This window comes from Pholis gunnellus (assembly GCF_910591455.1).
Source record: "Pholis gunnellus genome assembly, chromosome: 19".
Classification (NCBI taxonomy): Eukaryota; Metazoa; Chordata; class Actinopteri; order Perciformes; family Pholidae; genus Pholis; species Pholis gunnellus.
Genome location: NC_136546.1, coordinates 4762896 through 4906605, shown reverse-complemented (window position 1 = coordinate 4906605; position 143710 = coordinate 4762896). Strand labels below are relative to the sequence as shown.

The following is a 143710-nucleotide window of genomic DNA, read 5'->3' as shown; positions in this document are numbered from 1 at the left end:
TTGACCTAAAGACTAAATAAAGCTACATTGGAAGTTCATTTTGAACAGTGACTGTATGCATGTACCCAGCGAAAACTGTACATTTCCAGTGAACACAGAAGTCTGTTATGCATGTAACGAGCAGCGCTTTCTCTCTTGACAATAACATTACTACACATTCCGCATTATATCTGGGTCCAAATCATAGGACGCACATCTGCGTTAGAAGGTACTTTTCCTTCGCCGTTGAGTAAATCTCAAAACTTAAGTGAATGCAAATTAATTGTTTTGCCTAAAAGAAAAACACTGCATGTCCTTTGCAAAAGTGTCAATGAATATGTCAAAGCAAGTAAATGATACACGCAGTAGTTTATAGAGCAGATAACATAACTGCTGCAACATACCTCATGCAGTGAACTGTCTGCCGATGAGCTGTTTATTGTGTGTTGGTGTTTGTTGGGGAGGATTGCGGAGGAGTGATAAATTGTCAGCCTAACAGTTTCAGTTGTGTCCAAACAGCTCAGGACGAGCCCAGGAAGGAGAGAGTAATTGCTCTCTGGTGATTTCAGAGCTCAGACAGACTGCAAGTGTCCCTCCTGGGGGACAGCGGCTCATACAGTCGGCTCTGCTAGAAAGTCTCTCTGTTGTCAGTCAGAAAAAGATCACTTCTCACTTTCTAACGTCTGACTTGGCCAGAAAAGAGAGATGTGAAACTGCTCTGTTTCTTGTCAACACTTCTGGCACAGTGCTGCAACACAATACAGACCGTTTTATCGATCTTTTATTGTTTGGACTTGTGCTTTTGAATTGTTTTACTGGCGTAGAGATGCCTACACATTCTCCCAAATTTCTCTTTTCCCTCCAGAAGAATGCACTTTTGTGCTTCCTATAGCCGCATGATCATTAACGCCATCATCATCACCACTCCCTTCACATTACAGCAGTGTGTTACTGATGGAGACCAGGGGCTGTTTTCTTACATTAATCATGAGACGGGCGAGCCCACATTCCTTTCAGAGCGAGCGATTAATGCATACATTTCTCATCAACAACACAAGGACATGAACCCTGGTGAGTTATGGGAAACTTCGAGTAGGAGACAGTGACGGAGCATCCAATGGGATTCCCCGGGACCAGCTCTGAGGACAGTACTCGCTCACGTACAGTAAAATATCCTGCATGTTTTTTTTCTCCCCCCTCCGTTTTCGCCACCTCCAGTGTGATGTATCGTAAAACATATATGTTCCCTCGCTTCCCTCTCCAGCTGTGAAAATATTTTCTCTGTCAAACATCTGCTGGAGGAATGCGGGGACAGAGCCGACCCGCTTCCTGTCAGTAAAGCTGCCGAGTGGTACATCCCCCCCTCCCCCCTGCCCCCCCAGCCACCCTCCTCTCTGCTGTCTGCTTCCCACAGTGGGTTCCCAAACCTGCCCTTTACATTTCCCAGCATCCTTACACTCACTTATTTATTGTATTTGTACTTGTTTGAATTACCCTTTTACCACTTATTCCCGCATGAAGTTGTATATGCGTATAATGTACTGTGCAATAGTTTGAACCAGTACGACCACAGTGTGCCTGATGAGAATCAGGAATGTGTGGAAGCAGAAAGCTTTCCTATCAAACATGCTCACTGAAGGCACATCCAGTCAATCTGCTGTTACCATGTTGACAATGCTCTTCTACAAAGGGTTAAATGGGGATGTGTTATATGAGGGGGGGCTCTATAGAGTTTTGTTGCTAAATTTTCAAACCTTAAAACTCTCTGTTAGCGATCAGCTTGCCTCTCAAGCCCTCAGCCTGAAGTGAAGTGTATCTCTGCAACTATAAGGTCTATTTGAATAATCTTCTGGTGTCATAATAAAGGTAACACTTTTGAGATTTAATTATCAGTATACTGTGTATGCCAGGTCAGAGTAAATGAGGATGGAACACATCACAGATGAAAGATTCAATTCGGACTAACAATCACAAGTACAAGTACATTTTCAGAGCGCATTTCCCTTTGGATTGATGCAGTTGAAACCCAAAAACTCACTCATCAGTCAAGAGTTAATGAAGTAGCTAAGTTTATCTCTTCTTCAGCCACTGGTTTAGTGAGTTTTAGTCAAATAGTAGTGAGACGTCTACCGTTGGAATCTGTGGAGTCTCAGGTTCATAATGGTTATATCACCACAATGCACACATGGCGTGTTTTTGCTGTGTGGTAGTTTAAAAAATGGTTGTAACATGCCAAGCTTCTTCCTATGTAGGATGAACATGTTGCTACATATTGAACATGTGCATTAAGCATGTAAATAGCGAAATATTTTGGTCTTTCATGAGTTGAAAGACAAAAACAGAAATAAGAAGAGAGAAAAAGTTGGACTCACTTTTATCAAATGACCAGAAACACAAATGTGTCTGCTGGATGTGTAACAGGTGTTAATATGTCAATGTTGTGTTTTCAGCTTGTTCAACTTCACCCAAGAGCAAAAGAAAAAGAAAAAGAAAAACAGTGCCCCAGCTTCAAGGTTAATGGTTAAGTTGACACAACTACTTGGAAATGCTGCTGTTGTGCTCATATTACATAGTTCCAACACAATGTTCGAGCAGCTAATGATACAGCGGGGGACTACTGAGTACAACCTTGAGCTGCCATAAATTCCTGTGAACCTCCACAAACTGTAATAGCATAATACTTTGTCACAACATTATAGGTTCCTCACTGGGAGGGAAAAAGAACATTGCAGACCGTTACCGTAAATGACTATGTTTTCATATGAAGAATTAGCTGAGATGTTGAAAGGGTAATTGCTCATGCTATTGAGGCTTTGAGGTAAGGCAAACAAAAGCATTTTGTCACAATTACGTTAATATTTCCATCCTGGTTAAGCACACATGATGTTAACTGAAAATGAATTCTTCAGGAGAAAATAGGTCGCAATGCCCACCCACAAGCTGCTGACTGTGACTGTACAACAGCCTGCTCACAATTAAAGACAATGTGTTCCTGAATTCAAGTATATTCATTTACTGTGACGCTGTCTACAGCAGCTTAAGATATCAAAGAAGTAAAGGTATACTATGTTATCAAGCATTATCCTACTATTATATACATGTTCCAGTTCTCCACCGTTTGTGTTCTTTATGAGGTAGATTAAATGTATTGTTGCATACAAAGAACCCCGCTACACCTTTGTGCTTTCTGTCACTGATCATGTGTTTGCGCTGCATTTATAGGTTTTAGGTACAGTATATCAACTTTTTGCAGGTATTTGGTCCTAAAAATACAAATTTTGACCTGCTGTAGGAAAAGAGATGGAATCATCAAATTGATTGCAATTCATCCTGATGGGGGATATTAATGTGTTTACCAAATTTCATGGCAATCCATTCAATAATTGTGGAAACATTTCACTTAAAACTACAAATGACAACCTCATAGAGGCACGAGAGGAAAAGTCAGGGAATCACCAAAGTCAGTAGGATTCATCCTCTGTCCACCATGAATACGGCAACAAAGTCAATTGGCAATTGAATCTGATGGCACTAGATTGAAAGTCAGAGGATCACTAAAGTCATTGGGATACATCTTCAGGGGACCATGAATGTCTACTAAATGTAATCTTAATCCGTCCAATAGTTTAGATATTTCGCCTGGACCAAAGTGTCGGAGCGACCGACAGACCGACGTTACCAGCCTGAGAGCCATGTCGTTAGCAGTCTGGCTGTAGTGACACCTAGTGGTAATAACCACACGTAGACTGTTCCAACTTACAAACTGGATTCTACAAAACCAAAACGTACACAGTGAGAATGATAAAACGGTAAAAATAACAAATACATGAACTGCACTGTAACCACACCTAAGTTATATACTTGTGGACTTTTTGCAGGGCTGAATACAGAGCAGAGCAGCGAGTTGGTAACACTCTGGGTATGGCTCTGCTAACAATGGTAACCCTAACCAATGAAATCATTTCTGTCTCCTACCAGACTGATGAGAGCTGCTGTCCCTGTAGGGATCAATAAAAACATCACAACCTCTGTCACTCAGAGTTCAGATACGCAGCTCTCCGTCACATCCCCCCAGCCCATAGCGCGATGGTCAATATCTTGTCATTTTCTCACAGCATAGGCTCAAACTGAAGCTTGAAGGTTAGTTGATGTGCAGTCCACGCACTCTGCTGCGAGAGCCCTAGAGTCATGAGGCCAAGACAGTTTCTGTCAGTCGGTGCCGTTCACACACTCAGCTCTTGGCACTTCTATCACAGTAGGTCAACAGCTGTCATTTGACGGTCAACCAACACGATCCGTCTGCTTATTGTGGATCTAGCTTTGCTTCGTTATATATATATATATATATATATATATATATATATATATATCACTCGTGATGTACAGCAGTTTAGTGTATACGTTTTTATTTGCATGATGCCAAGGTCAGATTATTCAGAGTAACATACAAGAGGAAGGAATGAAGTAGGAAGGTGGTTGTTAGAGCAATGGAATGGAAACCAGTGTTGTAAAATATGTATGAAAAATACAAAGATCTTATTTGTATGTATGTATGCTTCACCGGCATAACCTGGAGTAGGTTAAAGCTGCCTGAATGGGACATTTTATGTAAATTGTTCATGTGAAAAAGTTAATTGAAGGCTAGTATCATCAGATGACATTCCCCCTATATATTTAGGCTACTTAAGGCAGCACTAGCTTCTTCTCAGGAGATGCTGTATACCAAAACAGAGCTCAAATGACAGTGAATGTTAACTTAAACCCCCCTTAAACCCCCTTTAGCCCCTTATGTGGTCAAGTACTTGACCACATAGACATTGTAGGTGTCAATGCACTCAAAACCCATTGAGGACTGATTGTGATCCGATTGGCCAGGTGGTAAAGTACACATTGTGACCCCATTAGGAATGCTCATTTTGAATTATTCGATAGCCGACCCTCGTCAACCGATCATGAACCGTTAACCGACAGGATTAGTGCATGCAAGGGTGTTGTGGGTGTACGTTTTTTTAAAATCAAGTTAGATAATTGATTTGAGACTAAAGCACTGACTTTGAGAAATCCAATGGAATCATAACTGATGGAAACTATACCCGCAGCTATGACGATAACACCCATGTGTCAACAAACTAGAATTTTTATTTAAGGTTAGGCAGTCAAACACTTTAACTAGGGTACGAGTCTGTTAATGGTTGTGTCCTCTTCACATAATACTTTGAAAGAAAATAGTTTTTCATCCATTTAGAGGTTATCCACTCAAAGCCACCGGCCTCATCCTTGGCCTTACATCCGTTTGTCTGAGTGACCTCCAAGGTCAGGCTGGCCAGGAAGCAGATGGGCAGGGGTCTGAGATATCGCCACACGCTGTGGTCAGTTGTGATTGGCCGCGTTCCCGTGTGGCTGGACGATGACAGAGCGTGTTATCAGAGCAGAGTGTGAGGGGGCCTGCTGTTTGCCTTTGGCTGCGCCGGGGCCTGACAGGAGCAGCTGGGCCGCTGCACAGGGTTCCCATTATTCATGTGGGGTCCTGGCATTAGCACTCCTGCACGCTGCTGCGCTGGGGGAGCTGCACCAACTGCCACTTACTGTACAACCCGATCTGGAGAAGGACACGGCGAAGGAGAAGGCAGGGTTGAATGGGAGGGTTTTCTTGCCAAGACTCCTGAAAGACGGCCATGATACCGTACTGTGAAAAGTAATTATGCTGCATCACTGAATGCACTGAGGGGGTTTTTTTCGACACAAAGGATACTCTTCTTGTCAGGAAAGTTGCTGCAAATGGTGTTATGAATGGGGATGGACTTTGATCCAGAGCTAGAAATCTCAAGCGAATAAGTTTTCAGATTGTCATAAGGTTTGGTGCGGATGACTTCCGTCGTGACGAACGGCGCAAGTAGGTTGCAAACTGGGAGAGCTCTGTTGAAATCCTGTCTAAATTTGAATCATACATGCTTTACTACCACAGTTAACCTGTGCAAGACTATGCGACGCTAAAGGCTGCCCTGGTGCGTCGGTATCAGAAGCTGAGGGGCACTGACCAAGCACTGTTGTTTGACGGGTTGTGAGTGAAAGCCGGTTGTATCAACTTATAAAGTTGATTCTGTAAATACCTATCTACAAATCCAGAAGACACGGAGCTACATTCATTACCAGTTTTCATTTTAGTCCAATATTTACTCTCTTTTAGCTCTGTTCTTGGCCTCTTTAGCCGGTAAATGCTCCACTGTGCTCACCAGCTAGTCTCTAACTGTGTCTGTCTGCTGTTTGGTGCTTTACACTGCCGTGTACAGTGGGTTTATCAGAGCCTCTCCAATGAGAACAGCTGCAGCTGCTGATGGGAGACCGGCTTTGGTGAGAGCTGAGAGGAGCTGCCGAGTTGGTTGATCCTTTTCTGTGGGACCATTACTGCGAGTCACACTTCATATTAATCTTAGTCATGTGACCAATTGTCGATATGACAATTCTACATAATGTACAGTATGTTGTTAGCTCTGCCCGTCTTTTCAGAGGGTGTAATGGACACGGCTCCCTCTGGCAGCCACTAACAGGGTCGCACACTGTACTGTTAGTGCTCAGCCTGGTGTGTGTCTCAGAGATGACTGTAATGACTGTGATGCAAAGGACTTTTCAAACAGACCGCATCTTAATTGTCCCTGTTACGCAACAGGCAACTTAGAAAGCCCAAGCACAGCTGCACCGTCATCTATTCCAGCGGCCCTGACAGATCACAGTTGTTGCGTCCCACTCTTCCTACCCATGGAGCACCAGCCATCTTCTAGCAGCTTGTCCTCGCTTTGCCTTCCCCCTGTTGGGGTTGGTTAGTGTTCACATGTGGACACTCAGGATGTGGCGTTAAATCTGGGCTCATCACCACTGTCCCTCTCTTCTCTTCTCAGCCCCGGGATAATCACCTCTGACTTCCTGCCAGGAGTCACATAACGATCCAGTATCTCTGAGCACACTTGTAAATAATCTCATTACAGGGCCACTGAGCACATGAATTGGTCGAGCGGGAGACCTTCACACCGTCAAATGTCAAGAGCAGCGCGGTGTTGATCGTCCATGTCTGATGCCACAGTAATGTCATTTCGCTCCAGTGGGCCGTGGTGGCATTATTTGATTTTGATCCAGGTATTGTGGCACAGTCACACTTGGTTTGAAAAGCTGCAGCAGTATGTCCTCAAAATGCAATTTACCGAAACAAAGCAAAATCGGTTTGTTTTGGATTCATACGACTGTAGTAAACCAGCGCTACCTGCTAGATACACTAAATACATCTCTCCGCATCACCAAATGGTTTTAGGATAGGACAGCGTCTGGTTTTCCGACGTTTCTGGAACTTCCACATGCACAAAGCAGCAGTAGTGGTTATTTCGGCCATGATTGATGAAACATGGAAGTAAGCCCCTCCTACTCTTCAGCGGTCAAACATGCGAGAGTGAAGCAAGTCAAAAATTCACTCTGTGTTTGGTGTGAACACAGCATAAAGCCTAACTAGCTAGCATGTTATACCTCGTTTGTCTCATTTGTAAAACAAAGCAACAACAAAAACGAGTGGAACAAGACTAAAAATCTATTTTTAAAAAACTCTGTGAGGTCAGCATGCTAACATGTTCAAAATGACAGTGTTGACCTGCTGATGTTTTTATAATATTCACCCTCTTAGCTTAGCATGTTAGCATGCTAACATGCTAAGCAAAAAGCAAAAGCAAAGTACAGCTGATGCTGATGGGAATGTCGTTATTTCTGCAGCTATTTGGATGTGAACCAAAGTATTATAAGAGAAATTCTAACTTTCACCTCATGCCGGCTCGATGAAAAGTATCAGAGATGCTGATATGCTGATAATCGGCTGTTTTTACCTTTGGACAAAGCTTTCCAATCTTTATGCCAAGCTAACAGGCCGCTTGCAGTAGGTCCATAATTAATGAACAGATGGGTATCAAATTTCAAATCTAACTCTCGGTAAGAAAGTTATATTTTCCAAAATGTCGAACAATACATTCTATACTTATAAAATAAAGTGCTGTGCTACAGATGAAATTTTTGCCACACAAGGGTTTAGGTCAGCTGCTACCACCGTGAGCCATAACTTGTTACCGTGTATAACTGCAGGCGGTACTATTTTCAAATAACTTATTTTCGAACCGAAAACTCTCCATGCCATGAAACAGGGCTAATGTTTGTTCAGAGACCGAGGGGTTATAATCAGAAACAGCTGTGTATGTGGTGACCGTGCCCCGTGTGTATAGAAAACTGCTGTGTTCTCTGGTCAGTCTGCTCAACAGCTGGCTGTACTGTTTTTTTATAGAGAGAGTGAAGGATTGGGAAAATGAACAAGAACTTTCAGAGGATAGTATCATTCGTAATTGCTAACTAGCCCATGTTGTGTGTGGGAGTCTGAAGTCTTTGCTGTTCAGGGATGTTTGATCAAAGCACTGTTTCGATCAAAGCGCTTTTTAACAGTTTGGCTGTCAAATTGAAAAAGGGATGTATTGAATAGGTTTAATCATCCACATGTCAGTAATAGCAGGAACAGTAAAGGTGATTAGTTTTTCCATTCAAACTGGGGGCGAACGGAAAGAATGTGTCCCATCTCTGGTGATTTACAGCGTAATATAACTTGTGCTTCTCTTGTACAAAGAGCAGTGTTACACAAACTGGGGAGCTGGGGGAGCAAGAGGCAGGTCGACCCATCGCAGCAGGTTAAAGTGAATTGGCCTTGTTTCAAAAGGTACTTAATTGAATAATGGTTCCATAAATCTCTTTTTTTGTGGGCTTTCTGTAATAATATCAACACTGCACCAGTCGTATTTTACAGCCTGTCTCCTGGAGATCGGCACATTGGGGGCAAAACAAACTGCCTTACTGTCCCAACGGTGCAAAGAGAATACAAGTGACTTATAAATTAAGCATTTCATTGCTTATAAAATGTTAAAAATGTATCCAATCCTCCAGATTTTTTTCATTTAATTAAGACCTTAAGAAGCATTTTAGACCCAAACCCTTGTATATAAACTCACATGGACAAAAGATGCACACGTCAGGCGGCTAATGCTGTATATAAGGCTTGCAAGGGACATATTCACATGTTTTCCAAAACAGAAGAAAGGGTTATGCGTTACCTATGTCGTAACTTTTTGATAATGGTTGGAATTGCCCGTTGATGTATAGCATGCCGTACATTTCTCTTCATCATGATTGCGGGGGAAATTTTTAAGCTAGCAGGTCATATTCGTCGGATCCTTTATTATTTGACGAACCTTGACATTGCATAACATAACATTACTTGGCCTTACGGTGCGGCTCCAAAACGAACTTGAACAGCAAACAACTTTTTTTTTATCCTTTCACAAAAGGTAAAAAGCAGCAGATGATGGAGAGAGAGAAACAGACACAGCAGCAGGTGATGGAGAGGTAAACAGTGCACACACTACACTGCATCAACTGTTTCATAAAATTGTGTGTGCAGGCGTGTTTTACTGATCTTGTGGGGAAATAAATTTGATAACATGGTCACATTTTGGGGACTTGCCTTTTTTGCGGGGGACGATTGCATGGCCCAATAACGTACATCTTAACATTTTAGGGTGAAAGACTTGGTTTAAGTTTGGGGCAAGGTTAAGGTTAGGTTTGGGTTAAAGGTTAGCCTCTTAGGGTTAGGGTTCAGATACATCTCCAGGAAATTAATTTAAGTCAATGTAAGGTCTACAACACAATCTGTGTGTGTGTGTGTGTGTGTGTGTGTGTGTGTGTGTGTGTGTGTGTGTGTGTGTGTGTGTGTGTGTGTGTGTGTGTGTGTGTGTGTGTGTGTGTGTGTGTGTGTTAATATTCTGTTTCTACTCAACACTAAACTACTACTACTGTACAACATAACAATTTATAATTTATCTGGAAAGTGAAAAATATTCTCTGAGGTACTTTGAATGTAATTAGGGTGCTAGTACACTTCCAAATTTTGTTTTATTACTCAAAAAGAGGTCAGAATTACATGTTATTTGTGTTTTTTGGAATCTGGAAGTAACTAAAAGCTGAACCTCATCTACCAAACAGTAATCTGGAATTCCGACATTGTCTATCGGGAAACCATGACCAAAATAATAATGAACAGATTTGGTACTAGGCTTTTCAGAAACGTCCAAAATCAATGTTTTTGTCTGGAAGCTCGATTGTCTCTTAATTAATGAATGAATCCGTCATAATGCAACATAACACATAACACATAACACAGAGCCTCATAAAATGCATCAATGAAGGACATCAGAGGCACGTTCACGAGGATGTCCAGACAACGGGCCCAGAGCTTGTTGGGACAAAGGATGTGAAGCCTCTTTCAGTCCTCATCCTGGGCCTACTGTACCCCTTTGTCCCGAAGATAACTGTACATATTCAGGCCTTGGAGGGTGCAGTAGGTTCAGTGGGTCTGTCATGTGAGACTCACGGGCGTGTCAGCTGCCACATTGACTGTGCCCCCACTAGACATAAACACATCCCACCAAACCAACTAATGCTACATTCTAGATTAGCAGTCAACATGTACGTAGATACATATACGTACAGTGGCATCGTTACAACTCTGGGAATTAAGGAGAATATGTAACATTAACAAAAGCTTTCAGTTGTGTGACACTCGCATGAAAACACTGTGGCAGAAGTAGAGGGAACGCCTCCAGTGCCCGACAGATAAACAAATAGTTTCTCACTCTTTCCTAAATTAGCTCGGCAGATGGAACTAGAAAATGCATTTCCTGCTGAAAATGCGTTGGAATGCTGAAAGCTGAAATTAATTGCGAAAACATTGCTGAAAATAGATATCCATCATAATATGTCTCTAAGTGTAAGTCACAGAGTGAGGCTGCAGTGATTCTCACCCACGCAGAGGTCCATCGTTAACTGACCAATAACAGAAACCAGGTACTCCCGGTCTTGCCACTGCTTGGTACAAAATAACAGTTTCAACAAAGAAGCAGTTAAGCGACCTTGGCCTCAGAACGCACTCTCAAACACACACACACACACACACACTGATCTGACTCATCGCTGGAGCGGCTATCCGGGTGCCGGTAGGGACGGGACGTCCTGTGCACCAATGAGGCTCTCAGAAAGTTTAAACCAAGAGGACAGTTGGTGGACGTCTCCAACAATAGTCAACCAATCACAAATATGCCCTTAAGGACTATATAGTTTTGTGCCCCCCGTTGGGGAGCGCCTTTTTCTTTGCTGTCACAGATAGTTTTGATTTAGGTCCGAGCTCGTATCGATCTGCTGCGTCAGAATACTCCTGTTAAGAATAAATACTTTGTTTGATTTTAAGTCTATTGAGTTCAGTCTAGTCTGTGTCCTCTTTCACTAACAAATTTGACAGATTCCGGACTTCAGCCGAATCTCCAGACCGGAGGAGGCGCTGCCCTGCCCGCCGTCGAGCCATTCTTCTCACCTTACGGACCTGATCAAACAGCGCTGTACTCAATAAAAGGTAAGCAGGTGAGGAGAAGCGCAACAAACTTTTGAAGGATTTGAAAGTTGAAGAATTATTTGAAGTATTTGAAAATATTCTCCATAGAAACCCATTAAAAAAAAAAGTTGCAAAAAGCTTAATAATTCAAAAAGTTTAAAGATTAGAAATATGAAAAGTCATATCACTCCTCTCCTGAAAGAGCTGAACATTTTAACCTTTTGGACCCTAAGCCTTTTTTTAGGCCTTTTCTCGAAAATTGTAACCCATACAAAAGAGACTACAATTCTGTAACTAGAAGGTCTATTTTAAAAATGTTTAAATATTGTGTATATGTTACTGGTTAATAGTAGCTGAACACAGCAAACAGGGAAAATTCCCAAGTTCGTCTGAAGAAAAAGCACTACTAAATTAATTGCAAAAACATTGCTGAAAATAGATATCCAATTCAAAAAAAATTGCAAAAAGCTTAATAATTCAAAAAGTTTAAAGATTACAAATTGCTGAAAATACAGAAATGGGAGACTATGCTTAAAAGCATTCCAACAATAAAGAAACAGGATAACAATAGTTATACAATAACAACAATAACCTGGAAATGTTCCAGGCGGGCTCCAACGAAAACAAGAGAGTTGAGGTTCAGTGCGTGGCACACAATTGCTGCTTTTTCAAGGACCTTTGATTGACTGTTATTACTACGCTGTGCCGCTCAGGCTATTATGACAAAGCAAATATTGCAGTACAGTCCTGCTCCAGAGACGACATCTGATCCCAAGTCTGCAGTGTTTTCATGCCTTTGTATTTCGGACAGGGGCTTGTGTTTATTTTATAGGTTTTGAAAAAATGTGGTGATTGTTGGAGAGTGAGAGCAGGATAGCCATTCAGTGTTTGTGTGTGTGTGTGTGTGTGTGTGTGTGAAGGGTCACATAGGGATATGGAGCATGATGGCAGCAGTTGCGCGCCTATGATCAGCGTGGCCGATTTGCACCCGTGACCTGTGCAGTCACAGGGGAGGGGTCGCTTCAGGGAAAAAGATGAACTCCTCTTTTCACGCGTCTGACACAGGAAGCGCAAGCGTACACAGCAGTCAATTTGTTACGGGACATGAGCGGCGGGTGATTAATCCTACAATCCTTTCTGCTGATGCTTTTGTTTTTTGCACCACTGGTCATCAACACATCTGTCTGAACATGACTGATGCTTCCGGTTTTGAGTATATACCAGCTTATATTTCATAGCGCTTGTTTTCAAGTCAACCTTGACCTCCTCCCGTTCTCCGTGCAAAGCAGTAGAATACAGATCAGACGGGAGTGACGTTGAGCGATGTATTTGTCATTACATGTCAGAGATGGGCGTCAGAGGGAGTTGAACACTGCAGAAACTGTGCACCTTTATGACCACGAGGAGCTCTCTGAGTGGTTTTCAATAAATCAGAGTTTCACACTCACCACTGGATAAAATCAGTCGCTTGGATATTTGAGATGGACATCTTTTTTCAGTGTGGGGTCTGTGACCTGGAGGAGCTCGATTTACAACTCGGGGGTTCGGGAGAGTGACGGGTGGCTCACGTACAAGATTGATTATGATGATAGCCCGACCCAACCCAACCCACGTCCCACAGCATCCATCTGCATTCATCGCATAAATAAATGCAAATATACAGTACAGTATATGCCCAGGTGTGTAGAATCCAAATTGCATTTCAGTCGGTTGCACAGTTATTACAATCTGACAACATACAGGATCTGAACATAACTTTTAGAGGTCCCCGAAATCTACAATACAACTTTACAGTCCTCTAGCATCCTAACAATTCCACAAAAGCCCCTTTCACACACCCTGAACTTATCCAGATATTACCAGGAGGAGCTGTATGGAAGACCGCAAATGTTGGAATCATTTGACCAGAACATTGACGAGATTCAGCAACTTCAGTCTGTGGGGGTTGACAACTTAAGAAGAATTGGAGTAATAGCAAGAGACTCGGCTGTTAATAGCCAAAATTACGAACTGGCTACGTGATCGCAGTGTAATCCTCATCATGTACTGCCTCCTGCAGAATCTACCTAAGCACCAGCCCTCACACGGACAACCTCCTGTGGTGTGATACATGCGTTAAAGGGCGACTCTGTACAGTGTCCGAACCTGATTCTCCAAAATCTAGAATAGACCTTTACAAATCCTCCAGAATCCAGATACAGTAAGTCCACCTAAACTATCTCTTCTGTAAGATAGTTTAGGTGGACTTACTAGGGTTTCAGTAGAGAGACACCAGGGAAGAGTTTAGTTGCGTACTACATCCAAACTCTTCTTCTCTTCCCTGGTGTCAAAGAGCGGTGAACGTTTCTCGACAAAACTGGAAGCGGCCCTCCCGGAGGCCAAGCAATCAGCCCGCTCTTAGCGGCCACACGCTCCTAATGGCCTGAACGGGCCCTGCACTAGTTCTTCATGAATCCAAAATACATCGGCGTTGCTTTATCTCCAAAAATCTGGAATACATGTTCATAAATGATCAAGAATCCAGTACAACGATCTTCAACATGATGTGAACTGCACCTTTATGGTTCTCGTGTATCAACAATAAACCTTCACAGGACCCCAAAATCTAAAATGCACAGCTCTCTTAGAGGATCGAAAATACATGTGTATATTTTATGAGGATCAATAACGCATCTTACGAGAGCAGAAAAAAAATGCAGTACATCTCAGCTGTCTTCCAGGATCCATAATTTACCTCCACATTTCTTCAGGATCTTTACAATCCTCATGAACCCAGAATACATCCCTAAAGGCCTTTTAAAGTCTAGACAACACCCTTATAGTCCTCTGACTCTGCAGTCCGCCACGATCCAGATTTTCCCCCGGAGTGGGAAATCCTACCAAAGATCTCTAGGATCCAGCAAAGACGATCCTCAGAGGTCCACATGGGCGTGTGGAGGAATACATTTGTTGTGTTTGGTTGCCATTTTGCTGTCTGCACAGGCAACACGGCTTACAGATAAGGTTATCCATTCGGACACCTCAGGGAAAGATAATACATAATTCATAGTTTGAACACACTCGGCCGGCTGGACATGTTCAGGGTTTGCCTGCCTGTGACTGAACGAAGCAGTTCCTCTGCTTCATCTATCATTCCTATGTAAAGCAGTAACATGGCAGTTAACCTTAGTCTGCCTTTCCCCCATACGACACCCGGAGAGGAGATGAAATGCTTCACTATTGACTGGCCTGGGCCGTAATCGCCTGTGTAGCTCACAAATGTGCAGATCTGCTCTGCCACACACTTTTTTTTTCACCACTCAGTACTTCAGCGGGAGGCTGGCAGGGGCCCCGTCCTGCAGCAAAACAAAAGAGGAAGAGAGCCCCCTTTTCCTCCACGCCAGGAGGCCTCAGGGGAGACACTGTAGCTGGTTTCCTCCACTCCAATCTGAGAGCAACACTGCCCTCTAGAGTGTCTGCCGTTGTAGCAGCAGCTTCAGGGAGGGTGTAGGGGGGGAGACTGGCAGACGATCGGCCTGGTGCGTGCTGCCGCGGTGACAGCGGTGGGGGCTGCTGGTGATGACTAATCACATTGTTTATCCCCCACTGGGTGTGATCCAGTGCTCTGTTTTCCCATGCAGATGTTGCCTTATCAGCAGCGACAGTGTCTTTGTGTTTGCATGTTGGGGGGGGGGGGGGGGGGGGGGTAGCATGTCCAGTGTGCATGTGTTGGTCCATGGAGCAAATACCCCGTGTGATTTAGATTCAAAGTGTAGAGCTGAAATTGCTCTTTAGCAGAGGTTCCGAGAGTTCTGGTGTTAATAGTTAATTGAGGATATGATGACACACCGTGAAACCGTTTCAAACCGTGTTTCAATCTCAGCTCTCGAGCTGATTCCCTCTGATTGGGCGACGGTTGCAGGCTTGTTAAGCCGATTCAGTTCTCTTGTCGACGGCTTCTCTTTTTTGTCATCACACGCGGCAAAAAAAAATGTGTCTCAGATTCAGCCATCAGGATTTATTTTTCTTAAAAGAAGAAAAAGTCCTGTGCCTGCATGGGTGATTCTGGAGGACGAAGGAGGTTTTTGAGGCCGCTAAATTTCTGTTCAGGATCCACAAAAGCGTGAAAAGGCTGCATTCGAAATTGGAACCATATATGCACTACATACTGAATATGTGTACTATCCCTAAACATGCTTTTGTGTAACAGTAATACAGTTATTGACGGTACAGAGCCGTGCGCCATTGACTGTTGTGAACGTCGTCGCCATTAACGCATTGCATTGTGGGATATTTATGCCAGCATTGCGTCCAGTGTTTGCGTGTCGTAATTTTTCATATTTCGTGCTACGGTTTTGGACCTACTAAACAATCAGACTGTTTTAGCGTACTATATAGCGTGCTGGTATGGAATTGAACATGATGATTTTCCGATTCTTGAGGAATAAAGAGGTTCATTTTGGATCCCAATGACTGCACACGTTTCAGCATGTTTCATACACATGAACTTGTTTACATGGTTGAATCTACTGTATTATGTTTTCTTTAGGCAAAATAACTTAAAATGATATAACAGATTTAAATAGAACAGTTGAATTATTCCTAAAATGTGAATTTACTGTTGTTTTACACACTCAGAAAATACTGCAGGGTTTGGTTTGTGGCTAATTCATCACTTCTTAAGTGGGTGAGATTCTGCTGGAGGATAGTTTAGGTGTAATCGTCTGCAGTGTGTCTGATGGATTGCTGCGTATGAGACTCCGGTGGCTCTCTCACAGTAAGTCATTTATTAGTTGCATGGTAACATAGAAAACAGATCAATGTCATATGCATGAGCAATGGACCAATAAAGAAGTGATTCATGGTAAACAATTATTCAAAAAACTATTTGAATTCAAACACATTTTTTAATTGAAAATCACAATACAGAAGCCCCAGAAGCCTCTACTTTTGTGGGACTGACTGTCAGAAATCTAATTGTTCTGCTTTTGTGCGTTTTCAGCTCAGCCTCCGTCAGCTGAACTCTGAGCTGAATGCAGATGACTCGAGTTAATGAGTTTGATTCATGCCTGGAAGTAACCATCTAATCCCCCAAACACTGTAACCATGCTAAGTAAACTGTGATTCTCTCAAGCAAATATTTGGCCATTTTAATTGATGTCTGTCTTCGGTTTGAGCCACGTTTCATTTCTCATTTCCCGTCTCTGGCTCTCTTCCCTCACAGCCTCTGTGCCTCGTACTTCTTGATTTCTCTGGCAGTCTGTCTCCATCCTCACTTTTCTTATGATTTCTCTTATTCATTTTTGTCTGTAGTGTTTTTTTGTTTTATTCAGGTCTCATTTGTATTTGTGAACCTTTCTCAAAAGGAATGACCCAAAGTTAAAAAATAAAACAGTATATATACTGTATATATATATATATATATTTACTGTGTGTACTTCAATATTTCCATTTGTTACAATGATGCAGCCGTTGAGTTTGAATATTTTGAGCAGTGTAAAGATTACATAATTCCAATAAAAAGATAAAAATGAGCCATTAAAGAATATCTAGTACATGTAATACTGCCAGACAGAGAAAACTAAACTATGACAGCCTTAAAGCTGCATCAATTTAGCTTTTAGCCACTTGGGGGCAGCAGAAAAAGCTGTAAACACAACATTAACATAGTATGACCGTATAAAGTTGTTGCTCTCCACCAACTCCTGATCTTGTATCGATCTATTTTAATCTCTTTAGCTGCTAAATGCTCCACTATGTTCACCAGCTAGTCTCTAACTGTGTCTTCCTGCTGTTTGGTGCTGGGCAGGTAGTGTACAGTTGGTCTTTTGTTGAAAACAGCTGCTTGTGGTGCCTGCTCACCAAGGATTAGTTTGGTAGACATGTTCAAGGCCAGACAGCAGGTGTAGGATTTTACGGAGATTGAGTATATCTGAGCTCTGAGCTTTTTGTATCGTCATTTATCGTCAAAACATGCTTATACACTGGCTGAGGGAACAGACAGAATCGATACCACGCTCTGGTTTGTGCTTTTAAAGGGTATAGCTTTCTTTATTTTTCAGCCTTGGCCCTTTTTCTCCATTTATTTCTGTGTGAATAATGATGGTGTGGTTTGAAATTGGTGGAGTATTGAGTGCGAGCGCTGCAGCCGCTGCTAAATGGGCTGCAGTGTCATCGCTGGGGGCAGCTCCTCACCGCCAATGTAGGTCCACTAACAGGCTCGTATTGCTGTTATAAGAGTCTGACAACATTATGGAAAGGAAATAAGAGAAATACATTTTTTTCTTTAGCTTTCGCTTCATCTGGTCTGTTTGCTATTGCCCAGAGCGATGCCATTGCATCCTGTTTAGCGGCTGTGTTCTCCTTCAATACTGGACCAAATTCAGAAATTGTTGTTGTCCCCATGTGTCACTTGACACAAAAACATGGGAAAATATGGTCCAGGTTGAAAAAAACCAAAGTGGTCTCGGTTAGTTTAGCATAAAGACAGGTACTAGTCCCAGCTTTGTTTTTAAGCTTCTGTTTGCGTACAGCCTAAACAAATAAGGTACAACTTGCTAATTAGTGACCTTTTGAAGTGCTGGTAGGAGTGTTTTCTTTTGACAAAGCCAAGCTAGCTGTTTGCTATCTTTATGCTACGCTAGGCTAACCAGGTCCTGATTCCAGCTCTGCACTTAACGCACAGACATGAAAGTGGTATAAATCTTCCCAGCTTACTCCTGGAAAAAAAAGCCACTTATAGTATTACCCTTCATATTTAACCACTTTATTAATTCAAAAGTCTCACAATTTGGAAAAAAGTAGATAAAAAGGAGGCCCAAATGACTGTGTTCATATTCCGCCTCTGTTGTTTTGTCCTCTCCTTGTCTATGCAATGTCCTCCAGTCTCCAGTCTGCAAGTTCAGTGTGTGATAATAATGAAGCTCTGAATGAACTCGGATGTGTCAGAGGGACTCAGCGTGGAGCGCAGGTGTTTTCATTCGGCGGACAGAGCCGTGCTTGCTGCCCCGGAGGAGAAATGGAAAGCGATTTGCCGCTTGTGTTAGACTGGATGCTGACAGCGTCTGGACTGGAGTGCACAACCAATTAGTGAAGTACATTTGTCGCCCCAAATTCCTACAGGCCAGTCTCGCAGCATAAAAGGAGAGATGAATGAAGCTTGTGGCAGAGATACAGAGCAAGGAAAAGTGAATGAATGTAATTTGTCTTCTTTTCGATGTGGGTGGACGGAGTGACGGGTAGGTGAGGCTGTCTCACAGGGACATTTGTCTGTCTGACAGGGTGGGATGCTGCCTGGATTCCTCTCAGGGATTGTCTTGTGTTCACTGCATCAAAGCAGCGAGGATGGACAGCAGGTAGACAGAGTCCTCTCTGGAGACCGAAGCGCTCTGATGTGTTCGCCAGACAAGTTCGCCTCTGCTGTGACCAAATCCTATTGATTCATGACACAACTCTTCTGCTCTGTCTCTCTGTCTCTCTGATCTGATTCTCTTGTTTCTTTCACAGTGAGAGTTTCTGTTTGTCTCTCTCAATTCAGTGACCGGCACAAATAGAATATTTGCTTGGCACAAATAAAACACGAGCAAAATACCAATTGTGCTTCATAGATGCAATGGTTTCAGATGATACTTGATTGCCAGAGAGGTTGTGAGGAGATGTACATGTTTTTAAACGTTACTTTTCTCCGTAAAACACTTGTGGAGCCAACATTAGCAGCGTACGTTAGCACATCATCAACAAGCGCTAGCACTTCTATGCTATGCTAGCTACTGAAGGTGTACTGAATGTAAACACATGCTGCTTCTATCTTTATCTTTTTAACCTGTCTTCACTGCTAAATCAGTTTGACATCCTGTATCCTTCAAACACATATTGTTGTAGCTGATGATGAGCCCGAGCTTGACTTCATGGCCTGTCTAAACTAACGCTATGCTCAGTGATATTCATTCAGTGAGTTAGTGACCGTGTGGGCTCCGTGGTAGCTCAAACAGCTTGGCAGAGTAGCAGCATGGGGGGGGGGGGGGCTTAGCGAAGGATGAATTGAAAATAGACCCCTTTTTTGGTAAACCTGCTGATATTTTTGTGGGCGCGTGTTCAAACGATCCGTGATAGTCGTATCTACAATATCATGTTTGGTATCACCGGAAACTATACATTCCGAACTTTCTGATACACCTCGACCCGAAACACATAGCGCCTGCTATAAACGGGAGAACAAAGCAGTCACAGTGCCAAAATATTTCACCAAGGCAGAATTGAGTTACTTACGGTTGTACAGTAAAGCTTGGGCCAATGGGAAGCCACAGTGAGCCATCTTAGTCAAGCTATGCTGATTTGCGCTGTAGGCTGTTCTGGCTGTTCGAGGCAACCTGGTGGCTGTATCGAAGCAATTACACCAACATGCCGTATAGCATTCTGTTCAGCTTGGAGATATGTCATTGAGCACTGTGGGGCCTGGCATTCTCAATCAATGTTTTATATGTGTTTATTCCTATTTTAATGTTTAAGAGAGATTCATGCTATTTGTAACATGGCTATATAGAAATATTACATATTTATTTTAAGTAAAACAATAAATAAACAGTAAACATGACCAAAATCAGAGACCCCCTGAGCATAATCGTATAAAGTTCACCATGAATGTTGTATGTTAATGTTTTTTCATCAAATTTACAGTACCAGCTGTAGTGACGAGTAGTAAAAGACATTCAACTGCATCACTATCCATGAGATATTGGTTATAAAGGTGATATTGCCTTTGTATCTCCATTTACTCAGGAATGATATAGATATATGACATATAGACATAATTGATTCATATTCCTTAGCTTCTTACCTTTCAAAGGAGACCAGAAGTATGATGCATATAAGCCTTATGGTTGAGGATTCCTGATGGATTGTGATTTTAGATTTTAGATGGGGTTTTTTTCATCTAAAATCAGGGCAAGGGTCTCACAGGTTAACACTTACCTGTATTCAAAAGCAGCGAATGAGCTGCTTTAAAATGAGTTGCCTTTCACGGTTTGGCCAGTAGGGTGCACTCATAGTTACAGTTCAGTTGGATTATAACATTAGCACTGACAGTGCCTTATTTCCAGATGTGTGTTTCCACTGTGTGTGAGTGAGTCCATGCTTTACGCAGTGGGTGGCTGTCAGTTTGCACAGTGTGTCTGATAACAGGACACAGTGTGTTCTCACAGTATTGAGGAGTGTGTGTGTGGGGGGGGGGGTGTCCTGTTCCCCTCAGCACTACATCTGTTCAGCATCCACACTGCTATCTGTCGTGTAACTCTTAACACTGAGGCGGCGGAACGCTCAGCCAGCCGAACACATCCTCTCACCTCCACATGTTGAGTGTTGTGCCGATGCGCCGCATCCTGTTTTCTGAGTCATTTCATGGAGCGTAACTGAGCATGGCAGGATTCTGGCCTTTCAGATCGCTGTCCACGCTTATGGGATTTAAGTAGGCCTGTTGGTATTCACATCTTTGAGGAAAACTCAGTGATAAGTCAGTCTCTAGTGACTTATCTTTCCAGATGCATTTGTTTGAAAAAATAAGAAGATAAGATAAGATAAGTCAGCATCAGCACCCACTAGTCAAAGGAAGGACATGCAAACGTCAACAGGAAACCCAAGGAAAGGATACGACAAGTACTACTGACCACATTATTAGTGGAATGTGAACTCTCAATTGGTTTGATTTTAAGATATTTCACAGTGTTTCACTCGAATCAGGGGATTCATGGGATTTTTATTTCGGACATACATTTAGAATGTGCGGATTACTATTCATAAAAATATGTTTAATAAATGTTTTGATGGGTTTCATTCACATGAATTAATTTAACATTACACAATCTTTGAGGTAAAAAAAATGTATATCCAACCATACCGGATTCACTGCTCCTCTGTGTTTTCTCATATTGTAACATCAGCAGTTTAGAAAGGCAGCCAACCTGGCATGTTGTTTGAGGATGTTTTGCACAATATTCTGCCTCACAGTTGCATTGCAGTCATGAAGTTTGTTATTTTAAGTGTAATGTCTTTAATGAAAAAGGCCAATTTTCCCAACTAAGTATTTTAGTAACATATAATTGCTGTTTTCATAGTTGTGGACATCATTTCTGTTGGTTATCGTACCATTGTGACGACCAATTCCATTTCTGGGATTTGAAAACTCAGCTTTAAAGAAAACGTCAGATGCAGAAAGGAACACAAGTGGTTAACTTTGACTGTAGTTTTATATGTACACAGTTTTCATGTGCAGTGAGGGAATATTACTCAGTTGAACCTAGAAATAAAACGGTTTAGACATCTGGCTAAGCTTTCAGCTTATTAACAACTTACCCCATCAGCCCCCTTTTCTTTGGTAATGTTGTCGTCACAGATCTTAACAATTACTTTGGTGAGTATGATGTTGTCATGGCCGATAGAAACAATGGCCAAAGCTTTGAAAATAAGCCTCAATTAAACCATGCATTTCTTATTGTTGCAATGAATGTACGGTCAAAATATATGCAACCAGCAATGCAACTACTCAATTATTTTGGTTCACCAAGCATGGTGAGAAATAATGAGAAAACTGGGTCCAGGTCCAAAACAGATGGAGTTATGATTTAAACTGTGAGATGTGCTGCACTTAATCTATGTCACTCAATGCATGAGATAGAAATGGAACACTTGTTAGTGAGTCCTCTGAGTCTCGGAGCAGCTGTATTTAGATGCCTGACTGTAATGTATATCACGGCAGATTGTGTGGAGACACCGCAGCTGTACTTGGCCGGGTCTGTGCTGCAGAGGATGCTGTGTGAATGCTCACATTCACTGTTTGCATCAACAGCTGGGCTAGGACATGCTGGCATAAGTGTAATATGGATGTTTTCAAATATGCAATTCAACATTCTCAACACAAAATCCCTGTTTCAAAGAAATCTTATTTTAATCCCTTCACAATCTGGTAAAGGATGGTATTATAATAATAATAATTATTAGCCACAAGGTTGGAAAAAACATCTAATTTTACACTGTCTGGCATATATATATATATATATATATATATATATATATATATATTTTATTTTTTTAATAATAAGAAATGGAGGAAAGATGTATTGTGTATTGGGCACCCAGAGCTCTACGATAGTACCTCATATTTGTATTAATGTATGTGTATAAACCATAGACTGTCTATGGTAAAAAACAAACAACAAAAAAAACGTCGCTGTTTGTACCTAGATGACATTATTTTGAGTGTTGCTGGAGCAGCTACAATGTTAGCATAGCCTAGCCCTGATCCATCTGAACTCCATCTAGAGAACAAGCATTTTAAGTTGATTGCTCGTCCCCTTGTGGACAGACATGACAAAGCATGAATTCACCCTTTTTACAGATTGGCATCATTATGTAGTTATTTCAGCATCCTTCTTCTCCGTTTATTGGAATTAAATCACGGCTTATTTTGTGTTCATGCCGCTGTAGTTAACCAGACAGCGTGTGGCGTGCTCGATGCAGTGAACACAGACATGACGGCGTTTGGTGTCCCTGCGTTTCTGGGACTTCCACAACATGTACAAAGCAGCAGTAGTGGTTATTTCAGCCATGGTTCATGAAACACTGTTGGTGTCAACATGGAGGTGACACTCAGAAATGATCCCTTGAACTATTTCTTTACAATTGACAACATTAAAAACAGTTTTACTTGTATGTAGACATTGTATGTTGCTGTCCATTGTTGTTTTTAGATATATTTCTATTTTATTTAAATTTCTTTCTTACTCAAATTGTGCGTAAACACACATTGACCATTGAAGCTGTTTCTCGTTACTTGTTACAAGGTCCAAGTGGAATTCCACAATGTATGACAGAATCCCATTTGCTTCTTTCATTACTCCACCGAGTTGTACTTGCCATTAGTACACTCAGACTGACGGCATTACATGTTGAATTAAAACTCCATTTAAGTGTTGAAATCTAGCAATCAGAGGTCCACCAATTTCATTTCTTGGCCTCGGGTTCCTGTCTTGGGAAGAGCCTGGCCTGATGAGCTAAACTTACTTAATTTGGAGCAAAACACAGCAAATCTCACAGGCCCCTGCCAACATTCACACATGTGATTTGTAGCACTCTAATCCGTCGGGTAGTTTCAGTTTTCGGCGAGGACAGTTTACGTGAGAGGAGATTGAATCATTCAATTTTTCCCACCGATTCAGACCTCTGCTCCACATTTTTAAAATCGCTCTCTCTCACACCCACTCCTCCTTCCATCTGCTTCCAATCAACTCTCACTGCCAAGACCCAGATACGGTTCTACGGAGCCCACTCACACACGGAGGAATTGTGAAGCAGCCTGTTAAGTGGACAGTAAGAGCAACCGGATCCCACACCTCGAAAAACACCCGCGGCAGTTGTCCGTGTTGTTAAAATGATTTGAGGGAATTACTGAGGAAGCTACGCAAGACGTGCATCTAAATGTTTACGCCATCGGATACTTTCAGGAATTTGACATTTGTTCTAAATCGTGTGGTTGTAAATAAAATATTAAGGACCACAGGAAATGATTCATTCTTTACCACACTAGGTGTCTAGTATTCCATGTTATCTATCATCTTATTTGTCACCTTGTGGTCGACCTTTTTCACTGCAGACATTTTGACTCATCGTAGCAGGAGTGGGAGCCGGCGGGGTCAATAACACTAAAGATGGCCTCATTCCATTCCGGTGTTCTAGTAAGCCATGTTGGTGAGCCAGCATGCACAGCACTGTGGGTCCTGGATATTTGAAGCAATGAGGTTTTATCGTTGCAGTGTGGGTGGTATGTGCAAATGAGATGTTCGGCCTCCCTCCGTGTTACCGACGCCCGGTGCGTCAAAGGTGTAATTCTTTGCGTCATCGGCGTATTTTGAGTTCTTTTCATTCATTGTCTTTCCGGCAGACTTGGCACAGGAAGTGCATCGCTGCCTCCCACCGGTGAAAAACAACACATTTGGTCTTTGCGTGTTGGTTTGCATGGAGACGCATTTTAGTGCCAGGTGTGACCTGGCATACTTGTGATCGGATCGTGACTGCCAGGTCTGAACACGGCCTTTGAATTTGCTCACTCTTAGTTTCACCGCCACATAAAGGGGATTTAGTTCTGGCTCAAGTGTCCAGTTAGTGTCCGTTGCTCAATTGGACATTGTTAAGCAACATCATTGGGTGCCCAGATTTCAGCAATTACTTTGACGAGTCCAGTGTTTTTATAGCTGATAGAAATGATGGTCAAAACAAGACCTGAGTTGGAACAAACCAGCGCTTATTTAGTTTTGCATTAGACAAGATAATGCCATTTCCACAAATAATGCTTCCTATTGTATGGTAATGTAATTAGTATGTAATTGTATTCAGACATTCAGTATCATTAAAGTGAGTTGTAGTTTGTTGTGATAGAGCTTATAGTTGTCTTTGGTATGCGTGGAGAGTGTAAGGGGACACCGCGGGTCGAGGTCTGACCTGCTGTACTCTCTGACCTCCCGGCCCTCTCAGGAGAGGCTGCCTCTCTCCTTCTGCTCTGATCGTGAGGAGGGGAATCGAAGCTACAGCACAGCATGCAATAAAAGTTTTGAAATGTTGATTCATTCCTTGCGTTTCCTGTAGGGGGGGGAACTCAAAAGTTAGTTCCCAGGAAGTCGGTCTGTCAGCCGTGATACATGTTTACATGTGACAGCTTTACTGTTCACCTTTGATTTATCTTAACATGAGTGTGGCTAACCAGTCTGGGTATATCCCTTTAAAAAGTACCCTATATGGTTTCAGTTCACCTTTCTTTCTAAGACTGTACGAACCATTTTAATGTGCAGATTATTGTCAGTGTCATTAACACACTGTAGTCTTGGCGAAGCCTTGCTGTACTGTATGAGGTACTATCTTGTGATACTCACCCTGCAGTGCTGCGGCTGGATTTCTTCATGTTGCTTTTGGCTCAGAGGGCAGCGTTGCGCTGTGCCATGCCTGCTGTATCACTCAGCTGCCAGACTCAGCGGTGGCCTTTGATCACATGAATGGCCTTAGCTGAATAGCTTGGCAAAGAAGACCACCCGGGACAAACCCGTCCCTTTGTGAAGACGTTAAAGAATACAGTGTTGCTGCTGTGAAACCTCCTCGATCACTGAATAGGACCCTGGCCTGTGAGTGATCTCTGGTGTTTACACGATGCTAGTGCCGAGAATACCAATGTGCAGTGGGCCAAACACGGAGAAGGAAAAGTCCTCTCCGTCTCAGCGAGCTGGTGAAGTAAACAGATTGTGGTTTAGCAAAGCCTGACATCAGCTTTCTGGTGGTTCGTGCCGCCTTTGTGTCCTTTACGCTGCGTGAAAGTGTTATATAAAGGATGAAGTTGGACTCAGAAGTGCATAACTGGAGTCTACAGTTACTCCCAAGGGAGCAATTAACTTTGCTATGGTACCACAGTTGTTTCATACCGTAAGCAGGTAATATAAGGGTATGGAGACAAAGTAAAAGAGGGTAGTGCCTTCATTGGCCCATAGCAGGGTGAATCTGACCGCTTTCAATGGTAACTTTTTGAGTTTCAAGAAAAAAACCTCTTTCGACCATTTCAGTGTTTTAAGTCAAACATAGCTAAGACAGAAGTGATTTTAACACTCCCTATGTTACTTTGTGAAGTCATTCAAATCCTGGGCTCAGGTATGGAGTGCAGAGTTTACAGGACTGCCAATTACTGTGAGTTTCAACTGTCTGGTCAGTTTCCACCACCACAATTGGACCCAAATAGGAAAGACAACTCCTTTCTTCTGCATAATATTCGCTCCATAAAGACGTGAAAAACTACGTCAGACGAAAACATCAGCTCCGTGTGAGCTGACGAGGAGTCCATAACGTTCCTCATATTGAGTCGTGAAATAAACAGAAATGGTTCTCCTCTAATTGAGGTTTGGCTGGCGCTCTTTTAATTATGACATCTTGCATGACATCGTGCCCTCTTCTTCTGCTGTGGTTTAATGGCACCTTACTGGTGTATAAGCATTTAGGGGGATCTGTTGGGAGAAATGGAATATAATATTAATAATTATGTTTTCTTTAGTGTGTATTCAACTAAAAATAAGAATTGTTTGGTTTGCGTTAGCTTAGAATTAGACATTTACATCTTCATAGGGAGCGGGTCCTCTTCACGGAGTCCGCTACGTTGCACCGCCATGTTTCTACAGTAGCCCAGAACGGACAAACCAAACATTTGCTCTAGTAAGCCACCTTAGTTCTCTTACGCGCTTGGCACACACCCTCACCACTAGATGCTGCCAAATCCTACACACTGGCACTTCAACGTACCCAAGTTACATATTGTCTTTTGCCTATTTTCTGGGAATTCAGTTGAGATTTGCAATACTTTACTGCAGACTCATCATGTTTTGAAATACCACAAACAAAAGAAACATCTTGTGGGAATCAATGCTATCAAGCTAGGTTCACGTTCTACTTTCCGAGAGGACGCTCGGTAACCTAGCTTGCTAGCTTCAATTTATAAAGTGGAATACAAACATAACGGCACAATCTGTCTTCCCAATGTTACATGTGTTGAAGGGACAGACATCTTAAATGAAGGGTACATGACCAAGGATATGTGGGCTTGTTGAAAAAGGGGAAAAAATGTGTTCCAGGCGGTGGCGCACCACAGAGGTTTACAGCACATCTCCCATCAACACCAGCTCTCAGATGTCAGTCAACCTCGTTCGTATAAACGCCAACCAAGAGGCTTAAAGCTTCAAGGCTGTTCCCACAAATCTGTTCAAAAGTAGTCTTATCCTCTTTTGAAAACTGGGAAAGTGGTTATTTTTCCTTGCACAAAAGTTGATGAGAGTTATAACCCAGTTTCTGTTCGGAATAGTAAATATAGAGCTGCCTGAGGCCTTTTTTTGCTCGTGTATGACATCTCCGCCATACAACTGGAATGTGACAACCTGTTTATTTGTCACTTGAGACTATGGGTCCTATGGGCTTACACGACATAACTTGGACGTATTTGGAACTGCTTACAACATGGTCTTTGTGGTGAAGTCACAGCCGTCTGTGGACCTGCGTGTTAGCGTCATCGGTTTCCGCATGTGGCCTTTACAGTATCCGGCTCATCAGATCTTGTGGAAGCTACTGTTATTAAGCCTCTGACAAATACATCCTTTGTGCCTGAAGTGTCCCGCTCAGACTCTTCCTGTTAAGGGCCTCACACAATGTCCCATGAATTCAGCCGCTTTTGATGGTCTGACCTTGGACAACAAACAGAGCGCTCATGTCTGGGGGCTGTGAGGTGTAGCTGGGCCTGGGATATCAGAGCAGCTGTTTCTTTTCTGCCTGCGGAGTGCAGAGTGAGTGTTGAAGCTTTAGACCCCCTGGGGGAGGGGGGCAGACGGAGAGGGGGGATAGCCTGTTGAGGCCAAGGTGAAAGGGTGCCACGGACCTGCAAATGGAGACGGGGGGGAGCAAACGCTCAATCTGACTCTGCCAGTCAGGGGGGGGGAAGATATGCAGTCTGGATGGGTGCACTGTCTGCCTGCCTTCTGCTCAAGAGACAGAAGCCCTCTGTTGCTCCGTTGTTCTGACGTTCTTTCTCTCTTTATCACTCCCCCTCTCACTCTCTCTCTCTCTCCGTTTCCAGCCTTCCCATCTGCATGTGATTTAGGCACAGGCTCAGGGGAGAGGCAAGTCCGCTAGGGGAGAGGAATCAGGGCAGGGAGGGAGGGGAATAGAGGAAGGGAAGGAAGTCCACACAAGTTTGTTTTACAGGACTCTGGCCGGGCCGGGGAACTAGACGCGGCGCTGCATCTGGAGGTCGGCAGCAGTGGGAGAAGCGAAGCCAACGGGTGCAGCCGAGCAAGAGGAGCTGCCCAGAGACTTTCCTACGGCCAGGAGACACTGACAGAGACAAGGACAGAGAGGGAGGATTAGTGCTCCACTGGGCAAACACACAAATATGGCTGCTGAATCTCTGACCTGCCTCTGCCTTCTGTGCATCCTGTCAGGGATTGCCTATCCAGCGTCTGCCGCAAGGCTTGGGGAACAGCAACAGTCGCTGCTAAAAGTAAGACAGATTTGGTTTGATCTCAATTTAGCTGGTAAAACCGTGCATGCTATCACAGCTACGTTTAGTTTCTGACCCTTTCTACCAACTGCACATGTATGTTAGTGAGGCTGATGATCGTGTACACAAATGTTAAGGTGAAAACGGTAAAAGATGAGGCAGGTTTGGTGTGTGTGTGTTGGGAGTGATCAGTTATGGCAGTCTGCAGGGGTCTCTGGGGACCTCACAACAGTCCTGCTTTGTGTTCACACATGTGTGTGTTTGTGTCATCAGACTAAAGCTCACATGGGCTCTGAGTTACTGTCTCCGCTGTCATGGCCCTCCTGCCCCTCCCTTGCAGTTCCCTAATGGAAACCAGCTGCCAAATGTTGAGCAACAACCCAGAGAGAGAGAGAAAGAGAGAGCACAATAGACAGTAAGGGCATGAGAAGCCGTACAGGACAACTTGCCAATGTTCCCATAGCTTAGTATGCTACAAAGGATATAAGCTCAGGGGTCAAACTTTCCAAACTTGGCCGACAATTTGCTTTAAAAGTTTAAATTTTTTCTGGTCCTGAGTTCGTCTGTTTTGCTCTCAAGTTATAATCGATAAGATTTTCATCATATCAAATCCCTTTTGGTACTATTTATTGCCATTTTCTTTCCCACAATCTGATCATTCGATCATGATCACCATCATTACCGTGAGACTGCGTGGTGATTCCTCTCAGCCCGCTGTTTGTTTGTCCGCACTGTAAACAGATACAAGTGTGTGGAGGATGCGGGGATGTTTGGGCGTGTTGGTCATCTTTCATGCAGGAAACTGGAGTTCTTGTCCTGACACAGACCTGCACCTGAGGTTTGGTTTTTGTTGTGCCTCCGCGCCAGCGACAACCTTGAATGTTTTCAAGTCGTCCTTCCGGTCCATTGAGGTTATTTCTAAAAAGTTGGCACAAGCGTCCACTTAGATTTAAGGACGGAAGTGATTCAATTTTGGAGGTCAAAGGTCACTGTGACTACGCGTCCGTCCCGTTTAGTGATATCTCAGGGAAAGCCTTGAACGAATTTCTTCAAATTTGGCCCAAACGTTCACATGACCTCAAGGATGAACTGAATCACTGAGAAAACATAGTTTGGGCCTTATTTCAAGAATCCATATGCTGATTAGGACAATTTTACACAAATGTCTAATGATGACGGAGAGATGACGATTCTAGACTTAACCATGTGAATTAGTTGCCGAACACTTCCGTAGCCATAATTTATTCGCCATAACCACGTTCTTTCCCTAAACTTTTGAGTGATTTTGTGGAAAGCAAAAAGTTTAAATTTATCTTAATCTGGGGTTCTGCAGAGTCGAACAGTATTGACGTTCTTGTCTCGCAAATGGGTTATCGTCAACTTTATCTGAGCAAAACCGTTCTAAATGCTTTACTTTAGAGCAACATCTTGCTTGCCAAATTGTGTGACAAAACAAGAGGGCAAGTTTTTTGTTGCACAGTTTTGATGTCCTCTTAGTCATCTGCAAACCTTGTATGATGTATGTGCTAGCTGCCAATGGCTGCAAATAAGTAGAACAAGATTCCAGGCGGTAGATAAACTACAACTCTATCCTTTTACAGAAATGTTCCGTTACACTTTGACTGTAATTATGCGGCTGCTTGATTTGTGTCCATTGGCCCCGTAGAACTGAAATGGAGAGCCTCGAGTCTTGGCTGTAGGGTGACTTTGTTCAAAGCTGATCTGTACAAAGAAACATCCAGAGAAAATAGAGAATGTAGAAGTAGTCAATCCCCAAACTTGGCAGGGTTAAACCAGCGCTATTTAATCATTTTTTAATTCATTTTTCAATTGTACCGTGTTTATTTCTCCATGTCTGAGTTTTCTGAAGTTGAGGGTCCCCAGAGAAGGGGCCTCGCCCCCGCAGCCAGACTGTCTGTGTGCATGTTATTGAGTTAGGATGAGATTCTCACGACCCTGGATCTGTCCCGTCCTGAGGATGTTCGGAGGAGTTAGCATGACTAAATCCAGCGTCTGAACCCCTCTTCAAGGTCAATATAAATACAGCAGCCAGTTGCGAGGCAAAGAGGAAATGAGATTCACGCTTTAACACTTAATCCACATAATTCTCCCACTCTGGGAAAAACTCCGTCGGCAGGCCAGATGTACATAAAAACACACACACACACACACACACACACACACACACACATTTAAAAGTCAACTTTATAAAACATCATTCTAGAGATCCAACCATCATAGAGACCCCACAAACACTGCAGAGAGTGGGCACGGCCACCGTTGTTGGAGCAACATGACCAGAGGGTGTGTTGACTTTGGACAGCGCTCAGCTGTAGAGCCAAATCCTGTTTTTGTGCTCGATTGCCAGCTGCATTTGTTCGGCTCTGTTTCGCAGAGATAGAGCCTCATGGTGTATCCCATAAGCGTCCACTCAACGCACAGGAAGTACACCGACAAATGCTGAGACGAGGCGGCTTCACGTGGAAACAGAGAGTGGCTGTATATAACGTGTTGAATGTCATCTTTGTTCTCCACTGTGGGAGGGCCACAGAAATAGTTCACATTACTGAGTGTGCTCACAGTTGGCAGACGGCTGCAAATGTCAATTGGTTTAATTCCCATGATAGTTAGGGGTTTATTAACCACCATGTTTGAAATCCCTATTCAGGCGTCGTATTACAGCTCAACCCCTCCAAGAGAAATGGATCTAAAATATGTTGAAAGATTCCTTTTAGTTCTGGCGCAAAGGCAAATGATTACAACATCAAGTCATCCAAACATGGGCAGAAAAATGTTATTCCACAAGCTGCTGGGTTGTATATCTGAGATGCATTCCTCTCAATCTTGAGCACTCTAAGAGTCCGTGTCCTGCCTCAAGACCATCTGCAGCATCTCCCCTAACCTTAATCCTCTGCCCTGTGCTCCAGCAGCTGTTTTACCCATTACAGACTATAGGCCTATACAGCTAATAGGCCTGAAGTCATTCAGAACTCTTTAAAGTGGCTTTACAAATGCTAAGTAGCTCGGCATCTCAGTGCTTTTCCCATAAACTTGTGGTTCATTACTCCTGATGGCTTGGACTACCATTTGGGGACAGAACTTTTATCTTTTTTTCCTTTCGAGCACGTCCATCATTAGCTGCATTTCTTTAGGGTGTGTTTACACGGAAGGTTGACACCTTGAATGTTTATGTGGTGGTGATGTATGGGTCTGGTATCAGCATGTGAACTGTGGGTCAGGGGAAAGCCGCAGGAAGAAGTGGACTGCAGGAAGAATCAGTGCTGCTGTTCACGGGGTGCTTCGCATTAGCTGACTACAGAAGCATGTCTTTGTCTCACAGCCCATCTGTGAATAAATCAAAGGAAAAATGTGAATCATAAGTAGCCATACAGTACTGTTGGTCTGTGGAATGTTCCGTCTTCTGGTCGTCCTGCATGCAGCAATGTCCGGCTAACTGAGTGGAACAAGGAGGTCAAACTATGGACTTCTTAAAGACTGCTATTGTGCGCCTCATTGAATGGTGCTGCTTCAAATGTTCAAAGAGGTTCAAAGGGCTGTGTGTGTGTGTGTGTGTGTGTGTGTGTGTGTGTTTGTGTGTGTGTGTGTGTGTGTGTGTGTGTGTGTGTGTGTGTGTGTGTGTGAACTCTGACATCACACTATCACGAGAAACCGTGTTGAACAAACGTGAGGCAGGATGCAGGTTTTAAAATGACATTCTGTAAATGGGAGGAAACGGCTGCCATTCAGTGAACTTTTCCTCCCGACTCACTTGGTGCAGAAATCATCTTAGACTTTATATCCAATAGAGAGGTTCAACTGCAAAAAAAAAAGCAGTATGTAGCCTTATCGTCTACCCTCTCTGGCAGACCAACGACTGGTTTGTGATGGAAAACGCATCACTAACTATTTAGACAACCAATTCGTATCAACATTGTGTGTTACCTCCTTTGGCAAAACATAGTGACTTGACAGATATTTATTGTTACATTTGTAAGTGAGTATTTTCTGTTCCTGCTGCAGGTGTGTGCAAAGGGATCTTTCCTGAGTGAGCAAGACGTATGCTTGCCATGTAACTGCAAAGGCCACGCAGACTACTGCGAAGACATCACTGGCGTTTGCATAGTAAGTGTCCCCCACGTTGATTCTCTCTGTGTCAGAGTGAACAAATCACTTCCGTTCACTTAATTTCCATACCCATAACCAGTAGCTCTTTTTAATACTGCTTTTAACATCCTCCCTTTCAGAAGTGCAAGGACCATAGTACAGGTGATTTCTGTGAAATGTGTGACGATGGCTACATGCCAGCTCGCAGCCTGGACGGACGCCACTCCTGCCGACCCTGCGCCTGCCCCATCTCTGTCCCCTCCAATAAGTAAGCCGCGGCCTGTTCATGTTCCTGCAGACGCAAGACTGCGCGTTGCCAAGCGGCGGCTAATCTCTGACAATACTTTCCCCCTGTGTTTCCCGGCCAGCTTCGCAGTGCGCTGTGACAAAGGAGGTGGCCTTCTGCGGTGCAAGTGCCAAGCGGGCTACGCTGGACATCTCTGTGAGAGGTCAGTGCTGACGAGGCTTTGAACAACCAATCAAGAAGTTATATAAATCAAACGTCTGTGCTCATTCAATCAAAACTACAGATTACTGACTGAGGTAAGCAGAACCTCACGACAGTATGAAAAGCATTCAAGCAGTCCAAGATATCGTACAGTAGGACGGCGTTGTCATCGGTAACCACTGTATGAGCATGGTGCAGAGTGGCGGCCATTAGCTAGCCAGTGGGGCCACACAAAGCGGGACTCGCATGCACCAACGTGCACGGGCTGCCAGACCGGCTACGTAAACAAAGCACAGAAAAGCTCGGGTTACAACACACAAAGAAGGAGAGCGACTGCTACCCTGCTCAGGTAGACAGAGTATTGAATTCAGCACCTTTATAGTCATAAAACAAAATGAAAACATTCCATTGAAAGACTTCATCCCGTAAGAAATCCTGGCATGCACCAGAAAATCAAAGAGAGTGTGCAAAGGTGGATTTTTCATGACTCTGTCATTTATTATAGGTCACCTGCTGTCTTTCTCATCCAGGTGTGCTCCAGGCTTCTATGGCAACCCAATAGCGATCGGTAATTCCTGTAAGCGATGCGACTGCAACAGCAACTCCGACCCCAACCTGATCTTCAACGAGTGCCACAACGTGACGGGCCACTGCCAGCACTGCTGGGGAAACACCTCCGGCGCCAACTGTGAGAGGTGTGCCCCAGGTTTCTACGGCGACGCCATCAGTGCCAAGAACTGCAGAGGTGGGAGCGACGAGTTGACTCGTTCGTCCGAGATATGTTTGATCCGTGCTTGACAGACTCGTGATGTTCAGGGGAGCTTCCATGCTCAAAGGTTATGCTTCAGTGAAGGTATTGCTGTTACTTAATGTTCTATGGAAGCTAAACAACTCTACTGCTGGCATATAATGTCACAACATGTTGGGAGTCGGCATGTTAATAGCTTCAACAAATTAATTGTTTTACCCTGATATATACTTTTCTTCTTTGTTATATCAAAATGATTATATATGCAGATATATATCATGTACTTTGTGGTGTGTATGTCCTCCTGAAGCCGTTCAGTGGAAAAGACACGACAAGGTGACAATTCAGGATCAAGGATTACCGTTTGCCTTTTTGGAGGCCCTGCGAGTCCTAAAATAACCCTTCTCCTTGTGACATCATCTGACCTCTAATGTTCTCATCGTTGAATGTGCCCTGTGTCTGTCGCAGAGTGCGAGTGCAATGAATGCGGCACCTCTTCATGCGACGACAGGAAAGGAGTGTGCCACTGCAAGCCGGGTGTCACTGGACGACTCTGTGACCAATGTGAGGTGAGAGGAGCCGTGTGACTCTGGCCCTACGTCATTTCTTCTGGGAGACATCCAGGAGGTTAAAGGTTTTTTAACTGCGTGGGCTTTTGTTTTTTCTATGGTTTTGGCTATCAGTAATATCAACATTATCACAGCAATACAGTTAAAAACAAGATCAATGGGGCAAGAAACACACGATCAGCATTATTAAGAAGAGAAGACGCAGGCTGATTTCCTGACACAAATTTGAATCAGGTTTCTCAATGTGGTGCGCTCACCTGATTTCAATTTCCAAATAAAATAGTACCTATAATTTGGCTAAACAGGTTTGTGACAACCTGTCTGATATAAATAAGACCCGGAATCCTCCTTTAATTGATGCACAACAGGTTTTATGCTAAATGAACATGAGCAGCCCAGATACCGGACTCTAACAGTGTTTTTTCACTCATGTAATCTAGGAGGGCTACTTTGGTTTCTCCAGCTGTCAGGGCTGCCGGAGGTGCGAATGCGGGCCAGCTTCCATTCGCTCCACCTGCCATCCCCTCACCCACAGCTGTCCGTGCCGCCCGGGGGCCGGAGGTCGTTACTGCGAGCGCTGCCTCCCAGGCCACTGGGACTACAGCTCCGCCGGCTGCCAGAGTAAGTCATCCGTCCGTCATACAGCATGTCAAATGTTCTAATGCTCTCGTGAAACAAAAAATAAAAAAAGACCATTTGCCAAAACATTCAATGCAGATAACACTTTCCCAGAGGAAAAGGCTGCGCTGAGGGCTCATGTTCCCACACCCCCACTACCACAGTAGTGCGCATGATGTCAGAGCAGCATCTGCCGAGAGCGGCGACCCTGTGGCCGGAGACTCTCTGCTGAGAGCTGGATGACATCACCATGCGGCCCGAATCTATACGCACACATACGTACACACAGCTGCAAACACGATCCCACACAAGAGACGCCACAAGACAGATGTGTAGGCCTCAAGCCAAGCTTCCATCTGTGGGTCTTTACATACTGTATGCTTGATAACTGCACTGACCTGTTTCCAGCTGATCAACAATTTAGGCCTTCTGGCTGACACTCGATGATGAAGTGCATCTGTTTTTTGGGGGGGGTTTTCACAGAGTGTGACTGTGAGAGCGGCCACTGTGATATGCACACAGGAGAGTGCCTGCCAGAGGCTGCAACAGTCAACCTGTGCAACATCAGTAAGTGGACTTAACAACCCGTAGCAGAGAATCCACTGCAGCATTTTTTGAAAAGAGCAAAGGACAAAACAGTTTGAAGTCATAGCATAATTGCAACTCTGCTGTAATGCATTTCTCTTTGGGTTTTAGGTTGCGATGAGTGCATTTGGCATCTGATCGGTGACTTGCGGGTGTCCAATAAGACGCTGGACCAGCTGAAAGTCGGAGTGCTGAACATCTCCACCGGCGCTGCTGCCAACGACAGGCTCAAATACTACAACTATACCGCTCAACAACTGCAGGTACGGACACACACGGAAGAACAAATGCAGATGTAAATGCAAGAAAAATACAACATGCATTAAAAGACACCTACCCAGCACCAAGTGACAGACGATGTTAGCGACTAGCTAGTGGAGCTACACACAAGTCATTCTGGAAATGCACAGATCAGCAGTGTAACAGTGTAACTTTCCTTTTCCTTGACATGGACTGTACACCACAATGAGCCGGTCTGATGAATGAATTCATCTGCTTTGCTCTTAGGCTCAGTTTCAAGGCTGGAGAAACAGGTCCTCTCTGATGAAGCCCCAGACTCGGGAGCTGGAGAAGGCCACAGACTCCGTGGTGGTGGACATCAAACAGCTGGGAGAATCGGTGAGCAAAGGCTAAAGAAGTTTAACCATTGTGCATTTTATCGATTTTTCAATCACTTTGGTTGTGTTAATGTATGGGTGGGGGGGGGGTCCAAACCCCACTCCTATAATAAGTCTATCGTAAACACTGTTGCCAATATACAGACACTCAAACGAAAATGTCCCAATTTAAAACACATCAATTTTGATCACACAGCCATGACCGTATAAAATCATGCGTTCTGTTATATCAGGCTTTCAATCCAGAGCCCCGGCTTCAAAATTGTAGTTTTTACTGTTTATCACCAGATTGAGAAATTTTCTATTGTTTGCCCTAGAGGGGCAAATACATGCTATTTCCTAGTTTCCATTAGAGACATTGCTGCTGTATTATGGAGCATTATTTGATGCAATGCGCCAAAATAATTGTTGTTGCTAATCATTGACATATCTTAGACTGCAAAAAATTATCCCATTTAATATACAGAAAATAATTTATATTTTTGTGTTTTTTCAAGAGTGGCATTATGTAAACAAACTGGTATTTAAAGGGATACGAATCTTAAAATGAATGAATGTGTTGTAGTTGTGACCTGGACTGATGATGGTTCAAAGATGTACCTCTGTGAAAGTGGAAAATAATGTTTGTACAGGCAGCTTTATAGCAGTTTTAGGACATCAGAGCAACTTTTCAGTGTTTCTTTCCCCATTAAAATACATTTTGCATCAGTTCTTACCATGTGCATCAGATTGACTACTGTACTAGACTCATAATTCCACTAAAGTTGCTTCAAACTGATTTTCCTCATATCCATACCCTTCTATGCATTATGCCAATCACATCCGATTTATAATTTACACAACATAACATAAGCCGACTAGGGCTGCAACTAAAGATCTTCAGAGGCAAGTGACTTCACCCGCTGATCGACGTGTCATTGATTAGTTTGTGTGGTGGTTTTCCAGGAGAGTGTGGTGAAGACTCTGGGGAACAAGCTGGATAACGACACGCTGGAGACCTTGACCCTGGCTGAGCTGCTCAGCATAAACCTCACTGATCTCAACCAACGCATTGAAGGTACCAAGCGGCTCTGGTCTTTTAGTCCAATTAGTGTCTCATGCGTTGTCTGCAATCATGAAGTTGTCCTACTGGAGAGAATAAAAAGTTACTGACTTGTTTTGGGGAGTTGATTATGCAGGCTGCACACAGTCATTTTAAAGCACATTATAGCGCATGGCCTTAAGTGCATAATCAAGCGCAATCAGGGCGGACCAACTCCACCATTAATAGTTAAATGGCGATATCTGAGAATCAGATTAGATACATTGTTTGGATCACACGAGTTAGAAACAATCCTACTCAGGCACCACTGGAATATAATTCTACAAATAGTATGATACTAATAATATTAGCTGATTTTTATCTGCAACTATGCAGAAATACTGAACTTTGAAGAAGCCTAAGTCTACGCTCGCACACAGAGGGGTTCAGGAAAGGGGTCTACATGAGGCGTAAAAACATTTTCACCATAAATTGGTGCATAAAATGTCCCCAGAATGCAGGAAATGGAGAGTTTGACCCTCAAAATATCCATTGTGAACCTGCCTTACTATCTGAATAATGTGCCATTTAAATAGCAGGACAATGCTGTGCCACAATTTCTTTCTGCTGCCTCAAGATAGCAATGTGCCAACAAAGCTCCTGACCACACCTCATTTTAAGACCATGGGTGCAATTATATTTGTTACTTTTACAACGTGAAAAAAACAACTGCAACCATCTAAAACTAACAGGGATGGCTTGCGCTGGGTAGAAGATAGGGCCCTAAATATACAGTATCTTAAGAGTGCTGAATTTAAAAAAAACATTTGACCTCTTAGTCTGCAATTGCAATCTGGGTCACTTACATTTGTAGTTAGGTTCCTAACTCATATGTGTGTGTGTGTGTGTGTGTGCACAGAGATGATCCATGACTGGGAGCTGTACAGTGTTCACCAGGATGTGGATCCAGAGGTGGCCAGGCGGAACGCTGAGCAGGCCCAGGGAATGGTGACCTGGATGAGGACACTGGATCTGTCCCCACGGGAGCCCATCGCCACTGACGAGTCCACGGAAGCCCATGACTGTGAGGAGATATACCGCAGTTCTCAAAATTATAAACGCAGGCAGAGACAGGCTCCACATACTGATTATTGTATCTTATGGCAATGAGTCGCACTCACGAAATTGTATCAAAATGACTTTTCAGTAAGCTGAGTGCATGTGAAGCAGGTTTTTGAGGCCATACTTTAGCACAGAGGTTATTTTTGAATCCGAATGTAAGGATGCTAATACGCTCAGTATTCTCAACAAAAACAGAGCGCTAGTTTGAATATGGATGGTGGGGACATGTCCCTAACAATATTTTGGGAGGACAGAATTAACCCTACCAATGGCCTCCCAGAGGCTACTGTACGTCTAAGAGACAAACTAGCATGCGGGCATCTGATTGGCTAAAAGTAAGGGTATATATGAAAGCTCAAGTCACGTGCAAATATTGTACTTAGTGCCAGATGCGGAGGAAGCGAGAGCTGATGAGTGTGCTTCAGTTATTCTGACTTTAAGTCCAGGGGTTTATACATTAGTTCAAATGAATGAATGTATCACTGAGGTGAATAGGTCCCACATGCACATTTAAAGAGGTTACTTCCCCAAAGAAAAGACAGAAAAGAGAAGGGAAGAGTAGATCATGCCTACATTTGGGCTGACTCAACAGAGATAACGTTAAATTATCTTTAAATTGTCACCTGCCGCCTGTATTTGGTGTCACATTAATCAAGACATGTCCACCATAAATTAGTGCATTAAAATTCACCAAAATGCAGGAAATTAAGTGTTTGATACCCAAAATGTCCTTGTGGAGAACCCCCACAGTAACAGTAACACAACCAATTATCACTTAAAATAAATTACAGCAGACTAAACTAGTAATACTCGTAGTTAGTTATTCAAATTCATTCATGCCTCGTGTTTACGGGTTGTGTTTCCAGTGCTGAGGCGTACCCGTCAGTTGGAGAAAAAGTTGATGGTCACATACGGCCGCCTATCACCTGTCAGGGAGATCCTGTCCCGCTTCTCCACCAAGCTGTCGGACGCTCAGGGCTTTCTGCAGAAAGCAGCCGGCAAAGTCCAGGAGACGGAGGACAAGAACAGAGCCAGCATCCTCAAATTCCAGAGGAATGAGGTGATTTCCCATGACCCCCCCTCCACCCCCATCAGGCTCCTGCTGAGCACTACTCCCCTCTCTCATCTCTCCTCCAACACTCTGTCTTTCTGCATCTGTCAGTATGGATGGATGCATTAGTAGACAGTCCTGCTGAAGAGCCCACAGTCGTTCCTCCCCCCTGCTGTGAGGGAGCGTGTTGGCACGGAGTTCCTCCTCTAAGTGCCGTCTGCTTTATCTCCTCTCGCAATGTTACAAACAATGTTGAATTTCGCTCAATCACAACGAGGCACCTCCCTGGCCTTGAAAGACACAAGTAGAGCTTGTCCTTAGCATGCACTGCACACGCTAAAGGCCGAGAGAGAGAGAGAGAGAGAGAGAGAGAGAGAGAGAGAGGGCGAGAGAGAGAGAGAGAGAGAGAGAGATAGCGCTCTGCTTGTTGTCTGCCAGGCGTGTCAGAGAATTCTATTACTGGTGGTATTTAAGTGCCGAGAACAGAAACACAAAACCATCTGTGGGAGCTTTGGGCTGTTACATTAGGAGGAGGCCCGCACAGGGGGAGCAGCAATGCCGCAATACAATTTGTTTTTCCCATGATAGAATCCAGAGCCTACACACAGAAACATGACTTTGTTCCCTTGTGATACAGAAGAGAAAATTCATCTTATCCCAACTCCCGAGGGTGAAAACCAAAATGCTGAAAAGTTTTTACACTGCTCAGCAAATATTATTCAGTATATAGATACTGCAGATATGTAGTTGTGCGTTCATGCAGATTGTAAACATTTGGGGCTCAGCCCAAATCTATTGGGGTTTGAGATGCATGCATGATAATCTGGACTGCCATTATTGCAAGTCAAGAATCCGCAACAAATAAAGTACATTTTGTCTTCACAATTGACGTAATACAGTTGAATAGTAGGCCAACAGCAGAATAGTTACTTAATTATCATAGATTACTTTTGGGAATAGCGTAGTAGTAGTAGTAGAAGTAGTAGTAGTAGTAGTACTAGTAGTAGTACTAGTAGTAGTAGCGCAGAACAAACCCGTCAGGGTGGACATAGATGGCAATATTTGCCCAGCCCTGTGTTTGTGTATTTTTGGTTGCGCGAGTGTAATCAGGAGTGGGGATCTCCATGATCAGGGTCCCTGCTGTAAATCAATGCCGTGAATGGTGCACTAACCAAACATGGAGCCTCTACTAATCCGGGGTTCCTCCTAGCTTCAGCACAGACCGGTCGACACCAGCTGCAGCCACAGTGTGCACACTGCCAGGTTTCCACCACATGGCCAATCAAACGATCACACTCTTGTGCCATACTCATGCATTCACATTAAGAGATGGACCAAACATGCAACAAAAGTCCCAGACTGGAATAAAATTTAGGACGTTACGGTTGTATTGTTAACTAGCCACTAAGATGCGCCAATATCACAGTTTTTCTGCTTGGGAATTAATTAGTAATACAAGTAAAATGTTAGTCCACAAATCAGCAGAAAAAAGTTAAATACAAACCTAAATTTGAAGCTACAATCCCATACAACTAAACTGCATTCTCAATTACGAGTCGAGGCAACCGTATTTTCTCACAGATTACGGTCGCAGTTTTAAACTCGTGAATTTAATCAAATCAAAACAAAATGCAACAAAACTACTTGGTTGGATTTAGCTTAAAATAAGTACGTCTGTTATGTTGTTTAAGTAACGGACGTAAATTGCATTAAGTAAATGTTGACTTTTGGTTCCACACGGGACATGAACGACAGTCTCCTGGGTGAAAGTCCTGTGTTTGTTTGACCCACCCGGACCTCGTCCCTGCACGGACTTCTGCAGACTATGATTAGAAACGTTTTTGTGAAACATCAAAAACAAAATGTAAATTTGGGAGAAAATACTTTTCCTTCGGAACGGAATTAACAATGCTGTTTAATAGCATGGGAACGTACTTTATAGGAAACCAGGCTGGTGTGTTGAATAAGGAGCTGGAACCAGGAGGTGATTAGCCTAGCTTAGCACAAAGGCTTCATGCTAAGCTAAGCTAATTGCCTCTCAGCTCTAGCTCCAAACGTAACACACAGGCGTGAGAGTGGCACCGATCTTCTTATCTAACTCTTGGTAGTCAAGGCCCTGAACATGTATTTGCAACATGGAGATCCCTCTTCTCATGTCATATGGATCTCTAGTGTTTCCTAGTTCTGGAGCTTGAATTGTGGCTACATTTGATCATGTTTATTTCCTTGTGTCCCCAGGTGAAGCAGCAGAGGCTGACAGAGGACCACGCCGCTGTGAACGATACGCTGGAGATAGCCAGAGGCTCCATCTCTGAAACAGAGAGGACAGTGGCTGAGGTGGATGCCATGGTGCAGGTGAGGCCTACATGACTGCGAGGACCTATGACGGTCAGGAGGGACCCATTGTGGGTTCATTAGCAGAGGTCGGTTGTTAAAAAGGAAAAATTCTCAGGGTCCCTCTTGTCCAATGATGCTCAGGTTTTCTTTATGGCTCACTGAGTGTGTGTGTGTGTGGGGGGGGGGGGGGGGGGGGTTATGTTTCATAATCTAATAGACTGAGATATGGGGCCGCAGTATCTCAGAGATTGCATTGAATTTATTCATGAAATGGATTCCTGAGACAGCCCTCTCAGTATCTAAAACTGGCCAATTTGATTTGGAAGCAATTTGTGGATGCCAGAGATTGAATAAGCTGTGTTCTCAAACAGCTCTGCCTTTTCAGTCAAGTACCTCTGTATTGAGTTACTCTGTGAATAACAATCATCCTGAGGTAACAATGTTAGCTTGGCTCTAAAGTAAAAAGAAAAATCACTTTCTGAGGATGTAACTAAGAAAAGCACCTCCACAGAGATCATTGGGGATTCTGAGAATGGGGCATGAATGCAAAACGGTGGAACGTCCTTGCAAATAAATAACTAAATGACATGTCTATGTTTCCGTGTGTTTGCACGTGTACGTCTGCACAGAACGTGACCGAGTACCATGCGGCGATCGATGGCGCCAGCCAAAGGCTGATGGAGAAGACCGAGCGTCTCTCGCTGGCTGACAGAGATCTGGTGCAGAGCGCCGACGACCACGCCGACGAGCTGGACAGACAGGCCAATGCATTGGAGGAGTGAGACACCCTTCTGAGTTCAACTTATTAGTTACAAATAATCAGACCCATGAAAAGAGCAAAGGCAACAAAGCATTAGTCCATCTCTCAAGACTTCTCTGCCCTGTCTGTGGCACTGGAAAATGTAAACCTTTGAAAATGAAATATAGGTTCAAGTTTTTTTTTTTTTTTTTTTTTTTTTGAAAGCTCAGTAAAACTCACTGTACTTTTTAGAAATCTACATATGAGTACTGCATATAGTGTATTTGTGGGGAGGACTATTTTCAGGCACAAATTACGACACCTTCCATGCAATAGTTAGTATTTATACATTTAAATATTATGTATATATGTATCGATTCAAAGTAAACCATGTGTGTTAATGGTAATGATGGAACATACACCCAGTGCAGCAATATCTGTGTTCCCATTGACTGATTGAGTGCATTTTGAAGTATTGTATTAGAAAAGCTGTATGGAAATTCAACAAAACGGAGAACATGGCCAATACTGGCTGAGATGAAAGAACAATTAAAACTTGGAAGAGTGTTTTGTACCCGGTTCCCGGGTCTGTCAATATGAGCGACCCCTTTCAAAAATAAATATTGATTGGTGCAGCTTTAATTTAATATGATTTCCATGAGCACTGGGGATTTTTGATGCTGTTATACACAATACAGAAACACTCGGCTTAGCCTGCAACATCTATCACCCTGTGTCCACCAGGGATCTGAGAGAGAGTGACGCCAACGGCTTTGTGCAGAAAGCCATAAGTGCCGCCAACGTCTACAACAACATAGTGAAATACATCGACGATGCCAACATCACCTCGCTCACCACCCTCAACTTATCCCAACGAGCTGAAGACGTATGTTATATCCCAGAAATATACCGTGCACATCCACTGTAATACCTGTCAATTCCACCGCTTTATTTTAATGTGTTCTGTGTTTCAGGCCATCACCGGGATCAATATGCAGCTTGGGCACCTGGTAACGCTGAGCGACAACGTTTTCAAGGAGTCTGTTTCATTACATTCAGAACAAAAAGGTATGGGGCTGTCGCAGAATGAGATATCTGTCTCTTTTTTCCATTGTTAATGTGTCCAAAGTCCCTTTGACTTTTACCGTATCCCCCTCCAACAGAGGTTGAAGCTGAGGTGGCTGACAAGCTGAAATACATCGAGGAGACCAAGGAGACCATGGATAAAAACACCAAAAAACTTTCAGAAATAGTGGAGGATATCAGTGGAATTCATGCAGGTAAGACAATACTTGGTTATTTTAAAAAAAATGTTTTGCTGTCAAACCCACGGATGGATGAGAAAATCTAATTTCCTATCTGTGTGTGTATTGCAAAGAAGAGTCAGCGATGTGCTTAGCCTAGCTTAGCACAAACACTGGAAAGAGATGGAAACTGCAAGTGTAGTTCCTGTTAGTCTTCTCTTTCTTTGTTTGAATTAAAGGGTTGTTTCACCGACACGTTCTTACTCCCAACTTGTCAAATACCGACCCTTCCGTCAGTGGCACTATGACGCTCTAGGTACCCCGCTAGCTTTTCAAAATAAACTTCCAACGTTGGTTTACTTTGGGCTAAAACAACAATGGTCTGAAAGTCATGTGTTTGTTTGACACAACCACCCTATCCTCCAACCCGCCCTACGCGGCCTAACTTTATTCTAGTTACTCTGAGCGTCTAATACTGACGTGGATTGGATTACATTGGAGTTAGTTAAAGTTGACCATTTTAAACATTGGGTTTTGATGACAGCAGGTCACCATTCCTATAGGCCCATGAACTAAAAAATGTAGACCTTGACATAGAGTATCATATTTTACTCTCTGTCACCCTCTGCCTCCATTCCAGACAGAACACCACAGCGACTGGAGTTCACCCTGAACGTGGCTGAGGGGACTCTCAACCGCTCGGCAGAGGTCCTTCAAACCATCAACCCCATCAGCACCAAGGTGGAGGAGTGGGCCAACAACATGAGAAACAAGGAATACTCTACAACTGATTATGAACAGGCCGTCCTGTCTGCCGGGGAAGCAGGTATCATTACTGCTGCAACACGTACATATCTTGGATATTTGAAGTCCTCAGTAGAAAATCACCATTTAACAGTGACTTCAAAATGTATTAACCCTGTATGCGGTTCCACGTTTGTGTTCAGTTTCCTAAATTGTTTTGTACATTTCATCCTGTTTAAATTCTCTTGTTTTCCTCTCGTTCAATGTACTTTTTAGTGGAGAACCTGAATGTACTCGTTCCCAAGCTGCTGGACAGGCTAAAGGTGGTCGAGGAGAAGAAGCCTGCCAACAACGTGACCACCAACATCCTGAGGATCAGAGAGCTTATAGCTCAAGCCAGGAGTGTGGCCAAGAAAGTGAGTTCGTCATTCGGAACATGCTTACAATATGGTCAATTCAGGATCAAGGGTTAAAGAGTTAAAGAGAGCACCTTGTGGCTCGTTTTGAAGGCTATGTTCCCACTGCTCGTACTGTGGCAAGTTTACATACATTAGTCAACTATAAGTGACCACGCGATCAAATGTTAGACGGACTTTATGAATAGTTTCATCATGTTGAGATTACGCGGCAGTTAGCCAAACATCTGGCTAAATAGTATAAGGCGGTACCATGGATGTATTAGGTTGTAATAAGCATGGCATTAAGAAATAGGTGAACTTCCTGCTATTTACCGCCAGCGACTACACTAATAACCTATTATTTCTTTGAAATATTAAAAGAAAAACATGTATTGCATTTCCCATTCAAAGCCATCACTCAGCTGTCACCAAGTGCATATAAAAATCTGATCACCACGGCATGGATTGTAGAGCTTGATAAACGTTTGCACTATTCATCAAACAAGCATAGCCCTTGTTAAAATCCAGGGTTCTGATCAAATTGATAGACAGATATCAGTCCAAAACGTACTAAAAAAAAAGTTAGGAAAGCAAAGCAATATTTAAGTCAAGCCTGATGTTACATTATACATAAAATAAAGGTATCGGTACTGTGACGGAAAAAGTCAGATCAGTGCATCCCTATTTTGAAAACATTACTTTTGTGATGAAATTTGATTTCATTCTGTTTTTTTTTCTACCCGAGGTCCAAGTGTCCATGAAATTCAATGGTCAGTCCTCAGTGGAGATTCACCCTCACAGCAACCTGGAAGACCTGAAGACAGTGACATCCATCAGCCTGTTCATAAGAGTGGACCCTGACAAGGATCCCATAGAGGACCGTTTCATCTTATACTTGGGAGACAGAAATGTAAGGTATCCAGGGAAAACTATGTGGTTGCTTTGCCATTTAGGGTAATCAGTTACTATAAAACAAATGCATACAAGGATGCTAACTGGATACAGATGGGGGCCATTAAATCAAGTAAAATCACTTATGGGGAACTACAGGGCATGTACATTTAGCTCCCAACTCTACACTCTTAAGAAATAAACTAGAGCCAATAGAGTTTGTTGGCTTGTCCCCATCAGAGAACCCTTTCAGAGGGTCTAGAACCCAACATAAAGGGGTATACCTAGAGCCATCTGTGAAGGGTTTCGCCTTGAACCCCCTGGGGGGGGACACTTCTGTAGTGTAATTGCTCAACCCAGAACCCTCTCCGGAGGTTTTGTCCAGAACCTTTCTACCTTCGAAGGGTGCCAACAACAACCCACCTAGGAAGTTCTACAGAGTACCCTTTTATATACCATGGGTTTCATCTTCAACCCAAGATACCTCATGATACTAAAGGGCTGATCATTTGGTGCAGCGCAACCCACAACAATCATGGTCCACAATCACAGTTGTGCGTGTGTGGGTTGGGAGGATCTTTTAACACCCATGCTTTCAACAATCCTTTAAGAACTCTTTTCCAAAAAGAGTTGTTTCGATGAAAAGGGAACCCTTAATGGAACCCTTAGTCTTACAAAGAAACTCTTGAAAAAAAGATGAAATGGTTCTGGGTAAAACCTCAGCCCTTCAGGAAGAACCCTTTCAAAACGACCAGGCCATGCTTGTGTTGAATAGTTGCTACACTAGTTAGCGAGAAGTTTTTAGGCAGCAGATCTGAGTACGTGGCCCAGATCTGCTGCTGAAACTTCACAAACTTGCACCCAGAGGCCCAGGGCAGAGATGAAAGGCAGAGAGCTGCTTGTGGACATGAATAGTTTGTTGTGATCATGGAGGCAGGAATGACGGGCTTCGAAAGCGCACAGTTGCTCTTTCAAAAGGTCTCCAAGAGACGCCTGTTACAATAGTGCATGTGTATGCCTTCAAAGTTGGAGTTAATTTGCATAGATACCGTTAGCCCCCGCCCACCGGGGCACAGTAACAGTGCAGCTACCCAACGTAAGGCCTCTCTGTTGTCTTTAACCAAACTTCACCCTGGTGATTTAACTGCCACTGAAATCTATGCAGTAGAGTTTATCTACAGCTTTTCAGTATGGAATAATGCCTTCAGCATGAGCACGATAGCTAGCCTCAAATGAAGGATGTTTCTATCGTCAAACCATTATATTCCAAGGTTGAATAACATAAAATATGATAATTTCCCTGTTGGAAACTCATACAGCTGTGGTGACTCATTGTAAAATGACTAAACAAAGGCCATGATGGGAAAATGGAAAGAGTATGAACTCACCCGGAGGTTTTTCTTGCTTTTTTTTTTGCTCACAGGGTAGGAAAGACTACATGGGACTGGCTATCAAGAATGACAACCTGGTGTACGTGTACAACCTCGGGGGTGAAGATGTTGAGATCCCATTGGGTTCAAAGCCTGTGAGCCAGTGGCCTGCAGTCTTTAACTACGTCAAAGTGGAGAGGTAATATCCGTTAATGAAAGTGTTTGGGCTTTATACAATAACAACAAACAGATTCGTCGAAGTAACACAAACAAGTGATTAATAGAAGCAAATATTTTTAACCAATTATGATTTGAAGGAATTTGTCATTTCTATATGTCAGTGCAATCAACAAAAAATGTCGGCGATTGGATGGTGAACACTTCTGTTCTGGAAAATGCTCATAAACCCCTCTTATTGTCAATATACCTAGGAGAGCCATACATCCTCTGCACTAGGATGCACAAGGCCTTTAGTTTGTGGTTGTAAAGTTTCATGAGGCTGTGATTATCCCAAAGGTCACTACAGGTCATTTTACCCGCTCCTGGATACCCATGAAACCCATTTTCATCAACGTATCTTGAGGCAAGAGGCCAAGCTAGTTTCACCCTATACAAAATTTACCAATGAATGCCTTAGGTCATGTAGTAATACATAATGCAAGTATTTCCCCCCCTAGCTTTCAAACTGAGCCCACTACAGCCTCTGAAAGACAATATGTCAGCAGGTTATGGCCGTTAAAATGACTGTGAGTACTCATGCTCCTTTGTGCACTTTGCTTGCAGGCTGGGCAGACATGGAAAAGTCTTCCTGACCATCCCCAGCCAGAGCTCCACCGACGAGCAGAAATTCATCCAGAAAGGCGAAGCTCCAGGCACTGACTCGCTGTTTGACATCGACCCCAAGGATATAGTGTTCTTTGTTGGTGGTGTCCCAGCAGATGTCAAGGTAATGCCTTTTTCAAGCATTCCTTACACACAAATCCTTATTTAATCATCTGTTTTTTTCCCGAAATGATGACATGCATTTCTTTTATTTTTATTTAACCAGCTTCCACCTCCTCTGAGTCTAGCTCCTTTTGTGGGCTGCATCGAGTTGGGTTCGCTGAACAACGACGTGATCAGTCTTTACCATTTCAAAGAGACTCACAAGATGGATCTCCTTACATCAGCGCCGTGCTCCAGGTACAGTACACATTTGTACGACTAGGGCTCTGGAGCAAAAATGAGCTATTGGGCCCCTACTGACCCCATCCTTGTTACCTACCTACATTGTACATTATGTATGTCCCTGCCACCTCCACATTCCAAGTACAGTGCACACAGCAGACTACAGAGGTATCGGCAGCCTGCTGCAGCTATACTCCTTCCGTTCTTACCTTTCACAATAAAAGAGATAAGAGGAAACTAACAAGATAGCGTACAATACAATAAAATAGCTTACAGTAGCTAGCTAGCATTTAGAAAACCTGCCACTTTCCCCCCGTTGGAGCTGCCCATTTTTCCCATTTGGTAATGCACCCTTCTCATTTGATGCTGTTTTTCCTGTTGAATTACAAATGATACATCCCGAACGAGATGTTGACACATTCTGCATTCTGAATACATCACACAGAGTGTTTGGAAATAACATTCCTCCTTCTGCTCTCAGGTACAAGTTGGCATTTTCCCAGAGTCGCGTTGCCAGCTACCTGTTTGACGGAATGGGCTACGCACTCATCAATAATATTGAGAGGAGGGGCAAATTTGGTGTTGTCACAAGATTTGATATTTCAGTGCGAACTGTCGCCAACAATGGTGTCCTTTTACTCATGGTCAATGGGGTAAGTCGAAAGACTCTTGAAATGTGCTTCTATCTTTAACCTCTTCAGTACATTTTCAGTCACGCACGGTGGATAGCCGGTATAAAAGATAGCAATATACATTAGCTGGCAGAGTATGACACAGTCTGCCGTTTAGCCTGCAGCCTGAGCTTGTGCACACTGACAAATACCTTGTGTTGTAGAAACATAGTTAGTTTTCATTTTTCAATAGAAATGAAATGTCACAGGCAAATCCTAATGTAATTTAACGTCTTCTTTTCAGGACAATTTCTTCCTTTTAGAGTTAAAGAATGGCTTCCTGCGCCTAATGTACAACTTTGGCTTCAGCAAAGGGCCACAACTTATGGAGAATAACACACCGAAGCTGCAAATAAACGATGCGCGATACCATGAGGTAGATACCGTCTTCTCATTTAGCCTGTTAGACAATTTCAACTTGAGCTTGTGAATAAGTTAGTGTTGTTTTTAACTGTCTTGCTGGGCCGTTTGCACAGGTGTCAGTGATCTACCATCAGTCAAAGAAGGTTATCCTACTGCTGGACAAGAGCCACGTCAAATCATTGGAGAATCCAAAAACCACGCTGCCGTTCACCGATATCTACATCGGAGGGGCTCCCTCGAGCATTCTCAAATCCAGGTGAGTCAAATGTACTTGCAACCAGACATATTGTTCTCAGCAGGAACTGCATTTACAGTATGTTTCTTGTGTGTAGACGAAGAAAATAAACACCTTTCAGGGCATCACCCTTTGGAAGCCCCAAGTGGCAGCTGAGAGCAACATATTTCATTTTTCCAACTTCTCTGGAGGGGACAGTTGCTCTCTACTGTTAAAGCTACAATTAATTGATTAAGTATTGACATGCATGTAATACCGTATAAAATTGCTATTTTTTAGCAATCGGTTGTCATTTACACATCCAGCAGACACAGAGCAGTCTTCGAGCTCCGTAAACTATCTCTGCGGCTCTGCGGAAGCTCTGCGCAAGCTTTTCCACTAAAGTATATTTTAGTCAATAGCATTCATGTCTCTAGTAAGTGGCAACCTGCGGGTGCTGAGAAATGATGCCAATACGGAAGCACCAATCCACACAGACCCCCATGTTCAAATGTCCAACTTCCAACCAGAAATAAATGTGTTTACAGCCTGGCACCAAAAACAGTTTTGGGCTCTTTAGCTAATATCCTCGTTCATGACTGTACTGGGGGTGAATTTTTATATAACTCACCTGTAAATTGTATTAAGGCATTCGACAGGTGGCCAGCAACACAACTCCAAATGACCGTTGCACTGTGTCTGCTGGATGTGTAAATAGGCAACTGTTTGCTAAAATGTCAGCCATGACAATCAGGGTGTTTTTTTGTTTTTTGTAGACTTCTTCTGCCTCCAAATGGCCAAAAAGTCTATAACTACAGTGTTAAAAAGAAAGATCAGACTTCACTTTAAAGTTTCAACCTGTGACATTTCATGTTTGTCAAGAGATTTCCTTGTTGCAACTATACCTATGTTTGAGGCAGGTAGGTGACTAAATATAAGTAACCACTTTGCAATTTGCCAGCATAAGAAATATGTCTCATATATAGATATCGTTACTAGCGCAGCTTAGAAATTCACAATAAGATGGTGACAATATGTGTATCACCACAGGCCTGAGCTGTCTGCCGTCGTAGGCCTGAAAGGCTGTGTGAAAGGTTTCCAGTTCCAGAAAAAAGACTTCAACCTGCTGGAGGAGCCTGGCACCATTGGCATCAGCAGCGGCTGCTCTGAGGAGTCCTTTGTAAGTGCTCCCTCCACCACTTCACCCACTGTCAGCAATAATGCACAGCATATATCCCCCGAGGACCAATTTCAAATTCGGATGAGGAGAGCAGTCTGACAATCAGTAAAACACACAAACTTTCAGTCTCCATTGAGATCAAATATTCGGTTGTTCTTGTTAAAACAGCTTTCACACGAGTCAAACGCTGTTGCCGTTGGGGGATTACTGAACTGTAAGCTGAACGCAGAGTGAAAGGTAATGGGTGATGAAAATGCGATGTGTTTTTATTTTGACAGATGTCCCGGAAAGCCTATTTCACCGGAGAGAGCTACCTGGGATCCACAGCAAAGATTTCCCCCTTCGACAGCTTTGAGGGAGGACTCAACTTTAGAACGCTGCAGCCCGGTGGACTCCTGTTCTATCTGACTGAAGGGGTAAACACGCATCTTTGTTTTTATAAAAAGACCAATCAAGAATTTTATCTGGGATGTCTTTGTAATAGTTTATAATTGTGCTGCTATATCATAGCTATTACCTTATTTTCTCCCTCTTCAGTCTGATGAGTTCAGTATCTCTCTGGAGAATGGAGCCGTGGTGCTGAACTCCAGAGGCACTCGAGTTAAATCGCACAAGAAGCAATACAATGACGGACGGACACACTTCTTAGTGGCCTCAGTAAACAACCAGAAGTAAGTATTCAACTTGGCAGCTGCAGTGTCCTGCCGACAGCTGCCCTTTGTGATCAACTGTGTTGGGCTTTGACTCTACCCATCTCTACATCCTGTTTCCTCTCAAATTAATGATTTTAGACATAAATTTAGACACATGGAGAGTGTTAAACTCTTCTTAGAGCCTCCATGTTAGAAATTGTATTTGAGAGGAATTTTATTTAGTTATAGTATGTTTCGATTTCATTTATTTGGCCTATACTGCAGCAATATAACCATAAGTGTCACAAATAACTGACTGACTGGTTGAACTGTTCACCTTAGGTATTCGCTGTTGGTGGACGACAAGGACAAGCAGGAGAAGAAACGTCCGTCATCTGCCACAGTATCCTCCTCGGGTTCTGCTGTGAAGACCTTCTACTACGGAGGGTCGCCGAGCAGCAGCTTCAAGAACTTCACAGGCTGCATCAGCTACGCCTACATCAACAGGTAGATCCACGCTGAACAGTCACGACAGCCTAAAGTAAGAGGGGATGCAATTGATTTATCCTACAGGTTACACTAGGCCAAATCCTCCCCTTCATATCTCTCCACACTGCAACGGTGAGATCTTTCTAATCGAGGATTTGTCTAAAAGGGTTCCTCCTGCAGGGTTGAGGTTCTACCCAGAACCATTTGCTTCTGAAGAAAGGGGCATCAAGGGTTCTTTGTAAGACTAAAGTTTCCATTAAGAACCCTTTTTAACCCTAACCCTTTTTGTAAGAAAGAGTTTTTCAAGGGTTGTTGAAAGCATGGGTGTCAAAAGATCCACACACCCAAAAACGGTGATCGTGAGCCATGATTGTTGTGAGTTGGACTGTACCACATCAGCCCAGGCCCTTTAGGAACCTCATGTAAAGCCCTGAGTGGGTTCTAGATGAAACACTTGGAATATGAAAGGGTTCTCGGTAGAAACACCTGGGTAGCACCCCTAGAAGGTGGAAAGATTCTGGATAGAACCTTTAAAAGAGGGTTCTGGGTGGAACCATTCACAGGGGGTGCTAGGTATAACCCTTTATGTTGGGTTTGAGGTAGAGCCCTTTGAAACGGTTCCAGGTGGAACCTTTAGAAAAGGTTTTACCAGGAACCAAAGAGGATTATCCGACGAGGACAAGTCAAAGAACCCTATATGGTTCTAGGACCTTTATTGTTTATTGTTAGATTGTTGCTGTTTAGTGTAGGGGATTTAGCCTCTATCCCACTATGAGAGAAAGAGACTCACAAATTAGGCTGTGAGCTGAGTACTTAAGGACATGTCTGTTGCTATGAAGACATGCTAGTGTGTTGAGAGCTCTCTTACATGTTTAGCACTCTTCTACCTGTATTTCTGTAGACAGGACCGGGACATTGAGCCGGAGGACTTCCAGCGATACACAGAGAATGTCCAGACGTCCCTGCAGGACTGTCCAGTCCAGCGCCCCCCTGCTGCTCTGCTGTCAAGCCACAGGGAACACACTTCTAGAGCCAAACAGGGCCAATCACAAAAGGTAAAACAAAGAGTGCTGCAAAACTGACTTTCTTGAGGATCTTAATTTAGTTTGCGATGATCTGCATCGTCCTGACATTCAACAAATACTCCCATAGGTTAGCAGGGAGAAGTCCAGCCTCCCTCTGGGCCTGATGGAACTGAAGAGCGATGACCAGGAGCCATCAGAGCTGAACGTCGAGCCATGCTACCTCTCCTCAAGTCCCAGAGCGACCCGCAAAGCCTTCCACTACGGCGGCATCGCCAACAGCAGACAGCACTACACAGACCTCCCAGACTCTCTCTCCAAGAGGTACGTCAATCGAGGAACACTTTACAAGTAACCTCAAGGTTAAGTGTGTTTCGAAAGCTCACTCTGCACTCTTTCAGGGGTTTTCTTTTTTGCCTGCACGCATGACTTAATGCGCCTACCACCTTCCAGGTCCCACTTCTCCTTGTCCCTGAAGACCCACTCGTCCTTTGGCCTCATCTTTTATGTATCGGATGTCCAAGAGGACAACTTCATGGCTCTCTTCCTGGCCCACGGGAAGCTTGTGTACACCTTCAACGTAGCAGACCAAAGAGTCAAAATCAGGAGCGAGGAGAAATACAACGACGGAGCGTGGCACAATGTAAGTTCATGAACTTATTCCATCTGTCAATACTGAGTGGATGCATTCAGTTATGTGTCAACAATTTCTACGGTGACGATTACTTCCTCTTCTCCCGCTGAAGGTTGTTTTTATCCGTGATGGGAGTATGGGGCGGTTAATAATTGATGGGCTCACGGTGCTGGAAGACAGAGCTCAGGGAGGAAACGTCTCCTGGCATGTCAGCAGTCCCGTCTATGTCGGGGGAGTTCCTCCAGAGATGGCCCAAAAGAATATTCAGGTATGGATTCAAGTTTATGTAGAAGAGGTTTAACAATTAAAACATACGCAGCATGAGTCATTTGAAACAGCAGATTTTGTATCAAGGTCTGTAGCTTTGAACAAAAGAGTTACCGATTACAAATTTCTGTAATTTATGAGCAGTATTAATAGATGTTTTTGGCAACATTTGCAAAAAACTGTACATGCATAACGGGAAGAAATGAAGAGGATTTTCTTTCATTTTGCATTTCGAGAATAAAGTCAAAATGTAGAGGATAAAGTCAAAATGTTTGAATATGCGCTAATAGTAGTTGTAGTATTCTCAACGAACATTTTATTCTTAACATATCGACTTAATTTTCAACAGTTCAACTTTATTCTCGAAATGCTGTTTCAACTTTATTTTCAACAATTCGGCTTTATTATAAACAATCAATGATCTTCCTCTGATTTCTTATGTCTGGCTAATACTAAAAATGCATCCTTATTGTGGACATTTTGACTTCTTACATTCTCGAAATGAAAAATGATAAAAAGGATGTGTTTAATTGTTATGAATTCATGTTTTTCTTTGTAAGAGGAATTTACATTCTTTTCTAAATCGGTCATCACTTAAACATCCAGCTCCCTGTGATTTTGAAGAATAACCCCATAATGTTTATCTCACCTTCTGATATGCGTCTCCGCGTGTCTCCCTTCAGAGGAACTCTGCGTACAGCTTTACCGGCTGCCTGAAGAACCTTCAGCTTAACGGGCGGTGGCTTTCCTCCGGGGCAGAGACCTTTGGGGTCACCCCGTGCTTCGAGGGACTCTCTGAGGCGGGAACGTACTTCTCAGAGGAAGGAGGATATGTCGTGCTAGGTGCGTTTCTAGTAGTTTGGGAGACAAAAGGAATTCTACACTTTGTATGAATGCAAAGATGTCACAGTGTTGATTCTGTGCAATCTTTCTTCCCGTATGTTACATCGGGCAACTGTTTGCGAAATTGAACATCTGTTATATTACGCGGCTCATTAGATTCCCTTCTGGAGAAAAACTCACAAGCCCCGGCTGGTCTCTCACCATCCCTGTGTGCACGGACAGAGTTCGGTTGGGTGGGAGAACATGATACCCTCGGTGCAACTGTGGTGAAATTGTGTCTCTGCTGAGAGGTGAGAGCAGAGGATGGGAGGGAGGGAGGGGGGGGGGGGGGAAGGCCCCAAGGAACTTGGGAACCGAGCTGCAGCTGTTGAAGGAGCGGAGTAATTTCACACGTGCGCGCACCGCAGAGAAACCCGGCTGATTAATGTGGCAGAGAGGTGAGCCCCAGAGCGGATGAGGTACCCCAGAACTCACTTCATCTCGCTCGCTCTGCTTCTCCTCCTTCAGATGAAACGTTCGACCTCGGGCTGAGGTTTGAGCTGGTGATGGAGGTGCGCCCCCGCGTGGCATCGGGGGTCCTGCTGAATGTGCGCACTGCTGAGGGCTACTTCACCATGTACATTCATCAAGGGGCGGTAAGTAAGAAAAAAAACCACATTGTGTTGATCAAACATGCACCTTCCTTTCAAAAGTATGGATGCAGTGTTGGCGTGTGTCTCCAGGTGGTGGTTCTCGTGAACGATGGGTCTCATGAGTTCTTCACAAAGGTGTCGCCGAGACAGGGTCTGTGTGCCGGCAACTGGCACAGAATCACCGGTGAGAATTTACTAGTTAAAAATTATCATAAGAAATTATCAAAAACTTTTTGTCATATTTACACAGTATATTTTTATGAAAACACTTCTTTACTTCTACTGAAGTAAACTTTTAAATACAAGAATTGTACTTGTAACTGAGACTTTTTACATTGTGGTTTTGCTACTTTTCCTAAATAACGTGTCTGAATACTTTCAATACTATTACTAATGCTATTAAAAAGTATAAAGACCCTTAATAGTAACCCACAGTTATTTGGATTCATTATATGAACTTGTTTGGATTTATTTTGGCTAAACCGATGCATTCCATCTTTGCTTGATCTCAGTGATCCGGGACGCCAACGTCGTCCAGCTGGATGTGGACTCTGAGGTCAACCATGTGGTGGGTCCCCTGGACCCCGGCTCCACAGACACCAAGAAGCCAGTGTTCATTGGCGGAGCTCCAGGTGAACCCAAGAAGACATTTCAGATTTTCCTCCATTGTACTCATCTATCATCACATCTCTCTAATCGTGCGACGCACTCTTCCTTCCTCAGATCTTTTCCTCCCAGAGAGCATCGCCACCCGGAAGCCCTACGTGGGCTGCATGAGGAACCTGACCGTCAATCACAGCCGAGTGAGCTTCAGCAAAGCCGTTCTGGTCAGCGGGGCGGTCAGCGTTGGAACCTGCCCCGCTGCGTGAACACTTCCGTCCATGCAATCCCCAATACAGCACTGACCAAATACATTACAAAACACTCTCTGTCCAACGTAACCATTAAGAGAAGTATCGTCACTGTTTGTCCTTGTTTCTCTCTTCTACTGTCATTTTCATTTATTTCTGTATTTTTTTTTTACATAACAATGTCTCATGCCAAGAATACAACCAAATTGTCCCAAATTTGAAAATAACTGCTAAAGATGTATAAGATGAAAGGCTCACAACCATCCTGAGGAACCTACAGCGTGTCCATGATTTAGACTTTTTACATAATGTAAAAGATGTTAATGCATTTTATGTTCCACCATCCCACCTTATACTCACAATGACACTTTTGTTTTTGCACAAGCTCATGTTCAAAACTTTTCTTTTTGTACAGTTTTATTTCTGATAAATAAAACATATTTTACATCCATGTACGGGTTTTGATTGCTAAAAAGGGGACGTTTCATGTAGTTTTTATGGCCTTTTCGTTGGTTTAGAATCTTTCTGTGTAGAATTTGGTGAGAATAATCAATAGATTGACGATATATGGCCTTTTCCTCAACTTTTTCGTCATAGGTTAAATAACCTTCATTACGCGAGAGCGTCCAGATGGGGGGCTCTTTATATGGTATCACAAAGGTCATAAAAATAAAACGAAATTACGAAACTAATATAATGATGTCGCATACCACGTGAAACTTCAGAACCTCAGTTAAGAATCCTAAAATAACATGTTCATCAAATACTGCTAAATCTTTGCACAAGACATCGAAAATACATTTTTAAACATCTTTCCATGATTCGTCTTAGAGTTGGCCCACTGACAAAACCAGAAAAAAATGCTTTGCAGGGTAAAACGTAAAGAAAAATGTAAAGGAAACTGTTTCTACTCTAATTTGTAATATTTGTTCTGCAATGGCCAAACCTTTACCCAGAGATATATTCTTAGTAAAGTCAGTCCAATGTGTAATGACTTTGTGCTAACCTCCAGACTGAAACAGAGAGCGAATAGCTCCGTTTGTATTCATAAAAGGTTGGTGGATGGATATTATTGGGAAATCTCCTTTTATTTTCCAGGCATTGAGAGAATTTCAGGAAATGTGTTTATCATGATGCTAATAGCTCAAAGCTGTCAGGTGGTGCTTCCCCTTGTTTTACGATTAACAGAAGCATAAAACAAGGATGCCCATTTCTCAACTCTCTTCAGCGGAAATATTCTTCGAAAAAATGTACATATTGAGCCGTTTAGACTCTGGATTTATTTTCAAAAGCATCTGGTTTACAATTGAACTTGGAAAAAAAAGGTGGGTTTATGAGTTATACATGACTCCCATCTTGTGGCAGCATACGGTATCCCCATTATATCAATATAATAGGTGTGAATATTAGAAAGCATGCAAAATGAAGTCAAACTTTGAATATATGGAACAACATGAAGGAACGCCAGTCAAGATGAAACAGGTGATCCATTAGAGACCTTTCACATTTATACAACAAAGATGGAACATCTTTCAAGGTGCATTTATCCAGCTAACAAAGACCATCAACAAGTTACACTTTGATATTTGGAAAAGAAAACCTCATTCTATGAAGAAAGCTACCACGGCAAAAGATTAGGAAGGTGATGGTCTGCATGCCATTGACTTTGACTGTGTAAATGGAACCCTTCAAAATCAAATATTACATTTCTTGCTTGGAAATAACGGCTTTTGGTATTTTTTCATGATTTGTGGTATTGATTTTCTTCTACGTTGTGACTTTTTTGTTCAGAAATTACCTGTAAAATTGTCCTCATTCCATTCACAAGTGGTTATATTGAACGCTATTTTACAAACACAGTTTCACACTGCACCCATCTCGAATTGCAGATTCATTCTTTTTAGAAATAGGTCTCTATTCTACAGTGACTGGGTGGAGAAAAGGATTTGGTCCGTCACCCTCTTATTAGATGATTGTAGCAACATCTCACCTGTTGAGGAATTCTGCAGCCTTTTATTTCCAGCAAAATGTTTGCAACCATAAACAATCCGATGAGGTTATTAAGCATATTTACGTCTCATAGGGTTGCCCCCTCCAATCTCCCTTCACTGATGAATGATGGACACGATTTCTCAGGTAAGATCTCTCCAAATAAAGTGAGCCATATCTCTTTACATGTGATTTATTTCCCATGCAATTCAGCAGGAACTCAGCAACGCACACATTTTGTCAGCCTACAATAAAGAAATTATACATCAACTTCTGTAATGTTACCTTTACCTCCAAAAGCAAAAGAGGTTAATTTCAAAGTATATAAAGATAGACAAAGGTTCAACATTGATCCCAAAAACTGTTTATTTTGTGGTGAAGAAATAGTAACTACGGACACTAGTACTTTTCTTATGTTTAAATATAAATACTTTCTGGTGCATGATTGGCTAGAATCAAATATCTTTTCTCTATTGTTTTACCAGAAATTGTTTGGAATCATAACCGAGGTTCTGTTGAATACTTTATTATTTGTTTAGGTAGTTTGATCATCTATAAATGTAAATGTATTAAGTATGTGGAAAAGAAAGTAGCAGAACTACTTCAAAATAGTTTTGAACAAAAGTCTGCCATATATTCTTGTACAGAAACCTGTGTAGGAGACGGAGACTCAATTGATATATCAAAAATACATATTAATTATTTAAATATTCATGAGCCAAAGAGATAAGTGATGAATGAATATGAATTGCAAACTGCAGCTTACGCTCTGCATTGCCAAATACGCCGTTTCCATGGTAATACGTCATCAGCCCTCGACCAAACACAGTGGAGGCGCGAGACGAGAAGCGTTCAAAAGTCTTCTCTAAAAGTCGTCTTAAGGACAGTTATTGAATAAAGTTAACATTAAGTATGCCTTAGCCCCGCGTTAGAAAGGGCTCTGCGTGCTGCTGCTGCCATGACACAGTCAGTCGTTGTCCAAGGTGAGTTACAACCCGGGTGCAGCACAGCGGACAGACCTTAGTTGACGTTAGTTGACGTTAGCATCCAGACACGAGCTAACAGCTAGCTTAGCCGTCATTTGCTTTGTAGGTACTGTAGCCCCGCTATTAGCTTAACGCTCATAACTTCAATATGAGTTCTTAGCTCGTTGAGTTGGTTAAACCTATCGCTGATTTAACGGACGGTTGGCACGCGGAAACATTCCCCCTAACATGTGCTAACTACACTCTGAATTGGTGTTCTTCAGTCGGCCAGTGTGGAAACCAGGTCGGCTGCAGGTTCTGGGATCTCGCGCTGCGAGAACACGCCCACGTCAATAAAGTAAGTAACACACACGTGCGATACGATAACCGTCATTATGTAAGTCAAACACAACCTCACGGTCCTCTTGCATTACATTTGCCCACAACAGGCTTGTTTCTTCTTCTTCACAACAGACATTTTGACATGTCATTAAACAATAATGATGCATGAGTTACATATGTTTTCACTGGGATTCTTCAACAGAATGGACAATGATGAATTCATGTAATTACTTACACCTGTGCTTCTCTGGTTGACAATGTATACCATGAAAAAAGACTGTAGTAGAGCTTACAGTTATGTCATATGGTAAGACTTTTATATGCATTACCATTTTTTTTACATAATACATCTTAATTATTCATAACATTCAAAATTGTACCATGATCATTGGGAATATTTGGAATCTGAAGCATCTGTTGCTGTGTATGGATTTGTATTGTGTGGATAGTAAGAGTGAAACAATTTGGTTAGTCGATTGACATTGAATGAATCAATGACCAGTGATTTTGATGACTAAACGTTTTAGTTATCAAACACAGCTGTTAAAAAAAAAATGTAATACCTTTGTGTTTTGGAGGACTGAAGACGTCACCGTGGGCTGCTGAGAATTGTGATAAGCAAGTTTCTGAAATTGTATAGACCGACAATAAATCGATTAATCAGTTAACATTCATTTCATTTAATTTCATATATTTCATTCCAATAAAGCAACCTTTGAATTTCAATTTATACTGAGAGATATTTACACCTCTAGCATACAGGCTATGCATAAACATGCACACACACTCTCACACGTGATTATTTGTGAAATTATATGGACAAAAATAAAAGTAATAAGTGAAGGATTTCCAGTGTATTACAACTTGGGTCATTTTTGTAGTTTCTTTTGGTCTGTACTCACCAAAATATTTGTGGAGAACTGTGAACACAACGTCGTTGCTGTAACTAAGTCAGACGCACAGGAAGGATGGCTGTAACTATAGAAAATACAACGTATGCATGGAGTAAAACCTGAACCTTTGAGGGAAGCCCATTGCTGTTGTGTCCTAATCAAACAGACATGTTGATCGCCTACCACGACCTGTAACGACATCACTAACATCCTATTTTTTTTTTCTCTCAGAAAGGATTGTATGATGAGGCACTCGGTAGCTTTTTCCGAAACGTGGACTCAAGGTAACCACACCTTCTTTCACTGAGTAACGGCTCCATGGGTTGAGACATTAGCCTCCGTGCAGCGGTCCAAATGTAGCCCTATTATGTTTGTTTTCTTCCTCCAGGGAAAGGGATGGGGGAGCCTGTGCTGTTGGTGGGAGAATCCAGCATCTGAAGGCCAGGGTGAGTCTTTACTCCTTACTAGAAAACAGCTTGAGAACATCTTTCATCCCCTGGTCTTCACAGGGGGTAACAGCTTATTTTAGAGTCGGAGGCCAAGGTCAGAGTTGGATTCTGCCTTTCAGGTGAGGCATCCATTGGTTAAGGTTACAAAGAGGAGTTGAGGAATGATGGCAGGCTGTCAAAGGCAACGAAAATCTATGTGCTGGCCTCATACTCGCATATTTGAATCCACAGGCGGTGCTTGTGGACATGGAGGAGGGTGTGGTCAACGAGATCCTGCAGGGCCCATTGAGAGAAGTGTTCGACAGCACCCAGCTCCTCACGGACGTGTCGGGTTCAGGCAACAACTGGTGAGAGACAGACGAGCAACGGCGGCGTCTGCACACAGGCTCACGTGGCCGGCAGCAACTGTTACGAACCATAATTGTAGCTGTTTCACAAGCGTTTAAACCACAGAGAGTTGTGTTCAGGGATTGAGTCAATGAAACTGGATTGCCAAAGTTGTTTTCTTAAATTTAAAACCTGCTATCTTACACAGACACTGCATTTTAAATTCCAGACAAGCGTAGTAGTCTCAACAAGTGGGTGTAGTTTTTTTTTCCCCCATTTGCTCTTTCTCACGCCTACAGAGCATGATTTGGAGGTCAGCTGTGCTTCTTGACAGGGCCGGTGCAAATACCCCCTCTGTAGGTTTTAGCCTGACAGCCATTGTTAAACAAAGGCCTGGTCCAGCCTCTCGTTCTGAAGTTCACATGCATAGAAAACTGACTTTAAATTCTTACAATAATTGGTTGCATCATTTTAATTTTTTTCTGGGGTGACACCAGCCATAACAAACCGTTGCAATATCTATAAATCTTTGGAAAATCCTGCACAGACCACAAAGAGTGTGTGAAAAGATAATGTTTGTAGTCTCCACTTTGTTTTTCGCTGTCAGACAAACTCACTCACTGCTGCACCAAAGACTTTCTGATGCCACTATTCTTTTTTTTTCCACCGCTTGTGAAGTTTGCAAAAATAGAAAATATGTTTTCAGTATTCGACCCAACTTAGAAAATGAATCTACCATTCTGGCACCAGAAGTTAATTTATACATCGTATAATTACAATGATATAATCACTTATGCGTTGAACAGAAACCTTGCAGCACATTCTTGCTTCATGAAACCAAAAGATTGTTTTACAACTTTGCACTTTATTAAAATACTTCTTCTTCTTCTTCTTCTTCTTTCTCTCCAGGGCAGTCGGATACCTGACGTATGGCTCAGCTTACAGGGAGCAGATAGTGGACAAGCTGAGGAAGGCAGCGGAACACTGTGACTGTCTGCAGTGCTTCTTTCTCATTCACTCTATGGGAGGAGGTAAGACGAGGACAGTTTGACCGCTTCCTGAATTTATTAGTCTTGTAGTTTGTGCGTGTATGTCAAAGCATTTGGACTGACATGTCTTCTGTTTTACAAATACCTCGGTGTACGTATACATACCCAAGAAATGTGCTTTCTCTGGGGGACATTGAGCTGGGAAAATCAGGCTTCTACAGTATTCCACACTATTAACAGAAACCAGGTTTCTGGTTAACGTGACACTGAGGAAGTCTGGTTACAGCAGACAGCTAATGCACCGATGTTGAATGTGAGGTACGGGCTCCGGCCTGGGGACCAGGGTGCTGAGCCTGCTGGAGGAGGAGTTCCCCGAGGTGTGTCGCATCGTCTCCTCCATCTATCCATCTGCGGAGGACGACGTCGTCACCTCCCCCTACAACAGTGTCCTGGCCATGAGGGAGCTCACAGAGCACGCCGACTGTGTCCTGCCCGTCGAAAACCAAGTGTGTTTTTTTATTCTTCTCCTCTTTCTGCAAGAATCCCTGCCGTATGCACACGTTGACAAACGACGAGCATTTTTTCTCCTCCTCCAGTCGTTGGTGGACATTGTGAACAAGATCAAACAGATGTCTCACGGCGGGGGGTCGGCGATCAAGAGAGACAGCGCCGTCATCTCCGGGCAGGGTGGGCTCAGCGGGGCAGAGAAGCCCTTCGATGCCATGAATAATATCGTGGCTAACCTGTTGCTCAACATCACCAGGTATAGTATTTCTGTTTGCTCACACACAGACGAGTGTTTCTTTCACCACTAGATCTGGAGACTGAAAGCCACAACGTATGATTCATTTTTTTGAGCACATCAAACCACTCACTGGACCCTTGTCTCCTCTATGGAAGCATCCGTCTTTGTTTTGTTTCCTCATGTAGTTCTTTTTTTGTCTCTTCAATCGAGCACCCACTTGTATTTTTCAGTTCCAAGTTTAACCAGATATGAGTGAGACTGTATTTTGTCCTGTAGTTATTAAGTCTATTTATTTACACACCCCAAATATCAGTATCGACACCCTCTGTCATTGGATACTTGATTCTGATGAGGAAAAACTCCTCCAAAAACACTCTAATGGAAGAAAGAGCTTAGTAGAAAAGATTGCGGGTTTGAGCGGGCAGGTCAAAAAGTGACAAAGAAGCATTCAGAGCAAGTTATTAATAACTTACAGAAAACTGCTCGCTATGGTCCACATTTTCTCCCCCTCTTTCTGTTGCTCTCGCTCAATCAAAGACACAGACACACACACACCGCAAGCAGCAGTTCTCAGACCTCAGTCCCGACAGTTGTGCTACTATCATGCATGAAGTTGGTGGTTTGCGGGTCTGGCGGAGCAAATTGGCTCTCATCTGTTATGCATCACTCCATCACTGCTGGACGGACAGACAGGAAATAGATGTTGTGTAAACGCTATAACCAACGTAATAAAATGACAGCCTAGACAATCAGCATGGCAAATGTCAAATATGAAGGAAATGGAATCCGGAGGATGTCTGGCAGCTTCCAGGTGTCGCCAAAGAGAACCGACCTCCCTTCTCCACCGGGAGGGAGAGAGAGAGAGTAACGTCTTTCCTGCTAAATCACTTGTTGCTGCTTATGCTTCACCCAAAGTTTCCTTTGTTCCAGCTCGGCTCGTTTCGACGGATCCCTCAACATGGACCTGAACGAGATCGCCATGAACCTGGTCCCCTTCCCTCGGCTGCACTACCTGGTGCCCAGCCTCACCCCTCTGTACACGCTGGCCGATGTCAGTGTCCCCACCAGAAGGTCTGCTCTCTGGCTGTCACTACGGCTATTTCTTACCTCACAGTTGTTTTTTTGAATCCCGGGTATTGAGCTCACATTACCCCCACCCCGTTCTACACATGTTGACGGTAGTGATGAATGAGAAGGGGACCCCTCCCCCTCACTCTCACTGATCGGGAGTGTGTAGAATGCCATTTGAAACAGTGCTGGTACTACTGTATAGTGCTACTGTAGACTGAAAGGGGAACTACGCCCATTTTTATAGATCTGATTCCTTTGGTCTAAGACGGGTCGGCAACCCGCGGCTCCGGAGCCGCATGCGGCTCTTCGGCCCGTCTGCTGCGGCTCCCTGAGGCTACATCCACACTAATACGTTTAATACGAGTTTTAACAAACAAAAACTATCTCCGTCCACACGGCGTTTCAGCATTGTTTTCGAGATCCAGACTAAAACGCCTGAAAACAAATATCACGTGACTATTCACGTACACTGGGCATGCAGTGGGTGCCGGTTTTCAAACCTACTGGTTTCCTTCTGTGCGTGTGTCGTGTTCGCATAACAGCAGCAGCTGTTTTCTGCCTCTGTTGCCAGATTCGTCAAACATTCACAAACATATTGCTGGAGATCTAAAAGCCACATCTCATATATATTGCGGGGATTACGATTGTAAGAAATCATCTGTGGACGAGTAGAAAACACCCTGAAACAGGAGCTTTTAATATGTTTCCTTCTTTTTTATTCAGATTCGTACCATCCTTCATTCAAGAAGCATACGATTTTCAAACACCACAAAGCCGCTTTCATTGTATCAAGTGAGACGGTGGCAACTTCAAGTTTAGTACTTGCGGCCTTGTGACAGGAAACACACACACACACACACACACACACACCTGCTCCCCAACAACAACTGCCATGAAAGTGGCCTTGTGTGAGCCATGCAGACCTCATCTCTAAAAGAGTGGAGGTGGTACTGGGCGGGGAAGGGAATGTATGTATGAATGCAGAGCAGGGTGTTGCTTAAAAATATCTTGCATGCTCAGCAGAACTTGCCTGGACAAATAAAGGTACAAATATTGCCCCCTCTGGCCCCGAGTCTAACTGGAGTGTACCTGAAATCCCTCCTCCACCTTTCACCCACTATAACCAGTAAATAGAGACTAGTGTTTCTGGTTTCCCTTGGGGTGCAGCCCCCAACGGAAACCAACCGCCTCTCCTTGAAAGAAGTAAACAAAATATTTTATCTATCCAATTTCGGTTGTTTTATTTCAGCTCCGTGGGAAAGTCTTACCTGCGCTTTGCTGCCATTTACTATCATGCTGGTTTCTATGTGGAGCTTTGTCCACACCGTGTTTAAAGTTCGCTACCAACAGAAGCTGCTCTGTTTCGACGATGTGAGGTCGAAAGATTTCCGTGAAATGTAACCGAATTGAAAATGCAGTGACTTAAACCACAAAGGCTGCGTTATGTGGAAGTATTGCGTTTGTCATTTTTGGTTTCCTGTCTCCTCTAACCGGGGCCCTCTAGACTGGATCAGATGTTCAGCGATGCCTTCAGCAAAGACCACCAGCTGATCCGAGCCGACCCTCGGCGCAGCCTCTACCTGGCCTGCGCCCTCATGGTCCGGGGCAACGTGCAGGTGTCTGACGTCCGCAGGAACATCGAGAGGTCAGAGCAGCCCCCCACCCACACCCGCACCAATCCTGATGGGCTCTAAATAGTGCCCCCATTCAGCACCGGCAGCGGTGATTCATGACTGGTCCATTCAGCAGCCCCCCCCCCCCCCCCCCCCCCCCCCTCTCTCTCCAACAGCTCTCCCTTCACCGCTCTCCCCCCGCAGGCCTTGTTTTTCATGTGGCGTGTTGTCGAGGGAATCTGAAACAGAAGCGGCTGTGAGAGCGCATATTTGTGCGTAACCATGGTTTAAAAGGGGGGGAGCAGAAAATATACTTCTATTAGAAGAAATGATACCCCACCAAAAGACTCTTAAGGGCACACACATTATCACTGGACACATACTGCAGCATAGTTTACTGTTTATTGGTCCCTTTATTATTTTATTTTGTTCATAGAACAAATAAAAACACAATGTTTTTACCATAAACTTTGGAAGTGTTGACGAAACTAAACACCAACAAAGATGTTGAATCGGTTGAATCGTTTTATCAAGCATAAATGCCAAACATGGTTGGTTCAAGCTGCTCAAAGATGAAGCGTTGCTGCTTTTCTCTATTTTAAATCATCATCAACAGAATACCTTTGAGTTTTGGACGGCTGGTTTGACATAACAAGACATTTGAAGACCTTAACTTGGAATTGAGGAAACGCTTTTCACTAACCTAATGATCAATTAGTTCATTCGGGTTATTAGATCATTTTTCAAGATTTTTTTTCTTGTAAATTTCTGACTTTATCTCAGAGAATTTCATTTTTTTTTCTTGCATCTTTATGGCTTTATAATCTTAAAATATAAATACGTTTTTCGTTGTAAATTTGTGAGTATTTTTCTCATGAAAATTATTCTTAGAATATTAACCCCTTCCCCTGGCTCTGTAATTTAATTGTTTTTACTTACAATGGCCCTAATACACCATCATAGGTTAAAGACATCTGGATCATTTCCCATCCCTGAAATGTAAAATGCCCTTAGGTGCTCCATGAACACTGCAGCCCTTTCCTTGCGTTTGACGAGTCGTTGTCGTCCCTGCTCTAGACTGAAGCCTTCGCTGCCCTTTGTCTCGTGGAACCAGGAGGGCTGGAAGACGGGCCTGTGTTCGGTGCCTCCTGTGGGTCACACCCACTCCCTGCTGGCCCTGGCCAACAACACCTGTGTGAAGCTCACCTTCATGGAGCTGAGGGAACGTTTCACCAAGCTCTACAGGAAGAAGGTGCAAAATTATTGTATGTTTTTTAGGCCAACATAAGATTCAGCCAAGTAATGTATCACTAATGCATTAAACCATCAAATATTTTCTCGATACATCTTGTTAAATGGGTGGATCACTAGTTTTTTTTCCTCCATTACTTATGATAGAATACCTTCTGGGTATTCTGGACCGTTAAAGCAGATTGACGATACTGTAGCTTCTTGCGGTGGACATTTGTTTTGGATATGTAAATGAAATGAGTTAAGAGGAATCTTAAGTCCGATTTGAAATAGTTTTCTCAGACTTCATAACTGACCGGCACGCCCTCTGTCTTGTCAAGGCTCACCTACACCACTACCTGCATGTGGACGGGATGGAGCAGAGCTTCTTCTCGGAGGCCGTGGGCTCCCTGAGCTCGCTGATTGAAGAGTACCAGCATCTGGATGCCACCAAGGGGAGACTCGTGCCTGACGCACCCAGACTCGGCATCGCCAGCTGAAGGTTCCGCTGTGTTGTAAATCTTTGTGTAGCTGATCGGCCTTCTACGGCAGAGATTGAGTTTTCAATAAGGACTTCACACAACCAAATCTTTTGTACATACCTTTTTATAAGTTGTTTATCAATATTGTCTGATTTATGACCCGATTTAAAAATGTAACACAAGGAACAACAACAACTCAATCTGTAGTGTAACCTGATTTGCCATTTATTGGCTCCCTGACCGTAGTATTATGAGGTTCTGTTAATGTGTCAGCATCTGCTGTTACAGCTACATGCGCTGACCAATTCCTTGTTCTTATTGCACGTACATGTCCTGAAGATAGGGCTCCTAAAAGCTTTTGTCTATAACTAGAAGTCTTCATCTATTCAATGATCCCAGCCACTCGTTCCTTATAAACGTAATGACCAGAGTATGCATATGTTTCTGTCCTTAGTCCGCCACAGCAAGGGATCACGTCCCAGCGCCTGTGTCTCGGTCGGATCCGTCAGAGTAACCGCAGGTCAGAGAACATGTCGTCTGGATCGCTGCACTTCCTCTGGCACACGCAGGACGTGATCCACTGCATCTTCCACTGTGTGTTGGAGCCCGCCTTGCACGTGAAGTTGACCTTGATCATGCTTGACTTGTTGGGGACACAGCAGCGCTTGTCCGTACAGACGCCGCAGTACGTGGGCTTGAACTTCTTGGTGCTGGTGCAGCCCGAGAGCTTCAGCTTCTCCGCTTTCTTCGCTTGGAACTTGGGCCGGCACGTCTTTCCCTTTGGCACCTGAGAGGAGAAAACAGCAATTTTGTTTGTATGTATTTTTGGGGGATCTTATATAAATCAACACTTCAATAGAATTTTGACAAACTTGTCACCTTAACACTCCTCATCACGCTCTTCTCACACGGCCGCAGCAGACACAGGCGTCGGTCCTTCCTCATCTCGCACTTGCCGTTGTCGTTGTTGACGCGCACCGAGATGCCCAGGCCGCAGGTTTTGGAGCAGGGGCTCCAGGGCGTGGTCTGGATCAGACAGTTCTTCTTCCAGGCTAAAGGAGGATCCCTGTAAGCTTTCAGTATTACAGTTAAAGGGCACTGTGTCAACAACACCCCGCGCAAAGAACTAGTCTGTGTGCCACCGTACTGCCAAGCAGTGCACAGGCCCCAAATACCTAACATGCTGAGGAAATTCATTCCTTTAGAGCTGTGCTTACACGAGTTAAGAAGAATGAGTAGAGTAGGAAAGGGCATTTAGCAGAATGGAAACTGTATTTCTGTTTCCTTGTGAGTATGTCAGCTCTTACATTTTAAATCTAAACAATGTGCTCTGTTTATCCAGCGAGAAATGAAATGTGTGTTTCCACGACAGATCATGATATAGATATGTTTCTGCAAGAGTTTCATGCAAAGCAAACCAATGACTGCTACATCAAAGTAGAATGTATGGTGCTTTTAATAGAAACAGGGAGTCGTCCCTCGTGCTGCTCATAACTGGAACCATCCATCTTTCTGTTTAGTAATGAAACGCCCACTCCCCTTTCCCCCCCAACCAGCTAAGTCAGACAGCAATTAGCATTCCAGGCCAGACGCCTGTGCACAGGTTTGCTCCGTAAACACACACCTGACATGTAGGTCGTGTCCTGCTGGTGCTTCTTCGGGCTCTGGCCACTGCGAAGGCCGGCTGGCATGTTGCCCATCAGCGAGGCGGGGCCCAAGAGAGCAGCAGGCTTCTGGATGAAAGCGGGGGTGCAGCCGATGGCTCCAGCAATACAAGTGCACTTATAGAGGGGGCTGGGCTGGAATCCTTCTCCGTTCTCATAGTGGGCTCCATTCAGGTCGCAGCCCACTGCCATCAGGTCTGAAGGAGTGAGGGGAAACATGTCACAGCTCAGGCAGCGCTACTCTCTTGAATCTTAAATGTGTACGATTTGTACATAACTTTTATTTGGTCTTCATCACACAATTATGTTGACAAACTAAATGCTCAAAAATAAAATTGGCATTCATTTCTTTACAAAAATGTACTAATTCATACAATAAAAGTCGACAAAAGTTTGGCACTGTGTATACATTAATTAACACATTGAGACGTAGTCATGGTGACCTCACTCACTGAATGCTGAACATCACAGTGGCCACTCAAAGCGTCCACACCCTTAATTATGCATAACTTTAAGCCTGAAGTCAATTTAAACATCTGAGTAGTATAAAGATTCACTCCACGTACAGTTGACAGGAACAGAGATATTAGCTATAGAGACAAACAACTTTTTTTCTACCGGGCTGTAAACATGTTTCTGCTGTTAAATTGGGCATTTTAACATTGCAGTCTATGGGGATTGACTCGACTTTGGAGAAGTGGCCTTTTGAGGAACAGCAGTTTTTGGCACTTCCCTGTTGGCTTACATTTACAGGACTGGAGGTTGCCGCTTGGGCCGGTGTAGACTATGGATCTATTAAGGAGAGATGCCTTCAAAGTCAGCGGCCCATTCATACCTATTGGAGCTGCTCACTGAGTGGTTATGCTAAATAAAAACTATTTTTCTATTTTTGTCCAGCCAAGCAGGTTGAGAGTGTGCACGTCCAAGACTTCTGCTGGCTGAGCCGACTTACTCACATCCTTTTGGGACAAAACGGCTCGTAGGAAAAACAGCTCCGTAGCTACTAGAGGTCTGACACTTTAATTAGGCTACAGCTGTTATGTCAGTATATCAGATGCACGTTTCTAGTATTTATTCCCTCCATGACTAACTTAGGAAAGATGTAAGCCACTCACATGCACACACTCCGACCTCGTATCTGGGCTTGTCAGCTGAGAAGTCACAGTACATGCTCTTGTGCGGGTCGCAGACGTCCCTCTCGTTGCACGGCTCTCCGATCTGCTTCGCGCAGCTCTTGCAGCAGCCGCACCCGTCCAGGACGGAGCTCACCCCCGGGGCGCAGTGGGGTCTCTGCCGACACTTGCAGGGCCACTGGCAGAACTGCCGCCTCTCGGCCGCGGCCCGCCCGTCTCGAGGAGCCAGCTGCCCATTGTTCTGAGCCCAGCTGAAGCACTGGGGGAGGAGGGCAGAGATCCATTAGTTTTAGCTCACCATTTGTTTACTTTGTTCGTAACACTCATCATAAAATACCCTCTCATACCGAGGTTTTCTTACTTTGCCGGCCAAGGTTGATATTTTGGAGAGAGAGAGAGAGAAAAATGTATTTGTGTAAAGTCAATCATCCATAATTTGAATCGTATTCATGTATATTATCATTCATACTGTGATAATGGCCGGTATCATTGTCATATGTTATTCACGTCACTGAGACAGGGAGTCTAGTATAGCGGCCTTGGAGCCCGGGTGAAGCAGATAAACCACCCAGATAGCAAACGGACCCCGCTGCGGATCCGCCCTGGAGGTATCATAAACCCCGGAACAGATCCGCAAAACGTGTCTGTATCGGAGTCTACTTGCACAGCGCGCCGGATCCGGAATGGATACGCGTCAAAGATCCAGACCTGATCCGGCATATATCCGGCCCGTATCTGCTCATGAAGCGGCTCATTCGGTCCGGGTCCGATTTGGACCCGTTCATAAAGCGGCTCATTCGGCCCGGTTCCGATTTGGACCCGTTCATAAAGCGGCTCATTCGGCCCGGTTCCGATTTGGACCCGTTCATAAAGCGGCTCATTCGGCCCGGGTCAACCTCTTGAAAAAACAACTGTTTTCAGCTTTGAGACGAGGCATTTTCATTGCAATTGTATCTTAAGTAAGAGAAATCCAAAAAGTTACACAAACTAAAAAAATTACATGGATTTCACTGGACAGGTCATTTGAAAAGTTAACTATAGCAAGCAGGCAGATGAGTGAGAAGCACACTATTTGTGTGTGTGGGAGTATGGTTACTTTAAATTGAATGGCAGCAAATGGCCACTAGAGGGACATAGTGAATCATATAACTTCTGTCCAAAGGAAAGTCAAAGAAAATAGCTAAAAATGTCACAATAGCTCACAGTTGTGTAGTAGGTAAATACTGTGTGTTTCTCATTAAATATGCACCGGACACCGCATTCATTCCTATTTGGATCAGAGTTTAAAATATTTTAGGCTTATTATATGAAAAATCGCAGCTGGTGTTTGTGAGTCAAACAATGCGATCCTCTCGGTGCTTTTCTGTCCTTATCACAACAACTTTATGACAGACACATGTGCATTAGTGTGTGCGTGTCTGAGTGCGGGAGAGCGAGATTACATCACCATGCAGGGAAGCGTAAGCCCTTGCAGGAAAATCAAGGCTGCGTCCAACTGAAACTGGAGATACAGAATAACCAGTCAACAGGCGGAACTGGCTTCAAGTGACCTGGCAGGACGCTGCTCTGCCTTTATGTGGACGGATATGCGGCCACTTTAATTACAAAAACAAGCCCGTCATGCCAGTGCAGGGTAATGCTGTATTTGACCGATATTATCACGCGAGGAAATCACAGGAAATAAATTAATACAACAATGATAAAGTTATTGTGTCTACAGTTTCTTCTTTAAAACGGACATTACGGACACAATGTGTCACTTGATTAAAAGATTTTCTGTTGAGTGTTTTTCCCTCCCCCCCCATGATATGTACACATTTCTTTTAAACGCAAAAAAAAACCCCTTTGCACTCAGGAGAAATTATAATATCAGACTGCAGTCTGGCAAGACTGTTTTTAAACTGTTTTTGTTATGACTTGTTCGAGGTACACAGTGTAACTTGTCCCGGTGAAAGTTCAGAGGAGGGGGGGGGGGGGGCTTAGGGTATAAAGTAATGTAGCTACAGTGCTATTGTGAAGTTGAATCCGGACAGCTCGGTTTACATGTACTCTTTGTGATGCAAATAAATCTGCGTGAGCTGAAGAAAATCCAATCTCTCGTGTGTTCTGTGGGTGTTTCATTACTGCGTTCCTAATAGTGAGAGCCTGTGGTGTAGATAACAGGTACTGAGCCAGCCGTTAGGTCATAAAGTCAAAGAGGCTGATCATCAACTACAAAAAAATGTCCCACAAAAGAACGTTTCTATCAAGACTATGAAAGAATAACCAGCTCAGAGTCGTCAAGAATTGTTGCCAAAAGGCAACATCAGATTGCCATTTTCTATAATTCCTCTGACTGAATTTAAGCATGCTGGTTGTATACAGAAGATTGGTACAGATGGCTAAAGGTCCCACTGATGAAACTAAAAGGTGGAAAAGCTAAATTTACATTCCGTGTCAAAATTGCCTCAGGAATCTTTGGAGAAATATTTGCCTGCTTCATGCCTCTTTGAAATCAGTGCCTCGTGCACAGTCCCGCTGTCCCAAATACTCACTAGAACACCGAATGTGGATTAATCCGCTGCTGAGAATAGCCCCCAAAACTAGACTATTCACTTTTGTATGACCTAAAAACTACAGTGCCCAGCTGTTCACGGAGTTTCTGAGCCATTTTTAAAGGGCCAGTGTGTAGGGGTTGGCATGCGAATGTACCTCTCTAGAGCCAGTGTTTGGTTTGTCCATTCTGGGCTACTGTAGAAACATGGCGGCCGGCTCCGTGAAGAGGACCCGGAGTTCCGTATGTAGATACAAACGGCTCATTCTAACCATGATTTTGCATCATCACTGACTGTTGAAGGTGTACATTTTCGCATCTATGAAATGTAACGTATTGCTTTATGGGATTGTTAGCTGTTGTGGGATTTCATGCTGTTTATCTAACTCGCCTCGCATATTTCTTTTAGCTCTGTCTTGTTAGTTACAAGACAGAAAAAAAAGAGAAAAAGTTCCCTTTTAAAATGCAAACATATATTTTAAAGGGGCAGTGTGTTGCATTTAGGGTAATATATTAACAGGAATATATTAATGATCTCATTAATTCATCTCAAAATACGATTCGTGTTTTCGTCAGCTTAGAATGAGCCGTTTGTATCTACATAGAGCAGCACTTCTTCACAGAGCCGGCCGCCATGTTTCTACAGTAGCCCACAACGGACAAACCAAACACTGGCTCTGAATAGGGCCAATCGAGTTTCCACATTTTTTGCGTCGGCCACCATAGTTCACATACACACGTGGCACACTGGAGAAGCTTCGGTTATTTGCAATCTGCCAACTCACCACTCGATGACGCCAAATCCTACACACTCGTCTTTTAAGCCCAATCGGCTACAATCTCAACTTCTTCCTTTTCATTGCCACCTCAAATGATGTGACGCTCTTTTGTAGCTATGAATTTGAGCATTTTTCCTATTATGGTCACACAGCCATGTTTTAAAACCTTCAACCTAACTGCACATCGAGGAAGAAGGCATTTCAAATGTAAAAAACTACAGATGGCTCGGAGCGGTGACAGCCCAACCAACAGCTTATAAATATTTTAGTGTTCGGCCCTATAAAACTGGTTTGCTTGGTATTTGCTATGATGCAATCTCTGCGCGGTGCCACTTGTGCTCCAATTCCCCCGACTGCTGCTCAAGGGTCACTGAGGGCTATGCCAAAAATCTGAAGCCTGTCTGCCAGGTTTCCTGAATGAGCTCATTTCATGGTGTGAAAATGGGTCCACGGGAGCTTTAAATACAAAGACCTCAGACTTCGCTCCCGTTTTCTACTCTCTGTGAAAGGAGGACCAACTCTGAGCCCAATAAAATTGAGAATACATATATACTTGTAAATGGCCAACTGATTCTTATTTCAGAATATTTATCCAAATAGATATATTCCAAGAGTCTAATTATGAAAAGGCAAATTCAGATGGTGCCCTGCTACTGAGAAAACCAAAGCATCTGTTGTTGTTTTGCCCTCAAGTGTTGTCCCATCAAAAACCTCAGCCTGTCTATAGAGTCAGAATAGAAAGAAAAAAGAAGAGAATTCTCTTCTTACCTGTTGAGCAAGGATGAGCAGGAGGTAACGGCAGGGAAGCGATAGCATCTCTTAAGTGAGAAGGTCTGTGTGAGCTCCAGGAGGGCGCAGGGGGACGAGGGGAGCTGGAAGGTGGGATTTAGGGAGGAAGACTGGCAGAGGGAGAGAGGAATAAGTGGGAGTAGAGATTGGGAGTTCTGACCTGTCGGAGAGGGGGGACAAAGCAGCCCTCTGTCTCCTCTCCAAACGCACCTTTTCCCCCCGCCTTACTGATCCAGAGGGGAAATATTTGTCTTCATAACTGCCAGGCCACTCCAGGGCCTTCAAGTCCCGCCCACTTGTTTATTCTTAGTCTGCCGAACCTCGCGCACATTTACCTGGGTGCGACTAACCGTTAAATCTGCCGAACCATGTGTGACAGGCCGCTACATGGCGCTCGGTAAAGAACGTGCTGTCTGGTTCATTCTGTAATGGACAAAAACGGGTCCGGTTGGGATGTGTGAATGCAGTCACTGTGTGTTGTTTGTTTAATGTGGTTCCGAAGCTGTATGGTCCCACTTAATGTATTTGAGTTCACATTCCATTATTATTTACACTGAGTAAAGAGCTCCCTCTCAGAGCCAGCCCTCCACCTCCGTCCACATACAGCCAACGCCCCTCTGGGAGGTCACATGGACGGACCAGAATAAAACCTGCTTACTTCTATGTTTTTACTACTGCTGTACCTGCTATTACAACTGCTTATGCTACCGGCCATAAGAGCCCAACCAATACTGGATGTGTGAGGCGGATACTGATATTTGAGAGTTCTGATGACAGTATAACAACTGTTATTTGATTTTTATTTAAAATATCTCTACAAAAAATATCTCTACATCTGTTGAATGGATTGCTATGACATTTTGTGGAGACATTCATGGTTCCCAGAAGATGAACCACAATTACTTTGGAGATCCCCTGACTTTTCCTCTAGTGCCACCAGCAGGTTATTGTTGTTTAGTTTTTTAGCATAACTCTTGACAACTATTGGATTGCCATCCAATTTGATAGAGATATTGATGGTGCCAAGAGGATGAACCCTCACGACTTTGGTTATCCCCGACTTTTCCCTGAAGCGCCACATGAGGTTGCCATCTGTGCTTTTGAGTGAAATATTTGTCCAATATTTTGGTTTATGACCAAATACCTGCAAAACAAATGTATTTAGTTATAATGACCAAATGTTAGCATGCTAACAAGTTAAATTAAGGTTAGTATAGTAATTATTATTCCTGCTAAACATCAGCTTTATGAGCTTGTTCCCATACTAGCATTAGCATCAGAATTAGCTTTATTGGCCAAGTATGTGTACACACAAGGAATGAGACATCATTCTTTCCTGTTGTTGTTTTTTCTGCTCTCAATGTACTTCCACAGAAATAAACAGAACAGCTAAAAACAAGGACAACAAAGCTGAACAATGTAAAGAACAAACATTGAACTACTGTGTATAGGTACATCAACAACTAAAGATTCCAACAGTAAGACAATAGTGCAGTGGCACAGAGTACAAAGGTACTGGAATAAATATGGAAGGATTAATGTCACATGTAAGTGGATATGACGGTATACACAGCATGATTAGATTTCTATTGGAAGTGATGGTATTTGGCCTTAAAAGAAACTGTAGAATATATAATTTACAGGTACAGTGGCTGTTTAGTGGTACAGAGTCATTGCACAGGGATTGTTCCTGACACTATGTGACTGATGTTAAGTGTCCATCAGAGTGAAAAGGCTTTGGGAACAAACGGTTCTTGTGTCTGGTTGTTTTGATTACAGTGTTCTGTAGCGCCTTCCAAACAGGTGGTGTCCAGGGTGTGAAGGGTTTGCAGTGATGTTTCCTGACTTTGGGGGTGTACTAGTCCTGGATAAAGGGCTGGCACCGATTATTTTCTCTGTAGTCCTGACTGTCCGTTGTACTCTGTCCCTGTCCCGTTTAGTGGCTGATCCAAACCACACAGTGATGGAGGAGCAGAGAGCAGACTGGATTTTTGCGGTGAAGGACCAGATCAGCAGCTCCTGAGGCAGGTTGAGCTGGAGCAGGAAGTACATCCTCTGCTGGGCCTTCTTGTTTGATGATTGAATCGAAAGTTGGGCGTCCACTTGAGGTTCCTGGGAGATTGTGGATCACAGTAACTTGTAGGCTTCCACTGTTAACAAAGTTCTTGTTCAGTATGGTGATGAGGGGCAGTGTAGGGCGGGTTCAGCTCCAGGTTGTTCTCACGTAGTATCGGGAGGCTCAATTTCCTGGAAGAAGAATCGCCCCGCCGAGGTCAACCTATGCAGCGGTAGCTCATGTCAGCAAATGACCCGATGAGGCAGATAAACGGGAGCAGGTGATGAAGGCATAGTAATAATCCCTCACTGCTATATTTATCTACTTCTTTTGTGTCCCCAGCTTAGAAACGTACTCCACCCCCCCACCCCAACATGGCATCCCGTGTCGAATGAATCACTGGATACCGTTTGGAATGCGCATGTCTTTCAGCCGGTGTTGATGTCCCGCTGGGAACAATTGAACAAGTTTGTCAACTGAAACACAAACGCCATATGATGCCTTTCCCCCCCAAAAAAGAAGTTTAGGAGTGCAAAGGTGGCTCTTACACTCATTTGTTCTTCAGTCTGTACAACTTCCACTGAGTGAGGTTTGTCTCAGACGAGAGGCTGCCACACACTCTTGGCACACAGTCTGCGGGGGTTAAAAAAAAAAACGTTTTGAGCGAGAGGAAGGGAGGGACAGAGGGGGAGGCAGCAGCTCCTCCTCCCACAGAGAGCAGACACCTCCCTCCTGCTTTGGTTCACTCCCGTCGATCACATGAGAGGTTAAGTCACTCTCTCAGAGAGACTCACTACAGATAGCCCCAGGTCGCACTCACACTGGAGCACAACACCACTGTGACTGCACACTCTCTCCACCTGTTAGTCATCGTGGTGCCGACATTCATTCCAGTCGTTTATCTCAGTTATTTGACTGACCCCTCTGCCTCTATCAGCTTGTGCGTCTTTGGCAGCTCCAGTTTCTGGAGCACTTTTGTACTTTCTGAATCCGAGTGGATCTGTCACAGAGCAGCGCATGTTGAGCATGCATCTGCAAGAAAAGTCAGAAAAAATGAACTTTGATGACATCCTCTGTCAAATTGGAGGCTTTGGGAAGTTCCAGAAGGTCTTGTTTGTGTGGATCTGTCTGCCTCAGATCTTTCTGGCGTTCCACATGCTGGTCTCCGTCTTCACAGGGGCCGTCCCGCCGCATTTGTGCCGCTCCTCGTGGCCCTCAGCGGGCGCTCCGGCCTCCTCGGACTTCAACTTCAGCCGTCTGGCCGCCACCGATGGCCGGCCTGATCTGTCCTGCGCGGTACCCTTGAACCACAGCGATGCTGTAGCTCTTGGCGATGGACACCCTGCTGGGAGCTGCCAGGGGGGCTGGGAGTACAGCACAGAGACCTTCCAAAGCACCACAGTAACTGAGGTGAGTGAAAAAACCAACCGCCTGCCTGGCAGCCTGTCACCTCAGGATATCTACGTTTTCACCTGATGTGTTTAACATGAGGACTCCATGCAGCTGAGGAATGCCGAGGGTCCGTTTTATTACCGTGGGCTCTGGTGATACCTGAGACACGGCTAAACCGAGTGAGGTTTGAGAGATGGACTCCTGTAGAGCAGGCATCTTCTGGCCAACCCTGCCCTGTTTTGTAACCTAAGGGTTGGGCAGGCGGAGCCGTTATATCACCAAAATGATGCGATTGGACAAAACGGTGTCACGTGTGGCAACGTGACGGGCCAGCTGCTGTGACCACAGTTGGACAGTAGGTCGGACAAATCTGCAATTGATTTAGAAATTGGCCGGACCTCTACTTTGGCCCTTGATGCGAAGCTGTGGATAACACAAGGACCCTATGTGCTGGAAAGGTATCTCCAACAGAGCCGGTCTCTTGAGTACGGCCTCAAGAACAAAGGCTGTGGTCTAAATCTAGTTATCTGTTGGCTCGAGAGATGCTTAACATCAAGGTGGTGCTCATGGAGCCTCCAGAAAGGAAATGGTTAATCCTCTGGAGGACATGAATGTCACGGAAACAAATGGAAAATACATAGGAGTCACCCTCTGGGGAACATGAATACACAGAATATATCACTTCTCTATGCTTCTTGCAGTGGGACCTGGTTTGTGATAGTGCCAGCCTGAACAACATGGCCTCCTCCATGTACATGTTTGGCCTCCTAGTAGGAGCTGTTGTGTTTGGGAGCTTAGCCGATAAGTAAGTTTGATTACACCACATCCATCCTCAGAGCACTATTAAATACATGATGTCACTCCTTATTACTTTCTCCCACGATCTGCATCAGAACAATTCTCAAAGTGTTGTTCACGTGGAATGACATGTGTTGTGAAATGTCTTGTCTTGTTCCAGGTACGGTCGCAGGATCATCATTCTCGTCAACCTGGCGGTCCAGGCTGTCTTTGGGGTCGGGGCTGCTTTCGCCCCTAATTTCTACGTCTACATCGCCCTCCGCTTTGTGGTTGGAACAACCATCTCTGGTGTCATCATGAATGCCTTTGTCCTAGGTCAGTGGTTCATGGATTTGTGCCTCTTATCAAAGGATGATTTTTATTTCAATGATTTAAAAAAAAAAAAGCATAGTGTTATCTAGCCAAGCACATTGGTTTGATTTAGTTCACCATGGTTTTTGAGATGTCCTACGATGCCCCCCCGCTCTCAACAAAAGCAACATGTCTCTACAGAGAGAATGTCACGAGTACTCAAGATAATTCACAGACCTCACTGTGTACAGTTTTCATGCGCAACTGGAAACCATTTAGAGATTTACAGTTTCACTAATGAACAGGTTGTGAGAGGGAAGCAGGAGCAATAGATAGCTGCTGATATTTCAAATCTTTTGCCTCTATGGATAAGAAGCTGTTAATGTGGGTGAACTGGTCCTTTTTCTAGCTTCAGGCTTTTGTTTTGTTTTCTTAAGTTAAGTTTGAAACAAATCCTGTGTTCTGTTTTAAAGGTTTAAATACTATAAACACTAGAGATGGATGAATAACTAGAGTTTAATAAAAAGTCTTAAAGGACAGTCCCCTGCTTTTACACAAAAAGGCTCTACTAGTAATGAGATTGACTACTAATTATGCAAAAAACAGTTGTATTTTGTCTTCTGTGGCTCTGGACGAGCAATGTCAAGTATGAGGAAATAACGATGGCTTATAGAATGAACTGGGCCAATGCACTTGTTTTTATATGTAGTTTCTCAAGCAGTTATTATATGTACATACAGTATATGTGATTGCATGTAATCCTTGTGTCTCATCCAGGCACAGAATGGACAGGATCCAAGCAGCGGATGTTGGCAGGTATAATCACCGACTACTTCTTCGGCTTCGGCTATATTCTTCTGGCCGGAGTGGCGTACCTCATAAGAGACTGGCGTAAGCTGCAGCTGGCTATCTCAGCACCCGGTTTCCTCTTCATCTTTTACATCTGGTCAGTGGGCAGCAGTGTGACCCAGATTTGATGCAGCGTGTACTGTTCTCCATCATCTTCAAACTCAAAAACAAACTTGTTGTGCTCCGTTAATGATGGAGATCCCTTTTCAGACCCTGTGATTGAAAACAAAATGTGTAGCGAATGCTCGATATCATGCGTGATTGGTGCCAAATTCCTCTCATACTTTTAGTGCAGCAGTACAGGGAAATGCAAAGACCTTCTTTGAGGAGTATCTCTGTCTGCCCCTTGCTATAGATCTTACTCAAGTACGAGTTTATTAGTAAATCACCTTTTAAAACAAAGTTGTTCTGCTTCACAGGACACAGTTACAGAGAAATTAGAAACATACATAAACATCTATAGACAGAAAGGACACGTATACAAATACAGAGGATTGGTGATGTTCCAGAGTTGGAAAACGCAGGTTTGTACACGCTTGTTTTTGTGTGGGTCAAAGTTCAGATTCTGGCCAACAGCTCCACATGTCTCCTCAGCCCTCCACCTAGACCTGTCGCACCTGGAGAACAAGAAACACCCGCGAGAGAATGCCGTTGATTGATTTTGGTTTAGCATTCGACAGTCGTCCCCCAGAAGCCGGTGTGGAAGTTGGCTTTTCCTGGTAACTGGATTCTGGACCTTCGCAGCCCCCCCCACTTAACCGCATCTTGTTGTTTCCACCTCATGTTAACGGATGGAGCACAATACAGTCTCTCTTACCTAATATTAAAGCCACTGTTTGCAGGATTTGTGATTTTCTTACTTAAGCACCATTCGTTGGTGGTATCAAGAACAGCACAGTGTTTCATTCTTGTTAATATATTTTTAAAGGAATAGTTTGGGTGTTATGTAGTCTACCGCTGCCTCGATAGGTTGGTTTGTGTTATTGTGGGACTTTGGTTAGATTGGATTCACGAAAGTCACACAATTACACAAACAAACTAAACGATTGAGGGAGCGGTAGACCACTTACTCCTGTGTTCCACGAGGTGAAATTACAGTTTTTTTCAATGGAGTCTTTGGCTTTGGCGAGAGCATGGATGGATATGACGGCTTCAGTTCCCCCTTGGGAACATCTGTCTTATGGCAAGGTAAACCAGCAAAAATATTCTAAATATAGTGTACACTTTAGGTGTCGAAAAATGGTTTTGCTGCTGAACACAGCAGTAAACTGCTCTTCTCCTCCGTGCTGGTACTCTTGTCTGTTTCTCCAAACTGGAGGGCGTGCCGACTGTCATGTTTTGTAGATAATACACAGTGGGCTGAGCGCAAGTGTTTGTGAGTAGCTCACCTGAACAATTTGCTTTTACATTTTTAGGGTGTTGCCAAAATCAGCCCGCTGGCTAATGGCCAATGACAGAAAGGAGGAAGCATGGGAACTGATCCAGAAAGCAGCGCAGATGAATGGGAAGCCCCTCAGCAAAGATTTGGAGATGTGGAAGGTAGAGATGCAATTTTTATTTTATTTTTTCTAGTCTGAATATTTGTTACATATTGGTCATTTATTTAATCCTTTCAAAATGTCAACATTAATAACAAATACCCATCGCAGCCAAAACTGAAGTAGTAATCTCCACCTCCACCTAGTTAACGTAGCGTTACAACGTAGACTTACAACGTAGACTTACAACGTAGACTTACAACGTAGCGTTACAACGTAGACTTACAACGTAGACTTACAACGTAGCGTTACAACGTAGCGTTACAACGTAGCGTTACAACGTAGCGTTACAACGTAGACTTACAACGTAGACTTACAACGTAGACTTACAACGTAGCGTTACAACGTAGACTTACAACGTAGCGTTACAACGTAGACTTACAACGTAGCGTTACAACGTAGCGTTACAACGTAGCGTTACAACGTAACGTGACAACGTAGCGTGACAACGTACAACGTAGCGTGACAAGGTAGCGTGGCTACGTTGCCACGTGCAAGGTAGCGTGACAAGGTGGCATTTGTAAACAATATCAAAATCATGATTTTTTCGGATCACTTCTTTGATCATTACTGCACAGTACTGAATAGTTCCCCTTGCTTTAGTAGAGAGCACTAACTGTATGACATAGGTACTCCGGTCTCACTCTGAAGCAACCATTATTACTTTGCATAAATGTCATTATCATTTACACATGCAAACTACTTAAACAGTAGTGTTCTGCCATCTTTTAACCCGGACTCCCAAGTCTGTTGCTCACTGTCTGACTCCCTGTTTTTTCCAGGTCCATTACGTTGAAGAGAAAGCGGGGGGGAAGAAAAAACACTCATTCATAGACCTTGTTCGAACCCCCAAAATGAGGAAGCACTCTTTGATTGTTTTTTATCTCTGGTGAGTGTGAGCAGAACATTCCCTTTTTCTTTATGTCAGTATTTATATCTGGATATGAAAACGCATCTTTGTCTCCCGAGCATTTTTGTCCTCATGTCCATGTTGGGATTTGACACACCAAAATAAAAAGCTCTACAGTTGGTTACATTTTGAGCAAGTTTAGCAACTTAGGGTAGAACGCCACTGGTCTGATATCTGTGCCACACAGTTATTGCTGCACTGTAGTGCTGCAGTACGGCTCTTTTATTTGTGTGTTTTTTGTGTTTTACAGTGGCACACCCAAACAGCACAACTCTTTATCCCCTGTGTAAAACTGGAGGGGCACTTGGAGTTTTGTTGCCCTCCCACATTCCCAACAGTCTGAACAACTTTGCTTTTATAACGCACTTCTCTTTGCCATCTCTTGCCAAAGATTATTCCTCCCTAGCAGTATTTAAAACTGGTCTGAGGAGAACTTTGTGTATATTCTGTATATTTGCAAAGATTTTCAGAAGATGAGTAAAAGAAAAAAGACAAGAAGAAGAAAAAAAAGGGAAAAAATCAAGGCGGAAAGAGTGGTTGCACTGCAGCATTAATAAATTACAGGTTATGCTATTTTCAAGTCCAGTTCCCTTTATCCCTGAGACATGTATACCACGCTGAAATAGATTTGTTAATAATTCAAGCAAAATGTTTGACACACTGGAGACTAAAGAGAAACATAAAGTGTAACATTACTTAACCAAGCATTCTACGTAGATCATAATAGGATCATTGTATTTGTACTAACATCTAAAGACAACCAGAATAATGCATAATGAAAAGAAAAAAAGGAAAAAAATAGTTTGGGGAAATAAATGATACATTTAAATACATTTCTAATAAATGTAAAAATAATTAAAGTTAAAAATCTGTAAGTAAATAATAATATAAAGTTGATGATATTTTGGTCAATTTAATGGCGTGTTATTTTATTTATTGAGTCATTTATTTATTTATTTTTATTTATCTTCCATACTAAATGTGTCAGTGAAACTAAGTGTTCAGCTAGTGGCTCTGTGATTACTAAGGAAGCCAAACTGGTAGATGGATCCACTTTGAAGTCCAAAGTTAGTTAGTTTATCTTTAGCAATGAAGGTGAAATGAATGGAAAAATGGTACTAGCTAGTATGCTAACATGTTCACAATAAAAGTTTCAAAGAGGTTATCAGTTCATGATTACCACGGGCATTATCGTAGTTGAAGCAGGCTTCCATTTACTTACATGCAAATTGTCATCAAATAAAAAACTGCAGCTGAGGCTGATGGGAATGTCATTCCTTTTATGGTACTTGGACATAAACCAAAGTATTGCGTAATCTAAACTGAAAGAGTTGACCTGAGTATGAAACGAACTAAGGCGATAAACATTGCCAGTTGATCCTACATTATTCGTGTTTTACTGAGACACACGCACACTCCGTTATTGATGCACAAGCTGATAGAGGCAGAGGGGTCAGTCAAATAACTGAGACTACACCTTAGCTACACCTTGGCTACAGGGTTACACCGGATTCAGATCAGATCCGGTGTGCATATCCTCCCAACAGCTCCACATGTCTCCTCAGCTTGGTGTGCACATTTGCGATGACCTCACCCTCAGACAGCAAGTCCCCACAGGGGATAGAGAAGCCTGCAAGACCGTAAAAATCTTGTCCGACTACCTCTCAACATAAATATCATCAGGGACCCACAATCCGCTTTTAGGACATGTTTTTTATAGCACTACATGTTTGTACCTGTTCGTGCATCTTGTTGTTTCCACCTCATGTTAACGGATGGAGCACAATACAGTCTCTCTTGATTTTCCTACTCAAGCGCGGTGGTGATATCAAGAACAGCACAGTGGAGGTGTTTCATTCTTGTAAATATTTTTTGCCAACTGTCATCTACTGCAGATAATACACTGACTATGGATAAGTACCTCATACAACCTTGCTTCAAAAACCCCAAACCATCCCTTTCATTTTTCATGCATTATGTCCTAAATCTCCCACAAACTAAAATGTACGCCGTTATTTGAAAGGTCTCACACAGTGCGTCGGTTACACGATGCCCTCCAAACAAATGACGCTATATTTCCACTTTTCTGTCTCAGGTTCGCCAACGTGCTCGTGTACTACGGCCTGTCGCTGAACATTTCTGACTTTGGAATGAACATCTACCTGACCCAGATGATCTTCGGCCTGGTGGAGATGCCGGCACGCACCATCACCCTGTTCACCCTCAACCGCTCACGCAAGTTCTCCCAGCTAGCGTTCCTGGCCGTGGGCGGCACGGCCTGCCTGCTGACCATCTTCATCCCCAGTGGTATGGACACTGCAGACCTCCTCATAGACTGTCCAAACAGAGAACAATGAACAACATACACTATCTATTAGTGCTAGGCGGTGTGACCAAAAATCTATACACGGTATTCTTCAAAAATCTGTCTGTCACTTGTTTTATTATTTACTTATTTTAAAAAAAACATACTAATCTCGTCATGTATAAACTGTATGGTTTGCTTGGCCCCACAAAATTATATAACATACTATACAAAATAATTTGAATGCGTGAAACGGTTGCAGAATGTTAACAATTCTTATTGTGTAAACTGCAACATAGTAAAAAAAAAAACTTTAAATAAATATTAGAGACGTATAGCATATGCTGCTTTTTTGGCATGACTGTTTTAAATAAAATCAACGTTGCCAAAAAATTACATTTTTAAAAAAGGCACACAATAAAATTACAATGACTATTAATACAACTATACAATTATTTTGTTGTTTTAGATAGAAAGCTGTATATATACAGTATATATACAGCTTTCTATCCAAAACGAGAGTTGGAAAATCACTATAAACTGACCACTGTTGTTGTAGGAAATGTCCACTTCGTAGTTTTACAAATTGTGTATGTGTCACATATCGATGGTGCCGTGGTGTTTCACCCTGTTAAAGAGAGTTCGTTGTGGGTTATTAATGGTGGTGCTACAAAGTTCTAACCATGAATCTTTTCCCTCACTTCCCTTTGACCCCTCCTCTAGAGCTGTCTGTCGTCAAAACCATGCTGGCCATGATCGGGAAGTTCGGCATCACGGCGTCTCTCTCCATTATTTACGTCTACTCGGCGGAGGTGTTCCCCACCGTTATCAGGTGAGTGTTTCCCTCCCAAAACGCTCCCGTGGTTTATAGACTGAATCTTCCCAACGAGGTTGCCGAGCCACGTTTGACGTGACTTATCAGCTCGTGCTGAGACCAAACCTGCTCTGGTTGTAAAGACGTCGGACAGGTTGTCCGACGCCCAGTGGTCTATGACCCTGTGTGATGAAATGAAGCCAGCTGTGATTATGTTGTAATTGAGATGTAATAACATAAAAAAAACATTTGACACAAAGCAATCGTGAACATAGATTACAGTCCAATGCCAGCCAGACTGTTTTATAGTGCAGCTCAGGGGCCTTTCCAGGATTTGAGGATATTGCCTCTGCATGATAAATAGACTTTATTATGAGTCTTTTTTTTATGCACTCTGGCACCTTATTTACATTAAAGTACATATTTTAATCATTGGGAAAAGGGTGCAACCACAAAAAACGGTTGCTTTTTTTCTAGATTAAGTACTAATCGTGATGTTAAAACATAACGTTGAGTTATGTAATGCACCGCGAGGTTTTTAAAACCAAATCAACTACAGTCATGATGAAGAGAAATGTTAGCTACTCTAGTTAGCTAGTACATAGGCTCACTTCTTATCCTACGCTTCCTACTCTTCTTCATGGGCTTACATTTCAAATTGTATTCTGGGTCACACATTCGGGGCTTAAGCCCCCGGCAGAATGACCCGGGGACGCCGCTGGTACAGCTGATGTAGATATGTGTGTACCTTTGGCCTCTTTGACCCTCTTTGTGTGTCTCCCACAGACAGAACGGGATCGGTATTGGCTCCATGTGTGCTCGGACTGGAGGGGTCCTGGCTCCCATGCTGTACCTCCTGAAGGGCATCAGTCCGCAGGCCCCCATGGTTCTGTGCGGGCTCTGCCCTCTGCTGGGCTCCGCCCTCACCCTGCTGCTACCAGAGACGGCCAATAAGCCGCTGCCCGACACCATCGAAGACGTGGAGGGACCCAACCTCAGGTTTGACACCGCCGCTTTCAGAACTTTCTGTTGTTTTTTTTAAAGGCTCACTTCACCTAAACAACAATAAAAAGGGACTGGAGGATTGGTAGAACCAGGACTGAGCGGGGCAGACTGTCAGACCCATGCTGCAGTAAAATCAGAGGTTTTCTGAAGGGACTCTCATCCACAGGAGCCACCAAGTTCAACACAAAATCAGAGTTCCTTGTAGTAACGAATGAATTGGGGAGTGATGATGGTAGAGGTGTGGACCTGCACCTTGACTTTCTCACCAATGTTTTACTTAAACTTTATTAACCTACATTTGGAGCCTTGTCACTCGAAAAAAAAACAATACCCTGAATCTGAACGCTATAGCTGGAATATGAACTGATGTATTTTGGTATGTAGACACAAATAATGTTGCTGCTCAGGTTGGGATTCGTGTTGAAGTCGAGGCCGATTTTTGTCGCTCTTCTAAAAGAAGTGGAATTTTAAGATTCTGTTTTCAATCCGAACTCTGCAGTTGTTCCTCGGCTGCACTGAGGCTCACATTTTCTATCACATGCCTCCATCTTTTCTGTTTCAGTGAGGAGGGTGACAGTCGTCGTTGAGGAAAACCGGATATCTGCGGCGGCGGCACCGGGATGGACTGATGAACAACAACAACAGCAGCACCGGTGCGAGCTGCTGCATCAGTATCAGTATTTTTAAGGACTATTCTAAAAGGCAAACGTCTACGCTTTCAGTCGAAGTCAAGATTCAACTTTGTTCTTTTTTTTACGGGTCTTTGCAAGATTCTGAACACTTTGTTTGTAAGTAAAATATGTTTACTCTTTTTCCACCATCTTTTGTACAAAGTTGGTTTTTTTTACGCCATCTTTGCTTTTGTTCCGGTGTGTCAAAGAGCATCAGCTTAAATATTTATTTTTTTGTCGGTGGAGTGAAATGACTCTTTTTATGTTACGTTAGTACTAAAGTATACTCCCTGCGTTGTATGACGAGCTGCGGTTTACGCATTACACGCGTGTGCATTCTCCAAGTCAAAAGGAGCCATTGTAGCCAAATAAAGCACTTATTTAAAGAGACGGCGTCGTCCTCTTACACAGTACCCGTTTGCTGCAGCAACTTCTCACACAAGAAGTCCCGCAAATGCATTTTCGTGCACTTGTTTTTTTACGCTGCAAATGACAGGAGTGTGACTTTGTGGTCACTAGGGGGCAGCAGAGCAAGCTGTAAACACAACATGGATATATTATCACTTCATGAAGTTGTTTGCTAAAAGAAACAGCCTCCTGTGGCCTGTGAATAGTGTGCGTCCGTGTTTCCTTTGTGTCAACAATTTGTGTTGTTCCCTTTCCTTTTACAAGGAAGCAGAGCTTTTTACCTCAACCACATCCAACATCTTATAGGATGAATTGGAACGCCGACTGTGAGCCAGAACCCTTATCGGGGTTCCCACGCAACCTGAAAACTCATTTCAACATTCTCCTATTTTCCTTCAGCTGAAAATGATGCTCTCTGCGATCTGCTGAATCAGAGCTCCCCGAAATGGGTTACATAGCTATCTGAAAGTTACCTACAGGATCATATTAACGTTCAAATGGTAGTTTATGGACTATTTGGAAGAGGCTGTTATGTTGTGTAAACTCCCCTAAGTCACGTCCCGTGGCAACACATGCGGGTCACAACTTGAAGGAACAGTTCACCTCAAAATCCAGAATACATATTTCTCCTCTTAGGACCATCTATCAGTTTGTTTTGGCGTGAGTTCCCGGATGTTGGAGACGTCAGCCATAGATGACTTCTCTCCAATATAATGGGACTATATGACACTTGACTTAACAAATACATACATTTGAACAACTCAATGTATAAGTGTACGTTTCTGAATATTTTGACTTGTATATCGTATTTTCTGTCATGTAACATGTGAGAGTTTTGGGGATCTCTCCTCTGTCTCCAGCTTACAGTTTACAATGGATGTAAACAAACCGGCACTACTGCAGAGACAAAGCAGCTACTGTGTGTCTTCTGTCAGCTTAGTACAGCCGGTAGAGGCCCATAAAACTTTATCGCCCCCGGAACCAGTAATATCTGTGTTCTATGGAAGCCGTCACAGAGTACGTTTGGTGTTCGGACGATAAACACTGGTGACAAGTCTTCACAAGAGTTGTGGTGCACAATAAGTTCGGTTTGAAATGCTTGAAAAACACAGTTTAAGTAGTAAAACACACTTAAATATTTGACTCATCTTTTTTGATGTTATGTAAAATGATTGTATCGATGCGTCTCTATACTTTTACATTTATATACAGAGATTCTGCAGAACTCAAGTTGTTGTTGTGAAAAGTATTTTTTATTGACTTGTTTTGTACAATAAAGATTTCTCAAGCAGAGTGCTCGTCTGTTAAATTCAAAATGTTTTCCTTTTGAAATTTGTATTGTTTTATAGCTGTTATTAGCATAAAACAAACTATTCAAATGATTGAGGAAATGAGGAAATTATTTTTATGTTAAATCTTGTCATTAGTAGTTTTAATGATGTAGTACAACCTGTTTAGAGCTAGTGTTAGGAAGTGAAACAGGTCCCAATTCCCTATCTTATATCTATTTTATATGGCCGTGAAAACATTTCCTTGAAACAACTGGATTTGTTTAAGTTTCTCACCAAAAACTTCATTTTACAAGATTACATTTGAACACATCATGATCGCGTTATAAGGATGATAAGTTGTCTGTGAAACAGGTGGAGAAAAAAAGTTGTTTGTTGTAATATTATGTATGTATTATATATGTAATATTCATCTTGGCCACAAGAGGCAGACGTTCACCCCATGTTCATATAATTGTAATTTCTCCACGCACTCTTGTGTGTTGGCAAGTTATCTAAATTAATACGCACCTGAAAAACTAAAAAAAGAGAACAGACATAGAAAATGAATCGCCAGATAAAAATAAAAAATCTTCAATCTACAATTCCATCCCATCATATCAGGTTACTTATTAACTCGTCATCAGTTTCATTATTTCAGTGGGGGGGTGTCCGTGCGCGTGCAACTGTCTGCGCGTGAGTCCGCTCCGCCGAAGCAGCTGTAGGCTCTGAGCTGTGGGAAGCTGGCAGACATCAGACAGCAACTGCTACTTCAAGTAGCGGAGGGTCTGGGATGGCTGCAAAGGCCCTAATGAAGTAATGAGGGGCTTGACTGTACGGAGTGAGCCGGCTGCTCTGAGGCGTTAAAGTGCTGTTCCACTGTGTAGCCAGAAGATGGCGCTCCAACGTCAATTAAGAAACAAAAAAAGTAAACATGCGCTGCAGCTCATACAGCTGTTTGTCACTTCATTGGAAGTCAAACCGAAATATAGCACTGCCTATAAGAAAAAAACACACTTAAACCTTTCAGAAATGTAACCATCAAAATATCAAAACAAAACTGTTTATGTAGTTTATATGTGACTATATTTCTATTGAGAATTTTTATTCTCGATGTTATTAATCTTCTAAAATCTAATACAAGTCTAGGATCATTTAGTTCTGCTGTGACATCTGTGTTAAATCCACGTTTACTAGACATCTTAATCAAAGGAATCCGTTTACACACATTCACATTCACCATCCCCGTCCCGCCCACCCACTGCCCCCTCACTATCCTCTGATTGGACGGCCGTCCTGCCAGTCAAAGACCGGGCCCGTTATGCGTCCTTCACTTGCTTCTGGAAAGCTCTGGAATATGACTGTCGGGACAATCAATTGGGGTAATAAAAGCCAAACAACAATTAATAAGTAAAAAAAGTAAGTCACAAAGTAATGTTTATTTATTTTTAATAAATGCAGTTGTTTAATTTTCGAAAACACATACCCAAAGAGAGACATTCAACGAGACCAATCCTCAGAGGGAATACCAATAAGATGGGCTGCAGTTCAGATAAAATCAGCCAACAAATCATGTCATGGATTGTGTGTCCCCTGTCCTTTAACACATCCCATTCGACAGCTTGGCTACAAAGAACAATGTCCATGTCTTTTTCCTCAGATAAATCTTCTATGCAACCCGCACAACCCGTTTTGTTGGATCCCGTCGGTTGCCGCCCGCTGCCTCAGCATGATATTTCCGACGGCTCGTGAAGGCGGCGCTAGTTTCATTGTGGGCCCTGCAGAGCTAACGCCATCACACGCAGCGGCCACGACGAGCGGAGCACGGCGACACCAGGGCAGCCTGTCTCACTGTCCCACCACTTCATCACAACGGCAATGGAGTATAGAGCTGCGGGATATTAGACGCGTTTGAACAGGTAAGACGTGTCCCCTTTCTCTCATCACTCTGCCGCCTTGGTACCTCTGAAGCAGTGTGACTTACTTTGATTTTTTTTTCTCTCTCCATGTAGTATCAATATTATTGACATTTCTTGAACGTAAAAGGGCGCTTTAGCATTTTAGCTAGCTACGCGTTTCTCCCGTTCCTCTACATGGGAAGGCTGTCTCGGGTCTTGTTTTGTTTTTTTAATGACACCCGGTGTGTATTTCGGTGAAATGTACACACCAGCACACATCTAGCCCGCGTCACTGGAGTGAAGACACGGGTTTCCCGGAGCTAATTAACGTCAGACAAGTCAACGGAGAAACAGAAGGAATACTTTATGTTTGTTATCACCCGCGAGGCGTTTATCCCTGAAAGCATCTTGACGCATTGGTGTCAGGGTCCTCTGCTCGGGTTGTTTACCATGCTTTACCCCCCCCCCCCACACACACACCACCATCAGCATCAGCAGCATCAGCATCTGCCTATGGAGGCTAAGTGGAGAGTCAGATGAAGGACACAACCTCACGTGATTGGCAGTGGTTCTTTTCCCTCTGTGTCTCGTACACACCTGGGATGCGTTTAGGCGCTCCCGCGTGCATTAGGGAAACCGTAGCGCTCAGCAGACTCTGAGGACCAGCTCGCATTCCTCCACGCAGCGAGGCGCGCGATGCAGGTGAAGTGTGTCGGCATCACTGGAAAACACCACCCACCCAAGCTGATGTTTGGTCTGTGACTTCAGGGCGGCGACACTGTGTGTTCTTCCAGTCTGGTGTGTTGCACTGCGATGAGGATATGATTGCCTCCTCCATATGCTGACGGCCCTCTTCCTTTACCTGCTTCCATCACCTTTTTTTAAAAACTATGACAGGCGTCCCTCAATCCTTTTCTTTAGCCTTTAAAACCTCACCACAGCCATTTTCTTCATCGTTGTCTGCAGAATCCGTGTCATTGATAGTATTGTCGTCTGCTGCCCAACAGTTTCTCCCAATGACGAGGCCTGTATTTACAACAGGTGACAGACAGCAAGATGTGCCACTTGGAATGACTTTATTTTTAGGTGGCTCTCTGCAGTTGTAATTGCTTCTGCTGTAGAAGTGCTATTATCCCTATTTTCAGAAAGCCAGCTTCCTTGGGTCTTTATTGTTTTTGTTTGAGCAGTGCCAGCAGCTGGCTTACTCCACCTAAGTGTAAGATTTCTGCACCAATAAAAGCAAAAGCTGCTTGTTTTTAGTTGTTTTTTTTGCAACCATCTGATGTTGTGGCACACAGGTGTAGGTGTATGGAAACCCAGTGTATGGATCAGTCCCCAGTGGTAGTAGTCTTTGAAATCAAGCACAGAAACCAGAAGCGCTTTATGAAATATATTAGGTTTTTTTTCTGTAGAAGCTGTTGCGTCACGTTGTCCAGGTCTGAATATCTCGATTTGGCAGACATCAAACAAATCTTTACTTCCATGTTTGTGTTAAATCGTCTGTTTCTGCAGTGAAGTTCTGTGTTGCAGATGTCGTGAGATATAGCGCTCTTGTCAGGATGAGTTATGAGTTGAGGGCTGCTCCTCTTTCTTTTTTTTATTATCGGTGCTGTACAATAGGATGAGGCATCGCTCGCTATCACTGATTAAAGTCCCCTGTGTTTAGCATGCAGGCCCGGTTAGAGAGACAGCTTTAAACGGCTTGTCATCCTCCTTACAGGCGCTGCCAAAGTACCGTGCTCCTAATCACAGCTCATGCCAGATACTTTGTTTTTGGCAGGAGAGACCTGTTCAGGCAGGTTATCACACAGAGGTGAGGACAGTAGAACACAGGAAAGCTAATGCAGGAGTAGATCTTTACCAGCTCTTGTATTTTAGTCCGAATGATACACTTTGGAAAATCAAGTCTGCAATCTGCTTTAAGATGTCATGGACCTAAGATCTTTGTTTTCGTTAAAGGATCACCAGTGAGAAGTTACTTTGAGGAACTTCTCACTATATATAAAACAGTCTGGATTTAAAGCTACTACAAGGAACTTTCCTTCTGTGTTGACTTTGGCGGTCCCTGTGGACGAAAGCGGTAGTGTTTGCGAGTCCTGGTTAGTCTCAGTCTTTTAATTTTAAAAGAAGTTTAAAAAGTTTCCTCATATAGAGGCATGAGTTCTGAATTCAGAGTATTTGTTTCAACTAATCACTTTAGCTATTTTTTGGCCAAAATTACACTTTTACTGACTAAATGTTGGTCTTCTGTGGAATTTAAGTGAATGTCTTTGGATTTTACACTGATTGTCTGGAAAAAAACATAAATTTAAGAATGTTCATTTGGGCACTGGGAAATTATGATGTGCATTTTTCAGTATTTTCTCTTTTTGCAAGCCAAATAGTGAATTTATTGAACAAATGTGAATCTTAAATGAATAAAAAATTAATCTGCAATGAATCCGTAGTACTGAATAGCGGTGATCATTTTCACTTGTACACAACGAGTGTACTCCAAGATACAAATATACATCTAAACACAGCCAACATGTCGCTGCTTGACCAAAATGTAGAGAGTCTTTTTCCCAGGGCTTTCCACCACATCTCATGGTCTTCATCAGGGAGGCACTTTGCTCAGTTGTCATGGAGCTTGAAGTTCATCCTCCCGTGATCGACCTAAGTTCATCACTTGATAACAAGTGAGCGATCTCAGCTGAGCAAACTTTGCTGACGAAGACGGTAAGATGCAATTGAAAGCTCCGGGAAAGGCTAGTAAGTGGACCTTGAGTATATTTGCAGTACATACAGCTTTCTTAGATGTGCTTTTCATAGTAAGAGGATATTAAATGCTATTGCAGACATTGCTTAGCCACCAGAATACTGTGACAACCAGCATGACTGATTAAATACATGTGGAGTTCAAGTCTGCTAGTCTCTGCATGGAAAGCTCAGTCTTTCAGTCAACAAAAATAAAAAAGTCTGCTGCTTATGAAATCAAACCCAGTGTTTTCGCACTATTGATTAAATGTAGCCCCCCCCCCGCCGGCCCAGTGGAGCAGTCGATGACATCACACGGAGCTTGCGGTGGGTCAGATGGCCCCGGCTCATACGTCTGGGACGGGGAGAGCAGTCAGCTGCTCCTCCACGCTCAGCGTCACGCCACAACCTCTGAGGTCAGAAAGACATCGCTACAGTGTTGTCCTTTGTGTCACACTCCCAGAGGAGAGAGATAAACTGCCCCCCCCCCCCTCCTGCTGTGGCTGAGTCGTGACATAGCTATTGTTATAGATGAGTAAATGTTGAATTACAGATCGAGGTTAAAGAGGAACCGTACACTTAAATGTGTTTTTTAAGCTTCTGGCTAAATGATATGGCTGGGATGATGTTAACCTGGACGTTTCTCACCAAATGTAATAAAAACTGTGTTGTAAAAAGCCATCTTCTGTTTTAAATCAGCTCTAATATCGCAAGGCCAGCTCCTAGATAGAGTTGACCGTTCTAGACTAATCTACGTCATGAAATAAATAAATGTTAACGCCCTCTGATCAGACCTCGCCTCTCTCCGCGGCGTCTATCATATGTTTTACTCTTTCAGTCACCACTGTGTAGCATTACTATCACAGCGCAACACAAGCCTGTTCTCGCCTCCCTGTGGACTGGTAGTTGAGCTATCAGCACATCTCACCATCTGGTGAATCAGTGTTAGCTGATTATCTGGCGATAGCAGTGTGCTAACGTACGCTGTGACAAGGGTGCGTAGAGCGTTTGGTATTTCAATTTGACTCATTTAGCGGCTGGCTCGTGGGCTAGCTAACGTCAGCTTGCTAATTCCACCGCGTTTTCATGCTCTGGCTACGCTGGTTACAGGAAATGAGTGGAACAGCTCTCGTCGCAAATCACTAGGAGACTACAGCCGATAAGAGAGCCGCCTGAGGCTTTGTTTTTGATTTTCAAGTTTTTCTTGCCCTCATACATAAAGTTTTATTTATTGGCGCTTATCAAATAATAAAAAAACAAGGTTAATCGACCCTTCGCTAAGTCCCGCCTCTAAAACGCAGTCTGTCCAATCATTAGCAGAGTACGTTAGCGCCTCATTAACTGGCGTTGGCACATCTATGCTACGCTAGCTACTGAAAGTGTGCTGAATGTATAAACAGGCTGCTTTTGCTTTTTAATGATTGTAACCGTGAATAAAGATCCGACCCGGCTTTACAGGAGCAATGTTGATCATATGTCTCCAGGGAGTGAAGTTAGTGACAGTGTGGGCTCCAATGTAGCTCTGACAGCTTGATGGAGTAGCAGTTTGCAAAAACAATGCGTTTAATTCTTTTGTACCACTTGCAATCCCTCCAGCATCTCCATATCACAACTGCTAGTTTTCTTTTCACTCTACTAATTAAAAACCCCGGAGGTTTTACCGCCGCCCTTTTTTTTCTTTCTTCTAGCTTTGTGCTTCATTTAAAAATATCTGAATGCAGCGAGCCGGGCATATGTCTCTGGGTCATCGTTGCAGCGATATCCAGGGAGGAAATGATGTGTGAAAGCGACACACTCGCATGAAAGCTCGTCAAAACGAACCCGCGGAGATGTCCGTCTTAGGGGTGTTTTTCTTCAAAGGAATTCAATTAGCCGGAGTTGTTTGTCTCGCTTCGAGGGGCAGGTGTAACCGATGCCGTCGAGCTGATAGCATCACGCACAGTCCCTTATCGGCCCGCCACAGCTCGTCTTTGTGTTCGGCTCCAGATGTGCAAAGTCAGTCGCCGGTCGTCAAGTGTGGCTTAATTTCCCTCTGAAGGGAATCACATTTGCTCATTTACATCTGGGGCGCAGGCGAGGCATGAGAGCGCCAGCAAGCGTGGCTCTCTCTCTCATATCCTGCTCAACATTTTCCATTTTTAATCTCCCTTTTTTTTTTTTTCTTAATCTCTCCGATTCCATTCAGCTCTCAAGTCCATTTAGCCTTTTATTCAGAAGGTTAATAGTGCACTGGAGCGCCTCTGTCTATATTTAAAACCTTACCGCTGAATAAAGTCGAGCAAGTATCTTTTAATTTCTGCCACAGTCCGAACGGAAAGTTTCTACTGCTGCTGAAGCAGTGGTATGGCAATGGTAGGTTACTATAACAGGTTTCCTCCATACACGGGTGCCTGAGCAGCTAGCCACAGATCCAAGGCACCATGTGGTGGTGAGAGAAGCAGCTGAAGGAGCTCACTGACTCCATGCATTATGCAGTATCGTATTTAACACGGCACAAAGCGTTGTTTTCCTTCCTCTTTAGGGCATCAACTAGATCGTTCGTTTGATTAAGTGTATGAAATACCAGAGGTAGTTTGAAAATGCTCGGCCAACAGTTACATCTTCTTCATACTCTTTGTTTTGTCCGACCAAAAGTCCAAATTCCATACATGTTTAAAGTTATTACTTGAGTCTGGCGACCCCTGTGGACAACATCGGTAGTGTTGACGAGCACCAGAGTCCCTTTAGAAAGCCATTAATTTTACTGCAGCAGGGTATGCCAGTCTGCCCCGGCTCAGTCCTGGTTCTGGTTCTCCCGTGCCTCCCTTTCCTCCAGCAGGCCCAGCAATACATCCTGGGCCGTCTGCCCTGTGGTGTCTGTGTTGGCCTCGAACAGGGGCCGGTGGAGGAGAGACCGCTGCCGGGCGCGGAGCTCTTAACCTCCCGCCGGAGCTCCGACTGCAGGTCGAAGCCGGATCTGGGTCCGTCCCCGGTGGACTGGTCGGAGGCCCAGTTTGTTGTGTGACAAGATGATCGAGTCACTTAAACTATTTGCCTTTTGTTTAATATAATGACTTAAACATTTTTAAAATCATCACCCATCTGTAGTTTCTTGGAGTAACTTTCATTTACAGTGAGCCCGGCTGAGTGTTATTCGTCTACTCCCAGCAGATTTTGATGGTCAAAGGTCAAAGGTCACTGACCTCATAAAAATGAGGTATTTTCGTGGTTGTATTCCTCCAACAACCAAAATGATTGAGACCTTGCAGCTGATTTGCTGATATTGCTACATTTAGTTTGGATGTGTACATATTATGATTTTTCTCCGATCTTTGCATCATACCTCACTGCCCTCACTATCATACCTCACTATCATCTGTTGTGTCTCCGAAAATTCAAATAAATAGATCATAAACAAGAAGTTGATTTTGGGAATTTATTAAAGACGGTAATGTTTTATTCATGCTTACTGTGTTGGCAGTGAAGAGACTAACGTTAACTTTTGGTGTGAACTCCTTACAATCTAACAGCATCGTTTTTCTCTCTCTCGACTCTGATGTTCAACAGTTATGTTCTTCAGATCTACCCTACTCACAGTAGCGTCACCAGCATGCAATGCAGCACGCCTTGCAGGTTTTCAGATGTGTCTTACTGATGGTGTGTGAAAAGCAAAGTCAATGGCTTCTTGTTTGAAGAATTTTGCAAAGCACATGACCGCATATTGGCGTCACTTTCTTTTCCTGCACCAGCCCTGTTTATGGTAAATGCAAAAAGCCTCAAACCAATTCTCAAGAAAAGTGTGTATCTAAACACGGGACTTGTTGCCTAAATCGAACTTAAGTGTTGTAATGTAATTACATAGTTCCTAGCCACACAATTTGTGTCTCTGTACACAAACCAATAAATTGCATTTATTTCCTTCACTAGCTGCTGTGAGTCATTGTCGCAAATACATAAATCAAGTATTTTCACCACAAAATGCATCAAACAAATCACAATTGCATTATAACTATTAACAATGAATGTTCAAATGAATCCAAACGGAAACAAAACATTTGGTAAATTAGTATTTTATATCATGTTGACCACACTCTGTGCTGGTGAAATTCTACTGTTTTCGGACCACAGACTGGTAGGAGAGCGAGTTGAGTTTGAGCCACATAATAATGTGGATCTCAATGCTGTTCTTAAAGGTGCAAGAGGCGTGATCCAGGAGCATTTGGATTGCCTCTCAGCGGTTAACGGCTCGGTGTTGATGTGCAGCATTTTAAGGCTCTCCGCCTGCCAGACACAAGCAGCAATTATGTTGCCTTCGCCGAAACGCCCGGCGAGGCGGACAATGCGTCTCACTGCGCCCTATTACTTATTAATGATATGTTTACCGCGGTGGCAGGCAGATTGATGACAAGTGTTTGCATTTTGTGAGGAAAACAAAAGTGCTTTCTGTGCGCACGTTAATGGCCCTCATACATGATTAACTCGCTGTGAGTTTTCCAGCTGTGCCTCGTGTCGTGTGTGAGTGACAGAGGCCGTATTCTGCCCCAACAAAAGCCTCCCTGTGCTGCACGCGGATGATGCGGTTAGAAGATCTGCATCGCAGAGAGGCTATTGTGTTTTATGGTGTCGTATGAATTTCAATGTGGTCTCGTTTTCAGGATTTTTTTGTTTTTTTGTCGACGCAGAGCACAGCGGAAGTCTTTACATGAATCCCGGCTTCCGCGCTTTGCCAGACTACCTGCCAGGAGCTCCTGTTATGGCCAATTGCCACTGCAGTGCTCAGTCTCCTGAACTCTGCCGGCTGTCTGCCCTCTGTGTAGCGCTGCGCTGTCCGTTTTGCTGTGCAGGCGTGCAGTTCTCTGCATTTCCGGCGCAGACAGAAGGAGATGACCGCTCATTTATCCGGCGGTGGTGTCACGTCAGACCCGGGCCGGCTACGTCGCAGGGCGTCGTCTTCTAGATGCTCTGTCACGTGTTAAATAACCCCCCCCCCCCCCCCCCCCCCCCCCAAGGCCAGAGAAGGTGTTCCTGCTACGCACATTTTGGGTATAAAGTGTTTCCACTGGTAACGTTTTGCATTACAGTTACATTATGCTTCACGATAAAAGACTCTCTGTCATGTTTTATGGCCTGGCTCAGATTTAAACCCCCAAATACATGAACTAAAGCCGTACATACAGTACATGTCGCCGGTTTATTGACGGGATTGTCCAGTGTAAAATATTTGGCTGATATTCTGCTAGCTAACTGGCTCACGTCACACTCTCTGCTAGCAACTGTCTGATGTGCAACTCGCAACAGAGATGAGGGGGAAAAAAGCGAGATAGCTCATCGTTGGCTCCTTCCATAAATCCATTTTGGACGCGGTGATAGTTATGTAATTAGTTGCACAATTCGCAGTACGGATAGGTCACTCCTGAGGAGATGGCGGGGAGCAGAAACAAAGAGGATGTGGGCGAAACTCTTGAGTGTGTGTTGCGCAGTCTGCAGCAAGTTTGAGGGCAAGGCGGATGAAAAAACTGGGTCATTTTTCAAGGGCTGAAAAGGTTGCTGGGCTGCCATAACAAGAGCCGACAGCACCTTGCTTGCATTGCAGCTAAGAGGGCTGCCGTCAGCCTCTCTTCCCGGCAGGTAATCACAGAACTGATTACCACAGCGTATCATGTTTCAGTTTTTGGTCACTGTTTTTGGTCACTGTAATTACTCTCCCCATCTTTACCGGCTGTGACGCCTTCTTAACATTATCACAATATAAGACATGGGGGACAAGCTCCACTGTCCTGAGGTCTCACAAGTGTCTCTTTCTGGAGGTTCCACCGATTTCAAAAGGGAGCTTTAAATGTTTTTTTGCTTCACTCGGGTGGAATAAACTGCATCAGGAAATCAAAGTTGGATCTGATGAATTCTGTCTTCCGACAAACACACAGACACTTTTCAGTGTTTCTGAAGTGTTAGTTCTTGATCTGGGAAAGAAAACACCCTCCTTTTTACTTTCTCCATAACGCTTTAATCACCTGGCAAATCCCTCTCTTCCTCTGTCTGTGTCTCTCTCTCTTTCTTTCGTAGCGTAGGCCTGTGTGCAGACAGCCAGTGCATCTACTGTACAGAGTCCATTTTAATCCACTCCTCAGCAGCAGCGTCAGTCAGCCTCTCAGTGAGGGCTCTCAGTCCTGACCTGCCAATCACATCACCTCCGTCAGGGCTCATGGGAACGGGGATGAAACGATCTGGATTTAATTAGCGTGCCGGCATGTCATATCTTTACCATGAACCCCACGACAGTGTTTCATAAAAAAACAAAGAGAACCACAGGCGGCTGAATATATTATCATTACCGAGCCACCCCACCGTCTGCAAGGTTGCTCTAAATCCATGTAAAGGCTGCAGCCCGCAGCTGTAAGCTTTGCAAATGCAGCTCCTATTGAGACGGCAGAGTGCCCTACTTACCCTTCAGAGACTAGCCCCGAAATGAACCAGAAGTGGGCGGCTGACGGCGGGTTTTGTGTTAAAGCTTGCGAGGTGCGGAGCGGAGCGGAAAGCAGTTGCCCAACGCCATGAGACTTGGGTTCATTTCCCAGCAGAAGGCCCCATCAGTGAGTGGCCCCGGGGCACACTGAGGTGAGTGGCTGAGGTGGGAGAGACAATGTCTCCGAGATAGTGGCTTCTGCTTGTCTCCTCTCCTCCTGCACTACCACTTGACTTCCATCAGGGAGTTTCTTTGGAGTACCAGCCCTTTTGCAATTTTCATTTAGAGAAAAAAACCGAGTCGAGTTTTGTCAAGTTGTTATTTTTTCTTCTCTTTGTTTTATGAATTTGAAGCTAACTGGAGCAAAGCATATAAAAACAATACCAGATAGTTGTTCTGCTGTCTTTATCTGACATGTGAAGTAAACCACACAACACACTTGCCCTCAGAACTTTGATTAATGTGCAAAGCTCTTATGTTTCCTTAAGTAGAACAATCTGTGAGAAGTTCCTTCCACTTTACAGCAATGGCTGTTGTTACTCTGCGGTAATATTCATCTTTAAGAGAATACTAGCATTAGCCTACTAGCATAACACACCGGAATCTCCGACCGAACTGTCAGCGTGGGAGTTCCGTTGTGGGTAATGTAGTGGACACGTTTTTGACCAGGAACAAGAATGTATGGAAAAAAAACGACAAAATCTCTGTCGGCACAAATTACCGATTTTGCCACCGTTAGCACGGCTGTTACTCCGTCAGCACTGTTAGCACCATGAGCACGACTGATGCTCGGTCAGCTTTGTAGAAGTTGGCGTAGCTATCACTGCTAACATTAGCTAGCTGCCTTTTGCTATGTGCCGTGTGTCTTTGGCCTACATTCCGTCATTTTATGCATGTTTATATTGATTAAATATAATCCTTCACTGAATGCCATATACACACATTTTATTTAATGAAAGACTGGAAATATTAATGTTGGCAGCTCACAATCCCAGTCAGTACGTGGGTCTATTAGGCAAATGGGGGAAATGAAATGAATCCGAACAAAGCCTGATTTCTCCTCTTGAACTCTGGCTGCACTGTGGAGCACATGCAGTGCCTTCCTGCCCACTGTCGCTCACTGTGGGGTCTTCTCTGTGGATGCTGCTGTGTGTCTCTCACTTCAGTCCCACTCATCTGTCCCAGCAGAATGACTGAGTCCGTTGTGCCTCGGGCCGGTCATGTGACCGCTCCGCGTAGCTGAATGACCCCGACCCCCCCTCAGCGCCATTATGTTTTATTGGGAGTGGGCTGCTGATGAAAAGAGAGAGTCAGCTATCCCTCCGGGTGTCAGGGGCCCCACGGAACTCACAGCAAAGCCTGCTGGGAGCCCTGTCGCCATGACTGCATCAGGCGACAGAGAGAGAGGATGGGGGCCACAGAGCGGACGCAGACATGCGGAGCAGCCAAATGGCAATTTTCTGCTGGTAAAGAAGACTTAAATCACATGTTCCACACACACACACACACACACACACTGAGGTCAGCTCGAGTATTTTGGGTAACCCTCGCAGTTCTTGTGCACAGGATCCCCCAAAATAGAAGCCTAGTGAAAAAGCAGTTGTGTTTCTGTCTGAACACGTGAGCACTACTGAATGCTCACTCATCCCACCGTAGTGACGCTTGTTTTGTTAAAAGGTGCTTTCCGACCTGCTGAATTAAATTCTCTGAGAAAATAGACTGAAGCGGAAAAGAAAGTGTCCCATCCTGTTGTCCTCATTAGCGTTGCTTTTATTCTCTCTCTGCTCATTTCCTCTGTCTCTTCTTCTACTATTTGTTTTTGTCCTGTGTTATACGTCAAGAAACGAAGAGGCCGAAGCAGTCACCACCTCACTATATATACCTGCCATTTAGCTGTTACACTGGGGTTAAATTAGAAAGTTGTGTTTTAAAAAAAATAGCGTGTGTGTGTGTGTGTGTGTGTGTGTGGTCAGAACCGTGATGACGGCTGATATCTGGTGCGAAAGTCTTCACGACCAACCACTCCACTCCACATGTTCGTCTACATTGCCAAATAACAGGACCGATGCACACAGACTAATGTATATTTTTTCAGCTCGTTACCCATCATGCCCCTCTCGGCATTTGCCAAGTGAACCATCGTGTCTGCGGTGGCCCAATTCAAACCAATAACAGGAAGTGATCACATAACAGACCCCGACATGCACAAACCAGCAGCAGCAGCTTTCCACGTGGGCGTCTGAACAAACAGTTTGCTTCACATTGCCGGGGCCCGCGTGCACTCGCAGCACCCAATACAGCGCTCTGCTCCGGCAATCGGCAGAAACCACAGAGACAGATTAAATTAGATTAGCGGGGCTGATCTTTTAAAGTCAAATCAGCAGCTAATGGGGCTCTAACATATCTGGCAGCGGTGACGGCGCGTCTTTTGTAAATAAAGGGCGGTTAGGAGGTGCAGTTAACCCACCCCACGGCCCTGCCGCCTCACAATGACTGCATTGTGTGTTTCTGCTGTCAAGAGCCGGCAGCCACCGTTAAAGTTCGTCCACGCCCGGTGGAGATTTGTTCTTGTGAATGAAGGTCACCTTGTAGACGTCCTCTGTGGTTTAGCTCACAGTTGTGAGATTTACATTTGTTGTGTTGTAGGAGTTAGAGAATACGCTTTAAAAAAAGCCACCTTTAATTCATTTCATTTTTTCCATTTCCACAAAGCACTTTTAATAGTACATACAGCATCAATGACAGAGGAAGAAGAACTTACAATTACAGTTTCCGACTCCCCGTGTAACATAAAGTTAATGTGTATGATTTAATGAGAACAAGAATGAGTCTTGTGAAGGAAAATGAGCGCTTAAGATACAAATGCAAACTAGAGACCGACCATCTTGAGATTGGATCACACCAGCCGCGACGCCAGAGTGTGTTGAAATGAAAAGATTAATTGTCGAGTCCACTACCAGATGGCATGGAGTGTTTTTGTTTTTTTGTCAAGCCTGCTCGTAATTCCCTACGTTTTAATAGCGTCATCTCATTCACACCTGAAGAGGTGAGCCAATGGATTTTCTAAAAATCCACCTCGCTGTTGGAGAGGCAGTGACTACGGGGCCATCACACAGGCTTTTGATTCAAGCTGGCAGCAACCTGTTGTTTACCAGTTGAAATATTACGGCCACAATGGCGACATGTTTCTGTTTTTGTTCTTCTGAGTGGATTGGGGTCATTTATTCCAGCTGGACAGATCTGTGTGTATCTAACCTCGTCCTCTCTACTTTTTATCACACCGTCTCGTGTTTTATCACCATGATAATAGTAAAAAAAAAAAAAGAGCTTCACCATTAGAGGTTGAGGCTGTCAGTCCCTTGACGTTGTCCCAAAGCATTGTGGGAAAAGTTTGACCCATTTTGGCGAAGAAGTGTGAATGGCGGCGGCTGGTATTCATGGTTTATTGAATGAGACGATGAATAATTGAGCGTCTCTGTGTCCCCGCAGGGCCTCTGTTTCGGCGGCGCACGAAGCAATGTGGAGGAAATAGAAAAGAAAAGAAATCCTGAAACGCTGAAAACCAGAGGTATGACTCGTCCCACTCCGCTGGACTCCCAACACCGCCACGCTCATTCATAACCTCACACGAACTCTCTCGAATTCAGGGCGCGTTCACGTCCGCGTGTTGGGAGAGGATTTTTTTTTTAAAGATAGCAGAGCACACATGCACTAAACTACGCAAATTCATATAAAAATACTTAATTTATTAAAGCTGTGGCAAAAGTGTTGAGAAAGATGGACAAATGCACCAAACGGTGCATTTAAAAAAAGACGGATGAATTGGATTTGGAGCTGTAGAGCAACTGCCACCACACACAAGTGTACCTGCCATCACCGGGGCGGTATGTTGTTGTTGTTGTTGCTGCTTCAGGTTGACCTACAGGGCAACAGATGCTACCAGCTAAAAGCTAAAGTGTTGTATTGCTTGATATCTCCATATGACCTTACCCAACTGTCCATCTTTAATCCGCAGCCAGCTGCAGTAAGGTCGAGGCCCGTACGTCTCCACGCGGGTCAATGTGAGATCAGCCAGTTCCACACTGCAGCTATCCCGCTGTGTGACCCCCCCCAACACAGTATGTGTTGTTTGTTCTTATCCCATGCAACATATTGCGGCAGATGAAAGACGTGACGTATCTACACCGAGAACTTAACATAAACTGCTATACCTAGAACCATCTGTGATACTCTCTAGAGGTTCTATGCGGAACCTTTCCACCTTCTAAGAGTGCTAACAAGAACACACCGCCTTTCATATTCAAGGGGTTTGATCTAGAACCCACCCAGGGTTCCTCACGAAGCTCCTAAAGGGCCAGGGTTGCTGTGGTGCAGCACAACCCACAACAATCACGGTTTACAATTTTAGTTTTTGGGGGGTCTAGAATAACACTTTTGTCCTAAAAGGCCTTTACACACCGGGGGCATTTTTTTAATTAATTCGCACATCAATATATTGTTTCAAACTGTTGTTTTTGTCGTGAATACTTTCACTCAGTAAGTGAATGCTTTTTAACGAAGACATGAGCGTCTGCATCATTAACCTCTTTCATTTGTCACCCGTCCGTATGTTAAAAACAAACCGCTAGCAGCCGGGCCTCTTCATATATTGTAGTTGTGAGGTTAAGCCCGAGTCAAGAACCTTTCATTGTGCACAGCAGCCATTTGCTAGCTTCACTTGTTCTGCGACCTGTTTTGAAGCCAAAGAGATGTCCATGTCTGACCCAGTCAGAGGCATTCCTGTAGCTTCCTCTTCTTCACTGTGAGAGGAGCCGCCGACAAAGGAGGCGCATTGTAATAAAAAAATGAAAAACCAGCCGAGCATCCGACAAACAGCTATAAATGGGAACGAGGGTTGTTTTTTTCTCTTTTGGTAGAATTCATCAATGGGTTAGTGGAAAGAGCTGAACAAGGGTTCCTTCCAGGAAACCACAGTCAGCTGGGTACCCGGCATTCATCGCAACTGTATTCATTATGCAGGCTCAGTCATCGCTGCGCTAATAGCTCCTTTATTTGCGTGTGCTCCAGTTTCCTACGGTGCTCCTGGATGTCTCGCTGCTCAGAGATTGGAGTCAGCCGAGCGGGCGCGTTACGGAGTTTCTCAGCTTTTTCTTTCTTTTTTGTCGGTGACACGGAAGATACGGCAGGTGTCAAGAAGAAGAAGCTCGTCAGAGCCGCGATGGTAGCACATTAACTTTACTGTGTGTGTGTGTGTGTGTGTGTGTGTGTGTGTGTGTGTGTGTGTGTGTGTGTGTGTGCGTGTGTGTGCGTGTGTGTGTGCGTGCGTGCGTGCGTGCGCGCGCGCTTCAGGTCTCTTGCTGGGTAGGCGGTATTGCAGGCTGGTGAGAAACCAAAAATGAGTCACCGGCTCCAATCATGTTTTCACGCTGGAGAGTTTCAGCATTGTGCAGGTAAACAGCACAGAGGTGATCATCCTCACATTATCCCAGACATCGATACTGCTAGAGTCGCATGCGGTTGCTCCCAAGCCGACCTCTCTTCTTCCCGGCTTGTCGCCTCCACCGACAGTGACGGCGTGGGCCGCGCAGCTATTCGCCGAAATGTCAGCGCCGCCCTCGGACTGAGGGCTTTATTGTGGTTCTCAGTTTGTCTGATTGCAAGGAGGCTCAGAAGTGTTGCCGCTAATGAACCCTAGTTAGGCTCCACTCCGTTATAGTGACACATCTGGTGGCATGTTTTGTCTTCAGCATGCTTTTCCCGTCGCCTAATTAAGTGATCCATATGAGGCTGCAAACTACCGCCTAGGCTCACACAGGATGTGCTGTGTGTTGGCTCCCCGTGCTTGTTACCAAGTCCTAAAGAGGCCTTCTGTAACCTCCGCGTCACACACCGGCCACCATCATAGAACGTCCCCCACCCCCACCCCTCAAGTCTTCCTTTGGCCACTTTGATCGCTGTTGAGTATCCAGCTGTGATCCTCAGTCACCACCACCACCCCCACAGACTGAGATGTCACTCTGTATCTGCCAGCAGTGACAGCAGGAACCATATCCATCAGTGGTCTTTACGTGCAGCCGTAGGTTGCAGAGCATCGTGATAGTTCATCGCATTCAACACATTTAAAGGAAAACCCCCGCCATTTAAACGCCTCACAGACGATGTAGGATGATGCCAGGAGATTATTTTACAGGGATTTTTCTTCTTCGTTGGTGCACAGATGGGTGACATAAAAGACACATAACCTGACGTCATTCAGTGTCGGTCCACCATGAGCCTCAACACTGATCCTTGGTCTAGATTCTGTCATGTGTGGAACATTTCTGATCAAACCGTTCTAGAGCTGACCGTCTAACAGCCTAACCCTGACAGTCTGTCAGTCCACAGAACATGAACCTGCAATTATTATTATTTTTAGCCTCTATTCTGGTTCCAGGTCTTCTGTGAATACAACACTGTGATTGTCAACTGGCCCTATTTTCTGACCTTTTCATGGTCCCAATAATTAATCAGGTAATTGAGAAAGAAATCTGCTTAATGGATGAATCATTTCATTGCCCTGAAGCATTCAGTGAGCTCTTGTTACTGGAATGAAATCATCTGTATTAGTTCTGTTTAAGAAGGGATTTTTCCTACATTTCCCACAATGCAGTTGAAAAACTTCCTTAGAGAACACAAGGATTGCACATATTTTTTGTAGGCGGCTGACCTTTTGTCCAAACGGTTTCCAACGACGGCGTCTGAGATGCTTCTGTGTAACAAACCTTCTGGCGCGTCCTACTCCCTACTCAAACTTTGCAGTGGGCCTGCATATATATATATATATATATATATATAGTATACTTGTCCAGCGACAGCTTGGTCTGTTTGCTTCTTCTGTAAGAACAATGTGCTAGAAATATCCTAAGATAAAAATATACACCCCAAGCAGCAAAATGAGCCGAAAAATGCCGGTTTGTTTGCCAGTAGCGTTTGTTTGGTTTTTTTAAGGTTTTCTTTTCTTAGTAGTCGGGTAGATTTATGCGTTGCGGTTTGAGCTTGTGTTCTTTTGCACTGCCCTGCTAACCATGCATACACACATAAATACATACAACACAGTAGTAGTAAATCTAAGAGGTGGAGAGGAAAAAGAGCAAAGAAGAGGTGTTCTCCTCCATCCCTCATCCCTCCACTTTGCTTCAGATGAAAGGGGCCAGCATGGGCGTGGGGGGAACTCATTGGCTGGAGGGGTTTTTCAACCACAGCGCTTCAATGATCCCTCACCTAAACCCCTTTATCTGTTGCCTGTAATAGCGGTCGGCTGGGTGGGTGGAGGCCACGTGCGGGAGGCTGAAGTTTGGCTCAGAAAAGGACCGAGATATCCATGTCTGTTTACACCGATTGGTTTTTTTTGGGGTTTGTTTGACCGGCGAAAAAGCAACATGGTTTCAAGTTCATGAACCGTCTCCGCTCAACAGCCGAACAGCTGGCTGCAGCGCTGCTGCTTACAGGATGCAGGCGTGTGTGTGTGTGTGTGTGTGTGTGAAGATGTGGTTGTGTCTGTGTGTGTGTGTGTGCGAGAAGGCCTGCTGTGCAAACGCTACAGCAGCGTAACCTCATCCTGTTTTTTACTGACTCGCCGACTTGCTAAAGAGTCCACCTTCACCGCGCCTGCTGCAGCACACTAATGACTTGCTTTCGAATCCGTCTCAGTGATTTTATGACTCTGAAAATTCTCCTCCACGCCCTGCAAGTCGACTCGCATTTTACTTGTGCGGTTGAAGGTGCCCTTTTGTCTTTCTCTTGCTGCAGAGAGGGATCTTCAGAAAAATCAGAAAGTAGTGATCTCCGTGTCTCTAATGCATGCAGATTAAGCGTAGAGGCTGCCATATGGCCCGGGAGGAGAGAATAAGCTCTGATGTTTTTTTTATTGGCCGGTTTTGATGAAAGCAGGGGTTGAACGACAGCAGCCGTAGCTCCTCATTGACTGAAGCTTTAGACTTACTTAGAGCCGTGACAGGTATATTGTGCGCGAGGCCTTCTAAGTGGCATCACACTCTGATGGGCCGATTGCAGACACGGACGCGCAGAGGCCAACAATGGAGTCTTTCACTCGGCCGCGGCACGGGAAACGATTCTGGTTTGCATATGAGCACTAATCTGGAACCTCCCGGGCACGACGCAATCGAATCGGGACAAAGAAAAAAAAAACACATCCTGGGGCAGAAACAAATCCCACGGGGTTCCAGTTATCTAACCGTCCCACCGCGTGGACTGCTGCACTTCGATTCCCTCGGAGCTCTCGGTGTTCCCGCTCAGCGTTGTCGTCATCATCGAGTGCGGTTTCTCCAAGAGGAGAGCACTTTTTAATGTTTGCTCTTCCTCCGCTCTGGGCAGTCTGGCTCGTCGATAACTGGTCGCGGGTTTCCATCGGTGCTCCACATGTTAGATGTTTAGCTGTGACGAGGTTTTGATTATAATGTGGAGCGAGGGCGGCCGTTGGGCCTCGTCCATATGCCGGGCCTCGTATCCCCGGGGGCTAAACCAGCGGCTTAATGAGCAGCCCCGCAGGAATTAGTGCTTTAACCTCGGTGTTTTGACTGCTGGGAGAAGACCGCTGCTCAGCTGATTTATAGCCACTGACGAGTAAAAATCAATTTACTGTTGTAGACGGGAGCAGCGGTAAAACCTGTTTTAGACACCTAAAAAAAAGAAATCATGATCAGTTGAAGTGTACGCTATATTTAGAATATTTTTTAATGCTTAATCTTGCCGTCAGACAGCCATTCCCAACCGCCATCTACTGTCCAGGATTACACTGACTATGGATAAGTACCTCATACAACCCCACTTCAAAACATCTGAACTTTACTAAGGCTGAGAGTTGTTAGAAACACTAGTGCCACTACAATAGCAGGTATTCAGTGCTGAATATTCAGTGCTGAATACCTGCTATTAAAATATTAACGTCTCTTCAAGACAAGCAGTTGTACAAGAGCTTTCCTTAAATAAACTCTCCGGACAAACCACATACCCATACTGTTCAATTATTCAGGTGAGTGTAAATAATTCTACACCTGCCGCAACTGTTTGTCTACTCAACACAGAGTTAAAAATGCATAAACGCTCCGAGTGCTGCGGACCCTGCGTTGTGCTGCCGACACAGTCCACAGTCAGCCGAAACCTGGAGAGAGAATCGTAGCGGCAGTGAGTGGCTTTCCAATCAGCCATGGATGTAAGAAATCTTTAGCTCACACATGGGTAAAACCATCACACAGATATGAATTCACAGGAAACAAGAAAAGGAAACGCAGAAAGTGTGACTGATAGTGAGACCACAAGTTAATCTTTCATAATTTTGTCATTCTTTCCTCAATGTCCGACATCCCACCTACTGCTTCATCATCAGCACCGCAGCCCTCTTCAGACGGTCCCTGTTGATTCATCTTGAAGGAGGGGGGGGGGGGGTGCCTAATGGCGTCAAGCCTCATCTCTCGTACGATATTACCGCGGTGACCGAAAGTCAAACTTTGTTCGTAATCAAGTGTGAGAGGTGTAAAATACAGACTCACAGCTTCGAGTGTCTGCGGCGGTCAAACGCTTCCATCGGACAGGGCGCGTAGACTTTGAAGACTTGTCACAGTGACTTCTAATGTTATGTGTCGTATGTATTTATAGATGTATGTGTGATAGAGGCTGGTTATCTTTGACGGAACCACGACTGATGGTCAGTCAATCACACAGGAAGTACCCCCCCCCCCCCCCAATATCCATGACAAGATATTTAAAGACCATTTTCCACCGCAGGAACTCCTCCCTAAGATGTTTTGAATACTTTGTGATGTAGAAAAGGCTTTGAAACAACAGTTTGACCATAATGTAGGGAGATTGATTCATGGGATGATGGGAAGTGTTCACATCTCATATTGGTACTTGAAAACGCGACGCATGTTTATATCGACCAAATTGTTCTAAATTTATGTAAAACACAAATAAATGTTTCATTTTACGATTTGTGACATTATGAATGTGCTGCATAAAAGACATGTTTGATTGTTTCCATGTAGGTGTGTAGGTGTATTGCAGTTTTCTATGTTCATTTTGGTGATGAAGAAACATAAAAACATCTTTTTTTTAAAAGCTCTATTCATTTGACATTTTTGTCGTCGGTTTGTGAAAATTGGCATTCTGCTGCAGTTCTCTCCTGTAGGGCCGCGCTGCTCTTGGATGACGTGAACCGCCCTGAGACAAAGAGTGATGAGCCTTAAAGATGATCCACAGCTGGAACACAATCCTCTTTGGTGGGTGCTGGGCAGAGGGGGGGGGGGGGTTGTTGTCTAGACACTCGCAGCTCTGTGTGCCGGAACGTGCCGTACTGAGCACAGCTGCACACGCTCCTCTCCTCTGAGGCACAACACACACACACACAGAGACGTATCGCTGTCATTGTCAGAGACGTATGTTGAAGCAGTGCTGTCTTAAGGTGGGAGTGATGTTGCGCCGGTTCGTCCTCTGTCACTCACAGGATCTGCCATTGCCATGGCTACTGCATCAGTCCCACTCAACCCCGACTCTGCCAGAGGAACCCCATAGCAGCACTCGCTGTGCTCAGGATTGTGGTAACCTAGCAACGGGGGGGGTCGATGATGGGCAACCGTGCCTCATTCGCTCGATGTAAATCTTGCTCCTGTGACGTCCGCCTCTGATGTTCATCAGCTGTCCTACGTATTCTACGTAGTGTTGTTTTCAATATTACACCTCTTAAAAAACTGTGGTCCGGTTTTTCAATTTAGTTTTGTTAATTTCACTTTTTTGAAAATAGAATGGACAAAAAAAAACAGTAGAATGCAAGTTGTGTGGGCTCATCCTGACAGCTTGGTGGGTGAGATGTATACCGTATATTCCTAGTTTGATTCCAGCTGTGGACCGTTGTCCCCTCTCTCTCTCTCTCCCTCCATGTTTCCTCTCTATTTCTACTGTCAAAGTTCAATAAACCTTAATGGCACAGAAGTTCTCCAATACCCCAAATACATAACAATAAAATCAATTTTCCATAATTAAAAAATGTAACCCCCCCCCCTCTTCTTAAGGTGTAAGTTGAGTAAAATCTGTCATGAAAGCGAATCTGAACGTTCCAGGAAGCAGGTTTTTTAAAAAAAAAGTTGGAAATGTATTGCGAAACTTAAAACTGATGGACCACATGGTCTTATCAAAACATCTGTGTGCGCACTAATTAGTAGTGCCGGCAGAAGAAAGGTGACATGTATAAAGACACTTTTCTGTCACTTCCTTTTCCGAGGTAGAGGAAGTGAGCGCAGCACTAATGCTCATTTCTCCTGTCAGGAAGGATGGATGTGGCTGTCGGGGTCATAAAAGGCGTAGTAGCCTCAACATGTGGAGCACTTCAAAGTAAGCTTTGTGTTTCACTCCTGCTGTAGAAAGTGGATGACACTAGCCAGAGTCAAAACCTGTGACACATTCCCCCCCCCCCCCCCCCCTCCTCGGCCTTGTTCGACTCCGGGTTTGGAAAGTGAAACTACAAAGATGAAACACAGGGAGCTGGCTGGGGCGGGACGCAGAGGCCTCCTCTATTTATAGGATGACTGGCCGAGCCGGACGCGAGGCACTTCATCAGCAAAACTGTCTTCCTCCTGAATGGAAGTTATTTTCAGCTGGGTTTTCTTTTGGGGGGGCGGCACGTCATCGCAAAGCCGATGTTCTCAGAGAGTGAAATGGAAATGTGACACCGTTTCAAGGTGTATTTCAGGCTTTTTAACCACATCCCGTCACACAGCGATGAGGGGCCCAGATCAGTGCGCGTTCAGCGGGGTGTTGCACCTACTGCACATCTGCAGGAAAATGCAGCGCCCACGAGCTGAAACGCACAGTTGGTACGGCTTCTTCTTTTTCTCACAGCACATGTAGATCACTCTCCACCTAATGAAGGGCGACTTCTGGTTCAAAACGTTGTACTCTTTTTAAGGTAATAAATAGGTCATTTTAACATGAGCAACATGGTCTTTTGGGAGATGTCACTTTAAACTTACTGTTGGTCGTCTTCCTCTCCCTCCTCCCGTCTCCAGGCTGCTACTACGCTGTCTTCTGTCTAATGAAGGCAGAAATGTATTTTAGAAATATTTGTGTTGAAATTGTTGAAATTCTCTTTCTATTCCCACAACAATCAATAAATCAAATCCTCTGTTTCAACAAAAGAAACTGAAAGTAAAATCCGGTGTCTGTGGCTGTCTCAGGGCTTTATTAATTAACCTCTTGAACCATAAGCCTTTTTTTAGGCCTCTTCTCGAAAATTGTAACCCATACTAAAGAGATAACAATTCTGTAACTACAAGGTCTATTTTAAAAATATTGGTGCTAGAATAACACTAGGGATTGTGAGATTTGATGAGATGAGTAAATATTGTGTATATTTTACTGGTTAATAGTAGCTGAAGACTGAACACAGCAAACAGGGAAAATTCCCAGGTTCGCCTGAAGAAAAAGCACTGTAATTTATTAAATGAGGCCCTGGCTAGCCTAAAAACATTCCCAATTCATATCACAAACGGTGCAGGTGCCCTACAAAAACATTTGGTGTAAATAAAGTGAAGCAAACCCCAGTTATAGCAGTTTTTGTACGAAAAAACATGCCAAATTCTCATTTTCGAACCAGGATTTGCAGATGTTCCATTGTAATTTTATATACTATATAACTATATACTTCACTTTGTTTATCACTCATATTGTACAATCTATCATAACAGAGCTGTTTGGCATCATTTTGAGCCATTTTGACCTCTGGGGGTCATCATATCTCTCCTCCATGCATTTTCCTCGTCTGTCTGTGTGTATGGAGCCCTTGCTAAGCCTATGGTGGGCGGATCTTGTCATGTGACATCTCGTTTGAACCGGGTGGTTATTTAGAACACCCCAGTATGTTCCATGAAGTGATTGACAGAATTTTCAGCCAATAAAACTCCAAAACCGTACCGCGACAATCTCACCGACCAAAGCTCAAACTCACTTTCACTTAAGCTTTATTTATAAATACTCCAGAATATAAAATTATTCATTGTGAAACGATATTGTCCGGTCTAGGAGATTTTTTCCGTTCATGAAATATAATTGTAACATTACTTTGACGACTAAAAATGTCTCTTTCAGGTTGTGCTTAGCTCCACCCTGTCGTGTCATTTGTCCAAAAAAAACAAGATGGCGACGGCCAAAATGCCAAAAATGCAGGCTTCGATACCGCAGGCCACAAACAAACGTGTGACATCACAGTGTCCACTTCCATGTATAGTAAACAATGTTATCATCGTATTAGCTTGGACGTTGGTTATTTAGCACTCTAGTCGGACTTTGTCGACCTGATTTAGATGGTGCATCTGAACTCCACCGCGCCGTGGACAGACGTTTCAAAGGAAACGGGCGCCCTTCTGTCCGATCTGAAGGAAAAAATGTGAAAACCTTTGTGTTCTAGAGCGCCTGAAACTGTCAAGCTGTCCCTCTGAAGGTATTAGTTACTCTGAAGGTGTCTCCTCTATTGTGTGCTGCTTTGCTCCTGAGCCAAAGCCCAGTGCTGTATATACAGCCGCTCGGCAGGTGAAGCTAATGACGTGCTCACACGCTAAATACATACCGATGTACTTAAACCGACATTTACTGTAAATGATAAAATCACGTGTGCAGTTGAAGCTCACGTTCACAGCGCGAAGAAGAGCACTCCAAAGAGATGAGGACCCGGTGAATATTTCACTGTGGAGAGAAGAGGCAGCGTCTTCTTGTGTTGCCGTTGATTCATCCGGAGCCCAGAGGGGAAGTGAAGAGTGTCGGGGGGGGGGGGGGGCTGCCAGGTCAAGTCCTGGACACGGCTGCATTATTAACAGAAGGTCAGCTGTCAGCGCACGTCTGCAGGGCTCACATCAAGCGGCACCACTCCATTTTTTTTTTTGCACGTCCCTGGCTGACATGTTTGTAACCTTGTTGGCCATTTAATGAAGGTTCGCAAGCCTCCTCTTCCAGCAGCCACGTTATTTTTATTTTTTTCTTGTTCCAATAAAACAGAGCCAGACCACAAAGAGCACATAACACACAGAGCACCTGGAGCAAGATTTATTACCCCGACCGTAAAAGGACAGAGAAGATATATTGGGTGAGAGGCTGCACATATTGACTTGGAAAACATTAAATGGCTGCGACGAGAAAAAAAAAGCTCTTTAATTGAGGTTACTGTGAGGAGCTTTTAGCTGCTTTTGAAACAGTATCGATGTAGTACTGATGCCTCTATATGAAGAGCTCTAACTCGCTAGCTTCCATCCCTTCAGTTTTACTGAGGAGGAGAATGGCTGCAGTAGTAGTCTGGACTCTAGAAGGCCCGACATTTGTTGTCGCCGACTGCCGTCTCCATCGCCACCTCTGAGGGATCGCTGGGTGTCCGCCAACATCCCTCCGCCAGCTCCTACCGGAGTCCCTTACCGCTGCTGACACTGAGCCGCCCTGACACAATGGTGTCACCGCTGGTCCCGCCCGGCTTGCATTTCGACTGAGGCTTGTTCCTTCCACGCAGTACAGAGAGAGAGAGAGAGAGAGAGAGCGAGGGGGCGAGAGAGAAGAGAGGATCATGGGCCTGTGTTGTTGTGATCCACGCTCAGCCAGCAGGAAGAGATGTAGACAAGCATGTGGCCTCTCCGGGCGGCAGCAGGAGGGAAGGGCTGTTCCAGTTTTGACAGCTCGTAATCCCCCAACCGGAGAGAGGAGACGAGCCAGCAGTGTATACATTTTCTTTTTTTTAAATAAGTGGAGATACGTTAATGCTCAAACTTGCCTGCCTCCCTTCTTTTCTGTGCTTTACGGCTGTCTGCAGGCTCAGGTGGCGCAGACGGGCCTTTATCATCTCCGCGCTGAGGAGGCGACCTGCTCTCTCGGAGGGACTCCCGCTGAGAGGGATAAAAGCGGGATGGAGTCTGTGATTTTTTTTTTTTTTTTAACGAAGGCGGTCGGTGCATCCTGAGGCGGACCTCCTGCGGGGATGCGTGCTGTAAAAAAGAGCTGTGAAAACGAGATAATCGAGCCCAGATCCTTGGCTTTATTGACTTCACCCGGCCTCTTTGAAGTAAACTGGTTTCTGGCGGTGCAGGGGCTTCAGCCTTTGAGCGCTTACTTGAGGCTTCAATGTTGACCTCAGGGAAGCCGTTAGCAGCTATTCGTGTCTTATTGAGATCTACCGTTTCAAAAAGACAATCTTCCTAAATTGGGAGAAATGTGTTTTTGTATCTCCTCTCCACTTAATTCAACATTTCCTCCTCTACTGACATCGCCTCAAGGTTGCAAATCATTTCCTCCTGTTGCCTGTGTGAGTGTCTCTGGTCAGCTGTGTGTGCTTTCCTGTCGCCCACCACAGCAGAGCCTGGTTCCCTGGAATGGGGGGGGGGGGGGGGCACTTTGTCTCCTATTGGTCAGGATGGAGCGATGGAGGGTCGCCCTGGAGGCAGCGGGAGTGGGGTTTTTTTGGGGGGGGAGGCAGGGATCACAGCTGCAGCAGCAGCGGCGTTGTGTCGGCGGCGTTTTTTTCCTGTGATGTGCCAGGTGACCTCAGGGACTCCGCGGCGCAAAGCCAGGGCTGCCCACAGAGGGGCTAAGCCACAACATTGGCCGAGGTCGTTTGTCTAGACTGGTCCCTTTTTATTTAATACCAAGCAAACTTTTTTTGTTTTTATTTTGAGATTGTCTGGGTCCGAGTAACACACTATTCTGATGGTCCATCATTTTAGAATTTTTCAAAAATGATGTAATTGCATAATACTATAGTAAAAACAGTCCTGTGTTCTGTTTACACACTTAAAAATGAATTAATTCGAAATAATCAACCCTTCACCACAGCCCCCTTTGTTACTGTTGCTAACCCTGTTAAGGTCACTAATTTAACATCACACACAGCAGTTTAAAATGATGACGTTTTACTTTTCAAAATCTGAGGATCTTTTTTTAAACAAGGGCCCAAATCCAATCCGGCCCTTACACACTTCCGCTCTGTCTGGTGGCGGGTCCGCCGTATTACGTGCATTAACATTGTATTTAGGATCAAATATACAATTTTCTAGCCTTGAAAACGGTGGATGTGCTCATTAGATTGTCAAGTGCAAAAACCAAGCAGCTCATGAACACCAGAGTTACAATCGAGAAGATGTTTACAAAAGAGGAGGAGAGGGGAAAAAAAGCCACCAAAGAAGCTTAGGAGTTTCATTTTCCTCCACAGGCCGAAGTCGCTTCTTCCAACATGATGCTGATATGAAACCATGGTTACGACAAAGCTGCTAGCATCAGCATCACCATAAACTCCTCGGTAAGAACACCAGTTAACCGGGCGTGCTAGCCTTAGGGTTCCGATTGACCTTTTCCTCCACACTGTCTCCGGTGATTAACGGTGTCCCTTCACACCAGGCCATAAATGTGACGAGTGGCGAGACATCTGAGACTGGACGTGCATAACTGTTATGTTGTTAAACCCGTCGACCCCAGCTTTCTGTCATGGTGCCGTGTTCAGGCCCAGATGTGACGCACACGGTGACTTGTGAGAACTGAGTAAGGATGCTGGCTGCATGCGTGCTCGTAGCTCATGCGTCACATGACTAAATACAAGAGGAATGCGATGAAGTGTGAGTGGTAACCCTGACTGGCACGGGCCTCCTCTTCTCTGCATGACACCGGCAGAACGGCATGCTGGGAGTGCGGAGACGAGGGCCTTCCCTCTGGCAGAAGAAGCCGGCGCAGCATGTGACAACCCATCATTATCCCGCTCCCTTTGACAAGAGTCGGGCGGGGGGGGGGGGGGTGAACATCATGCTGGATTAAAGAAGACTTGAAACTAGAGATTGAGACCATAAACTCATGTTTACAACGGGTCCCGAGCCTAGAGCTCTCTGTTTCCAGCGGCACAGTTTAGAATTGTGATGAGTTGTATGATAATAAACGCATCCTTGTCAGGGACGTATTCTGCCACATGTATGTCCCAATCCGTGCGAAAACAAATTAGTTCGCACCTCTCCAGCTTCCACCCACCCTCTTTCCACTCTCCTGGAGCCGGAGGTGTTTTCACTCACACGGACACGACCCCGCCGGGGTTTACTTCACACCTCCAATGACCAATGGGGTGGAAAAAGCCTTCTCCGAGGGGTTAAACCGTGATAGTAAGACCTCCGTCAGCAACCACCCAGAGCCCCAGAGGACCCGCCCCATCACCTCTCCATCAAATGTAAATTCAGGTCCCCGAACGCCATGACATACCTTCAGCTCCGCGCAACCTTCCCATAAATTATTCACTCAGAGTAGCACGTGCACATGGGCGTGCCTCTGTATGAACCCCCCGCCTCAGCACCTTCTTTATCCGCTTATCTTTTCTCAGACCGTTGGACGCCACCTTGTTTCATGTAGAGTTAACCAGTCTTCACTCCTTAAATTCACTCCCTGTACATGTGCACATGCTTTCAGTCTTTGGCACCAATTAAAGCACCTAATGAATTTTGTCCATCCAGTGTTCTATGAATAGCCTTTTTTGCGTGAACTATTTATAGAACCAGCTCCACCGCTGGTCACGTCCTGCCCTCAAATTGGATTTTCCCCCGGAGGGTTCATTGATTTCATGTTGAAAGCGGCTGAAACGTTGGAGGAGACGCTCGGCCCGACGTGAATCATGACGGCATACTGAAAGCTGTAAGCCAACAAAAGGAGAATAATTCATTTCATACATTTTAGAGACTATTTGGAAAAGGTTTCATTTTAGTGAAAAGACAGTTGCCGCTTCAGTCAAGAGCCGTTTCCTGCAGCCCTCTGGGATTGAGGAGTGAGAGACGGGAGGGACACGGAGAAAACAGCCCCTACGGCAAGCAGGTGGCGGCTTTTTTTTATTGCGAAGGAGGAATAATTAATCAGCAGAGAGGGCTGCGTGAAAAGGAGGGAAGGAAGAGAGAAATAAAGAGATGAAAGAGCCTTCAGTTCAAAGAGAGCAATTGGCGATGAGCTCGGCCCTTTGCCGGGGCCTGCAGAGAGCTCTGCTGAGGAGGACGTCGGGCAAACAGGATCATTACTGCAACGGCTGTCTTCGGACTCGAGCAGATTGCTTACTGAGACACTTTTTGGCCTTTTTTCCCTTTCATTTGCTTGACACATCGCAGTGGTGAGAGATGATCTGCCCCGAATCAGAATCCGAAATCCATCAGAGCCACCTACCTACGTGACGGCTCCGTACGACCAGCTGTGATGCTAAATCAGACCTCTCCCCGGAAACGCACTCCCCTACTCCCTAAAGGTTATCGTTGTACCCACTGCACAGGAAATGCCGGCCGGCCGGCTCAGAGGGATCAATACATTTGTATCCCAAAGCTGACTCAGTCTGCCTCTGCGGGTCACGGGGGTTATACAAAGAGTCAGGACGCCGAGCACTTCCTGGTCTCAGCCGTCCGCTGTGAGCACACACACGATTAGAGATGCTCGGCAGTCTGGCGCCGAGCGTCGCATCGCCGCTGTTGTTGCCTTTAGGCACCCATATCAGGCAGCTCTTGAAAGATGCTAACATTAAAAACAAGACACACAATGAACACATAAGAGAGAAGACACGGGCATTCAGTTTGAAAAGGCTGGTCCTTGGTGTAGACATGTTTTCTTGTTTGGGTTTGAAAAAAACAAGAATAACACAAATAATAAGGTACTTTCTCACTTCCTGTGTCAACCTCTGATTGTTGCTGACGGGCGTTTTGGCCTCCGTGTGCCGTCTGAGGGACGGGCCTGTAATTATGCTGAAAGAGAGCGGTCACAGCGTGTCAGTCGGTGTGAGGCTCCCGTTCTAAATTGGCGGAGAAGAGGGCTGCTGTCGGCAGCGAGGCGGCATCAACAAAGACCATCACTCTAAAGTGGTAAAAGTTACATTGAATGTCGGAGGTTAAAGACCTGCCAGCTGAGTCCTAGACGTCCGTGTTTATTACGATTATCAATATGGAAATCCTGGATGGAAGGAACCACAATTATTGAGTCAATTAAGTACAGTAGTAATTGTAAGAATGGGTACTTTTACATGCTCTCAAGTATCCTGTTTTGATCAGTGATGGAAGACATGTTGCTGAAAGGTTAACTTTGGTATTTTCCCATGTTTTTGAGTCTATAGCCATAGACACACAGGAATTTGCACAGAAGTCCCTCCAAATCTGCCATGTCCGTAATTTGTCAAGTAGAAATTCCACAACAAATGACCTACCATATAAGGTCATCATATTAGTCCCTTGTGAATCAGCATTTCTGTCATTTGGGGTCGTTTCTTTATTATTATTTTGTAATTTTTCGCACTAAAATAAGACGTCTTCGTGAGTATTATATAAACATAAATAGGCCTATATAATATAATATAATAATATTTATTTAAGGACCTAATACAAGAGAAATGCAAACCTTTTTCTTTTTACGTTACGCTCGTTATTGTGTCTAACCGCGTCTCGCGTGAGGAGAGGTCTCTTACAGAAATGTTGCGTCCTCATCCACGTCGTTGATGTCGTCTAAATATCCATCCATGACATAGAAAACCATGAGCTACGCTTTCTGTACTCTGACAACACCTGCACTCCTCTCTCGTACTCCCACTCGCATTTCCACCGATGTCCTCACACGACACGAGACAAGTCGTACACTAATTATGGCAATTTCACACAAATGTCTGATCGGATAAAATGACAAAGTGATGACGTTTTCCACAGGTATGGACCTAAACTGCGGCCTGACTGGTTGGCAGAGGCATATGACCGCGGGGCGGGTCATCGTATTTTTCTTTTGATTCCTCGTTTGGTCTATAAAATGTCTGGTGTCCGTGGTGGCACCAGACAAAAAGCAGAAACAAACCTTATGGCCCAGCAGATTTCACAGTTATGGATGATAGATATTGTGTGCCGGTGTTGCTGTTTGGTTACTTTTCAGCCTCTTGTTTCTGGCAGCTACTCATTAGATCTGGGCGTGATTATCTCATTCCAGGTTTATTGTTTGTCAGCCGCACTGAGGAGTGCGATTCCTCCTCTACGATCCTCCACTTTCTTTATTGCCGCTCCTAAGAAAAGGGGGAAGCCCGCTCCTCATTCATCATTCTCCTGTCTGTCCTCACGGTGTGTCACAAGTGATCCTGCTTCTCTCTGCGGTCAGAAGAGGCGACTGAGAACAGGGGGAAGGCAGGAAGAGAGAGGGAGGGAGAGAGAGAGAGAGAGAGAGCAGGGAGAGTGAAATATATTCTCAAGTGACACATTCTGAGGACAGACTGGCTGAAGGCCAGATCGACACTTTGTCTTCAGAGGAGAGCCTGGATTTATGGCCCGTTGTGTCTCCGTGCCCAACGCTGGTATTTTCGTCCTTGTTGTTGCAGAGAAACAATTACACGGCGTTAATTCCTCTGGGGGTTCGCAACATTGTCCAAGGGTAATCTCGTGCCCCCGCTGCGGTGCGTCATTTTTCAAATCTCAGCAATTCATTTTGCCGAGGGAATGACCATCCCAGAGTAGTTATAAATATACTACTGAGAAAGTATTTCAAGAAGTTTTTTTCAGACTGTAGTCTGGAGCGGTATCGACATGTGCTACAGAAACCTTCTTTCTATTACAAATGTGCAAAACGTGAAAAGACAATAACAAATTAAATAAATAAATAGGGAAAATAACGTAAATAATAACATTCATAAACATGTGCCCCCCCAGACCCTTTAAGGGGGGGGGGGGGGGCTGGTCCATTGTGGGTTTGATACCAGACCCTAGGAAGGGGGCCTGGACTTGCAGCTTAATGTGCAGTGCAAGATAACTTTTACATAAGTGGAATTATGGGAGAGGATTTCTCGGTAGACTGCACGGTACAGAATAGAGTCCAACGCTTCGTCCAAAATGTTTAAGACAGGCGAAGGCCGGTTCTCCGTCTCCACGACGAAAACCAGCGTCCATCCGCTGACACTCCGTACTCGCGCCGCTCTCCGGAGCCCTTTATTCCCTCCCCGTGTGTGTGTGTGTGTGTGTGTGTGTGTGTGTGTGTGTGTGTGTGTGTGTGTGTGTGTGTGTGTGTGTGTGTAAACTCAATGTCCCTGCCTGCCCGACCAGAGTGCCGATCAGCAGAAGAATGTCGTCCGCAGAGAAAGCAGCGTGAGTGGAGAACCTTGAGCGTTGTGCTGAGCGCAGCCAGACAGACGGTTTTTCATCTCATCGATCCAGCCGTCCAGCTCATAGTACATAGGCTAAATTCATTGCCTGCGCTTTGTGTTTTTATTTCTCCCGCCCCTTTATCAACATGTAATCTTCCTGCTGTCTTTTATAAACAAACATAAACCAACCCCCCTTTTTCCTCCCCCTGTCGTCCACAGATTATAGATAATGGGCTGCGTGCAATGCAAGGATAAGGAAGTAACCAAACTCACGGACGACCGTGACACCGGCATCTCCCAGGGAGCGGGCTACCGCTATGGGGCCGACCCCACGCCGCAGCACTACCCCAGCTTCGGGGTCACCGCCATCCCCAACTACAACAACTTCCATGCCCCCGTCGGACAGGGGATGACCGTCTTCGGGGGGGTCAGCACCTCCTCTCACACCGGAACCCTGAGGACCCGTGGCGGGACAGGTGAGGGGTGTTCACAGCTAGTTAGGAAGAGTCACCATCAGACGTGTTTGACTAGCACGGTACCTGCTCGAAAATCAAATACAAAGCTCTCTGATTGGTCACTGAAATCGCACTTAGCCCATGCTTTTTGCACTCACAAATAGGCAAATCTCTGGGGGGAATGCCCGTCATTTTAGAAAGAACAGAGGAGGAGGAAGTAGCTCATTGGTACTTCAGTGGGTCTTTATTGTTTTGTCGGAACAGGGAAAGTATCTGCAGCGGTGGAGTGTGAAGGTCATTTCCTTTGACTGCATTCCCACGCAGGTACAGCATCCTACACACCTAGTGACAGACTGGCTCGCAGGCCGCCCACACACACACACACATACACCTCTGTTTGCAAAAGTCTTCGGGGAGCCTTGTGCATTTAAAGACTGCCTTCGTCACCCCAAAATCTTGACGATCCTTACCTCGCAGCCCCACCGCCGACCCCAGCCCAGCCCAGCCCAGCCCAGCCCCCCCTCCCACGTCAGGAACGTCCGGCTGGCTGGCTTTGGCGCTGGGGCTTTGTGGGCCGGGGATCCTTGTTTATGTAGGGGAATATTCCTACTCAGGATATCCTTTATGTTTGGACTGAGCCCCGGGCCGGCTCTGCAGAGGAACTCTGCGTTTCCACTCGACCTAGCAGGAGCCCTCTCCCTCAAAGTGCGGATTATGTTCTGCGCCGCATAATCCAAATCCACTCGGCGGGCAGAGGAGCAGAGAGGGGGGTTTTAGCTTTTTAATTTTCTCCTGGTGGGGGGAAATGTGGACATAAGCCGGCCCTTCCCTCCCAACCCCTGTTATAACACAGCTGCCGAGCTTGTTTGCTATGACGGCCACAATCAACCCCCTCCGTCGCACTGCAGAGGAGCCCAAATTGCGGTTGGCATCGGAAATCTTATCGATTATCAGTTGATCTTTTGCTGATGTCCGTTCGCCAAATGGAAATTCCTCTGACCTTATGTAGCTCATTGAGTGGGATCCCCGCAGACAGCTCCGGGATGAATCGATACGCCAGTTTATACCTGACGCCCACCTCTGCTGAACTAATGGAACATTCGAACAATGTGAAACCACAGCGGTGAGACGTTCAGGGTCTCGTGTTGCGTTCCAATCAGACACTCTCTTCCGAACAGAGTGCCCTCCCTTCTCTCTGTGTTCCCGTTTCTCTGACACATAAATGGCGGCGGGTCCTCTCTCGTCTGTGACAAGAGAGATGCCTCACGCGCCCTCTCTTCATATCAACACGGTTTCCCAGAGAGCCTCAGTCCCAGTCAGAGCGTCTGAAGTGAAAAAAAAATGTGATCAAGAGAGTTTAAGTGGGCTTTGAAGAAGTGCCCATTCGACTTCCATTTGTCAAACACTCAGAGGCATGAAACAGCTTAATAGCTGCAGTCGCCTCAGACCTGAGCGAAACACTCTGGAGTGCTGCCGTCTGATCGCTGCACTCATGTGCTGTTATGAGTCGAGACCAATCAAACTCCGACAGTGAGCGATGGTGATGGAGAGACAGACCTCTCAAAGGAGAATTCCAGTTTATAACACTGTTCATAATTTCATTTCACACGTTTTTTACCGTAATTCCAACCCCCCCCCCCGCCAATTCCCAAGTTTACCACCACTAATAGAACCACATTCTCTGGGGAACACTGCAGATCTAAGCGAAATTGTGCAAAAACTTTTATTACCACAAACACTTTTCAGTAACTTTGGCGCAAACAAATCCTTCTCTGTTTCAGCCACTGTGATGCTGCCAGTCTTGTACGTCAGTAGATAATGGAATGATAATGGTTTTCAGGCCACCGGCTTTTAGCTAGCGATTTTTTTTTTAGCCGGCCTCATGGGAGTCGAACTGGACTGAGGCATCCCCAAATCCCAGCTCCTGTCACTAGACCGTTCGATGTTTGTGGCCCTACCCCGCCCGGCTGGATTCACATCACTGACGTGTCACTCATTCTGCTTCAGACTAGCATTCCCATGCCCCCCGAAAACTGTCAACCGGCAAAGAGCTCGGCGTTTATTCAGTTGTTGGAAAGTGAATCCATTTACAGACGGAGCTCTCAAACTACTATGTAACCCTGTAACCCCAATTAAAAGTGAGCAAGAATGAGTGATTCATCTTTTCAGAGTGTAATTTCACATTTTGTGTTCACTCGATTGAAGCCGTATTGAGATGCGAGCCCTATTATCTGGTTTAGTTCGTCCCCCGGGGAGTTTATATCTTTACTAAATGTTTTCCTCTGTTGTTTCTCCGCCGTCTCCTAACCATGGACTGTTTGTTCTATTTATGTTTTACCCGGCACCCCTAAAAGGGCCGTTTAACAGTTAGAGCTTTTCCTCCACCTCCCATCTCCATTTGTATTGCTCCCCTCCCGCTGCGATCTGTTAACACATCCTGCAACCAGCCCGAATTCCTTTCGTCACGTTCGCCAGGAGCGAGCAATGAGCAGGAGCGTAAAGCCGGGGAGTCGTTCCTGTGAGAGTAAGTGCCGCTGTGAGATATTCAAATGAGCGCCGCTATTCTCCGCCAGGACGAGAGCAGAAATTAGTAGGATTAATGGAGGGGAGATATGGGAGAGGGGATAAGACTCCATGGAGAGGAGAAGGTGACTTCGAGTTACTTTGTGAGAATGATTCTGCAAAGGTTATTCTGCCATTACGACGCCGGTTCAACCTCAGGAACGCCGTACCGCCAAAAAGAATTAGAGCAAAGCTGACTCGGTTGCACGAACATAAGTGGTTTGTAGAATGTGACAGGGCTCCGGAGTGCGACGCACGCGACCAGAAATTGTATCAAACTATTCCTGTTCCCAATCATCTACATAATGTGTTTACAAATTACCAATTATGTATGGGGACCAACAGAAAAGGTAACAATTGTAATGTATTACTGCAGCACCAAAAGACGGCGCAACCAATGTTAACAGTTAGTCTGGAGCCCCGACGTGTCGTCTGACAACAACCGAAGTGTTCATAGCTGTTCTGAACGGCTGTGCTGCCCCCCCCCCCCCCCCAATCCATCAAGTCGATGTTCACTGGATGATTGAAAAGTTTGACATGCTGGTGGCACCAGATAAAAAGTTAGGGGGTTATTTAGTTATTCTGGTTCATCCTGTGGGGACCATGAAAAACATTTCTCACTGTTATTGTAATTCAAGCAATGTGGTGTAGGCTACACGACCGGCGTCGCAAAACCTGTAGCCGCTAATCTGCCGAGCGCTGACGCTGTGCTTTTCCGTCCCTCCCGCAGGGGTCACCCTCTTCGTGGCACTTTACGACTACGAGGCGCGGACGGAGGACGACCTCACCTTCAGGAAAGGAGAGAGGTTCCAGATCATCAACAGCACGTAAGTCAGCTATGGGTAAAAAGTGGCAGTTTGTACATGGGAAAAAGGAAGAGTTTGGGGTTTCATAATCTGGAGCAAGCCAGAGCCTAACATGTATCTGCTGCCCACAGTTATGAACAAATCATGTTCAGTTGTTACAACCAACCAGGGAGCCCCAACATTACCAACTGAATCATTTTACACATTACAGAAAAGTGCAAAGGGTGCAAAGCATTTCAAATGAGGTAGAAGTGTTTGCTCGAGCATGCGGTGTGACAACGAGCGGTAAACGCCGCTCATTTAAGACGAGCAGGGACTCCAGCCAGCTGTGATGAGTGTGGTGTTCCTTGAAGACTTCCCCTCTGTGCTTGGACTGGAAGGGCCCCTGCTGCACCCACAGTGATGTTGGCTGATCTTTCTTTCCGGTCAGCAGAAGTGCGTGCGTGTGTGTGTGTGTGTGTGTGTTTTTTCCAGCTCTTTAACCATCGTGGCCTCGGCTCTGCAGATTCATATTTTGTTTCCGTCTGCATGAGGCTGCTTGGAGCTTCCTCTCAGTTTGTTTGGGTTTCTGGAGCGCTGCTGTGAGATGGGGGGGGGGGGCTGCTGGGTCTGTGCTCCGACACTATTCTCTGTTTATATTTCGAGGTGATTATGCTGCTCTCTGCGTGCACTGTGCATCACTGCAGAGGGACGGCAAGTGACTATTGTTTCAGAAATGAGCTGACGGTCTGATCCGTACTGCGTGTGTTGGACTCTCACTGGATCGCCCACTCGTTAGCTAATTCCATCAGCAACTTCAGACACAGCAACTGTTTATTTTCCGGAGCATAAGTAGTTAATAGTAGCTAAGTAACATTGTTGAAAGGATGAGATATATATATATATACATATATACTGTATATAGGAGAATAATATAGTCTTATATATTGGTGCTTTACCCCTGGGAGGAGTTACAATTTAAAGAATCAACACATGATGGACATGTTCTAGGTTGATTTTAGTATTTTTGGATTTAATGTTTCAATTTGGCAAACAAAAATAAAGGATCCAGTTATTTCCCAACCTGAAGTGTGGAGAAACAGCGTTTAGATTCCCTTCACGTTGGGAAATACAACATTTCAAGAAAATGGAATTCAGCAGTTAACTGAATACATGTAATATAAATAAAAACAAATAATGAAGAACAATGTGATTTGGAATTATGGGGGAAAGAGGATAAACTGTGTCAACTGGTATGCACGCAATAGACCATTTCACAGTTGTAAACATTGCAAACGTGTCCCAGTTTACTTCCTGTTGCAGAGTTAGTGAATGACATGAGCTGTCAGGAAGTAAACATGGACCCAAGCTGTTGCCTAGCAATGCAGCTCCGTTGAAACGACCCATACATTGTAATTAAAGCCAACAGTAGAGTCAAGCATACAATTGAAAATGTACGAAGAAAAAAAGTGTTCATGCATGTAGTTCTACTATTCGTCAATATTATGCAGCGCGAGTGTTTATTTCAGTGCATTCACTGATGTTTTCCTCTAAACAAGCACAAACGGTGCTTTCACACCAGAATACAGTGTTTGAAATATAGAAATGTGAATGCTATTAAAGCTCTCCACTGTACACGGCTGCCTTATCACCTCAGCCTTCGGTCCGGCGGCGGTCGGCCTTCCTCCCCACCACCACACCCAGTCAGCATCCTGTCCCTGCAGGTCGTCTCGCACATTCCACCACACACCTCGGGGCCCCTGCTGGGCCTCAGCCATGAGCAGGAAGACACCTCTTCCTCTCCTCTCTCCTCCTCCTCCTCGGCAGGGGCCAGACATCTTCACCCCCTCCTCCTCTCCTCCTCCCTCGTCCGCCCACGCCTCGCTGCTTCAACCGGCCTCGAAGAATGTTTTTGGACTGGGCTTCTTCCAGCCGGCCACACTGACCCCTGCTGGACAAAGGCAGTAAAAGAAATCCTGTCAGAGCTTTGCAGGAAGTGGTTGACAGATGCCCACGAGCAGGCGGGGGAGTGGGGGGGGGGCACCAGAGATCCCTGCCTCAGCTGACAGAAGGCACTTCTCTTTTCGTTTTGCGATGGCATCGTCCAGGAAGCAGCGATCCGTCCCTGTGAGTGTGTGTCGTGAAGCTCAGGGAACGGCTCCCGTCCGTGAGGCCGTGAATAGACGACACTGTGGCCCCTTGCGGCGCTGTACGACTCGTCTCAGTCGACGCGGCCCCTGCGTTTAATTATTCTTTCATCAGCAGTCACCACGGGGAGAGAGGATCTGGAGACTGGGGGGAGGCTCTTTGTTTACTCTGTTGTTGCTACATGAGTTATTGTGGTGCAGTCGTGTGTAAGCATCTGTAATGACGGTGAACTACTACCGCTATCTGTCCCTTAAGACAGCCGGATACTGATGTGTGTGTGCGTGTGTGTGTGTGTGTGGTGGCGAAGCACCAATAAATATGAGGGGAGAGCGTTAGTAATAAAACATGAATGGATGGATTAAAACTCCACCCTCAACTTGACTACTGCCGTATCCACTTCTACTTTACCTAAGGGAGACTATTTATCATCTACATTATTTTGGACTTGTTAGCAAATCCCATGAAAAGATCAAAACCAATAATGCTTTTGTCTCGATACCTTCCCATTTCCCTACCCAGTTGCTGTTGAAGATGTTAATCTTCTTAAAAAAGGGTCACAATTATATAGCTCCCTTTTTTCAGTAATTTTCATACATTTCATGAATTCCATACAGGAGGATATAGTGCTTATAATTTATAATTTCCTGTGTTTCCAGCAGCGGGGCGGTTAATGTTAACAAGTTGAAATGCCAGGAATACAATTAAATATAATTACACTTGGCCGAGGTGGAAAGGTTGGTGCATTGATGAACACAAAGGTTGACTAAGTGCAATAGAAACTGACTTTGAGGTTTGACTGAAGATCTTCTTCTGCAGTGGTGTAATGGCACCTCTTTCTGGACTGAAGACTTTGTGCCACCAGCTGTTTGCCTCAACGCACCCAACTCCTAATTCCTTCACATAACAGAAGTAGAACGTTTTCTGGAAATTAGTTTGAAATGTACAATAAATTTAGATGTAAACTTGACTAGTGTTTGATAGAGTCAAATTAAACTGCAGTGTGTGTGTGTGTGTGTGTGATAATGAAGAAACGTGTCAACCATTACTTCCATACAGGAAGTACCTGATGCATCGTATTAATCTCCTTTTCCTTTTTTTTATATCTGTCAAATATCAATATTGTGGATGTTAAAATGCGTGCCATTCCACGCATTTTAACATTGAGAAAGTTCCGTTTCTCATGCTACTGTGCCTCAAACAAATGTGGCCAAATAAACTGAAGCTCTGCTTTTTAAATGGAAATGGAGGGAGCAGGAGGTGTGGTGAACTCAGCGTGGGAATATGAAAGGAGGAAAAAGATGAAATGTGAGTTAGGCGGGGGGGAGGAAGGAAGATGAGTAGCTCGGTGAATGAACAAATGAAAAGAGTCTGAGGCGCGCAGTGAGTGAGGGACGGATGGGTGAGCGAGGAAGAGATGCACAGAGGACTTCAGAGAGAGACACTAATGGTTGTGTGGGTGTCCAGACTGAGAGGTCTTTGAGGAGCCTCTCCTCCTCTTCCCCCGTTTGTCACCTTCTAGACATTTAGCACACACCCTTTTTCAAAGCAGCTAAACTGCAGTTTGTGTGTCACAAACGGCACCAGCAGTTTAATGCAGAGGCTGAAGTAATATCAAGATGAAGAACTAGTAAAACACTTCAGCTATATATACATATTTTCAGGACGTGGTTAGCCTAGCTTAGCAGGGGGGGAAACAGCTAGCCTCCAGCTAGCAAAAGTTAAATTTTCATTAAAGTTCATTCATTGTGTCAAATCATTTCATCCCTTTAACGTTTTTAATCAATTGACTAGTACAGAGGACAAAGTAGAGAGCTGGAGTTTAGCCTAGACTAGCTTAGCATTAGAAGCAGGGGGAAACGGCTAGCTTGGCTCTACCCGAGATGAATAAATACATCTTCCAACGCCTCTGATAAATTCTCAGGTTGTAACCTGTTTATTTAACACAATACATAGAAAAGACATGTAAAAAGAAGACGTTGTTATTTTAGAGGGAGCTACATGTTGGAGCTAACATATCTCTGTCGTTAGCTAAGAAACCCTAACAGCACGTCTCTCCTTCTAAAACCACAATTTCTCACCTCCACATTACTGTATGAACATGTTTAAAGGTTTGAAGAGATACAACTGGCTGCCTCGTGATTTAGAGTTCATGTTGCTAGGTGCAACCTCCACTGTGGACGGTTGCGCCACGTGTTCTCCGTCTGCCTCCAGTCTTTACGCTAAGCTAGGCTAACCCCAGCCATTTCTGTGGGCAGGCCTGGTTGTATGTATTGCTAGACCATTCATGTCCATGTCATATACCTGTCGTCTTCTAAGATATATATATATATATATATATATATATATATACAGTAGATATGATTTTTCTTTTGTAAGTATTCCTTTAACAACTTATATTCCTCTTGACTGGCCGTTCTTGATTCCTCTCATCTCGTACAGCGTTAACATGTGTTCATACATTTGTATTACGGGTGGCTGCAGGGCTTTTCTACCGCCACGTGTCGCCCTCCACTTTCCTCCCCACAGACTCACGTTAGCCTGTGTGTTTTCCACATGGAGCAGCAGTAGGGAGCAGGTCCAACTAAAGCTGTGCTTTGATGTGTTCAATGGCAAGAGATCATGCCTGCTCATGCCTAAAGTGTATTACTGTGCTCATATTAATGTGCTTCCACTGTTTCTTCTCACTCTCTCTTTCAGCGAAGGGGACTGGTGGGATGCTCGCTCGCTCACCACCGGTGGCAGTGGCTACATTCCCAGTAATTACGTGGCTCCAGTGGACTCCATCCAGGCAGAGGAGTGAGTAGTGTGTGTGTGTGTGTGTCTGTGTGTAAATGCTCCCCAGAGAGCCACAGCACACTGGTCCAGGACTAGTGACTTTCATCTAGAATGTGCTCTGAATTAGCTGCAGACTGACTGCCGCACATGTGTAGACTTTACTCTAACATATGATGATGATGACATAAAAGTATTCTTAATCTTCCTCATAGCTGTAAACTAGTGCTAAAGGACTATTAGAATAACTGTTGTGCATGTGTTACGGAGAAGCAAGGAGCAGGAAAAATGTTTCCAACATCTGCACCGAGTTGAGCAGCTGTCTTTTGCACGTTTTTCTCAGGGCTTTCAGGTCACAACCATTAAGTCTCAATAATGTGTGTGTCGGATCAAAATACTCTTGACCTCATTGACTACGAGCCACTGGTACTGTGCAGGATTGAGTTAACATGTTCTCTCCTGTGCTCGCAGCTGGTACTTCGGTAAACTGGGCCGTAAGGACGCGGAGAGGCAGCTGCAGTCCACCGGCAACCCTCGAGGAACCTATCTCATCAGGGAGAGTGAAACCACAAAGGGTAAACCCACTCAGCATCACACAGGCTGATGTGTGTTCATGCCGTGACAGATTCACTACCTCTGTGGAAGAAAAAAACACACAGAGCTGTAATGCTTTTTGAATGGCAGCCGAATTGTTTCAATTCCTTTTGATTCGATTTTTTGCTGATTTACACCATCGACTAGTTTGTGATGTTTAGCGACTCCAACCCTGTACTGCGCGTGTCCCCTCAGGTGCCTTCTCCTTGTCCATACGGGACTGGGACGATGTGAAAGGTGACCACGTCAAGCATTATAAGATCCGCAAGCTGGACAGTGGCGGCTACTACATCACCACGAGGGCTCAGTTTGACACGCTGCAGCAGCTGGTCCAGCACTACTCAGGTATAAAACGCTGCGCTTTAAATGACTTTTGCACTGCTTTTATATCTAGATGTGAATTTAAGGAGGTGTTGATTTTAGGACTTCCAACTTAGCAGTGCTACATAATAAAATACTACTATTTTTGTTTGTAGAGGTAGATGGGATATATTCCCAATTATGTTAGGACTTATTCTGATTAATGTTTTAAACAGAATAAGTTTCTGATTAACCTGAACTTTTCTGGTAAATTTTAGGACGTATTCCACTTTATTTATTCTCGTTCGCTTTAGGACTCAGCCTTTTTAGGATGCATTCGGTTATTTTTTTGTTCTGGTCAGAAGAAGACAAAAACTACACCAAATACAGACAGAAAAGACGAGTAAATATACAGACATGTCTGGAAGGTTGAATCTTTATTTGTGATTTAAATAAAGTTACTGCATAGTGCAGCTTACAACCTCCAGCACTGAAAGAATATGGTATGTACATTAGCCTGAAAACCACCGAGGCTGCCCGTCAGTGGTCGGGCTGCCATACGGCCCATGAAGCATTGCGTCGCCCACTTTCCACTAACGAGGGAAACAGACAGATGTTGCCATGGAGAGATGCGTTGCGTTGGAGACGGAGCGCTAACACCGCTGCCCCATTTGCACGAGCCCAAATAGCAACGTCAAAGTCTTCTCCTCTGCCCAGTGTCCATTTCCTTGAATTGATCCAGAATGCATTAAGCAGACACTGTTACACTGTAATTGCACCTGGACTGCCAGCTAATTTTTTAACAGAGGAATCAAAGGTGGCACTTACCACGAGGTGTAAGTAGAAAGAAATGGAAACCTACTACACGTGAAAATTCGTGTCCATTTGAGTCTTTATTTATTGAGGTAGATTCGCATTCATTTTTCAATGCGGCACAACTGAGCAGCGAGAAACATGACGTCATCGTGGAAAGCCACGTATTTAGCACTCGTGTTGAGCAAAGGGAGACTCGGTTAGCGTCACGTCATCCAGATGTGTGTGTTGAGATTGTGCTGTCAGTAGATGACCCGCTGCATCTGTGCTGCAGACGCACATATTTGATCATCTGATTTACAGGATGAGACCTTTGCCCTTGTTGTCAGTTTTTCCTTCTTTATTCACTTTGTTCTCATTTGCCTCTCTTACTCTGCGTCTACAGCGTAACAATGACGCGTTCCTGTGTTCCCTTTCATCCCTCTCACTGAGAAACGGTTATTTTTTCCCCCGTCACGCTCTGGTTGGCACATTGACGTATCGACGTTTAAGCCCTAAAATCAACACCATGTTTTTGTTTTTTTTCTGTGCGTTTGTGTCATTGCGCAATAACCGCCCTGCCTACATCATCACGATTTATTCATCACTATCTCAGATGACGTACGGAGCCACCGACGCGTCTTCGCAAAGAACCTTGACTCTTTTCAGGACGTTTGCTTTAATTGCTTTCTGCTTTCCTCTGTTGTCATGTCTTCAAAGAGCTAAAGAGCATATCTGGCAATATGTACTGCAGCTATTCCTCAGATGCGACTGAAGGGACGAGAAAGGCCTTGAGAATCGAGATTATGTGATATTGTAAAAGAACAAATAGCCCATTCATCCTGAATTCATGGGCAATAGAGCAGCCTTGCTTAAGTCAAATAGATGAAAAAGTAGACATGATAAAAAATACAAAATGCTCATGGTAAGAAGTCAAAAATGTTGACTTATTATCATATAATAATGACTTACTATGTCTAGTTTAGGAGATACTAAGTCCATTTTTTGAGATAGCAATTGCACGTCAAAATGTTTCCATTTTATCTCTATATTTATCTTTATAGAAACCAACGTTGACTTAGTAAGTCTTGGTCCTGGTGAAAACTGGTCCAGTCTATGTCCATTAAGTCTTTGTCCCCAGGTTGGATCAGTGGCTGTTGGTAAACTACCTCTCGGCGGCACCAAAGTTAGAACGGAAAGAAAACCAAAATGGAACGTCAGACCAAATCTGGTTTAGCAAGTTGAATCACCGTATCCTCACTGACAGCTTCTTTAAAATAAAAATAACATTTCATCGGGGGGGGGGGTAATGGATGGAATTTATTGACTCAGATCATTTGAAGCTTCCACGTATTTGTAGGAAAGCCTGTTGTGATGCGTGGTGTGTGGCTGCAGTCCGCACATCGACAGCTTTTATGACAGCCAGCAGGGTGAACATCGAGCTGTATTGACGTCTTGAGTGGAGCTGCTGAGGCCCAGATGGGCTTTGATGGCCAAGTTGCAGGGGGGGGGGGACGCGGGCCTTTATCTCGTATTTACTGCCTCGTGCAAACAACCTGAGGCCTTATCGCTGGCAGCGGGGAGGAGGAGGGGGGGGGGGGGGGGTGGTATCACTAGATATCAGCATGGAGGTACCAACGGAAACTCTGCCCGTAATCCACTGGCCTAATCAATCACGGGCAAACACGAGAGCTTCCTTTCAGAGTAGAAGTTGTTTGATTTCCTGACACAGAGAACACGGTGTCATCGGCTAAAGTGACGACCATTTGCGGCCGCGGAGGGGTCAAAATGGGAGCAGCTGGAGCGCCACTCGGTTGCCTAAACAAGGGCGGTGCTTAATGCTTCTCGTGGAGCATGAAGTCCCCGTGTTTAACCACAACTGTGTGGCGTACGCTTTCCCAGATGGGTGACCGACGTGCCAAAGCTATCTCTCTGCACAAAGTACCGTCATTATCGTAAAGTGTGCGCGAGTCGTAGATGCCATTAGCCAAAGTGAGCCATATCACGGAGCCTTGCTTTTCCTATGACCCCGCACCCACACTGGCTGCTTTAGCAGTAGTACGAGTTACTGCTGAGGAAGCTTACACATCTGGCACTGAATTTCTATTCTTTTTAAATTAAACAACAAAGTACCGGATCCTACACTTCCCATAATGCAACTCAATAGTGCCTCCATGTCTGATAAATACCCCCGTTCTTTAACGCAGGCTTTCCTTTAGAGATTTGTAGCTTCCAAGCCAAAAAAAAACAAAACATGACATCATTAAAATAACCCAGATGACATCACTAATGATCATGGAGACCACATTAGACTGATCTCTCCTGGATGGCCTGACCTGAAAGCAGCCTGGTTTCCAGTTGGCTCTTCGTCCTCCTTGTGTCTAGTTTCTTGTGTTGCTCTGAGGATTTCCCCGCTCTCCTGCAGGACGCTCTGCTAACGCTCTCCACGTCTCTGTCTATGCTTTTATTTGTGCATCGCCGTGCGGGCCGCGTGCAGACCGAGCCGCCGGGCTCTGCTGTCGCTTGGTGGTTCCCTGCCACAAGGGGATGCCACGCCTCGCCGACCTGTCCGTTAAAACCAAAGACGTGTGGGAGATCCCGCGGGAGTCGCTGCAGCTCATCAAGCGTCTCGGGAACGGGCAGTTTGGGGAGGTCTGGATGGGTACGGATCCAGTCGCCTCCGGAAGAGAGGAGGGCCGCATGGAAGGGGCCGAGCCTGAGCCAGCAGAGACAACCAGACTGACTCCAAAACACCAAGCGAATAATCTGGCCCCGGGAAGGGAGGGGATGAAATTAGAAAATGGGGCAGGAAATTACGATAATTCTCAGTTTGGGGCTTTTGCCAGGGAAATGCTTTTGGGCTTTTTGACCCCTCCCTTCCAAAATCATCTGTTAGAAAGTTCCAATGTGTCAGGAGACTCTGCTCTCACGGTCTGGAGATGGCTCCCTTCCATGTCCCTCAATGCATGTTCCTCTCCCCAGTAGTTAACCCTGTGTGCCTTGCCTTCCCTCCCCATGTAGAGAGTGCGGATGGTTTGTGCTTTAATTTAACGGGCGTGTGTGTGAACTACGTCCCTGACACTGTGGGCTTGACTCATGATGCCTGGGAGATCAGCAGAGACACACTTGAGTTGGAAGTAAAGCTGGGGACGGGATGTTTTGCTGATGTGTTTTACGGTAAGGAAATTCCCACCCCGCCCCAGCAGAAATTACCCTTTTTTTTAAATGTTCACCTTGGGCCACCCTGGAAATACATGTAAAGATTTGTATTTATCCTTTTACATGCATTCTAAGATGCGCCAAGAAATAATTTGAAACTTCATTAGCTAATTGTAGATGAAAGCAACTGCTGTCTTATCCCTTTCTAGCATTCCTGCAGGTTTAGTTTTGCAAAACGTAATCCATAAAATAACGTTTAGGATTATTTATAAATACAAATTTTGACTTTTGTTGTTATTTCCAATAATTAAATGAGTGCAGAACACAGCTGCACCACTAAAAAAAACACATGTACAGTACACCACATGTTAGTTGACGGGCTCTGCGCTCCCTTTGGGTCACTACTAACATTCCTTTACCCATTACTGTCACAGAATGAGATAAACGGAGTACCAGTTTATTTATTTTATTACAGTGATCCGTGTATCTTATTATGCTCGCTCTGACACAGAGGCAGAGCACATTGGTGGCATTGCCATGCTGTGTTGCAGTAACATGGCATGCAACCAGCGAGGAGCTTACAGGCTTGCCTTTTGTTAATCATCCTACAAAGGATTATCTGCTCCCGTGTTGGCGTATTGTGGCTCTCAAAGCCTCGCTGGATCCCTCTCCCGGCTTTTAAAAGCCATTTCAAATCCAGGTCCAGTCTAAATCTCGTACCCATTTAATTATCCTCCCAGCACAACCTCCGTGCATGAGAATTACAGACGAGCTGGTTGTCGTACGGTCTCCTGATCTCATTCTGTGCTGCATGTTTACCACATTGTCATTTCCAAGCAAGACTCGAGCCCTCAGCCGCCGATCCTCCCTTCAGGTTAGACGGCATGTCTGGCTGTGACGTGATGTGATTTGAATATGAATGGATGTTGCCCCCGTGCTGATGCCAGCTTGTGTGCGCGTGTGCCAGGAACGTGGAACGGCACCACCAAGGTGGCGGTGAAGACTCTGAAGCCGGGCACCATGTCCCCCGAGTCCTTCCTGGAGGAGGCTCAGATCATGAAGAAACTCCGCCACGACAAGCTGGTGCAGCTCTACGCCGTGGTGTCCGAGGAGCCCATTTACATCGTCACAGAGTACATGGGCCAAGGTAGATGAACACGAACATCAGCGTGTATACACACACAACACAAATACAGTTCTTTGCTTAAAGCATTCAGTCCCAATAACAGAACCGTGGCAAATCATGTCGAAACATTTTAAGAATTCATTCCAGTCAGAATGATGGGTATGATGATGGGTATGGTAAACTTTGTTTCAAAGAGTCTGAAGATGATTAAGGCCTTCGAAACAATCCTCCAAAAAAAACCACTGCAATTTAGAAAGCCCACAAGAAAGAGCTGCGGACACACATTCAAAACCAGAGAACACGAGAATGGAAAGTCTGATGTGCATCGCTGTGTCGGTCGCATGCAGAGGCTGTCTCATCTGGGTCAGCCCGCTGAGTTGGAGAAGGGAATGTGTTTTTCAAAAAGCAGACCCAGTGTGAAATTTGGTGATCCCCCAATTCTGTATTTACCCTCAAACTTTAACTCATTGTTGTTGATAGTATGAAGTGGAAGTGAACGGACAAATTACTAGCCTCACGTCTCCAAAACATTTAGTAGAGGGTCGGGGGCACATATGGCGCCACTGATTCGCTGCTGGGTCTAAGACGTACAGTTTGTCTCTTCAGTGTCTGTGTGTGTGTGGACTGACATCAGACGTGTGTTTGCGTCTGCTGTAGGAAGCCTGCTGGAATTCTTAAAGGACGGAGAAGGACGAGGGTCGAAGCTGCCTAACTTGGTGGACATAGCAGCGCAGGTAACACTTGATCAAAAAACAACATAACTGGTTTCTGTTGCATGACAGTGACCGGGATAGTAGACTTGTTTCTCATCACTTGTTTACTGAAAACAAGAGAAAACAAATGTAGAACCGTTGGAAGCATGCCTCAGCTCAGAAGACCAAGCCTTTAATTGAAACAGGCTTATTTTAGAGACCAGCAGTGTGTTGTATTACATTCAGTAAATTCATATTGGTCCAGTGTGAATTTGCTGTGAAGGCAAACTCAACACTTCCTTGATAAATTAAGACTGTGAGTAGGGCTGTAACAAACGATTATCTTCATAAGTGACATTCATTTGCCATTTATTTTCTCTATTGTGTGATTTGTCTGTGATGTTAAAAAAAACATTGAAAATGTCCCTTAGAATTTCCTAAAACCCAAGTGGACGTATCCATAGGTCTTGTGCAACTCTAACTGTCCAAAGCCAAAATCTTCAAGATATTTCATATAAGATAATATATGGCAAGCCAAAATGTCAAATCCTCCCCAAATAACTGCCAATTAATTGTGTGTTAATCAAACTAATTGATTAGTCTGCTATTTGTTTCAGATCTACCCACAGCAAAATAATAAAGAAAACAGAAATTAGACTTTGGCGCATTTCAATCAACTGGTTTGGAGATGTTGAACTTCAGAAATCATTTGTCAAAAGTCTTTCAATGTTCAATTTAGTGCCTCAACTCTTTTTTTGACAAAAGGCAAAAATCACCTCAAGCAACCATAAAACGTAATTGCGCAATTGAAGTGTTAATGAAATGTAGCTGTTTCCATACAGCTTTGTTTACATGTATAAAAATACATGAATGGAAAACACAGCCTTCCAGCAGCTCAGTGGACATTCTACTGAACTCGTCTGGAAGGCTTTTCATTTTAAACACGTGCAAAAGAAAAACACACCGTTCTACTTAACGTGATATATTCAGTCCATACCAGAGCATCCTATTTGGACCCATATTTCCGGCAGGTTATAAATCTACTGTAATAGGAATTAAACTTCCTTTGACATGATTTTCTGTTTTCTGCACAGAAACCACAGAGAGGTATTTATTAGGCCTGCATGTTGAATGGAAAAGATCTGCATGAGCTGCAACTACCATCAACTATTTCTAAAGCCCAAGGGCATACAGGAGCTTTTTATTCCTCAACCAAAACCTGCTTTAGCTCAACAATCACTTGCCTACAGATCTTTTTTGGGATTGACATGTTTTCTCTCCTAACCCAACATGTATCCATATTTTCTTAATGCGCTTAAAAGTCACACATAAAGTAGTGCTTTTCTCGCCACGTGAGCCTTCACCAAGAAACGGTCCCAGGCTGCCGTGCTCAGCTCTATGTGCTCCATCCAGGTTGCGGCGGGCATGGCCTACATCGAGAGGATGAACTACATCCACAGAGACCTGCGCTCCGCCAACATCCTGGTGGGAGACAACCAGGTGTGCAAGATCGCCGACTTCGGCCTGGCCAGGCTCATCGAGGACAACGAATACACGGCTCGGCAAGGTGAAGCTGCCCCCCCACACACACACATACACACACAATGTTAAATACACGTACTCGGTGCTGCCACTCACGCACATTCACGTACCGTGTGACTGCATGATGTCATGGAGGACATTCTCTCAGCGGGAGAGGACCCCCACATCAAAATGAGCCAGCAAATAGTCAGCTGTGAAGCGATCCGAGTCGGCTCCGAATGATTTGCTCATTGTAACAGTGAAACAGAAAGAAGACACTCCCTCCTCCAGAGACACCAAGAGTTTAGAAGGCATGACTGCTGTAGTATTGACCTTTTGAGTGTTTCTGCTCTGTTTAGTTAGGGGTGTTGTTTCATTTTTGTCATGAAGTTGGCTGAAGAAATATGCAGAGTTTGAAGGTTTCATTCATGACCTTTGGAAATAGGATTCAAATCCTCCGTGTGCACTTAACAGGATTTCTTTTAGGGCTTTTCAGCTACGTCTCCTGGGCTTTTGTCAGTAGACGGAAGTTGCTCGGCCGTCGTGACGACTCCATTCGCTGATGAAGAAATCTTCTGGAAGTGGCCGTAGAGTTGAAGGTCCCATATTGTAAAAAGCTGACAAATCGGAGCAGAATTTTTTTTCTTCTTCCTTTGACATATGAAATCATTTTGCCGCGCACATGTTTTCTTTGAGAAGTCAAACCTTTTTTATAGCTGGCAGATGCTGAAAGATGTCATTCAGCCTAACATGACCCAACGTGATGGTAGTGTTCTTAATTAACGTCAAAACGTTTTTCCATCGAGTAGCTTGAAAGTTTAGACGATCGCATGTATATCTGTGACCCAGATAGAACTGAAGAGGTCATAATACCCACAATGCACCAGAATGTAATTGTTGATGCTCACATGTGACAACTGTTTCATGCTTATGTCAGCAAGTTCAGATGAAAGGTAAAACCTCAGGAGATTAAGACCCAGTCCATCGTACGACATGTGACCTCAATACTTTTATATTATTTACTTATCGTACGGCATATGGACATGACCTCAATCATTGTTGCTGACCGTGATATTGTGTTACTTTACATGTTTGTTTACATAAGAATGTCACCAACATGATGCCAGAATAAACAGCAGCTTTTTCCCCACAATTATAACACTTCCACATTTTTGTTAACACTACCTGGCAGTCCATTTAGTTTGTGGTTTTGCTTGGGTGGTTTCATGTATTTGTTTATGTTTTCTCATTCCAATTTCCAATATCTGAATATTCTAGAGGATAGTGACGTCATTGCTCTTTGAAAGGGTCAACGTGCATTATTAAGCCATCGCATTATCAGTGGCATAAAATTCAAATGACAATAATATTGTTTATCGCGATTATTTCTGGGACAATATACCGTAGCAGAAATAGTCACATGGACGGGCCCGTACGTTACCTTGATGGACACAGCTGATGTCCGAGCGGCTCTCCTGAAATTCACGGATCATTTGGTTTGTTTATGTTGTGGAGCTTTATTGAAATATAAAGGGAGACTCTCCCTCTTCACCGGTGCTTCTCTCGTCTCTGCTCTCCTGCAGGCGCAAAGTTCCCCATCAAGTGGACGGCCCCGGAGGCCGCGCTGTACGGGAAGTTCACCATCAAGTCTGACGTGTGGTCGTTCGGCATCTTGCTGACGGAGCTGGTCACCAAGGGTCGGGTGCCTTACCCAGGTGAGTGGAGGAGGGGTGGGGGGGGGGGGGGTTAAACAGAGCAGAGGCTCGGTTCGTAGCGTTCACCTTGACACCACTTGGGACGTGTCGATAAAGCGGCCTGATGGGAACAAACCTCTCCTGCATGTAGCCGGGAATCGTTACCAAAACAAACACTGCTTTTTTCCACCCATAGCAACAGGCCCCTCATGCTGTTGATCGAAGTAAAAGGTTCTTTTAATGCTTGAGTAACCTTCCTCTCTCTGCCAGAATGTGAGGCAACTCTTAATTACCGCTGCTTGCCTGTGGGACAACTGACTTTCAGACAGAAACAGAAAGGGGGGGGGGGGGGGGGCGAGCCGAGTCGAGTGTACTCAGAGTGCAGCTCCACGCAGGGAGGGAAACACATGTTTGTCCAGATGTGGGCTGGTGGGCTGAGGAAGGTTAGCACACAACGAGCTGGAGGGAGCAGCAGCATGCTAACAGATGAGCTAGCATGCTGCCGCTCCCTCCCCGGTGCAGACCCCCATCCACTGTAGGTAACACACTGACTATAGATAAGTACAATCAAACAGCCCCACTTAAAAAAAAATAATCCTTAAGGAAAAGATTAGCACCAACGGTCTCCGAGGCCCAGACGCAAGCAGCCGGGTCTCCGCGGAGCTCTCGTGTCGATCTGTTTTGATCTGTTTCAACACCTCCATCACCCTGTGCGTGTGTGTGTGCGTGTGTGTCTTCACCTCCAGGCATGAACAACCGCGAGGTGCTGGAGCAGGTGGAGCGGGGCTACAGGATGCCGTGCCCCCAGGACTGCCCCATCTCGCTGCACGAGCTGATGCTGCAGTGCTGGAAGAAGGACGCTGAGGAGCGGCCCACCTTCGAGTACCTGCAAGCCTTCCTGGAGGACTACTTCACGGCCACCGAGCCTCAGTACCAGCCCGGGGACAACCTCTAGACTCCCCCGCTGGGCTGGGGACAGGACTTGCCGAATCTGCGCTGTTCTAAAACTCTGGAGCCTTCCCAGCCGGGCCTTTTTTTTAATTTTAAGGATCTGTACAGCCTCCTCAAGCTCCAAAACCCTTAAACCCCCCCCCCCCCCCCCCCTCTCGCTCTGTGACACACCCTCTAGTGTCTGAACTCAGCAAATGCCATAAGTGAGGTGGTGTACGACGGACGGAGTTAACCGGGATCGTGATAATGCAATGTATTCAGTGTAAATAAGAACGGCTCGTTTCAGTTTATTTGTTTGCTTTAAGATTTTTATTTTCTCCTGCACAAAAATAATGAATAAAGGATAAAAATGATGAAGGCAAACAAAGAGAACCATTTCAGAAGCAGGCACAGTTAACCTGGACGTGTATTATACCGTAGCTCCTGTATTATTTTCTAGAGATCGGATCGGAAGCCTCATATATATTTTTTTCAAATTTTCCATAATGTGTAAAAAAAAAAAAAAAAAAGATCTACCCCAGATTATTGCTTTATTCTTGACTTTCCAGTTCGTAGTATTCCAGCAACTTGAGACGAGCATGACGCAGTCCTCATAACCCCCCCCCCCCCCCCCCCCACACACACACACACACACACACACACAGAGCTCTCTCTGAGTCGTCAGGCTGCTGCTCTACGCTCACGGTTCTTTTTACAAATGATATGTGTCACATGTTTTTGTAAATTACAGCCGAGCGTGTAAGGATTTTGAACATATCCCTTCCTCGCTTAAAGTTTTGAGAAAAAGTGTTGTTTTTTGTTGAACTGGAAGAGAGAAAGTTAATTTAAGAAGAGAGTATGTATGTCTTATTTGAGCGGTCGGTCCGTCCAGCGCCGACCTGCAGCTGATCCTGGACCAGCTCACTTCCTTCTTCTTTTTATCTTTTACTGACAAGGTTGTAGTCCATCAGTATTTGAGTCTTTTGTTTTTTACAGAGTATGTTTTTATTTAACCTTTTTAAGTGATCCCTTAAGAAGTCACAACTGTATGTTCAGCGGGGCCAATTCACATTCTGGATTAGATGTGGAATATTTTAAGGGTTGTATTTCGCAAAGAAACCAGCTGAATTTGAAAAATGAGTGGAATGCAGCCCTGATCTGCTCAAACATTTTTGTAGTCGTACAGCTAATTGTTTTTAAGTGTCGCTAACTTCCCTTCCTTATTGCTTTTCATTTGCATTTTTTAACATAAGTTGTTTCGTTAATTCAGTGACTTGGCGTTTTGGAATTCAGAAAAGAACAATAAACATTTTACACTCTTTCCAAGACACTTCTTTTGTGTGTGTGTGTGTGTGTGTGTGTGTGTGTGTGTGTGTGTGTGTGTGTGTGTGTGTGTGTGTGTGTGTGTGTGTGTGTGTGTGTGTGTGTGTGTGTGTGTGTGTGTGTGTGGTGAAATCTAGCATGCTATCTGCGGCGAGTTAAGACTTCATAAAGGGGAATTCCAGCTATTTAGTAATGCACTTCCTGTCTCACAATCAGATTACAGGTCATTACTTTAGTACAAACAGTGATTATTGAATCAAGTACATTTGTTGTCCATATATTTTGCTTCCTAAATATGACTCCTTAGTTCATACTGTACGTTAGTGGCGTATGTTCCCTGATGAATTGGCACTTTCAAAAACATGCCAAGACTGACTGACATGCAGTGAACCTGGGACTTTTTGGGGCCCTCAGGGGTCAGGGGCACATCACCCACACTGTTCTCCATGCAGGACAGTATTGTGCAGCGTCATTGTTTCCCAACAGCTGGAAGATTTGCATTTGTCAATTAAAACACGTTTTTTTTTATGGACCATTTGCCTCTTTTTGTGACAAACCTTTCAGCGTTTTTTTCATTTGAATTCCTTTTAGAAATCTTTCTTTCATTCATGTAACTTTGATTTTAGTTGCAGCTGTCCAGTGGAAAAATACACTCAAACCTGTGTCCTTAGGAGAGGATCGATTGTCGGATCGATAAGGTGACGGCTTGCTGGCTGGAAGCGCCGTAAAACTGATGAGTTTGACCTGTGCAACACAAATGACTGCTTTAACTTTACAGGAGTATAGAACATCCAAAACAGATCAAACGACATGTGTTGATTTAGTTTTGTTGTGTGCTATTTTGTAGTTTATTTACATCTTTTTCGTTTGCATCATTGAGTATCTGAACACCGGCTGTCGGTCGGGTGGTGTGACTCCCTCCTCCTGAAGCTTTATAGCGGCAGCAGCTGGAGCTGTCTCACCCACCCCTCCTCATATCAGTGATGGTCTTGTCCTTGAGGAGACAACTCAGCTGGTTTGACCCTCTGTGGAAGAAGTCCCTTCTGTGTGACACCTTCAGAGCAAATGTAGAACACAGCACGGAGGGTCTCCAGACACCAGGTATGTCTCATTTTATACTTCTGACCTGTATCGGTCCAGATTTAACTTTCTTTTTTTTTAGCTTTCCTTAATTTCAGAAAAGGTTATGAATGTTAAGTAGGCCTTCATAAAACAAGCATTAGACAGAGAGCTATAAGGTTCTGTGTGTGCGTGTGATCAACAGTGGATTAGTGTCGTTTATCAGGTAGTTAGATTGAAAAAAATAAAAAAAACACTTTTTGTACAGAACCCTCTACTGCCTCCTTCTCTCCAGCGACGCCCCGGTGAGACCCACCCTAAAGCAGAGCGATCAGCTTTCATCCAGCGTTTACTGTTAGTCATCGGCTGAATGGCTCAGTTTAACTGTGGAGCCGAATCAAGTTCTTTTTACTAGTTGAACCACAAAAAGAAAAAATGTGTGCAAACAAATGAGCTAAAGAGGTGTGTATAATGGCATCTGATTTACAACCAAAAGTAAATAAAATACTAATTATAGCTTGGATCCATATCCAAAGCTGAACTAATACATGTTGTTAATCTGTAGTATTTTAGTAGGTTTCTTTTTCTCCCGACTTCACATCATGCATTTGAGTCATTTCTGGGACTATTGTAATCACAGCGTCTCCTTCATAAAACTGACATTTAAGATGATTTCACTTTCACCTAAATATGTTGTAAGTAGTTCAAAGTAATAAAAGCTCTAAAGCGCTGGTGCTTTAAAGCGTAAATAATCTCGAATCTGCGACATAGCCCCTCAGCAGTGTTTGTCTACTGTGACTCCTCTTCTCCTCCACCTCTCTAATGGCTTTATTGCAGGTATTAGCATGTGTGCCTGGCAGTGAATGAACTATGGAGGGAGCCAGCGTCAACTTCTTCGTCACCGTCCAGAAGGTCTACTACCCGTTGCTTTGCCTCATGGGTATTCCAGGTTTGTGTCTTCTCCCCCGTCTTGTTTGGTCTTTGCCTGGACAACGCTTGCATCGTTTTAATCAGGACAGTCATAAGTTTATAGGTTATTAATGACATTATTGTTGTTAAATCAATCCTATTTTACTCAATTTGTCCTGCGGGCAATAATGGGAAATGCCTCCTTCCCTTGCGCACTATGACCCACAAAGCATCCTGGTCAATCACCATTTTTTTATTAATCACTAACATTAATGCAATAATTCCATATATTAAAGAATAGTTCTGTAATTTGGGATACACTGGCTTTAAAGCCAACAT

General features: G+C 44.3%; 6 protein-coding genes across 8 annotated transcripts in view; 5 read left to right on the top strand and 1 right to left on the bottom strand.

The window, feature by feature from the left end:
* Positions 1-28161: 28161 nt before the first annotated feature.
* On the top strand, positions 28162-56500 carry lama4 (laminin, alpha 4). Its single transcript, XM_079179980.1, has 40 exons — positions 28162-28478; positions 32499-32600; positions 32723-32850; positions 32951-33031; positions 33561-33775; positions 34247-34347; positions 34788-34968; positions 35449-35532; positions 35662-35813; positions 36058-36168; positions 37113-37224; positions 38108-38272; positions 39177-39370; positions 41600-41716; positions 42328-42476; positions 43182-43323; positions 43412-43505; positions 43601-43717; positions 44322-44507; positions 44702-44841; positions 45569-45733; positions 47138-47283; positions 47868-48030; positions 48133-48266; positions 48733-48904; positions 49167-49298; positions 49399-49541; positions 50550-50679; positions 50958-51095; positions 51217-51350; positions 51654-51818; positions 52702-52855; positions 52953-53146; positions 53276-53465; positions 53569-53724; positions 54407-54566; positions 55074-55201; positions 55289-55382; positions 55711-55830; positions 55922-56500. Exons 1-40 carry the CDS (start codon positions 28371-28373, stop codon positions 56065-56067), a joined length of 5643 nt encoding a protein of 1880 aa, XP_079036106.1. The 5' UTR covers positions 28162-28370; the 3' UTR covers positions 56068-56500.
* Positions 56501-58880: 2380 nt separating this feature from the next.
* tube1 (tubulin, epsilon 1) lies at positions 58881-67614 on the top strand. The gene is made up of 13 exons (XM_079180643.1): positions 58881-59021; positions 59288-59361; positions 60470-60522; positions 60627-60684; positions 60919-61034; positions 61924-62045; positions 62322-62509; positions 62600-62766; positions 63679-63819; positions 65324-65464; positions 66510-66684; positions 67004-67164; positions 67599-67614. Exons 1-12 carry the CDS (start codon positions 58997-58999, stop codon positions 67160-67162), a joined length of 1419 nt encoding a protein of 472 aa, XP_079036769.1. The 5' UTR covers positions 58881-58996; the 3' UTR covers positions 67163-67164; positions 67599-67614.
* On the bottom strand, positions 67608-74069 carry ccn6 (cellular communication network factor 6; the record flags this gene model as incomplete). Its single annotated transcript, XM_079180644.1, has 5 exons — positions 67608-67931; positions 68024-68217; positions 68769-69005; positions 69924-70200; positions 74022-74069. The coding sequence occupies 5 exons, from the start codon at positions 74067-74069 to the stop codon at positions 67650-67652; spliced, it is 1038 nt and encodes a 345-aa protein (XP_079036770.1). The 3' UTR covers positions 67608-67649.
* Positions 74070-77039: 2970 nt separating this feature from the next.
* On the top strand, positions 77040-88294 carry LOC306711404 (solute carrier family 22 member 6). Its single transcript, XM_079180344.1, has 10 exons — positions 77040-77508; positions 78192-78295; positions 78449-78603; positions 79357-79525; positions 80844-80967; positions 81749-81855; positions 83972-84183; positions 84905-85013; positions 85782-85994; positions 86563-88294. The coding sequence occupies exons 1-10, from the start codon at positions 77116-77118 to the stop codon at positions 86585-86587; spliced, it is 1611 nt and encodes a 536-aa protein (XP_079036470.1). The 5' UTR covers positions 77040-77115; the 3' UTR covers positions 86588-88294.
* A 1830-nt stretch (positions 88295-90124) lies between these two features.
* Positions 90125-141391, top strand: fynb (FYN proto-oncogene, Src family tyrosine kinase b). Of its 3 annotated transcripts, none has more exons than XM_079180253.1 (13): positions 90125-90266; positions 120770-121026; positions 124298-124394; positions 129198-129296; positions 129744-129847; positions 130062-130211; positions 133456-133620; positions 133980-134135; positions 135085-135264; positions 135901-135977; positions 137349-137502; positions 139040-139171; positions 139897-141391. In XM_079180253.1, exons 2-13 carry the CDS (start codon positions 120780-120782, stop codon positions 140103-140105), a joined length of 1770 nt encoding a protein of 589 aa, XP_079036379.1. In that variant the 5' UTR covers positions 90125-90266; positions 120770-120779; the 3' UTR covers positions 140106-141391. The 3 variants fall into 3 exon arrangements, with proteins under 3 accessions (XP_079036379.1, XP_079036378.1, XP_079036377.1); XM_079180251.1 differs by lacking the exon at positions 133456-133620 and adding an exon at positions 102913-102991 and having other exon boundaries at positions 90159-90266; XM_079180252.1 differs by lacking the exon at positions 133456-133620.
* Positions 141392-143284: 1893 nt separating this feature from the next.
* Positions 143285-143710, top strand: part of LOC306711644 (putative G-protein coupled receptor 139) — a gene marked incomplete at both ends in the record, with an annotated part of 2403 nt that continues 1977 nt past the window's right edge. The window contains 2 exon segments of the mRNA XM_079180660.1: positions 143285-143326; positions 143330-143411. Of these exon segments, the coding sequence (XP_079036786.1) occupies positions 143285-143326; positions 143330-143411 (124 nt within the window).

Coding starts and splice junctions, on each gene's coding strand:
- lama4 (XM_079179980.1), top strand. CDS start 28,371: ATGGCTGCTGAATCTCTGACCTGCCTCTGCCTTCTGTGCATCCTGTCA. Junction 44,508..44,701: donor CCTGTCTGCCGGGGAAGCAG/GTATCATTACTG, acceptor TGTACTTTTTAG/TGGAGAACCTGAATGTACTC. Junction 48,267..48,732: donor ACATCAGCGCCGTGCTCCAG/GTACAGTACACA, acceptor TTCTGCTCTCAG/GTACAAGTTGGCATTTTCCC.
- tube1 (XM_079180643.1), top strand. CDS start 58,997: ATGACACAGTCAGTCGTTGTCCAAG. Junction 59,362..60,469: donor AACACGCCCACGTCAATAAA/GTAAGTAACACA, acceptor TTTTTCTCTCAG/AAAGGATTGTATGATGAGGC. Junction 62,046..62,321: donor CATTCACTCTATGGGAGGAG/GTAAGACGAGGA, acceptor GTTGAATGTGAG/GTACGGGCTCCGGCCTGGGG.
- LOC306711404 (XM_079180344.1), top strand. CDS start 77,116: ATGTTGAGCATGCATCTGCAAGAAAAGTCAGAAAAAATGAACTTTGAT. Junction 81,856..83,971: donor TTGATTGTTTTTTATCTCTG/GTGAGTGTGAGC, acceptor TTTCTGTCTCAG/GTTCGCCAACGTGCTCGTGT. Junction 84,184..84,904: donor GACCATCTTCATCCCCAGTG/GTATGGACACTG, acceptor CCCCTCCTCTAG/AGCTGTCTGTCGTCAAAACC.
- fynb (XM_079180253.1), top strand. CDS start 120,780: ATGGGCTGCGTGCAATGCAAGGATAAGGAAGTAACCAAACTCACGGAC. Junction 130,212..133,455: donor GCTGGTCCAGCACTACTCAG/GTATAAAACGCT, acceptor GGCCGCGTGCAG/ACCGAGCCGCCGGGCTCTGC. Junction 139,172..139,896: donor GGGTCGGGTGCCTTACCCAG/GTGAGTGGAGGA, acceptor CTTCACCTCCAG/GCATGAACAACCGCGAGGTG.